Source organism: Rosa rugosa, chromosome 6 (assembly GCF_958449725.1).
Source record: "Rosa rugosa chromosome 6, drRosRugo1.1, whole genome shotgun sequence".
In the NCBI taxonomy this organism is placed as follows: domain Eukaryota; kingdom Viridiplantae; phylum Streptophyta; class Magnoliopsida; order Rosales; family Rosaceae; genus Rosa; species Rosa rugosa.
This window is the reverse complement of record NC_084825.1, coordinates 46,799,209-46,937,966: the sequence shown is the minus strand read 5'-3', so window position 1 is coordinate 46,937,966 and position 138,758 is coordinate 46,799,209. Positions and strand designations below refer to the sequence as shown.

Genomic DNA, 138,758 nt, shown 5'->3' with positions numbered 1-138,758 from the left:
TTGGGGAAGGAGCTGGCAATTTTTGCAGTCAGATTGAGCAGACAAAGGCATAGAATTTCTCGGGTGGAGATAACGGGAAAGTTTGCTGGTTCTGTAGGAAATTACAATGCTCTTTTTGTTGCATATCCTAGAATCAAATGGCCGCAAATTGCTAAAGAGTTTGTAACATCTCTTGGGAGTGTGCTTTAATCCTTATGTCACTGAGATATCTTTCCTGTGCTTATAAAGTCTATTCAGTAAAACATTTTATCAAGTTTATTGGGTTCTGAATTTTAAACTCCATATCAATTTTAGATCGTCATTTAATTGTGATGACCAGGGGATAGCTGTCAGACAGGATAGCTCTGCTATGCATGCTTAATGTTGGTTGGAGATTTTCTTTCTGATTCAAGTAGTTTGCTTTGTTTTGCAGATCGAGACTCATGATTATGTGTCAACACTTTTTGACAGGTTTAACCGATTCAATAACATATTGGTTGACTTTGATTGTGATATGCAGTGCTACATATCATTGGGTTACTTTAAGTTGGTGAATTTTCTGATATAAATGTTAACATTAATGTACTTCCATTTCCACTTATCCTCAAAGTAAACAATTTCTTCTTCAATATATCAGATAGCTAAGCCTGGTGAAATTGGGGCGTCAAGATACACAAGAAAGCCGCACAAAGTTAACCCTATTAATTTTGAAAACAGTGAAGGCAATCTTGGTGTGGCCAGTGGAAGTCTTTCCTATCTGAGTGATAAGTCGCCTGAATCACGTTTGTAGGTAAAAACAACTTTGTTGTCTTTATGTCTTGTACTTTCTTTTGAAAATTATTTTCCCTTGATTCTGTATGTACACATTAAGAAGAAGAACCTTGATAGACCACCTAACAAAACCTGTTAAAGTTGTGGTTCATATGTCATAGGCATGGATAAGTGATGTAGTCTTTACCAAATCTGCATTTAGCCCAAACTCATGCCTTATAGAGCAAATTTAGTTGAGCTAATTAAATTGTGCTATAAGAGGAATACCATTTGGCTCGAAAACTATAAGAGATTTTATGTGTACGCTGGACTTACATTACAAACCGAAGACTGAACTCCTTACAGCATCCCAACACTATTGGAGCAGCTGAAGAATTGGCAAGGAGAGTAGACTCGGCCATGAATGCAAATTTAAGGGAAAAGCAGTAGAAGTTCTTTGAAAATGTGATTGCAGAAAAGCAACTGGATTTGGCTGGTAAGAGAATCATATTGTCTCAATTATTTAGGGCCCCTGAAGAATTGCCATTAGAAAAAGCTCTTCCTATGTGTGATCATCATCATCAACCCCATTTGTCTCTAAAGGGTGACAAGTGACAGCTTTCGGGACAAGAATCATTTTCATGTTGACCTGGCTGTGATATGATCTTAAAGAAAAATGTAGCTGATTGAATAATATTTTAGATCATACACGAGTGGTCTGTACCTTCTGTTTTGTAGATATGAAAACTATGCAGGGTTTGTTTTTGTTATTATTATTAGTGGAGATACTACTACTAGACAGTTGTTATACAGAACCAACTGACTAAAGGTTAATAATTCAGAGTTGGAAGCAAATTGAGCATAATTGGATAAGAACGTATGAGTTCAAATTGCTCATAGTATTTCTCAACCCTGTTACTATGAAAAAGAGAGTGCAAAATGTTGGTAAGCTAGTACCTTATCAAATCAAATACGTCTATTCTTAGTGCAAGTCGTGTGTGCAATCGTGATCTTCCTTACACTACAGCTGCTGCTGTTTTATTTGATAGACTCAATTATAGATGTTTTAAGAGCTTCTTTAATTATCTAGTTCCTTACTCGATTATATATAAAAAATAATAACAATATAATACTTTCTCAAATGAATATGCAGATCTCTATTCCCATTATCAGTGATAGCCCAATACCTTCTTCACATATCCACAAAACCAAATTGATTCTGATTCAAGTGGGGTGTTCCTCTAATTATCTCTTCTTGGCAGAATGAAAGCAAAATAAGTGAATACTCTATTCCGATCCGTAAGGAGTCGATACCGAAACATTTATTTGAATTATTTTTGTTGAGATAGCAAAATATCTCGGTTATGTTAGCGATTAATTTAGATATTTTTTTTTAAAAAAAAAAAAGGAAAAGAACATTTATTTGGATGGACTGCTTAAACATTGTTGAGGTTCATGGTTCGTTCCAAAAAAAGAAAAAGAAAAAAAGACATTGTTGAGGTTTCTTTGGACAAAGTCACAAAACTACCCTTTATAGTGCAAAGACTGAAAGGATCCCTGTACAAAGTACAAAACATCATGATGGTGATTTGAAGAAAGGAAGCTTCCTGTGACTTGTTTCAGAGAACTCCATCAATGTACACCAGAGGTAATTCTCCATTTCTACTCTTCTTTCCCACTCTCACACTCACCGTCTCTGTTGCTTAGTCATTTAAAAGCCATCATATTTGACTCTATTATATTCTTGAATAGATGATTGTCAGGTTGTATTATTGGTTTTCATGGATGACTCTCTGGGTTGTATTTGTAGTTTTATGGACAAACCAATCTTGGATGATGTAGTGAAATGACTGGTTTGCCATACTGTAATCACACCTAGTTGACAGTATTATATGTCTAATGATCTAATCAGTACAAATTATAGTTGACCCAGCTGACCATTTCATCTGTTTGCATGAACTTGAATCAAAAGGTTTTGAGATTTTCCATATCTGGTGGGTGTTGGATTGATGAAATCAACTGAATGAGCCACATGCCCAAATGGGTAACCTCTGAAATATTGTAATTTTATATTATCTACATGTTGTAAGATGAGGATTTCTTTTTTCAATGGATACTTAGAACTTGGAATCTCACATGTGCTAACTTTTACAGTGATGTTTGATTTGTCACCTTGTAAATTGCAGGTGATCTTTCTATGAACTGGAAGGGGACCTTTGGTTCTTTGGCAGACTAATTGAGCCGGCGATTGCTTCTTTGGGCTATAACCATGTCTGCTTATGGCCACCATATGGAGCGAGAGTACTCCGCCCAGAGTCTTTCGAGTCGTGAAGTTTCTGGTATGTGACACCATTCTACAAACTTTGGGAATTTTTAACTTACTTGGACTTGTCATGAATGTTGGGATGGTGTGATTCTTATTGAAAAACTATTGTGCTACGAAATAACGTATTTGGAAATGAAAAGAAATGCTGTGTTCAGTAACTGGAAAACTAGTAGGAAAATCTGTGTAAACTCTCTTGTGCCTTTGAAATCTATTCTCTTCTGATGTATGATCTGGTGTGTCGATTGCTGCTTGGTAGACTAGTGAAAGATTTTAGCTTTAGACCATAAATCAAAAGCAGGTTGAGCTTGAGTAATTAACTCATAATCTTGTTCCTGGACACAGAGAGAACAAGTAGTTATGCAATGGAGTCGGGGTTCTACATGTCGTCCTTTGCTACAACAATCTTCATTGCTTCACTCGTCACAGTCGGGTTATTATTCATCACTTTGCTGATTGCACTGACGGTAATGCTGCAGTCTTGTGAAAGCAAGAGCCGTGGAATCGTTGAGGTTCAGAAACCAAGTTATGATTCAAATTACTGCCATATCTTCTCTCTGCATATGGAACTCAACAACTTTGAGGCAGATCAGTTCCCTTCAGTATGCAGGGTTGTTGCTTCTCAGTACATCAAACAAGGTCAATATGCAACAGATTTAAATTCTACCATGGGGATAGTTGAGGACTATTTTGGTAGTATTACTCCGCAACACGATGGTCTGGATGTTGTGTTGATGGATGTAGATGACATTCTTTCTTTAAACCCCCAGTATAGTAATTTTTCAGTGCACCGGTAATCTTCCTTCTAACCTTTACTGATTTGTTCTTATTTGGTGTTTTTTTAATTTGAATAGCCATGTTTACTAAATTATAAAGAATTGTCTTTTTGCACAGATATGATCACTATGGTTGTAGTGATTGTATGGAAGAGGCAAAGCATCTGAAGCACATGCTTATTCTGAGACTATACATGAAACTTCATTCTAGTGGTTGGCCTTTGATTTTGTTATCAAGAAAGCCAGAGACACATAGGAATACCTCCGTAGAGTATCTTGTATCTGCCGGATACACAGCTTGGTCTTCATTGATTATGAGGTACTATTGACGTCTTCAGATTCATTGGAACCATGACTTTCTAAGTCTAAAATAGCCCAATTTCCCTTGTTTACCTTGTGCGATTTCTGATATAAATAAAGCTTGTATTTGATATTTTGATGTTGTAACGTTGATTGATATGGTCAGCAGATCAGAAGCTGAACTGCATATGGATAGCAGTGACTACTTCTCTAAACGAAGGGCTGCAATGCAGAGAGAAGGATTTCGCATAATCGGCATTATAAGCAGTCACATGGATGCTCTAAGAGGACCATTTTTAGGAAGGCGTATTTTTAAGCTTCCGAACCCAATATACAACAATTTTGAATATCAAATTGAAGACATACATACACCAAAATAGATCACTTTCCAACTTCATGTTGTTGCTTGATACACATTGCTTTCCATTCTGAAGCAGCCATGTAAATACAGTTGTTCTGCTCCGGAGTATTTGTTGTCAAGAAATGTCAAATACAAGTATTGTTACAATTATTGTAAACATTGTTCATGAATTGCATAAGTTTTGCCAAATAATAGTATATGGTTTCTTTTTAGTTTGTGTATCCAATTTTTTCTGAGTTTATTCATACAAGTTCACATGGGAGTTTGCTTACAGACAACCCAAAACCGTACCAAAAACTTATTTTCCTTGGCATTTACTGAGGCATTAACAATCATTCAAGAAAATGCTACAAGCAGGACCTGCCTAATAATTTGTACCAAACAACAAGAGAAATCTGATATTCAAAAGAAGCCCGAGAAATCCGAAAGAAAACAAGCATCCAATATGTTATACCAAAGGTGGACCAACTGACTGCAGCCGCAGCAACCATGCAATCCTTACATTAGGCTTTTTCAGTTGAAGAAATATTTCCCTGTATTCCTTTTTCAGGAATACATCTAATGCAAACAGATAGAGATCACTTCCTTGTACGACTTCCTCCATGGCATCAAGACAGTCGATGCATTCTCCAATGCTATAAGTGAGCTTGGCTTGTCTAAAGGAAATTGGTACAGCATCAAAATGTTCAATGTTTCCAGCTTGGTTCCTCATGCCAAGTTCATCTATGTTCAAAACAGATGCACTCGAATTATCATTATACTTGCTTCGCTTAGTAGGAGGTTCTGTCTCTCCGGTAACTGTTGTTCCGTCAAATATGATTTCCAGTTTGTCAGTGAACTGAGGTTCCTTGTATCTGAAAGGTGCAGCTTCCGGGTTTGACTGTAAAAAAAAAAAACAAGACCAACATGCTTTAACAACCAAGAAGTCATTAAGATCTCCCCCCAGTGTTCAATCATATGGAAATAGTTATATATTATACCTCTAAGTAGTTGGCCCAAACTTCTTCAGTTGCACCAAATTTTTTCGTGTTTGGATCCCATCCCATGCTACTTGTTCCAATCAGCTTAGACCAGACTCTCCATTGTTCCTTTGTGATATCCCAATGATTCTTCAACTGTAACCTATTATAACCAAGGCCTGTTCTTTGTTGAAAGGACTCGAGAATAGTCCTCCAAGCATCCCTGGTGAAATGTGTCCTAGGCTTATTACCCTTTAATGTCTCTTCTACACATAGATCCAGAAATGCTCTGTGATATGCAGGCGTCCAGACAGCCTTTGCCTTTGTCTGGGATGAGCTAGATAAACTCGGTTCACTAGCAATTGCTCTACGGCTTCTTAAATGAGACTGAACCTTTTCACCACTCTTTATTGGAATGGCATGAAAACCATGCTCATCCTCAGCAGCAAAAAGATGTTCATCCTCAGTGTCAAAAAGATGCTCATCCTCCCCCTCCATATTTGCCAACTCTTGTTCTTCCGACTGCATAAAGGAACTGCCCGAGCTATCATTCTGCCTCTTACGAGAATAAGAGATCTCCATCCCTTCAGAATCTATAACTCCAGCAAAAACTATCTCCAATTTGTCAGGGAACGGGAGTTCTTTATACTGAAACTGAGCGGCTTCTGGGTAAACCTGTGACACAGAACTTGCGATTACTAATCTCATTTCATGAACAAAACTCCCTAATGTCTTTCTTAAACATCACAACTTTAGCTACTGTGAACCAATAAGCATACCTGTATATAGTTAGCCCAATCTTTCGCACTAGCACCAAACTTGTTTGTACTGGGATCCCATTTCATATTACTTTCAGCAACTAGCTTAATCCACACTTTCCACTGCTTCTTAGTGAAATCCCAGTGATTCTTCATTTGCTTCTTAGTATACTTCACACCAGTCTCGTCGAAGAACGAATCCACGATATTCTTCCATCCCTCCTTAGTAAAATGTGTCCCTGGCCTATTCCCTTTCGATACCTCATTTAGACAAAGATCAAAGAATATTTTGCGGTGCGCAGGCGACCACGTAGCTTTCGGGGTTGATGAGCCAAACATCCCTTGTTCAACTCCAATTGTTTATTCCAGACTATACCAGAAAACAAATGTAAGAGCCTATGAATCTCTTTCCCAATCCCAAATTGATTAGTGTTGGAAATGCAAAGAAGAAATAGAACTTAAAAAAAGGCAAAGAATAATAATTAAGAACTATTCAGATTGGGGTTCTATTAGTACATTTTCCCCAGCAACCAAACAGAAGCAAAAAGATGAGCACTTTATGATCCCAAATTCTAAAACGTAATGAAAACAGAAAACCCAGATGAAATTGGATTCAAAATACAATCAGATCTTATTGCCAAAAAAAAAAAAAAAAGGTACAATCAGATCAAAAAAGGGCTTACAGGAAAACAGAGACCTTTTATAATAATTTACAGTAATTCTGGAGCTTAATTACATAAGAACAATCTCTGTGAATCTAAAATAGAACAGAAACAGAAAAATCAATTAAATTAAGAAGGCAGAGAAATTGAAAGAGGGAGAGAGAAATCCCAATCCCATACCTGCGATTAAAAGGGCGGCAATTGCACTTTGCAGTTGTACGCACTCATCTTTGGGAAGAAGATGAAGGGTCTCTCGTCTCTGAAACTTGAAACGACGTCGTGTTACTTCGCCAGCCGTCGGACTTTCTGTCGTCTTTCAGTTTTGCAATAGGCCCAAACCCAAGGAAATGGTCGAGCAATTCTTATACTAGGCCCATGACCCATTTGAGTTAGTCCATTTTTCTTTATTTTTTTTAATTTTTCAAGCTTTTTTTAGTAGAGTTCGTTTTCCTTTCATGTTTTTACCATATATAGTATCTCTCTGATCATTTTTAATCATGGTTTCAAACAAAATTTATTTATTTGCAACGAGGTAAAACATATAACATCTTTCGAAATGCTTGGCTTCACTTGCGATGACACCGTTTTAAATAAGTCGTAAGTTATAACCATTTTAACGCTTAAAGACATATTTTTTGACTAACCAACTGGCCTGTCTGGCCATATCACACGTCAACAAATATTCAAACATCAAACACTTCTTTCACGCTAATCTACTCAAATTCTGTCTTAATAGAGTAAATGGACAAGCTCAAATATGTAGCGCATAACAATGTGACTTCAAAATTTGTTGGCACTCTCTTTGAAACACTAATTTTGCTGCGCAATTAGTTGGTCACCCTTTGTATTAGATTTAAGAAGTTAGCAAACCACATAGTGAAAGCTCCTTCACTTTGTTACCTTTAAAACTTAAAAAGCCACTCAGACTATGCAACAAAACTCCTTGTAGTTTTGAAAGTTCTCACTGAAAATGTCATCTGCTTAAATGAAAGATGAAGACTTTGCTAATACAGACTACATATTACTCTGAATAAGAAATTGCTAGCAGAGAATTCAATCCCCAGGTTATTTGAAGTTCATAGTCATCCATATATAATCAAGCATACACATAGGATAAAAGTTTTGTTTCTCTGTTGTGTGACCTCTGTAAGATTATGGGCATCTTCTAGCTTCATAATCAAACAGAAGAATCCTTAATCTCATAGCACTTTTGCCGGGAATGCAATGTACATTGCCATGAGTCTGTAAGTAAGTAACTGTAAAAGTGCCTCAAACCAACTGCAAAAGAGCCTCAGGATTGATAACTTTTGTGTCTTTCAAAGCTGATGAATTTATGGCAAGCAGCTGTAATTGCTGAACAAAACCGTCCCAGTATGTAGGCCTGAAAAAGTGGTACTAAATTTCGAGCACAAATCTTCCTGAACGATCCAATCGAGTTTCCCCATGAGCTAGTTTTCACATCCTCTATGTGACACAAGACCACAAACATAACTCAGGACATGTGGCTGATTCGCTTCTGAGGAGGGTCTAAAAGGAGAGGAGCTGGTAAGGTACTGAATTTTACTTGGGATATACATTTGCATAAGTTTAGCTACATTTCTCTGTAGCAACTTCAGTTTTTCTTTCTAGCTGTGGTAGTGGATGATTTGTAGGCAAATGACCTATGTCATGCATATCTTGTATATTGTGTTCTATTTATTTCCCCTAATACTGCATACGCACGTTTAGAATTATGGTATAGAACTATAGACTATAGTGTTGAATGTCATGCCTGTTAAGAAGCCTAAACTTAAACCAGAACTTCTATTAACTATGCTGGTTGCTCTATTTTGTTTAGTTACATTAGAGACAGATTTCCTTTTAGCTAAATAAAAGGGTAATAGACTAATAGTGATCTCATCTCAGTCATCTGTGTAGTATTTCTGTGTATTATAGTGTGGCATGCTTAACTGGAGAGCATGGTAGAGCGTTCCTTGAGGCACAATCCACTACACCAGAATGATATTTCATGGTTTCCTTTTGTGCTTTCTCTGTTTTGGTTTTCTAAACTACATGCCAAGCTACAATTGAAAGGGTAAACTGAAGTGAAATTCCAGAATTTAAGACACTCAGGGATGAAGTTCAATCACAACACCAGAAAGCAAGTAATTTGAGGTCAATTTCCAGAATTGAAGACACCCAAAGCAAAGCAATAATAGAAAAGAAAAGCCAAAAACTAATTGATGAACTCAAATCACAACACCAGAAAGCAAGTAATTTTCACATTAATTTCTCTGCAAACTCTACTGAAATCTCTTTACACATCATTGATGTATATGAAACACATTAAGGATCAGTGGATCCATTGACTACATCACCAAGAATATGATCTCTTGTACAAAATAACCCTACTTACAGAGACCAAGTAATCTCTACAGAAATCAAAGTAAAATTAGCAACCCAGAGTGAAAATCAAAGCCCCAACACTTCAGTTCTCCCCAATTTGCAGGTTACCAAAAACTGAGCTAAGCATCTTCATAGCAATGAAAACAAGCACTGAACTAAATCACAGTAGCTAGAGCAGAGAAATAGCAGCATTACCACGCAAGAGGAAAGCAAAGACCAAGAATTGACCAACCACCATCTTCAAGAATCCGAAACCCCCAAGAACGCTATCAGAGCCAGAGCTGTAGTCAACGCTCTTGTACTTCTTGGTCATATTCGGAAACAGAATTCCCCAGTTGCGTCCCTGCCTCACTTGCTTATCAATCAGCTCATAGATGTAAACCAGAGGCACCCCTTCTTTTCGGAGCGGCGTGCCCCGACCCGACCTAAGGTGGCCCAATAGCCCCTTGATGTAGAGCTCCGCGTAAACCGGGTTCGCGTCGACTTCTCTCGGGTCGGTGCTGGAGCTGGGCCAACCCGTCTCCGTCACGATCAGCGGAATGTTCTCGTGTCCGGCGACGGCCATGGCGGAGATGACGGCGTCGACCATCATGTCGAAGAGATTCCGGTAGCGCACGCCGGTGGTCATGTCGTCTCGGAAACTGAACGGGTGCTCCTGAAAGAGAGGGAACCCGATCGGAATCTCGCTCCGGAGCCGGTAGAGGTTGTAGGGGTAGACGTTGATGAAGAAGGAGGAGTTGGTGTCGCGCAAGAACTGAAGCAGAGGCCTGATCACCGTCTCGAGCGGCGCGTCCTGGAACTGCGCGGCGGAGGGAGGAAACGGCGTCGTGACGACGTTGACGAAGGAGAAGGTGGTGGAGACGGAGATCTTGCGGATCCCGAGGTCGAGGAGAGCCAGGTGGACGTTCTGGATCGCCGGGAGGAGGAACTGCGAGAACTCCGGCGTGGACTCGAGGACGTCGTTGCCGACGGAGATGGCGGCGATCTTGGTGCGCGGGAAGAAGGGGACGACGTGCGCGTAGAGCCACCGCATGGCGTTGGAGCGGTTGGCGGCGAGTGGCGGGACCAGCGCGTTGGGGATGGTGAGGAGGAGCGTGGTGTTGGAGTAGAGGAAGGCGCGGACGAGGCCGGGGTCGGAGACGTCGAGGCGGAGCGAGGAGAGCCCGAGGGAGGAGACGGCGGAGGCCACGCGCTCCGGGGTCGGCGGGGTGGGGTAGGTTGCGGCGGTGGAGGCGGAGTAGGTGGCGCCGATGACTGTGGAGGCTGTGTCCGGCGAGGCGGTTGCGGTGAGAAGGAGAGAGAGGAGGGTGAGGAGAGAGACGGAGGAGAGAGAGAAGTGGGAAGCCATGGCTGGACTCTGAGAGAGAGAGAGAGAGAGTCTTGGAGAAGTTGCAGGGGTTTTTGCCTCGGGTTTGAAATGAGGGGAGGTTTGTTACGAGTCGGTTAGTTAAGGGGACTTTTGGCGGGAAAAAGAGAGGGTGCGCAATGCGCACTGCGTGTTTGTTAGTGGAGGAGTCGAGGAGAGTCGGTTATGTGGGGTGGGATCGTCTGCGACGAACGAACGATGGGCTTTGTGTTGGTATCGGGCCGTTCATTTTCTCTGGGATGTTTAGATTGTTCTGTTGAAGGAAATTTTCACAAAAGTGATAATCTTTTATTTCAATTTTTACTTTCGTAAAATGAATAAAATTATTTAACTAGTGATGGGCGAATGCCAAAGTAGAGAGAACAAATAGAGAAATGGTGAATTTCTTTTTTCTTTTTTTTCTGAGAGGGGGTTGGTGAATTTCTTTATCAATAAATACATTAGTGAATTTTTTATGCACATTAATATGAAGTGCAATCAAATTTCTTGATTTAATAAATATTCAACAAAAAACATTTCTTAATAGTGACTGAATATTATGTGGTATAAATTTCTTCAATTTAGAGGATAAAACAGTTTCGCGGCATTACCCTCCAAATTCTCACACGCACAAACGTTGCAAATCCTATTTTATGCCAATTTTATAATCTAGTTTCAATTCCTTCCCTTTGTTCATTTGTTACAAGAATGTGTAAACTCTTTGTCACACAACGTAACTCCATCATAAAGTTAAACTTGTGAACTTATTACATATGTTGAAATAAATTTGCTCTAAATATTTATGCATGTTGAAATTTTGGAGGCTATCACCTTGTCTCAATTAAGACCCCAAAGCTCAAACGTTTGATTCACATTTTCTTCCTTCCTCGACCACTTCCAAAGAAAAAAATTTACCCTGAATATAATATGTTGATGGCAAGCTAAATTCACCTAACTGAGCATGTCAATGTGATTGGAATTTGTAATGGGTTGATGAACATAGGTTTGTGAACAATTTCATCAGTGTTTGATAGGTTGAGTGAACTACTTCACCAGATAAAGATAACTTGAAGTTTTGAGAGGAAGAGATATCTGCTTTATTGCAAAATATAGAGAATCAATTATAACAATGGTGGTAGAGATTGTTGAAACAAAATCAGCACTAGTGTATTAATTTCAACTAGACCGATCTACACAAAGTGATCTATACAAAGCACGCCTCGATCAGATTGAAACTTGTGAGTTGTGACGATGGAGTGATGGTCAAGTGGGTCGAGCAGGAGTAACTCCTTCCCCGAAACATGCGGCTCCGACCAATATAGTGCTCATCGGCCGGTTGATGGTCATTGTGTTCTGACGGACACAAAGGAAAAATAAAACAAATAAAATAAAAAAAAGTACTGCGTAACCCATGCCTGGGCACCATGTTCCTTAATATATCTTTGGCCCTATATAATTGGACTCCAATTCCAGCATTATGTTGCAGCTCGACGCACCCAAAGCAGCCTTGGATGCCTTGTTCACATGAGACGTTGGTGGGCGTCTGAGCACCAAGCTAAATCCGACTGAACCTCCCTGTGCGCAAGAACCACGAGGCAACAAAACACACAAAGTGATTTCTACTTCTTGCCAACGCCTCCCATTCCAAACATCCAGTACTGATAGAATGCCTACAAGTTGGCAATTGACACAAGATTAGTCCTAGATTAGCATATTGCAATCAAGCCACTCAGTATGTGGGAACCGATCGAACACAAACCCAACTTAGAGTCGTACCCAAAAGTTAAACAGTGAACGTACTTGATCTTTGATCTTCTGCCAAAGAAACCTGCCCATACAGAGGAACTGGAAAACACTGCAAAGGCAAAAACAACTAACATCACCAAATCTACAAGTTTCAAACCCTTGAAAACTAGTTTAACCAAAAACAGAACCATCAAAGTTCTAACCTCTAGAAGAACTGGAACTGGAGCCGCAACCACCCATATTCGGTGTTAGACGACGACGTTGCAATCTAGAGACAAAGGGGTTAACGTGGATAACTGAAGAAGAATGTAATGGGAGTGGAGAGGAAGCTAGAGAGTGAAAGAAAAAGATGAATGCGGCACTGGTTTGGCTGAGACTTGATAGCTCTGATATATATAGTGAGGGTGGGGGTCACAGAAATTATGGTTTTATGAATTGGAAGGGTGATTGGGATTGAAAATTGTTAATGGATTCCACCAAACTTTGCAGAAGATGCAGAGTAAGGACGATTTGAACTGAAATTTGCAGAGCTGACTGAGCCACGTACTTATCAGAAATGCAGGTTTGACTGTACTAAAGATTTACTGCAGACTATATTATATGAACATTTTTGTGTTGAGACGAATCGATCTCATGACATTAGCAAATCTTTTATGCAGGTTGGTATGAACTTCATGACTATAGGTGATCATACTCGGCTAATTAATGAAGAAATTCTATTATCATAACAAGTTTTGGAGAAAGTCTCATATTCTGTGTGTTACACACTACCAAGACATGAACTCTTCGGTTGTCCTTTATCACTTTATGGCTTCAAATTTTCCTGTTTGTCATGGGAAATCCATTCACTAGATGACCTTTTCAAATAGTGACAGAATTATCATCTGCATTTTCACTAGTCTATCTTGAATTCAGTGGACGGAACCATTATGCAGCATTACCCGAAAAATCTTTGAATACACAAAAAGGACCAAGGTACACACTGCGTGTTTGTTAGTGGAGGGGTCGGGAACTCGGAAAGGAAGACTTGGTTATCTAGGGTCGGATCGTCTGCGACGAACGAACGGTGGGCTTTGTTAAAGGATTGAGCCGTTCGTTTTCCCATTTTTTCTCTGGGATATGCTTAGATTGTTCTGTCAAAGGAAATTTCCACTAAAAAGATTATTTCAGTTTTTACTCTCGTAAAATGAATGAATTTATATTAGTAATGGTCGACAAAGGCCAAATAATAGAGAGAACAATGTAGAGAGAAATGGTAATTTCTTGGATTAAATTCAGTTTAGTCCCTTGAACTTTAGGGCTAAAATCAGTTTGGTTATTCTTTCTTAAAATCGATCTCGATGGTCCCTATACTCTCAAATGACATCACCCGAGTCCAAAATTTGAGTTTGACTCCAAAAGTGACGTCAGCTGTTGACTTGGAGCAGACATAGGGCCCCATTTTTCAGTATTTGACCCTTCAAGAAGGGTAAAACGGACATTTTGCCTTTGAACCTTCTTCTTCAATTCGATCAAAATTAGTATCGAATGTGTCAAGCTCCTCCTCCTTTTTCAATTCAATCCCCAGACCCGATCGTCCACCTAATCCAGATCCTCCCCTACACCTTCCTCCGACCACCTCGCCTCCGTTTTTCTTCTAATCACACTCCTCTCTTCTCTCTACACCTACAATTCCAACCGACCACCCCAATACAGAGCACGACCGCCACCGCCCCACTCCAAACCCTCCTCGACCTCATCAACTTCCAACAAAATCCCATACCCATGATATCAAACTGAGCTCAACCTAGACAAAATCCAATTTTCCAAACTGCTCCCAATCACATACACAGATTTGGGATTCAATCCAAAACCCTAAAACAAGAATTGAAGCAAATAAGAATGAGGGAGGGAGGAGAACACCTATTTGCAGAGAGAGGGGGCCATCTTATTTGTGAGAGTACATGATTCATAGACATAATCACTAGTCACTCACTTACCCCCATTCTCCAATTTCTTGATCAATAGCCTTGTTCGCAGCCTCGAGATCTTCATCAAAGAACATATCCCATTTTCCATCCCGCTTGATAAAGAACTCAATATCTTCATTGAACGACCCGAAATTATATCAATCGGATTCAAATTCCGATTCTTCACCAAACAGCAGATGGAACAAGAGCTCTCCTTCAAATAAGAATCAGCTCCAATTTCTGGCCAAGGTTTCGACTTCGATGCAGGACAGGGCGCTTTGAAGGGAGTGTTGAGCCACGTGTCGACGATCTCGATGGCGGATTCCGACGCCGTGGACATGCCGGAGAGGGGAGGACGTTGGAGCTGGGCGTTGAGGGCGTCGGACAGGGAGAGACACGTGGCCGCAAAGACTCCGGGGAACTTGTTGGCGAAGGTCACGACGCCAACGCCGGTGCTGTAGTTGGTGTCGGAGGCGAGGAGGAGACGCGGCGGCGATGGAGTAGTAGGAGGAAGTGCCGAGGTCCTCGACGTCGATGTTGAGCGAGCCACTACTGGGATTTGATTTTGATTTTTAATTTATGGGATGTGAATTTTGGTTGAGTTCATGGTGGAGGTGGAGAGAGAGAAGAGCTCTTGGGTTTTGGGGCTTTGATTAGGGTTTGGGATTGGGATTTGAAGATGGAAATTGGGTCGGAGAGATGGATGGAGAAGAAGAAGAAGAAGAGGAGGAGGAGGAGAGATGAGGAAAAGAGTATGGGGTCAAAGGCTGAGTCAAAGGTAATAAGGGGTAGTTTGGACATTTCATCCAAATGAGGGTTAAATGCTTAAAAGTGGGGCCCTAAATCAGCTCCAAGTCAGCAGCTGACGTCACTTTTGGAGTCAAACTCAAATTTTGGACTCGAGTGATGTCATTTGAGAGTATAGGGACCATTGAGATCGATTTTCATAAAGAGGGACCAAACTGATTTTAGCCATAAAGTTCAAGGGACTAAACTGAATTTAATCCTAATTTCTTTCTTCATGGTGACATAAGATTCGCTAATATGCACATTGATATGAATTGCAACCAAATTTCTTAGTTCGATAATGTTCAACAAAAATCATTTTCATAATAGTGACTAAATATTGTGTAATCGCTGATGATGAGAACAGTTGAGGCCATGAACCGAACACCGATTTCCTCCCACAACCGGTTGCCGTTAGCGTGAGGAATGTGCCAAAATGCTAAGCAGACTAGCAGAGGCCTTCTTTGATTTCTATTTCCCGTTTCAGATCTAATGAGTTCTTTGGTTGCTCAGAATTGCAGCAAATATAAAAAAGAAAAGATCTTTTATTGAAACTTCTTCTTCTTATTAGTAAATTGCAGATAAAGCTAAAAATTCATGTGAATTGAGCTCCAAAAGGCTTTGAATACCCTCATAACTCAATTCTGATAACCTATTTGAACTTCAAGTCTGCAATAATATGATACATAAACCAGCAATAAGACGATACATAAAGCCTAGACTCTAAACCTCAAGTCCTCTGAAATTGTGTACAAAACAAGCTCTCATAACAAGCATTAAGTCGCCAAACACAGCCATTTATAACATTTAGTTAATATACACACAGTATGAAGTTATAAATTTGTTTCTTACTAGTTTAACTTTCTACTCCTTCCTTTCTCAAAAACCACACAGAAACCTAATTAACCACATTACACTTCGCGCATCAATAACAATGCTGGACAGCACAAGGTACCGAAAAAACTGCCCTTGAATCACAGTACTTCTTGCCAATGCCTCCCATTCCAAATATGAATTTACCTACAAGTTTGCAATTAACACAAAGATTAGTCCTAAATTAGCATATAGCAATCAAGCCACTCAATATGTGGGAACCAAACACAAACCCAACTTTAAAATTGTACCCAAAAGTAAACAGTCAACGTACTTAATCTGTGATATTCTGCCAAAGAAACCTGCCCACTACAGAAGCCCTGGAAAATCCTGCAAAGGCAAAAACAACAACAGACTGAGCCATGTGGCAAAACTAGCTAGAGAGATTCCAAACAACTGAAATAGCCCACCAAAACCACAAGTCTCAAATAAAAGAAATTCTACTGCTATCTCAATCTATTTAACCGAAAACAGAACCATCAAAGTTCTAACCTCTAAAACAGGAACCGGAACTAGAGCCGCAATTATATATAAAGCCAGCAATGATATGATACATAAAGCCAGCAATAATACAATACATAAAGCCTAGACTCTAAAAATCAAGTCCTCTGAAATTGTGTACAAAACAAGCCTTAAGTCACCAAACACAGCCATTCATAACATTTGGTTATTGTACAAAACTAACCCCAATATGAAATTATAAATTTGTTTCCTACTAGTTTAACTCTACTCCTTCCTTTCTCAAAAACCACACAGAAAACTAACCACATAATACTACGCTCATCAATAACGAACAATACCAATCCAAAAAACAGACCCTACAAATAAATCGCAGCACAGCCACTTCTATGAATCTTCACCATCAGACACTTCAGTGAACCCTGAATCTGTTGACACAACTAAACCTTCAGCTTGCTAGTTTATAGGCAAATAGGTAGTATAAAGCAAGTGTCCAGCCGCTAGTACTTGAGCAAAAAGAAATGCAGAAAGATGTGTAATGCAATTTTGTCTTGCCAGAGAGCACAAGGTATAGAAAAAACTGCCTTTGAACCACAATATCAAATATAGTTTTTTTAAAACAACAAAAAGACAAATGAGGGAAAAAAAAATTACTAGAAACAACAAAAATAAAGCACGCACAACTCCCACCTTCCTTCTCCTCTCCTTGTCCTCCAGCATTTCCCCTCCTGTCAATAAGAACAGTCACGATATACATATGTATTCAGATATGATATAGTCATCAAAGTTGCGATGTCAAATTAACATATATAAATGAGTATAAGAATACAAACCTTTCACCATATTCAGGGCTGTTCTGATGTACTTCAGAGCAATACCACTTATTGAAAGCACATCCATGTATGGTGCTTGAAAAAGATGTTCTAACACGCATTCAAAATATTCAATAAACAAAAAACACTTGCGAAAGAACCGTAAAGACACCAATACACAGGTGATCAACACATCTTGCCAACGCCTCCCATTCCAAACATGAATGCCTACAAGTTGGCAATTAACACAAAGATTAGTCCTAAATTAGGATACACCAAATGTGGGAACCAAACACAAACCCAACTTAGAATCGTACACAAAAGTTAAAAAGTGAACGTACTTAATCTTTGATCCTCTGCCAAAGAAACCTGCCCACTACAGAGGCTCTGGAAAATCCTGCAAAGGCAAAAACAACAACAAATTGAGCCAATGCGGCAAAACTAGCTAGAGAGATCCCAAACAACTGAAATAGCCCACCAAAACCACAAGTCTCAAATAAAAAAACACTCTACTGCTAACTCAATGTATTTAACCGAAAACAGAACCATCAAAGTTCTAACCTCTAGAACAGGAACCGGAACTGCAGCCGCAGCCACCCATATTTCGGGGTTAGATGACGACGACGTTGCAATATTGAGAGAGAAGGGTCCAACGTTGATAACCTAAGAAGAATGTAATGGGAGTGGAGAGGAGGCTAGAGAGTGAAAGAAAAAGATGAATGCGGCACTGGTTTGGCTGAGACTTGATAGCTCTTATATATATATATATATATATATATATAGTGAGGGTGGGGGTCACAGAAATTATGGTTTTATGAATTGGAAGGGTGATTGGGATTGAAAATTATTAATGGATTCCACTAAACTTTGCAGAATAAGGACGATTTGAATTGAAATCTTCAGAGCTGACTGATCCTCTTTTCAGACATATGCAGGTTTGACGGTACTAAATATTTACTGTAGACTAGATTAGATCGATAAACTTTTTTGGGCTGCAAAACGTACGATAATATTAACGCAGAAATGCAGATTAGGGGTCAAACAAATTAGAGTTTTGGGAATAAGAATTAAGAAGGGTGATTGGCAATGAACATCATTAATGGAATTCACCAACTTTTCTGAAGATGCAGATTTTGAATTCAATTTTGTCGAGGAGACTGACCCACTTTTCAGAGATGCAGACTAGAGATTGACTGCAGGTCAGGACCACATGACTAGAAACCTCAATCCTTTGATTCACATTTTCCTTCCTTCCTCCCTCACTTTTTTTAATTTTTTGTTTTTTGATTACATGAAGTTGTCCTAAGGTATGATCAACTTCCTGTTTTTCATCTTAACTACAAGCATTGTAACTATTAATTCAATTTATGTTGAACAATTATTTGCAATATTAGATTGTACCTCTTTACTTTTCTCTAGCATGGCCACATTCAACAAATCTTATAAACTAAAAGAAGTAAAAAGAATAATAACAAAAAAAACTCAAACTAGCCTCAATTGGTGAATGCGTAATAGTCTAGGTGATCTGATCATATCAGTGAACTTGCTGAGTACAAATAGCATTACCAAAAGAAGAAAAATTAGAAAGAGTTCTCTTCTGTGAACAGTGAAGATGATCCATTCTCCAGTAAATGGACATAAAGGGAGAGTGAACAAAGAGCGTAAGCTCTCAAGGTAACTATGTTAGCCATACTTTAAAGTCTAAACTCATCCAAAACGTACATTCTCAGAATTAATGGATGTTATAAACTATCATCAGTAAATTCGAATATTGCACACCCATCACTAATATCTGCACATCCTCTCGTTCTGTACAAAAGACTAAGCACCACTCATCATTGGAAAGCCTGCACCAGAACACCATCGATCATAAACATATATTCTTAAACAATTCACCTGGAAAATAGCAAAAGGACAGGAAGCCACTACGACTCGAAATTAGCCACACCCACAAACTGTTTACATTATGTTTTTGACTACCAGGCACTCGGATTAACGAGCCAACAAGACATGGCTATCTTGTCGAGTTTTCCCATGGCTTTGAGCCTATATCTAACTGGTGCAGTGACTTTATATGGTAAAAGCTGCAATAAGGTTAATTCTTAACTTACCATTGTTGATCTTCTTTCACTTAAAGAGGGAGCAATTGTTGCCAAGTTTGGATCATCCCTGTGCTTGCCCCAGGCTGCTTCGAACTGCAGACCCTTGCATCTAGGAATCAAAACAAGTATTTGAGATACAGAACTGGTAATCACAAAGAAGGTTCATATAAGTGCTGTGAATATGCGTAGAATGCATAATCCTTACTGATGGAGCAGGATCAGTATACGAATAACAAGATTTCTAATTTCTTCACGTGATCTTTTCAATGCTGCTTCTTTGTGCAAAGTAGCAAGTTCATCCACCAACCTGAAGCCAAGCGATGAATTAAATACTACATATTATAAGGGAGACTTTATAACTTACAAGTAGTAATTGCTGCAAATTGGAAGATAAAATAACTTCAAGTTCACTTTCATCCACAGTACAACAATTAAGGTCTACCAGCAAGAAATTATTGCTTCCAATGTGCAGTAAATAGATAATAGCCTGTTTCATTTGGAGGCTAGTAAAAATAATTACTTCCCACATGCCACAACAACCATCTAGAAAATAATGCACAACGTGCATATGCGAGGCCCAAATCATGATTGTGTTGTTTACCTTTCCACATATGGTGTATTCCTAATCCATGTTAGCTTTATAACTGTTTCAATCTGTTTGAGAACCTGCAAAAATATGAACGTCAATACTTATTAAAATTGCAAAGTCTCAACACACAAACAGAAGGATATATGCTCACCAGTAAAACAGTCTCATCATCATCAGCATGCATCCACTTAAAGAAAAGAGGGAAAATGCGACTGAAATGAGCTAGTAACACCAGACCAACACCATTAAAAAGCGGCTCTACATAACGAAGCCATGCAACACGGCGCTCCTTGTTCCTAGGCTGGCGCTCCAAGTGACTTAACATTTCATTTAGAATTTTATCAAACCTATAGAAAATAATAAAAAGACTATTAATTGATGGGATAAGAACATGCAGTAACAAGACAATAAAAGTATATAAGCTGAACTCTCATGGTTGAATAGATTACAGGCAGCAGACCAGAATTTAAAGTATTTTAACAACATTGAACTGCATGACCCTGTTCAAATGAACTGGCACATGAAGTTATCAAATTCGACATAATGATCCAAAAAAAGTATCCTGACTGTACTGTAAAGTATCTGGTAAGGATTGCCAAAGTAAAAGAAACTGCAGTCTACAGGAATAAGAAAATTGTTCAAACACAAGTGGAATCTCAAAAGCAAAAAACTGAATCTAGCCATTATGAGGAGATATTTCATTTTCTCATATAAATTTTTCCTTCATGCTGTCAATTTTTCTATGAAAACGTCACCATCCAGCAGTATAACTATAAACCTCGCTTATGTTCCTTCCCTTCATAATAAACACTCACAAACCTAAGAAATAAACGCATCACAAAGTATTTGGAATATAAGTGTACCATGCACTACGAGGATTACTCTGTTGGGTACGAGTCACCACAAGTACTGACATCTCCACCACAAGATGCCATATCTCGTCACTAGAAGCAATATTCTGGCAGCATGCATCAAGAATTGCATCTTGACACCAAGCTAGTTCAGCAGCATCTACACTTTTGGCGATATGTATAAAGCTTATCATGCCTTGCCCCTGAAAGAAAACACACAAGGAGTCATCCATCTGCCCTTACACATGTATACTTGCTATGCATATCTTCCATCACTTTAGTTCCCTTCTATTACTTTTTCCACAACACATGAAAGTCCAACCTCTATGTGCTTTTCTGTCTCAATAAAGGAGCAACTGTTTGAATAAAAACTCGGTTGAAACTTGAAAATTGAATTCCTTGAGTAATAAGTAATGTTAGGTTTCAGCCAAAACAGTGAGGGTTTCTTGCTTCCAAACTCCCATTCTAAAAATAAAAAGTACAAACAAGAACTTAAGGATGAATTTCTGAATCCTAAAGGCGGCAAAACACATCTTTGGTAATCCTTGAAAGCAATGCTACATTACATTACACACAGTGATTGATTCCGAGCATTGTAACCACAAATCAAACCAAAAGCTCAACAAGCATAAACAGAAACCGCATACTTTAATCTCCGGCGACCAGTGATCCAGAGCCGTCAAAGCGCAAGGAACAGCCAAAGCACACAACTTTCCGAAATCCGAATAATCAATCTACAAAACAACAATCACCAATCACATTATACAAAATCCACAACCAAATTCCAAATCCCCAAAAAAAAAAAAAAAAAAAATCCACACCTGTGTAACAAACCACCTAAACTGATAAGCAGCCACAATGGCAAACCCAACCGGCACTCTCGCCGACGCCGCCGAGACCTCATCCCCGTCCGCCGATTTATCAATCGAGCTCTCCTTGATCCTCTCCTTCAGCAACGGCATCACCTCAGGCATCAACTCCACCACCAAACCATCACCAGATTTCTCGCCGTAATCGGAGTAAGCTTTCGAGAATTCCAGAACCGCCCGGTCAGCAGCGGCCGCGAGGTGTTCGGGGATCCACGAGAGAAGCTCGTGTGTTGAGGATTGGGAGGAGGAGAGTAGAGCACAGGCGAGAGTGAAGTCTCGGATTGAGGCGCGGAGGTCGATGTTAGGGTTAGAGTTTCGAGGAAGGAGAGGCTCCAGTAAGGCTTTCACGGAGACGTTGGTGCTCTGTGACGGCGTGTACGGCGTTTTGGTCAGAGATTCGGCGATCGGCTCCGATGACCTGAAAAAAAAAAAAAAAATTGATTAGAGAAATAGTGAGTGAAACTTTTGGGAGGGAAAAGTTGAGAGCTTTACTGGAGGAGAAGGTCGAAGAGGGCAGAGGACGATTTCGACATTTCCGACTCGGTTTCGCGCCGTCTGAACTGGACTCACTACTCTCTGGGGTTTTCTCTGTAATTTGATTTGATTTGATTTGATTTAGAAGTAATAGCGAGCTGCGACGTCGTTTGTTAGTTTTTTGCAAACGACATGACGTTGGTGGGTCTGTACGGAGGAAATAATGCCTCGTGGTTTTGATGTAATGAAGGGTCATTATGTTGGTCCATCATGCCAATTCAGGCGCGTGCTCTCAGTTTTACTATGTCCACTCTCCAAAACCAGGCAATTGATATGTGCACCCATACTAAATGTTCCTAATTCGAACGTTGAGTGCACGTAATTGGATATTTCAATGCTAACCATAGGGTATTTCAATGCTTCATTCTACCTTTTCTTTTGTTACATATTTTTGGAAAACACTATATTTGTGGCGCGAAATTATGAATCTCAACACATATAGTAAATCTTATGGCGCGATAATTTATCTGTTATACTATCGTTAAATGTTTTAATGTTTCGAATTTGAGAAACATAATCCAAAGCCGAGAGTTCAAAGTGACAAACGTTATAATAAATAAGATGTCAAACCATATCATTTGGCAAATAAGTCGATAAATTGGTTTTGTAGCTTCAATATCACATGTTCGAACAATCTTATACTTCAATATAATGTACGAATTCGTTGTATGTGCTCGAGAATACATTGTCTTTTATCTCTTTTTAGGAACTCTCCGCCTCCCATTCCCAAGTTTTGAAGTATTAGAAAATTTACGTTACATCTAAAATAAGGGCAACTTTATTCTCTCTTTTACCTAAACTTTGATTCAAACGGTCACAAATGGATTTTTTTTGAAAGGGTGAAACTGTGGAACTGAAACTGAAACTGAAAAAAGAAGAAGGGGTCAACGTGTAAATTTGTCCGAAACAGAGGGGCGGAAAAAGCCGCGTAATGGAGTCGTGTTCAACAGAGACAAGGTGGAGCCAAAGTATCACCAGCTCGGATAATTTTCCTTTTTCTTTTAGGCGTTATAAAACTTAAATGACTCATAAAATCTCTTTCATTGGATTTTTGAGGGGGCTCTTTGTAGTTGTTCTATAATTTCAATCATCGTCTTCCTCCACTACTCTCTCTCTGTATCCGCTCGCTGCAAAAAGCGCTCGGATCTCATTCCCTCCCATTCCCATCACCCAATACGCCACTACCCATTTTCTTTATTCTTCCATTTCAATTTTCAAAACCAACTTTTTCCCTTCCCCATTTTTTCGATTAGTCAGCCTCAAAGATCCACCATTTTTTTTCTCACTTTGTTCAAAGCTTCAAAGGGTATGCTTTCTCTGACTGTTGAGATGTTTTGACTTCGTTTTCTGCTGGATCTTTGTTAATCTGTTTTTGCATTATTGTGTTGGTGTTGTTATTGTCTTGGATCAGAGAAGTGATTTTGAGATCAGCTGTTTGTGTTGTGGGACTTTTTGGATCAGTTAATGCTGAGGAAAAGATTTGATTTTGGGTTTTGGGTTTTCTATCTTTGTGGTTAAAGTTGCCAAGTTCTGTAACTTTGAGGCTTTATCTTGTCCGAGTCAAAGTAGTTGTTGCATCCTTTACTTTAAGTTGTCAAATTCTGTAACTTTGAAGCTTCTAGTATTCGCTTTGATCATCAATTCTGACTGCAATTTTTTTTTCTGGGCTTGATTGTTCATTGCAGTTGAGAGGAGAGGCTCTTTGGGTATTAGAGAAGAGCCAGATCTAAGAAGCATAAGAGGGAATTATGTCTTTCATTGGCACCCAGCAGAAATGCAAGGCTTGTGCAAAGACGGTTTACCCAGTAGAGGAGCTATCTGCAGATGGGATTTCCTACCACAAGTCTTGCTTCAAGTGCACTCACTGCAAAGGGACTTTGAAGGTACTCAAACATCCATTCTGGCTCATTTTCTTCTTTGTATTTGATGTGAAATCGAAGCTTAGTGCTTTGATTAGATTTAGATCAAAGTGATTCTATCGTTTTGTGTTACAGTTTTTGGAAGATTATTGAATTGCTGAGACTCACACCCTATTAAGGATATGCATTTTGTGAGGACTGTTAATGACCAAAGCCTTTATGCATGAACATACATTTTTTCTGTATTGTACTTGCAATCTAATTGGAAGATGTTTCTGCATTGCTAATATACAATGTGGAGGGTAATAAGGTTTTTAATCCCAACCCTTATATGTAACCAGAAATTTTTGTTTTTGTATATGAATTTAGACTTTCTAAGAGGAATTGCATAAAGTGATTTACTTGAGCGGTATTCCAAATTCTGTTTATCAGGTTGTTGTTTGTCTCTAAGCTTGAAATGTTTATGTTTACAGCTGAGCAATTATTCCTCAATGGAAGGTGTTCTGTACTGTAAGCCTCATTTTGAGCAACTCTTCAAGGAGACCGGAAACTTCAACAAGAATTTCCAGTCACGTACGTGTTTACCTTTTGCCTGAGAATCTAACCTCACTATTTCTGCATTATTTTTATTTACTAGTTTATTTTCTATGAATTGCATTGCAACAGCTGCAAAGTCAGCTGAGAAGCTAACTCCAGAACTGGTAATTTCCCCACCACAACACTGCCTCACATTAAACTTGGTTTTGGACAATCAAATTTTGTTTTATTTTATTCTTTTTGCTCATTGTTGGGTTTCTGTTAACACCACTTGTCAAATGCTTGCATTTGTTTCAGACTAGGTCACCCAGCAAAGCTGCTGGTATGTTTTCTGGCACACAAGAAAAATGTGCTACTTGTGGTAAAACCGCTTATCCACTGGAGAAGGTACCAACCCATGATATTGGTTATGTTATCCTTTATTTTATCCATATTTTTCTACTGTTTTCCTGGATCAATACAGAATTAGATTGGCATTGCCCTTTCAGTTTGTTTTATATAAGTCGGGCACATCCGAAGATGCATCATGTATGTAGCATAGTTCCTACTCGAATTCTTAGATTAGTTATTTAACAGAGGGGAGTTATTTAATATATAAAACATTCGTAGATATGATGTAAATCATGGGTATAACGTGTTTCTTCCTTGGTTCTGATGTTCGGTATGTTTGGTATTTGGATTTCGCATCTGAAGTCGAATCATGTGAAAACTTGGACAGATGTGCAATTGTAGAGGGGGGGGGGGGGGGGAGGAAGTAGGCTGTTAATTTTAATGCCAATGTTATGTATCTAGATGGACCACTACAAAGTTAGTTTGGAGCACAAAGGATAAGACGTTTGTCCACAAGTTTATTAGTTAGCCTTGTTAGTGACTAAGAATGATATTATCTTTATCTACATGGTTAGTACTCTTAAGGAGAAGAATAGCACCAAAATACTAGAAAGGACCCCAGGCTTAGCTGAGATCAGTAATTGTAGCCCTGTTTCTGTAGGACTCCCCTATCCCCTTCTATGAAATGCTTGAATGAATTCCTTGTGCAGTAATCCTTTTCCTATTGATAATATCTTGTCTATATTGTATTGCCTCACTGACACCAAAATTATGAAACTCAAAATTGAAGAGATCAGGTGAAATAATTTGGGATTTTTACACTACTGCAGGTGACGGTGGAGAGCCAGGCCTATCACAAGTCGTGTTTTAAGTGTTCTCATGGTGGCTGTCCTATTACTCCATCAAATTATGCAGCCCTTGAGGGAATTTTATACTGTAAGCACCATTTCTCCCAGCTTTTCAAGGAAAAGGGGAGCTACAACCATCTTATTAAGTCTGCATCAATCAAGCGCGCAGCAGCAGCAACAGCAACAGCAGCTGCAGCAGCAGTAGCCTCCATTCCAGAAGCCTAAATGCCAATTTTATAGTTTGTTTACATTGCTTTCTTTTGTTGAAGATTGTGTTGTCTTTTAGACTGTACGCTTGTCATGGCTGAGTGAGTAAACTTCGTCTGTCTTCTCTATTGTCTTTGGCTCAATGAACTTGGGCACATTCTTGTGTTTGATTGATGTATGTGATGCAGAGTCTGACAGCTGTAAAACGACATTTTTTTTGTTTTCTCGTTTCTTTTGCAGCAAGTTCATGTTACTGTTTACAAAGGAATATCCCTGTTTCGCTCTCAACCTGAACAGAGGTCACATGAGCATAGATAATGGAACCTTGGTAATATTGATTCACGAGTTTTTTGAGACTAAAGCATGCTGATATTTTGGAAATTTGTCATAAAAGTAATCAGGAAACAGACTCCTCATCCAGGTAGGAACCGGAGGACATTCCCTCTGTTTGTCAACATAAAAGCATGGGTAATGAAAAGCCCAGAAGAAAAGATAAATCTTTACACCAATTAAGAACAAGAAAACTCAGAGAGGAAAAAAGCCGAATAAACTAAAAAGTACTGATGAATCTTGACATGGACAGTCCGATCTACTTCAGAAAAGGTTGGTAATAGGCTCAACTTAAGAAAAACTCCAATTCTGATGCTTTTGTTGGTGCCTTGGTGAAAATGTGATTGCTTCTGCAATTGGGATTGATTTTTAGTCAGCTAGCATCTTCAGATTAACACCCAGAAGAAGACTTCCAAGCTCTTGTTAAATTCCACCGGCTAAAATATCTTCGATTTTCGAAGGATCTTAACACCAGTACTCGTTAACATATCTGATCAACCGTGCTGAGGATTGTGTAATTCTTGCATCCCATCTGTGACCATGGGAGGTGCGAGGTTCTTCACCAGGGGCAGAGTGAACGTACAATTACAGGCAGTAACCAAAAGAATACACTATTGACATGTGCGAATCATGGACTTCACTTGTAATTAAAAAAAAAGCAGAATGAGAATACTAGTCTCTGAAATTCTACCATGCTACGGAGCATGTTATTCATCGGATTTATTAAACACGATTTAAAAATTCCGAAGCATAATATGGTCCGGGCTCCGGACTCCGGAGACCAACTTAAAGAAAAGAGTCTTACTCAGCTATTAGTTGAAGCGGTTAGCAAGTGGTTAGTTTGTCACAATTGGCGGGAAAGAACCCCCATTCTGTTTGTATAAATTCAGAGCAGTAGTATCAAGAAAACCTTCACGTTTCCACAGCAAGATTTGTTACACTTTCCAAACACACCCCAATACAATTCTCTCAATTCACATAACCACAACGCCAAGCCTGAAGCCTATAAACTCATCTTCAAGCTCTGCAGCTGCATTCATCGTTCTGATTCTGGGTTGAGAATAGCAACACTTTCCATAAAGCACATCACATTTTCACTGAGAGGTAATGTAAAATTAACTTCTTACTCTGATTCTTGTTCAACTTCTTGGATTCTTCTTCTTCTTGCAATTGAGTTATTTCCATGACTGGTTCTTGGAGATTGTTTAATCTTTTGATGAACAAACCTGATTCTCAGTTTCTTGGATGATTGTCTTTGTATATGAACTATTACTCTGCGTCATTTTCCGTTTCTTGGGTTTGTTTGTGTCAAAAATGTACCTTGTTCTTCATAAATTTGGCCATGTTTCTTGGATTTGTTAGTTTTTGAAGAATGAACTTGATCTTAGTTACTCTGCATTCTCTGAAAATGGGCATTGTTCTTTGAAACTTGCTTCTTCATTTGTTAATTTTGTGTTAAAAATTATCTGGCTTGTGCATAGATTGCTGATTTCAAGATGAGACTTCCCGACATAGTGAGCCAGAATCTTCGGATTGACCCAGAAGCACAATATGGTGCCCTTTTTAGGATGCCAGCGCGGAGATTAGCTCATATTTTCCACCTTCTTAGCAGCACCAAAACTGATACTGGTACACTCTGCTTTCTCACCACACTCTTGTTCACAGCTTCCTTAAGGGTCAAGAAATAATTAATGCTGATCGATCTTGGGTTTGTTACTCGATTTCTTACTTCAGTTTGGATATCAATAATGAACGCGGAACGGGTGAGATTCGTCATGGAAAGAGGCAATGATAATGTGATTGATATCTCGAATGCTGAAGGCAGTGATGATAGTGATGATGATGATATCCCGAGGGTTCAAGTCGAATGCAATCACAATGCTGATCATGTCCAAGTGGGTTCTTTTTTCTTTTCCTTTTTTGCGAAGAATTTGTGTTGCTTTTCCTCCAAGAAATTAATGCAAACGTTTATATATACAGCCTGAAAAAGCAACCATTATAGAAATGGAGTATGAAGTGGAGAGGCCCTTGTGCATGATGTGTGTGCATAAATACATCAACATGATCACCAAGAAATTCCCAGAGGCGAGTCAAGTGACAATCTACATGGGGCCGGGTGTGCCTACTGTTATTGAGCATAGAGTTCCGGGGATGGATTTCATAGGGCGGAAGGCTCCCTTGGCTAAACACAAATTTCATCCAAGGCGAGAGAGGGCTGAAGTGATGGATGAAGGTTGCATGGATAACAGTGGAGATGAAATGGTTCCTGAAGATGAAGATGGAGATGGAGATGAAATGGATCCGGAAGGTGGAGATGGAGATGAAATGGCCCCGGTAGCTGGAGGTGGAGATGAAATGGATCCGGAAGGTGGAGGTGGAGATGAAATAGCTCCAGAAGCTGGAGATGGAATGAATCCGGAAGGTGGAGGTGGAGATGAAATAGCTCCAGAAGCTGGAGATGGAATGAATCCGGAAGGTGGAGATGGAGATGAAATGGCTCCAGAAGCTGGAGATGGAGGTGGAGAGGAAGTTGACAGAGTAATTGTCATTAACCGAAAGCGAGTGAGGTCTGAAGCGATGGATAACAATGGAGATGAAATGGATCCTCAAGATGAATTGATGGACGCTGAGTAGTTTCCACCTAACCAGATTGCCAATTACCAATGTAATTCACCTCAGTCTCTTTTGTTCTTTTATGAACTGAAGCTTTTCATACTAAAGAGGATAGAACATCTTCAGGTACACCTCAGTCTTTGAGTAGAAAAACTTTTTACAGTGTTTAAGGTGTAGGACTATTACATTTTGCTGCACACATATATGGAAGGACAAACATTCAGCTTTAATTGGAATACAGTTACTTTCTTTAATCAGTGGGGCTGTTATCAAGTTGTCTTTGTTTACACTGGTATATCATTCTACCTGGATGAGAATCTGAAATAGGTTCATGCAGAGAAGGTAAAAAAAAAAAAAACAAACTGGAAGCTTTGTGAAATTATGAATGTTAAAAAGATGAATGTTTTTCATTAATTAATCAATATATGAAACGTTAATAACAGACTGATTGTGTAAGGACCAATTCTACAACCCTTTACTTAAAAGAATAAAAGATAAAAATATATTCCTGCATAACCCCCATGCTGGGACTAACAGAGATATGAGTCACTTATTGAATTTCCTACTTTTGACTATTCCTGCGTCGTTGCTGATACAAATGGAAACCATGAACTTCAGGCTTCCAGGCAAAAAAATAGATGTTTTAGAGGCAAAATCCCAGCAACAACTGCTAGCATGTGGCCATAACTTGCCTCCAGATTCTGGGAAGGCCACCGCTGTGTCACGTAGTATGATGAACAAAATGTAGGAAATTTCACTTGATGCTTTCCCAGGATGAATTTATCATTTACTTCTTTTCTTCGCTTCACTGTATAGAATTACTCCAAAGACTGTAAGGGAATAACCCATCATTCCAGTCACAGAAACAGGATTTCTAAAAATCAAGATTGAAACAACCACAGCTACAGCGCCCTTTGCATTTCCTAGCACCTGGATTCAAAAATTTCAATTGTTATAAAACTTAAAAGAAAATCCTCCAAAATTTCAATTGACACTCAGCGAGCAAGTTGAAGCCTAATTATTTTTTCTTCAAATCATATCCCTAAAGCACATCTTCTATGAATTAACAGTTAAGAAAAAAGAAGTCTGTATTAGGTTATTTCATCAGTCAATATGACATGTAAAAGCAGGGATGCACAGTTAATAAGAAGTGATCCAGCTGCTTATGTCAGGCTATGAATCAGTTTCTAACAGCTTCAATCATCATACTATTGGCCATCATTTTGTCCTAACAGTGCCTTCCTAGATCACATTAGCCCAGGAATATAAGACCAGCTGAGTATAAAGCAAACTGCCCCCTAAAAAAGAATAGCTTCCTATTTCCCAGAGGTTTCAGGCCCCACCATAATAAGCAGTATCTGGTCATTTATTAGGCCCTACAAATTGACTAATATTAGGATTATCCATATACTATAAGTGAAAAATATATCCACCAGCTTTTACTACGTCCCAAAGATAGAACTCCCTGCAACTTCAGAACTCCACAAACGAAGGAAAGAAAGAAATACTAACATGAACAACTATCTAATAGCAACCATAATGTTTGACTGAGAAAATAATAATTTATGCCTACATCAAGAAAGGAGACATACCTGAAGAGTCAGAGCACTGGTGTGTTTCGTGACCAAAAAGTTGGTCAGATTTACAAAATATGCCAATGCTGAATTGAATAACAGATACCATATAATCTTGACATCATCTCTTGCAAGAGCTAGTGTTATCCCAACGACATTATCTTCCATGATAAGTGTTGCAGGGAGTAGGAAAACAACAGCTATCGGAGCCATATACAATAGGAGGTTCATCGAATTCAGCTTCTCCCTGGAATAAAAGTACAGGCAATTCAGCAAACTTTCCGTTCAGAAAACAATTTGCAATACAGAAGAGATGACTAATACCATCAACTCAAATAAAGAAAACCAAATACATAAAGACTCATTATTCCTTACCCTTCAGAAGAAAGCAAAATCCCTTGTAGCACTGACTTAAGCGCCCTGGCAGCTGTTGCTGCGATACAAATTAAGAACCCAAATAGATGGAAACTTGGTTCACCCTGTGTCCAGATAAACATAACACAAAATCAGATGTTTGATCATAACACATTGAACCTTTATACCAAGTAAAATTGGAAAAAAAAAGCCACCCACTTTCCCCTCATTCAACCTATGCCTTATCAAACATATTCGCCATCCAGAGTCCAAAACAGAAGCTCCCCCCCCCCAATTAAATCAATCTTTTATACTAAGCTCAGCTAAACTAGAGTTCATCAGATCTCACGATACAAAGTAAATATGTCAATTTTTCCTCTCTCAAACATCAGAATTTACACATCCCAATATCATACTTATCCCAGTGAACTCAATTCTCATCCTAACCAGCTCAAATCAAACCACACCCTTATAATCCACATTAACTCCCATCGAAACCACTAGCATTAACAAAAAGCAAACACTAACAAAAAAAGAACAAGAAGAAAGAGCTCATACCCCACTGGCAATGATGACCCCTGTAACCACAGGAACGAGCGTCAGGTAAGTCAGCCAAGCCTCCCTTTTCAGGGTCATAAAGTAAGCGAAAACGGCAGTGAAGAACGGCGTGGTGGCCCCTATAGCCTGGTTAAACGACACCGGCAGATACCGCAGCGAAATGTTCCCAAACACCACAGAAACACAGAACACGAGACTCAACGCCGTGATCTTCAGAAACTGAACCCGGGATCGAATGGTCTGCATCGGCACCATCTTCATCCACGCAATTGCGATGTAGCTGAGCAGAGAACACGCCGTCATGTGGCACATGGTGAGGAAGATCGGGTACTTGAAGCCATAGTTGCTAAGCAAGTACTTGTTCAGCAGCAGAACGCCAATGTTGGATGAGTACCAGGACGTCACGAGCCCGATCGTGAACAAGCGGCTCTTCCCCTTCATCGCCGGCGGTGCTGGGTCTGAATCGGACGGCTGGGAATTTGGGCCCGGAAACAAAAAAAAAAATCCAAAGAACAAAAAAAAAACCTCAGAGATCGTTACTGGGATCTGTTATTCTTAAAGCATTGGCGAAACCCAGATGGGAAACGAAGCAATCTGCTATGTGGAATTGTGGGCCGGCCCTCCATGGATCTGAGGATCGAGGCTCATTGGAAAAAGGCGAGAGCTTTGGGGGAAAATTTGGGACGGAGAAAACGAGAAAAGTATGAGTCTTTGAGGAAAGTAACGGCGACGGAGAAATGGGTCGGTGTTGAAATTGAGCGAGGCTGCGTCGTTGGGTTAGAGTTTTGAGGATGACCGACGAGAATGTGCCTCTTCTGCAAAATAGAGAGAGGAAAGAGAGAGAGAGAGAGAGATAGATAGAGAGAGAGACTTTTAAAGCTTTTAGAGAGAGAGTAAGGTGAACGCGTACAGGAAAATTGATTGCATTATTTATTTTCCTGGAATTTATAGTTTAATTTCTTTGTTGTGAGATATATAAGGAAAGTGGGTTTTTGACTAAATATTATTACATGTTCTAAAATAAAATATTTAATGCATGCAAAGTCTGATCATTTACCCTCCCAAAGATTTTGACTTGGTTTTGTTTCTACAGAGTTATTCCAGATTCATCCCATTAACTTGACCTTGACCCATTTATTTAATTTCAAATGTACTTGCTACTTAAGACAATGACTTCGACATAAAATTAGCATATCCGTCATTTAGTTTTTCATCGCATTTTATATCTAACCGACATTGATTAAAGGAATGCATAAAATGATTCATCATGATTATAATTTTAGTTGTATCACACTTTTAACAAGTTATTATATACTCTGAATTCAGTATCAACATACTCTAGTTATAATACCAACCAGATCCAAAATCCTAACTTACAAAATTGAAACCCCAACCTCCATCTATGTATTTTTCTTGTCTAAAGAAAACTCTTGAAATATTAAAATCTCCATTTTTCATTTGATTATTTGAAGAGATGTAGATGTACTAATGCACCCTTATTGGACAAAAACGTGTATGGGAGTAAGAGGGATTAAGAAAGACTCCATCTACCGACTTGAAGGTGCTCCATATGTCAATGAGGGAAAGAATACTCAACGCGCTTATTAGAAAAAATTAAACCAACATGTTAGGCTTCATGACACTGCAAAATGGCCGGTCCAAAGATGATGGTTTGAATAAGATTATGCGAATCTGCCAGCAATGTTCTAAAATTTCCCAAGCTTCACTAGAAAATTGGATCATGCTTCTTCATGCATGGACTTGGGAGCATTATTGGTTGGGCCCTTCCATATCATCCAGAAGCACTTGATCAGCAATCCGAAGGTTGTTGTTGGTTGGGTGTCTTTTCTTGAGTTAATTCTTTGTTTTATTGTATTGGGCAAGAGGACGGAAATAATTATCAAGAATTTGTATTATGTTTTAAAATTTTCAATTGTTACATTTATTTTTTTGTTGTAATTACTGTTTGACTTTTTTCTTGATGAAACTGGCAAGAATTTGTATTATGTTTTAAAATTTTCAATTGTTACATTTATTTTTTTGTTGTAATTACTGTTTGACTTTTTTCTTGATGAAACTGGCAAGCGAGGGGCCGAGGGAGAAGAGTTATGTGATAACTAAGTTAGGACGGGAAAAGAGGTCTAAAAAAAATATCATTTATGCACTTGTATTATATTTCTTGATCGTATTCGTTTAGATAAACAAATCTCGTTTTCTATTAATACATGACCAATAAATATAATACAACTATCATACTACAATTATTATATTGGTAACTTCATTTTTTATACTATAGTATTTAGAAATGTAACTGTTAATGTGATTAGTGGACCACTAAACTAGCATTGCTTGTAAGAACTTCAAAGGGAGAGAGTTTTTTATGAAGATTGAGAAGAAAGTCCAACCTTGTTATCTGGCAATGTCCACTCATCTACCTCCCCCAATCTTCCATGACTAGCTGCTGCTCTTGCCCAAAAATCAAACTTCCCAATTCTCTTGCTTCTAAACCTTATTGTGGTTAATGATGGTGAACTAGTAGTAGTAGAAGTTGTATATCTTCTTGAAGAAAAAAGCTGCAATGACTTGCTCAATTGCTTAGCACCACCACCACAGCCACCACCTGAAAATTCCCAGAAATGTCAAAAAACTTTCCCAATTGACAATGTAGCAGAATTGGTGCTCCTTTGTTTTGAATCTGAGCAAAAGTTGGAAAGTAAAAGCAATCAATCCTAAAACCACCATTTGAGTTCTCTCGGAAAACCAAATCAAACATGTTATCCATGAATCCTGGATCCATTTTCATGAAGCCCCCAAGAATAAAGACAGAGTCTTTTTGCAATTTTTAGTACCCTACCATTCCAATTGATTTTGAGAGATAGAAAGCATACTATTGAAGGGTATAAGACTTGCTGAAGCAGACAATATTGCAATCTGTGCCATAAAAGAAGGAAAAATCCAATCTTCTGTTTGTGTGTGTTTAGAACCAAACAGCTGAAAAGAAACAAGCTTGACAAAGAGGAAGGTTGTGGAGGGCTAAAACCTAAATTGGGTCTTTTTGAGGGACTAAACAGAAAAACTCCGGCAACTGAAAAAGGTGGGTGATCGGTACAATCTCTACCTGAGACCACCACCACTGTGTATTAAGCTGAGCAGTTAGAGCTGAAGTTGAGGTTGAAGCTCTGTGGTGATGACGTGGCATTGGTGATTTTTGACCTCCAAATCAAGAGAGAAGGGACTAGTTAATGGGTATATTCTGTTTCAATGTCACTACTTGGTCAATGTAGGGAAGAGTATATCCAATCCCATCCTCAGATCCTTCTCTCAGTCTCTGTAGCAATTGGTCCAAGTGCTCTAATTTGTCTGGGTTTTTGAAGGAGAGTAGGAGATTGATCTCTGTCACAGTCAGAAGAGCTTTCATGGATCAGAGTAAAACTTCACAGGTCATCATCATTCTCCACACTAAACACAAAATATCTGTAATCAATTTTTTTTGGGAATCTAACATGAACCATTTAATTTATTATCGCGATGGAAGTTAAATCCTGATTTTGGGTTAGTATTATTTTATAAGTTAAGGAAGTATTAATTTTCACGAATTGAATTTCTAATTGGATGGTCAATGCAATAGGGATGCTAAGAGTTATGACATAGAGTCTAGAAGATGGGGAAGAGGGTTAGGCAGTGAAGACAAGTCCAAGGTCCAAATGCTGCCTAATATTTCCACTGGATTAATACCAGACTTGAATGATTCTATGTGAAAAATGCTAGGAAATTGGGTCATGCATGGACAAGAAGTAGTATATTTTCCGCTATTCTCATAATAGATGGTGTTTATTCTCTTTTTTTTTTTTTTTTCCTACTATATATATTCCGCAATCCATGTGTTATGCGTCCAGCCAAACTTGGAGATATCTCTCAATGCTCATTCGCTCACATCAAAGGTCATTGGATTTTGGATTATGGAGAAGAATTAGAGCATATGTTTCTAAAATAATGAAACAAATATGTACCTAATGCTTAATAGTTTGGTCTTAGTAGTTTGGTGCTTTTAGTCTGCAGTTTGGTCGTGTTGATTTAGATTAAGGAAGAGAATCCCAACGTTTTGGTCTTTATTGTTTTGTGCTTTTAGTTTTTTTTTTGATAAAAGGATAGCTTCATTAACTAAATGCCAGAAGACACATACATCAGATGTTGTCTCATACCTAAAATCTAGATGGCACAAGCCGCCAAGCAAAAGACAAGTACCTTCACTGTTAACACATATGCTCACTTGTTGAGCCTAGAATACAGGAAATCAAATTCTCACTACTAACCTCCTTTGAAAAGAAAACCTAGTCGCTTAGAGACCTCAATTGGTGTACAACTAAGTAGACTGAGAAGAAAGTAATGATGAACCCAATTTCCAGTAGTAGGCAAAGGACCCACAAGCATACAGACCAAAACCGGTTAATGTAGTTTGGTCGTGTGGTAGTGCTACTAAACACACAAGCATACAGACCAAAACCGGGAAATTCCAAAAGATGAAGACCAAATTGTAGTATAATCCAAACATGCGTGTCAAATATGAACTGCTCATAATATTTTAGGTGTCACATTATCCTCAAGATTAAAAGTCTAATTAGAAGAGGTTTACTACATGGAATTTGGAATATTCAACCGCAAGTTGCGCCTGATTTTGCTTCCCACTGTCAAACTTTGAAATGTGTTATTGAAAGAGTGGGCATGCAATTCATGCACTATGTATTGATTGGCCTACTACACATTCTTAGCAAGCGTTTGGTAGCACTATTGTATCAAGGTTTGCTTGCTTGGCCATACTGGATTCGTGATTGGGATGTTGATCGACGTTTCATAGGGTGGTGAATTAGTCTTGAGTGGATCTTCATTCCTTTTATGGGGTAAGTATGAAAAGGAAGGCAATGTTGAGTAGAGATGAAGATCGAGAAACGGCACTTGGCAGGTATACTCGTGCCCTTAATCAGGAAAAGAGAGAGGTAGTCTTTGCTTTGTCCTAAGCACATTGCACCATGGTTCAAGATCCCAAAAAGATGTAAAGATCAAAGACCAAAGAATTGCGTGACTTACGGTGCTTGGTTTTGTGTCGTTACGGTAATGTGGTATATGAAAGTGGTAGATAATGCCTAACTTAAAGATTAGGCAACATTTACATCACATGACAGTGTTGTAAATGGAAGCAAAGCTACACCCTTTTGAGTGTTGAAGCGACTACAAGCATGCCTTCCCATTGAGCCCTGTCTAGCCAAGGCTTTTACTTCCATAGCCTAAGAAAAACAAAGCATCACAAAGACACAGTATCTTACTAAGACAAACAATTGGTACCAACAATGGGTATAACAATTGGCAACAACAAAGCCTTTCCAACAGAAAATATCAGAAGGTTATGAACTTATGATAGAGGCCACAATCAGAACACATGTGGGCAACCATGGCTCTAAGCATCACTTCACCCCTCCACCAAGTAGGGTAAAACTAATCTTTGAATCTCAATCCAAAAGCCACATTTCAATAATGCCAATGGAGCAGGTTGCAATGAATATTCAAATCATTAAGTTGCAAAGGTCGGATAACAAAAATTTAATCTTTGTGAGGAGTCTAATACAATATTCTCCCATCAAACAGACAAAACTGGCAGAGCCTTCTAAGAAACAATACATCTATCTTAGCTCATAACAACCATGTAAATTTCAAAATACTTGATGCTCCATCTCTATAGTCTAGGAAGTACTGAGAAACTGCAAGAAAAATGAGCATAGGATTAGAACCAGGGTAGAAGAGTATAATACAAACCCAATAAAACCAAACAAGTCAACTATTATGGATATAAATCTTCACAAATACAAATTGTTTTTGAGGGTTGGAAAAAGGAAAGAGCAAATAGTTGTGAGATGACAATTGAAAATAGATGCTAATTGACTTCAAATGCAGCTAGAACAAGTAACATATATATTAAAAACATTGATTGGTTTAGACAGAAAAACTTCAAAATATGAGAGGGTGATAAGATATTGGATCAAATCACATGTGCAAGGCTAAATTAACAAGTGTAAAGGTCTTGGCCTGTAGAGAACTAGGAATTAGATAAAAAGGAATCTGACAATTCCAAATGACCATTGACTAGCTATGACAACTGTTTTCAGCTGATACTCTTGTAATAGTTACTCATACTCTGGTATCCAATTCAGAATGTGTTCAATTCTTCTCTTGTAGCACTAATTCAACATAACTAAGAGTTTCCATTCAAAGGGAACCAACAATTGCTCAAAGACACTATCAACACAAAGAAGATTAGAGGGACCAACTCCCAATATGGATGGGTTGATAATTGTCCAGTTGTAGCTACAACAGTAGCATTTTAAATAAACTTATACTCTCATAACAGTACAATGTTGCACTCTAAAATGACCAGTTCACTCTTTTCTCAGTTTTTACCAACTTAACTACTAGTTTCCAATGAAAGCAAACCAACAAAAGCTCAAAGACTAAACCACATAGAGCAACTTTGACTTTGGCCTTGCATGTTTTTGCAATCTCTATATCAGTATATAAGCTCAGAAGTGTAAACTTAAGCTCAAATACCAGTCGACTCTTTAAATGAATCCACATAGGAATTCGAATCAAACCGAACCAGCACAGATAACGTGTCCATTGTATAAATGTAGGCCACCAGAGATTACACCACATTAAAAGATCCAAATATCAAAACTCTATCATGTATATCAGCATAACAAAAACTAGCCAGACACAATTTCAAGCAACAATGGATAAATCGCACCCAGAAGTTGTATAGCACTTTAAATTTTAAGTGCAAAAAGCTACAATGGCAAGCACAAATTTTCAATATAATAGCTGCGCACAGCACATACTGACATACATTAACTCAATCAAGAAGTACCTTATATATTGCTGGGATACATGAATACCCTCACTCGAGCACCCTGCAATGTTACAACAGAAGAAGTCGATCAGAAACACCTTTCGAACAATAACCATTATACACATACTAAACAGCAGTAGTTCCAGTATAGGACTGTACCATGGACTTGGGGGGCAAATTGGAGGTGAACTTAGCCCGAACAACACCGGTGTTACCGTGAGGCCTCGCAACCTTTCCCCAAATGCAGCGGTAGTGGCTCCCGTTCTGCTTCACCTTAGCCTTGTAGATATAAGCCAATCGCTTTCCGGCGTACCACCCAACTTCCTCCTTGGTGTTCACTCCCTCGATCTGAATCAGTGAGGTGTTTGGGTACTGGTTCGACTTGGACCTAACCCAAATCAATAACCGAATCAACTCAGATCAAAACCCTAGTAATAAAAACGCCCCCTTTTTCCAAATTTAGGGTTTCTACAATATCTAAAACGAGAACAAGAAACAAAGACACAAAATTTAGGGTTTCAATTACCTCTTGAAGCCGAGGACAGTTCCCCTGACGTAGAGTCTGAATTACAAGAAAGAGAGGGAGAGATTAAAGTGAGAAATTTTGATGCAGTAATCGGATTAAGATTTTGAAAATTAGGGTTTTTTGTTTTGTTTTGGGTTTGGATGACGAACCTGACTCGCTCTCCTTGACGTCCCTTCACCATTTCTGCGATGTGTGAGCTACCAGAGACGACTGCGCAGAAGGAGTGCTAAAACCCTAGCTCTCGGTGAACGAAGAATACTGGGGTATTTATATGAAAGGGAGCGTGGGTTTTATATATCGGAATTGTGAACAACAGGCCCAAATCAGTTTAGACCGTGAATGGGCTTTTATATTTCCACTGTGTCCTTCAGTAACAAGCAGCCCAGTCCATTGCCTTGGGTCGGAACGAGTCTAGTAGCTCAGGGATACTTCCGATATAAATTTTCAAAAGATGGTGCTCGAATGTTGTCACACGTTTAGTTTTTCGGTTTTGTTCGTATAGTCATTTGATTCCATACTCAATTGTACTCGACTTGAATCTCACACCATTGTACAACATCATAGTAGTTTTCGCCTCGGAGTGGTAATTTCCGATACAGGCACCGTACCCCACTAAGGGTGGTTAAAACAAGCCACATGGTGCCGGCATCGAAGGCTCGATGAATCAGTTGAGGGAGTCAACGATGTGCTTCTGGTTACCCCAGACGGATCCTATGACGAAGTTGAGGACCCTTGCCCTTACATGTGCGTTTTACCATGCTTGTTTTGAATCGGAACAAAAAGGTTTGCTTAGGGTTTGGGACTAGTCCTTGGAATCAGGTGGGGATAAACTTCAATGACACAAGTTCACATAGGAGTAGAGTCCATCTCAAGAAACCAGTACTACTCAACCCTTCGTTGCTAGCCTACTCTCTCAAATAGAGTCGTTAACCCGACGTACTTAATATTAAGTGTCCAGTTCTAAATCAATTGCCGAGTCTAGTCTTAGGCTGAACCTATTGCTTGCTTGCTACGTTTCTCTGGTGCTTGCTAACTTGTTCTTGTATTATCAGTTTGTATATATGTAAGAATGATTTTCTTTTCCAATTGCCAAAAGCCTTGCTTCAGAGAAACCGATCATATTTTTGTCTTACAATAACGTTTAGAGCTAGGTATAATATTTTTCTACCACGTACAGTAGAGGCCACAAGCCTAAATTATGATCTTTAAGACTCGACCGGTATAACTTCCTCGGCATCTCCCATCCCGAAATGAGCTTCTCTTCCTGTTATTGTTGCTTGGCTACTGTTGATGAGCCTCCGGACTTTTCACAGATGCAACCCGGAAAAGGGTTTGCGTAAAAGTTCTCCTCAAGTTTGTGGTCACCTCTGGCTACTCTGGAGTATGGTGCTCCGATCCGATTTTCATGCAACTTCTTCACCTTGGATGAGAATTTTTCCCAAGATATCATTCCGTTGTCCAACCTATCAATCAATGTCACAAATTGTTGTCTGCAAGGGAAACAATGTAATCTTTCATTAGAAGATTATAGTTCGAAAGAAATTGTTACTAAATTTGTAGTGTTGAGGGTCTATTTGGGACTTGTTAATGATTTTGTATGAAATGCTTTTACTTTGAAGTGCTTCAATAACTGCAAAAGAACGTTTGAAAACATTATAGAAAGTTTCTGGCAATTTGAACGTATTTGTTAAAGAGTACTAAAGAAACCCTAATTACTAGTTCATAAGGCTGGTAAATTGTTTATACATACTTGTTGGGGTTGATCGTCTTCCGGAACCCTTCAAATCGTCGATGCCCTTTTATTGCTTTAGCCATATTTCCATCAAAAGAATAAATGAACACATCACTCTCCAAAGCCACAATGTAATCCAAGGCAGCAAGCTGGTTCTGCAAGTTCTTGAAAGGTTGCAACTCTACTTCAGTCGCTAAATTTGAGTGGAAGAATAAATTGGGGTACTTATCTTTCAGAGGTCTAATCCCATCTGTCCCGTAGATTTTCCCAGCGGCTACATAAACTTTTGTATCCAAAGGAAACCCAATTGCTTCAAGAAACACAGCAACCTCTCTTGGGGTCATGGGGCATACCCCTTGGAGTCTATGATTGGTGCTATTAATCGTCTTATGCTTCCAGTGAGATGTTTGTTTCCTTATTTTTGCGAGTTCTCTATCTTCGTCTTTGGTCAGATTGTGACTGCAGCCTGTGAAAGAAAGCATGTCCTTTTCATATCTGCATTTATAATGTGCTGGTCACTAGTCAGAATAACTTATGTGGCAAGAAATCTTTGTTTAGGGTAATGTATGTGTTCTCTATCCTTGGTTAAGATTCTACATATTCAAAAGATACATACTGTAAGTCTGCGTATCATGTCAGATAGGCGCGCACCTTAAATGGAGAGCAATGTATCTACTATTGTTGTTCTTTAATCTGTTAACCAACTTTGATGCTAGTTGTTCGATTTCAGGTGAGAATCTCAGTGCCTCAAACATTGCACGGCAGCGTAGTTTTTGGAATGAACCACCAAGATCATTAGTAAGTCTGGAATCTGTGTACGTGAATTTGAGCACTTTGTGCTGCTTCAATAACGAAGACATATATCCTCTGTAGTAACTAGCCTGGGCTGGTTAGAAATGGTGATCCACTGTTAGATACTTCGATTCAAGTTACGTATACTAAATTTCCGAAGCAAGGTAAACAATTCTGACCATACCTTGGACCAGGAAGCTGGAGCCCTGGGGAGAGGCTTCAGGTCTGCGAGCTCCGGTGGGAGTGACTCTATAACCATGATATCATCTTTTAAGACTTCCATGAAATTCTTCCAGTTGAAAATGTCCTTAAAATCACTGAACATATCAATTGAAAACACAATGAATAAATCAATGATAATAGTCTAATCAAATGGACCGTACTATGATTGAGAAAATTCGGTACCTTGGATCGGTCCAAAAGGATTTATGATCTAAAAAAGGGAGAACCAGAGTGGCATTCATAAGTTTTGCTACGGCAACCATATCACTTATCTGCAAGTTACAATTTTTTCAGAACAATTGCGGGAGGGGGGTCGGGCATCAAATATTGAAGACATGCATGATTGAGATTGATCTCATACCCCAAGCTTCATTTGATTCAACCCACCATTGGCCTTGATCATAATATAGCCATTTGTTGCATTTCGTTTCACTGTAACATACGAAACGTCATAAGCCACGATAGAATGAGAGAGATTATTTAGTATATCCAATAACTAACTAGCTTTTGGACATACATATATCCTTCTTTGCTCGATTAATGCATTTGTAGTAGTTTTCACTGTTTGGTTGCGTCCAGATATCACCAGTCTGACTAGCAGAGAACAAATAAAAGATGGGATCACAATCTCAGGTAACTGAAAAATGAGACCCCTAATAAGAAGAATGCCAAACCCTAATTAGTCCTAATTGAGTTACAATACCAAAAACAAAACAAAAAAATTGTATATGAGTTTCACCAAGAACTGTATATAATAGGCTTAATGGATGTATGAATGTGATTGAGCATAGAATAACAATCTGACCGGGAACTTCGTTGTTTCAGAGCCACATTATAACCCTCGTCACCTTCACTAACCATTTTATGTTGCAAAACTGTCGAAGGTCGTCGAATAAAAGCTATTCCTTCCCTCATTCTCAATTCCTGTAATGCATTCAGCTGTAAAGCAAATTTTGTCATCACTGACACGAAACCTAACAACAATAAAACCACGAAAACCCGTCTTCCTCTCATCAAAAGCTTTGCCAACTTGAGCGGTCTGCTGCTGAAGAACATGCTGTTAATGGCATCTTGTTGATCTTCTGTGGCCTCAAATAACCGTCTCCTTGTCATGGAAGAAATGAAAAGAGGAGGTGATCAAATTGGGGTGAAAATGAAGAAGAGGTGCTTAGTGGAGGTAATGACCTTATTGCTTTTACAAATGTTTGTAGAAATTTCTTGTTGGTTTTTATATCAAGGAATTCGGAGTATGAGTGGGGAGCGGAACATAAGGCGAAGGACACTCTGTGTTTGTGATTTTATTAGAATTAAAGACAGGATGGTTGGTTTTTCTTCGATGTCGTGGTGTGTGGATTTTGGGGTCTTGACTCTTGACCCGTAACTTAATTTTTACACGTACAACACTCTCCTATTGGTCGCAGCAATCGTTGCTATTTCGTACTACGCCGTCGTCGCGCTGACGTGAGGACCTGCAAACTGGTGGGCTCCACTCTTTCTTGGCCATCTCCAGTATCGTTCTCTTCCATTTTCCGGTAATTCTTTCAGCCGTGGAGTTTCTTGGTTAGTTGGCTGCTTTGGGTTCTAAATTTTTAGAAGAATCCATTCTCTTTTATTTTATGTTGTGAATTGGTAATTGGCTTTTCTTTTATCATTAATTAGGGATTTCCTTTTCCTTTCTTCTGGGATCCAAAGGGTATTGCAAATATGTCGTTTTGGATCACTGGAATTTCGGTTTAATTGATGGACGATATTCTTTGATGCGGTTCGGAGTTAAAGGAAGCGTTTAGCATTTGGCTGAAACGTGCTTTTGTTATGTTTTTTTTTTTTTTTTTTGAATGAATGGTAATTCCATTGATAAAACGCATGCCAAGAAGGCTATTACATACCCACCCGCTGCCTCACAATGGACAGGACAAGGCTTCGTGGTAAAACCACAGTGATACATAGGATAGACCAACTATATTTGAACTTATCGCTCACTTATCTAAAGCGAGCCTATAACTATGATAATACATAGTTTATAGGCAAGCAGGCAAATACTCATTAGCGCTAACTAAGAAACTAAATAAGCATAGCTCCCTAAACCTAGGTTCGAACCTCGAAGCTGTCAAAGTGGTCAGGCACTGTGCTGCAATGCACAGTTGGAGCATTTCACATGCGCTGAAGGGGTTTATCTTGGGCCTAGGAAGCCTTTGGATTCCCCTTGACAAAGTAAAAAAAAAGAAACTAAATTAGCATAGCTCCCTAAACACTAGGGAAATATTGAAAATAGACTAAACTACTAACATAGATCCCTAAATAAAATAGGTAACATAAACAACCCAAAAGGCCCTAAGACAAACATCACCCAAAGCCCAAACATGAGTAGCCCGGCCCAGCTCAAGCCTCCACCCTTCTGCAAGAGAAACTAACCGTACGCACACTGGAGGCACCGTCACTGTGAGCAGACCTCCGCCTTCCCCACCTCAAGGAATCACAATGCCACCATCCAGAAGACCCCAAACGAAGCTCCAGCAGCATGATCAAACCCAAATCCACAACGGGTATGTGCCCCCCCACGCTCCAAAACCTTCAGTAGATCCTTGAAAAAATGTCATCGTCATTGCCGAGCAGAACGCAGATCTTGCTACCTACAATATTCCATGAAGTAGTGCCTACGACCACTTCTAAACTCCGAAGAGCTTCGAACCCGAGCAAAACCCGACTACTCGCTGTCTAAAACCTCAAATACTGCAATCTTGGAAGCCAAAGGGAATAGCAAAAAACATTCCCATCCGACAACATCCCAACGCCGACGAGGCAAGTGCCAAAGCTGACGGCGGGACGCCGCTGGACAAGAAGAAGATTCTTGGGTTTTCCGCCTTCGCTCCCTGACCGTGTGCGGCTAGGGTTTTATAGCTAGCTGTTTCTCACAACGTGCTTTTGTTTTGTACTATACTCTACTTATTTATGCTATTCCTCATCATGTTGTTTGACTTTGGGAAATTTTTTTTTTTGGGAAATGGGAATCAATTAAGCTGCCTCAAAACTAGCCTAAAGGGCTGAAATTAGAACAAACTAATAAGTCTGATGGATAGGCTCAAACAGACAATAAAGCAAAGAAAATATAATTTCAAACTGGGCTAGTATAAGGAAATTAACTTTTGTAAAACAACTAAAGCAAAAGCCCAAAGAACAAGCCCAATCCAATATAGAAAACCTAACTACTGCATACCACCTCGCGCCGCCGACCACTTGGAGTCATTGATGTGTCACCGGAAGCAGGACACCAAGTAATTCCGTACTAAATAACCGATGCCAATCAAATCCCATAACATAAAACATATGAAGTCCAACAGCCCAGGGGAAAAGATCCCTCAAGATAGCAACATATTGTCCACCATCGAGACCCAAACCAAGAAAGCGTTGTGGCTGCCAAAAGAGAGCCAAGAGCAAGAACCATGGAGGGGTGATGAACCCATGCATGAGCGTCCATACTCAACTAGGTAAGTGCCTTGCAGCCACAATAGCTTTCATGGAGGTTGAGACTTGAGAGTGAAAAGAGAAAAACTGTTTTAGGGTTAGGTAAACATTGATCTGGAAAGATGTGTGATTGATTGACAAAGAGAAAGAAAGAAAAGAAAAGGTGAGGAACAAGGTCCCCCGAACTGGACGTAGCCATAGATAACCACAAAGGGAGCAAAGGACACCACAAAGGTGAGACAAGAACAGTAAAGTCTTTAGGATGCTGAAAGGGATGAAGGAAGGACCTCCTCCAACTCTTAAGCCTTCAATCTAGATCCCGACGGGTCAAGATTTGGGCAAATTAAAGAGAAGGGCACCGGGGAGGGGGGTTTGTTTTCAGATTTACTTTCTCTCTCTACAATATAGAATATATATGTAGTGACAGAAAATTAGAGTACTATACCCAAAATTAAGCCTGGACCTGTCAATCTGTGGTGGTGTACTAGAAGGAAGTATATGCTCCTCACGTTCGTCCTCCTTTTATGTTAGCATGCTTTCTTATATAGTGTACTGCTAACGAGATTGAGTTCAAATGAACTTCTTGTGTATGTTGTAAAATAGATTTTAATTAAAAAAATTAAAAAGAAATTATCTCACAACCCCTACTTTCCTCTCCCACTTGTTTCTCTCTACAATAAATGAAATAATACTAGCCCCTTAACATGTGCTCCGCACATGTCAATTGGCTTTTATTTATTTTTTTTTTTTAAATTAAAAAAGTTACTGCAATTTATCTCCTAATTTTGGGGAAGTTTGTCATTTTTTTATGGGAGGTATTGCAATTTTTTTCAAATATGATATAGTTTATTAACTATCTTATCCTCATATAGAAATAATTTGTTTATTAATATTTATAGTATGTGAGGGCATATATATTACTTCAAAAATTTAACCATTCCTTTAAGAATTGGTTTAATTAACCACGTGGTGTGGTGTGTTGGTCGAGCTGCCTAGTCTGGAACCCCCAGGTCTAGAGTTCGAATCTCAGCTCCATCCCGTGGCCAGCAGATTTGAGGGACCTGGGTTAGTTAAAACACCCAATGGTTCGTGCGTCTGCGGTGCAATGATTAGTCTGGCTATGCTGGATACACTGGATGTGTGTGTGTTGGTTTTATTGACGTCTTCCACTCAAAAAAAAAAAAAAAATTAGGTTTAATTATATAAGATTTTAAAAAAAAATATTATTACACATGCTAGTATATATAGAGGCATCATACCAAAGCGAGAGACGAGAATTGTCGAACTAGGGTTTGCGATCGAGATCAGATAGGAGAGCAAAGCAAGAAGGATCGGGAGAATGGGAAAGAAAAACAAAACAAGGGACAAGAAGAAGAAGGTTGCGCGGGACAGGCCCATCTACCTGTACCTAGATGTCAAGGCAGACGACAACTCGGTGTCGTGTTTATGGTTCGTCATTGAAGACGGACGGCGGCCGAGGCAAATCAGTGGATCTGAGAGCAAGTGCACCCGTAGTCAAGAAAAGGCAAAGTCGAGAAGTCAAGAATTCGACCAGTCAAGTTACTATTCACTGCCATTGGACATAGGTTTACACCCGTTGTTTTTCTTGCCCGGTCAACACTGTTCACGTAATTCACTGTTCAAATTACTGTTCACGTAGTTCACCATTGGATTTAGCTGAGAACATTACTGTTCATATATTACTGTTTACTGTACTGTTCGCATTAACTGTTCACTGATCATATTACTGTTCACATTGGAATCAATGTGAACAGTGAATTACGTCCAAGGATAATAAGGTAATATTATCCAAGGATATGAACAGTGAATCGATGTTCATATTACTGAGCACATGAAGAGATTGATGATGATGATAAGGTAATCTTCCGTCGCCTAGATCTTCCCGAATTTGATGATTATTACGCGCGCCTTCCTCGCAGCGTTGTGGTCTTGGACTCCCGATTATTCATGATTGGTGGATCTCAATGTAGAAAGCGAGATTGCTCTGGTGTAGAACCCTACATTGGGTATGATTACTTGGACCTGAAACCCTCCTATGTAGCCAAGGAATGGCGTTCTGAACAAGGGGTTTCATTCCCTTCGCAACAGTCGGTGGCCTGCTGCAAAGACGGTCTCATCTATACCTTGGGACATGGAGGTTGTCACCGTCTCGATCCTCGCTCTGGTGTCCGTTCGGAGTTTCCCGCCACATGCGGGTTTCGAACACAGCTTGGAATGTCGAACAAGTATATTTACACCTATTCCCTTGGTATTTATAATCACCTGTCTCGTTATGATTTGGAGAAAAACGAGTTTGACTGCATCTCTAGCAGTTTCTGGGGTCTCTGGGGCCCTGGAGTGGTAATTTCCGGTGACTCCTACTTATTATGCTTTGGCACTATGTGTGAGGTATGTCCCTCCTTACAATAAGGGTGTTGTCTCCATGATAAAGAAGAAAGCATGTGGGAGACAAAGAAAGAGGAAAACATGCGCAGGAAACAGGGAAGGTGAAAGCAAAAAGAGAAAAGGTGAAAGTGAAAGGAAATAAATAGTGACTGTTCCTTTCACACCTCTTTTTGTTTATAAAGAGCTGGAGAGAAAGAGAAGGAACGGCAGAAGTTCACAAAAATCCTCTTATCGGCCAGCTTGTGTAGAGAGAGTAAAGGCAGTGAGTCCAAACTGCAGATAGAGAGAAAAACATCTTCATCCAAGTAGAGAGTGAAGAGTGTTTTACTACATGTTGAGAGTGTAGTTGTGGCTAGGTTGCAAAACAAGTGTGAGAGAGAGTTTCCTTCAAGTAGTTGTTGTTGAAGTTGTGTATCTCTTGTACCCACATTATCATAGTGGAAGTTCTTGTTGTTGCTGCCCCGTGGACGTAGGCATTTTGCTGAACCACGTTATATCTGGTGTTCACTTTCCTTTACTCGTTTTATTTCTTTGCATATTATCCTTTTGTGGTTGGAGTTGTTATTTCCATTCTATTAATTTTCCCAACAGTGGTATCAGAGCTCTTGGTTCGTGAGGTGTTAGAATGGAAAGTTCACGGAGTACCATGATCCGACTCAACCACTCTAATTGGATTACATGGAAGCCGAGAATGGAGGATATTCTCTATTGCAAAGATTTGCATGAGCCAATCGTAGGAGAGGAGGCCAAGCCAGAAGGAACTTCAGTTCCGACCTGGACGAAGATGAACCGCAAAGCCATCGGTCATATCCGCGAATGGGTGGATGACAGTGTATTCCACCATGTGTCTAATGAAACCAATGCACATGAATTATGGCTGAAGTTGACGTCCTTGTTCGAGAAGAAGACTGCTGCCAAGAAAGCATTTCTAATCAAGGAGCTCGTAAACATGAAGTACAAAGATGGTGTTAGAGTGACCGAGCACCTCAACAACTTCCAAAGTACAATCAATCAATTGGCCACGATGGACATGAAGATTGATGACGAGTTGCAAGCCTTGTTGCTATTGGGATCATTGCCGGACAATTGGGAGACCTTTGTTGTAACTGTAAGTAATTCTGCTCCAGATGGTGTATTGTCTATGGATAATGTTAAAAATAACATGTTGAATGAAGAAACTAGAAGAAAATCTTCAAGCTCGGACAATAGCCAAGTCTTTGTGACGGAGTATAGAGGAAGGAGCAAAAGCAGAGGACCCAAAGGCCATGGAAGGAGTATGAGCAGATCCAGGACAAGATTCAATGGAAAATGCCATCATTGTGGTATTTTTGGCCACATGAAGAGGAATTGCAACAAGTTGAAGAAGGATCCGAAGGAGGGTCGAGATGGCAATACTCATCAACCGAACGATGACACGAGAAACACTGCAGCTTCCGTGTCTCATGATGAATGTGAGTTCCTTTGTCTTGAAGGTGAATGACTTGGTTATACGTTTACGCAAGCGTACGTATCATTGTCAAGATAGGGAAATATTATGCCCAAAGTTTATCGTACCACGGGGATTAGTGGCTAACCCACAATCCTTGGGTAATCGGAACTAAAGACACTTAGCAAACAAATAAAAGAAAAAAAAAATAAAAAGGCTAATCTAAGGCACCAAGCCTTAGCAATGCTCGGCTTTGGTTTTCACCAAAGCCTAATCAAAACTAAAAGCCTAGTGATGACTATTTACAATGAGGTAGAAATTGTCATTAAACATTGTGATTTAATTTTCTAAAAAGACTAAGTCAAAAACTAAATTAACAACAACAATTAAAAACAAAGAAAATAAAAATAAAAGAGAGATAGGTTTGGGTACTAGGGATCACTCTCTAGCAATTTCAATGCAACGAACACATTTCAAGCAAACAAACATATTTTCATGAGAACCAAATCCCGTACTTAATGCCCGTCAAGGCCACTAAGCCGAATTTCCTTAAGGGTATTCACATTTTCGGTTAGGACAAATATGAACTCTCTAATTCATGAGTTAGTACCTTAGTAGGGCTACCAAAACATGAACTAAAGGCGTAGAGCTCTAGAAATTAGGGATTTAAGCATGCAATAGTTACAACCTAAAATGTAACGATTACTTAGTTCTCTACCTAATGCCGGTTAAGGCCACTAAGTCAATTTCTCTTATTTGGTATCCATTCTTCCGGTTAAGGCAAGAATGAACTCTCTAACCCTAATCATTATGCCTTGTTAGGGCCACAACGTCTAGGATTAAAGGCGAAGGGCACAAGAAAATAGAAACTTAGGCAATCATTCATTTTCGATTAAGCAACTACTTGACACATCACACTAATTACATGAAGCTAGTGAACAAAAGAACCACCAATTGTATCACACAACACAAATCTCAACACATAACAAAGAGAGTGGTCAATTCCCTAAAATTCATGCATCAATAATCAATTAGCATAGTAATTAGAGTGCACCCATATGAAAATACATTATTTATCACTTGAAAAATATGTCAATTACATCAAAATTGAGCTAGAGTTAGAAACCCTAGCCCCCAAAAGTAACTACTCACAACCCATATTCATGAACATCAAAATTACAAAATTCAAATAGCAAAGAGTAGAGAAGTGTAGGAGAAAACAAGGATAGTCACAAATAGCTATGAAGCTAGCATGACTAGCCTTGAATTACAACCCCACAAAATACCCAAATCTTGAATCTTGTAGAAATTGAGCTCCTTGATAGATCCTTGAAGTTTTGTGTGAGTAGTTCTTCAAATCTCAAAAGAAATTATAAAGAAAAGAGGAAAAATGGAGGGGAAGGAGGGAGAGAGAGCAGCCCAAGGCTGCCCCCAAGTGTGCGGCGCTGTGTCTCTGTAGTGTTCTCCCCCTGCCGAAGAGTGAATGGATGATGATTATATATGAGCGGCCAGTGTGAGAAATGAAAGGGTGAGTCTGGGCACGTGATTTTTGCGTGGGTAGCTGATGACAAAAATGGTCACATTTGCTTTTGATTGGCCAAAAGAAAACAAAGGCAATGGATGGTCGATCACGTGCATGGCCAGTTAACTACACAAATTGGTTAATTAAAGCAACGTAGCTTAATTAACCAATTTGTCTTCATTACCTGTGATTTCATTTTTTTTTCTTTATATTTTTATAATTCTACGACATCCCCACACACAATATTATGGATTCGGATTCCGCTTCTTTTGACATTGATCACGGTTGACCGATGTTGACTTTTTTTGTTCTTTTGTCGGAAATTCCATTTTGCTCAATTTTCCATCATTTTCTCTTGATTACCGTAATTCCGCTTATTTCCTACACAACAAAGAAAAATGGATTAATTACATAATAATTGACTTGAGTACTAACTAATTTATCGTGTTTTAGATACAATTGCATGCATAGAAATGCGTGTAATCAGTGAATGCTTACATGTTGATGATTGTCCTGGTGTTGCATGGGTCGTTGATTCTGGAGCCTCTTTCCATGCTACTCCACACTTGGAGTACTTCACTACATACCAAGGCGGTGACTTTGGGACTGTGAAGATGGGCAACGATGGTTACTCCAAGGTTTCAGAAATTGGAGATATTTGTTTTGAGACCGATTTGGGCAACAAGCTTATGTTAAAAGATGTTAGACATTTTCCGGGTCTACGTCTCAATTTGATGTCAACCGGTGTGCTTGACCGACAAGGGTTTCATCATCATGGAGGTGATCAAAAGTGGAGGCTTACCAAGGGATCATTGGTGGTTGCTAGAGGGAAAATGTGTTGCACCCTCTATAAGACATATGGCAAAATATGCAAAGGAGAGTTGAATGTTGCAGACGACTCTTCTCCAAGTTTATGGCACAAGCGACTAGGTCATATGAGTGAGAAGGGATTGCAAGTTTTAGCAAAGAAGTCTCTAATTCCCTTTGCCAAAGGTACCTCACTTGACTCTTGTGATTATTGTTTATTTGGTAAACAACATAAAGTTAGTTTCACAAGAACATTTACAAGGAAAGAAAATGTATTAGACCTAGTACACTCAGATGTATGTGGCCCCATGGAAGTTGAATCAGTAGGTCATAATAAATATTTTGTCACTTATATTGATGATGCTTCACGAAAGGTTTGGGTTTATTTGTTGAAAACAAAAGACCAGGTGTTTCAAACCTTTAAGGAATTTCATGCCATGGTGGAGAGGGAGACAGGAAGAACCCTCAAATGTATCCGTAGTGACAATGGCGGAGAATACACTTCGAACGAGTTCAGAGATTATTGTTCGAAGCATGGCATCAAACACATGAAGACAATTCCTGGCACCCCACAACATAATGGTGTAGCAGAAAGGATGAACCACACCATTCTAGAAAAAGTGAGAAGCATGCTGAAGACAGCCAACCTGGCAAAGAAGTTTTGGGGCGAAGCAGTGACAACCGCATGTTACCTTATTAACCGAACACCATGTGTACCGTTGGGCTTGGAGACTCCCGAAGGCGTATGGACCGGTAGAAGCGCTTCATATTCCCACTTGAGGGTGTTTGGGTGCAAAGCATTTGCACATATGCCAAAGGAGCAAAGATCAAAGCTGGATGACAAGGCCATGCCGTGTATCTTTCTTGGATATGGCAATGAAGAGATGGGCTACCGATTGTGGAATCCAAAGACCAAGAAATTATTCAGAAGCAGAGATGTAGTGTTCCATGAAGGTCAAACCATTGCGGATTTTGACAAAAATGAAGTAGAACATGCAGACCAGCTCACCTACGATTCATCACCGCTTCAAGAAGAACCTAGTGACAAAGCTCAAGATATGGTAAATGAAGATGTTCCTGATATGACGGAAGCAGAAGCAGTAGAACCTGAAGATAATGATCAGGGGGAGCCAAATCAGGGGGAGCAGCTAGAAAATGCCCAAGTACCAGTTCGAAGATCCAACAGAGAGCCAAAGCCAAATACCAAGTATCATTCTTCACAATATATATTGGTGACTAGTGATGGAGATAATCCATATTCCAGATACATTCTGTTGACCAATGATGGAGAGCCTGAATGCTTTGAGGAGGCAAAGACTCATGCAGACTGTGATAAGTGGATGTTGGCGATGAAGTCTGAAATGGAGTCCTTATTGAAGAATGACACCTATGAATTGGTGGAGCTTCCTAAAAGCAAAAAAGCACTCAAAAATAAATGGGTGTTCAAGTTGAAGAGAGACGAGAATGAACAGTTGACAAAGTTCAAGGCTCGCTTGGTAGTGAAAGGTTTTGGGCAGAAGGAAGGAATAGATTTTGATGAGATCTTCTCACCAGTTGTCAAGATGACTTCTATCAGAATTATTTTGGGCATGGCAGCTAGCATGGATCTTGAGGTGGAGCAGCTAGATGTGAAAACGGCATTTCTTCATGGTGATTTGGAAGAAGAAATATACATGGAGCAACCAGAAGGTTTCGAGGTCGAGGGAAAGGAGCACATGGTTTGCAAGTTGAAGAAAAGTCTATACGGGCTTAAGCAAGCACCAAGGCAATGGTACAAGAAATTTGACTCATTCATAGTGGGTCATGGATACAAGAGAACTGATGCAGATCCATGTGTGTATCTCCAGCGGTTCACTGGAGGTAATTTCATTATTTTGTTGCTCTATGTTGATGATATGTTGATAGTGGGCAAAGACGTTTCTATGATTCGCAAATTGAAAGCAGATTTATCAAAGTCATTTGATATGAAAGACTTAGGGCCAGCTAAGCAGATTTTGGGCATGGAGATTACTCGTGACAGGCAGGCGAAGAAATTGTGACTGTCACAGGAGAGGTATGTTGAACGAGTGCTTGAAAGGTTCAACATGAAAGAAGCTAAGTCAGTAAGCTCACCTCTAGGTAATCATTTCAAGTTAAGCAGATTATTATGTCCAACTACACAAGTAGAGAAAGACAAGATGGCAGGTATCCCTTACTCGTCAGCTGTTGGTAGTCTTATGTATGTCATGGTATGCACTCGCCCTGATATTGCACATGTAGTTGGTGTTGTTAGTAGATATCTTTCTAATCCTGGCAGAGAGCATTGGGAAGCTGTCAAGTGGATACTCAAATATTTGAGGGGCACCTCAAAGTTGTGTTTATGTCTTGGTGGATCAGAACCAATCTTGGAAGGTTTTACAGATGCAGATTTGGCAGGAGACCTTGATAATCGAAAGTCCACTTCTGCATACCTATTTACATTTTCTGGGGGAGCTATGTCATGGCAGTCCAAGTTACAGAAGTGTGTTGCATTATCCACCACAGAATCAGAGTACATAGCAGCAAATGAAGCTGGCAAGGAAATGATATGGCTGCAAAGGTTCGTTCAAGAGTTGGGTGTGAAGCAGGAAAATTATGTGGTACATTGTGATAGTCAGAGTGCTATTCACTTGAGCAAAAATTCAATGTATCACCCTCGCACTAAGCACATTGATCATCGGTATCATTGGATCCGAGATGCAGTGTCAAAGAAGTTTTTCCAGTTGAGGAAAATCCACACCAACAAGAACATTTCAGATATGTTGACCAAAGTTGTTCAACAACAAAAATTTGAGTTTTGCAGAAGCGCGTCAGGATTGACGCATCCCTCCATCTAAGTCGGGAGGGGGAGATTGTTAGGTATGTCCCTCCTTACAATAAGGGTGTTGTCTCCATGATAAAGAAGAAAGCATGTGGGAGACAAAGAAAGAGGAAAACATGCGCAGGAAACAGGGAAGGTGAAAGCAAAAAGAGAAAAGGTGAAAGTGAAAGGAAATGAATAGTGACTGTTCCTTTCACACCTCTTTTTGTTTATAAAGAGCTGGAGAGAAAGAGAAGGAACGACAGAAGTTCACAAAAATCCTCTTATCGGCCAGCTTGTGTAGAGAGAGTAAAGGCAGTGAGTCCAAACTGCAGATAGAGAGAAAAACATCTTCATCCAAGTAGAGAGTGAAGAGTGTTTTACTACATGTTGAGAGTGTAGTTGTGGCTAGGTTGCAAAACAAGTGTGAGAGAGAGTTTCCTTCAAGTAGTTGTTGTTGAAGTTGTGTATCTCTTGTACCCACATTATCATAGTGGAAGTTCTTGTTGTTGCTGCCCCGTGGACGTAGGCATTTTGCTGAACCACGTTATATCTGGTGTTCACTTTCCTTTACTCGTTTTATTTCTTTGCATATTATCCTTTTGTGGTTGGAGTTGTTATTTCCATTCTATTAATTTTCCCAACACTATGAAACCCACCGAAAGATTCTCCGGGCCGCCTGGTGTTTACGTTTTTGATATTCGCCAGCGTCAGTGGCTAGATGAACCAGTTAAGGGCCTTGATGATGCTCTCCCCGTTATCCCAGACACGTACGAGCCCTTGGAAAGGCACCTTTACCTCTGTGATTTACCGCGCGTGTTCCAAATCGGAACCAAAAGATTTGCTCTGGTTTGGGAGGAACATTCTGTGAAAGATGATGATTGTCGGCTTCATTGCCACAAGTTCACTATCGACCATGCACATCCCCTGCAGCAGCAGCTCTCATCAAACCAACAATCAACCCACCTCCTTTGTTGCTCGAATAGTCTTTAATGGAGTCCTTACTCTGAAAGACGCCGGATTACTTGGTTGCACTGTAGGAATGTAAGCACCTTTATATGAATCAGGATCAGGTTTTTGTATATGTCATTCATGCATGTCAAGTTGTGCTATAGGAATTTAAGCACCTTAATATAAATCAGGATCAGGTTTTTGTATTTATCATTCGTGTCGACTCCATGATAATTGACTAATTCCATTGTGTTTATTGATAAGTGAATCTTATTCATGAAGTCTGCACCTGTGAAGCTAGCTAGTTGACCGAAAGAGTTTACAAAGCAGGTTCGTAGCTAGGTTTTTTCCCCCATCGTCTATGGTCTTGTTATCTTTGGATTTATTTTCTACTTCTCTTGGTTGTTTTGCTGCATCATTTGAAGCATGTCGTCGCTACTTTTCAGCTTCTAGTGAGTGGCTTCATTTTACATGTCTGAATATTGTACTCCAATTTTAGTTTTAGTTGTTGTTGAGAACTTGAGATTGGAATGGACCTATGTAGTTGTGAGAAGTGACTACGTAGAAAATCTTTCACGCATTGGGCTTTTCAAAGTTATTTTGGTCATTCACAGAGTACAGTAGCTAAATTCTTATTGTTGAATGGTGATTATGGATGATTTTTTGAAATGTTCTATTATGTTAGTTGCTAAACTATAGGTGCAATTCTCAGCTATATATAGTTTAGTAGCTAAATTGCTTTTTCATTTTTTTTGGCCCCATAGCCCTCATTTATGAAGTTCTGTTCTGGAGTTAGTTGTTATCCATGTCTTTGTTAGGATCTGTCTATAACTCGTTTGGACCAGATTTCAATGCTTGGCGAAATCTGTCTCTGCAGTTATATGATTATGAGTTCTTATTAGCGACTCAATCATTTTTCAAAGAGGGAAAAAAAAAAGTGCTACTCTACACATTCATTTGTTTCTGTTTACATTTTAAAGGAAAATGAACTCTGTGTCAAGTTCCTGAGAGTATATTATGCTGTTAACAATACACACAATTAGAAAGAAGGTTATATCATCTTGATGGGGAACATTTTCTGGGACTGATTGTTTTCCTGGAGTTTAAGAAGATCAGGTTTAGGATTTTTGACTACGTGCGGAACATGAAGTATATAGAATATGTGGTGACAGAAAATTAGAATACTTTACCCAAAATTAAGCCTGGACCTGTCAATCTGTGGTGGTGTGCTGGAAGGAAGTATAGGAGGAATCTTCAGTTGCTGTATTTTGTTGCTTTCCTCAAACTTTTAAAATGTTTGTACTGAGAGATGAATTAGTTCATAAAAACATAATAATTGTTGTATTTAATTTCTTTCCTACTTTTTAAAGGTTTGCCCAGAGAGATCAATTAGTTCTGGAAAACATATTAAAAACTAGAGTTCACAAATTGTCATTTATTCAGCTCCTTCTGTTTTCTTCCCATGACAAATCAAGTTGATAACAACTTCTGCACCAGTTATTTTTTTTCTTTACTTTTGGGCGGTGTTGTTTATTTAGTGCTGTCCTATTTTTATAGGACGCAATTGATAAATTATTTCTTATGGCTGAACATTTCTTATGGATTGTGCTTGATAAGGAGAAGCAGGTAGTGACAGTGGACAGAGAGGTAGACGATGGTCAAGAGACTGTCTAGATTTATGAGCAGTGATTACTTAAGTATCTCATCTCGTGATTCTGTGTTTGGACACTGGGGCTCATTAAGTTCATCATTTTCACTATCAGGTGAATAGCAATTATCTGATTTGGGCCTTGAAAAGATTTTCCGGGGAGGAATTAAACTAAAGCACGGCTTATATACATCCTTTTCCTTTTCAGTTTCATTAAATTGATATGTTCTCTTTCTTCACCTGCTTATAAAGTCCAAACTTTGATATGGTTAGGAGCTTAGAGGCAAGAGCTCATCCTAGTGTTTCTGACTTTTTGTTCTTTTCTAGTCTTGTATGTAACCTTTTCTTGTTATCCTTGGACTGAACTTATATTCTGCATCTCTTAGCTAGCCTTTTCTAAAGGCGACCCTTGCATTGGTATCGTAAGCCAGATTGGTTGTTATATATGCAAAGAATATTTAGAAAATAGGCTTCATGTTGTGCGGTTATCTTTAGTCTGAGTTACTCTTTACGATTGCTGAATGCATATTTCAAGTTAACGGATATTGTTGACCAAATATACAGCCATTGTACACGTGTCCAAAACTATATAAGCCTGCTGTTGTAACCTTTCATTCTATTCAATCAATACAGTAGCATAGCGCCTCTATTTCCTCTGCATTTTGTTTCTTCTTCAAGCTTTTCTTCCTTAAGCTTTCATGGTATCATGAGCCAGCAGGTCTGATCTGCGACCTTGGAGCACCTAAATCAAAGCGTTTCTATACAAGATTACAGTATCATTTATATAGTCTGTACTCAATTGAAGACTGATTCGGTTTTGGATAAGTTTCTCATTCACTAATCTTGAAGATTTAAAGCTCTCTAAGTTACTACTGCAAATTTGATTCAATTCTCTTGCATTGAAGCCTTGGATTCTCATGTTAAGCACTTGTTGATCAATTGTTTTGTTCATAAAACTGCTGAAAAAATCTAGGTCTGGAAATTCTAGTCTCAAACCCTAAATCCTGCAATCGAAGCTCTGGTTTTGTGTTGTGATACCAATTGAAGTCTCAATTTGTCCTTTGAACCTCATTTACATACCTACTGTGAGAAATTTTTCATCAAAACCTTAGAATTCAAGATGTTCAGACTATCATCAAGGACACTAATCAAGGTTTCAATTTGCTGCTTTCTTGCTGTTCGATCTCTCAAGGTTTCAATTTGCTGTTCATGGAAATCAGAATCATGGTTTAACTTGAAGACCGGAACCTTCTTGAAATTTTGGGATAATTCTCTTTGATTCTGCATTTGGGTATATCTTTTTTGTACGAGAGGAGTATATGTTGATTTTGGCCTCCTATTGAAGAATTCTACTTGGTTGTTATGATTTCTTGGTTACTGAGTACTTGAAGAAGAATGCTCTGAGGATTTGAAGTAATTTTTGTTCTGCATAATTTGAAGCTTTATGATAATTGAAGACCATTGGTGGAATTTGGGGTTTGTTGGATCAATAGTTTTTTTGTGAAGATAATAATGGGAAATGTTTTCTTCTGTGGTTGATGAAGGATGAAGTTTGCTGATATTTGATTTTTGGGATAGCTAGAGACTGGTGCTTCACAGAGAGCAGAGCACAGTTCGCGAGCATCATAACCTGCACATAAGGATGTCTTTTGCTGCCCATAGTTCTTTGCATGAAGGGAAGCCTTTCAGACTTTCAGTACAGTGTCATCATCCTCTCCTTGCTGAGAAGACTGATCAGATGAGGAGTCTACTATGGATCAATCTAAAAAGTCTATGCAGGTTCCTCACTCAACTGCAATTGTTACGGGGAATGATTTTTGTCACAATAACAATGCTGCAATGCCTATACAGGTTCCTTACACAGTTGGAATGGTTCCTACGACTCCATACTTGGCTTCTGGTATAACACAGCAACATGGTGGTCTTCTGTCACAAGTCAATACTGGACTTGTCAACTCTAATGGTGAAGTGCAGTACAGTAAATGGTTCTCTCAACCCAACAATGGCTTTCATTCTGACCTTACTAATGGTTTACCTCAAAGTGGTGGACAGAGAGATGAGTTCAATTTAGGTGGTGGCAGTTACTATCATAGAAGTTCTCCGGGTTTTGGTACCTATGGTAACTTTGGTATTTTTGCGCCATATCAGTATTATCATAACTATGCATATAGGAATTCAAGTACTGGTTTTGTGAAATCTAGAGAGTTTATTAATTGGCGTGGAAACTTACACAATTTTGTCATTGATGGTAGATTTCAACGCAACAACAATACTCATTAAAAAAATTTTAGATTATTGATTGAAATCATTTGGTCTTATGCTATTTATTCTTTATTTAAGTAACATTTTTTTATATTGCTTAGTTTTTTTGAGTAAACTTCAAGAACTTTATTGATTAATGCAATCGATTACAATCCAAAGCTATAGCATCCAAAATGCTTACTGGAGCTTGGTCTATCCATACTTGAGTAGTATTGGATTCATACGCAATGGCTGCCAACCTATGTGCCACAAAATTGGCAGTTCTAGGAGCAAAGGATAATTTCAAATTATGTACAAACTTACTACACTGTTGTATATCGAGCAGCAGGTTTGCATTTTCATTTAGGTCACAGTCCCCCTCTTCAATTTCTTGGATCGCACCTTGACAGTCACTTTCAAGACATACATCATGGAGGCCTCTTTGCTTTAGGAAGTCCAGACCTTCCCTAATTGCTAACAGTTCCACTTGCTTTGGAGATGAGACATGCTGCAGAAATTTAGAGAAAGCAGCTACAAAAGAACCATCATTTCGTCTGATTACTCCACCAATACCTCCAATATCTTTAGAAGGCAAGAAAGCTCCATCAACATTGATTTTGAGCTGATTGCTAGATGGTGGAGCCCAATGTTTACCCGGTTTGGCAGCTTTTTCATGCATCGGATTCTGCTGCGCTTGTAGAAATTGTTCATACCAAGTGAACGTGGTAACTACAATTCCATGAGCACTTGTGCACGTATTGTTCCACAGCCTACTCTTTCTATTTTTTCCAGAGAGCCCAAAGTAGCATAAGTAGCTTCTCCCATTGTTCTTTATTTAGATGATGGCCCTGGTGCAAAAGCCATTCCTTGAAACTTCCTCTCAGACAACTAGCAATTGGAATATTTGCTGCTCCAATGGTGTTGAAAATGAAAGACAAATAATGAAGAAAATGAAAGACAACTATTTGTGGAATGTTTCTACTATTACTTCATATGATGTTTTCTGTATATTAATCTCATAGAACGAGTACAAGATATGGTCCTATAAATGGAGGAAGACAAAACAGAATTAAAGAACAACTAGACAAGGAAAGCCATAAAACAAGGAAAATGAGAAAGCCACAAAACAAGGAAAAAGAGCCGTAAAACAAGGACCTATAATAAGACAAGACATGAGTTAATAATTATTTCCAATACTCCCCCTCAAGCTGGATCAAGGAAATTCATTGAGCCAAGCTTGCCAAGAATTCGATGGAACTGAGCAGTGGAGAGAGATTTGGTGAAAATATCAGCCAGCTGGTCATGACTTCGAGTGTAATGAGTATCAATAATTTTGGATTGAACTTGAGCTCGAATATAATGACAATCAACCTCGATGTGCTTGGTTCTTTCATGAAAGACTGGATTAGAAGCAATGTGCATTGCAGCTTGATTGTCACAGAAAAGGGACATTGGTTGACTAGTAGGGAACCCCAAATCAGAGAGGAGACCTTTTAGCCAAATAAGCTCACAAGCAGTGGAGGCCATAGCTCGGTATTCAGCTTCTGCACTAGAACGAGCAACAACAGTTTGCTTCTTGCTCTTCCAAGTAACCAAGTTACCACCAACAAATGTACAGAAGCCAGTAGTGGATTTACGATCAAGGGAGTTACCTGCCCAATCAGCATCAGTGTATCCCATTATGTGAGTGTCTCCATTGTTTTTCATCAAAATGCCTCTACCAACGGAACCTTTGAGATAACGAAGGATTCTCTTTACAATGTGAAGATGAGCCAAAGTTGAAGCATGCATGAATTGGCTGACAATGCTTACAGCGTAAGCAATGTCAGGTCTAGTGATCGTGAGATAAATAAGCTTACCAACTAATCTTTGATAGGCATTTAGATTACAGGGAGACTTACTTGATACATCAAGTTGCAGCTTACTGTCAAGGGGAGTGCGAGCTGGTTTGCAATCCTTCATATTTGCATCTTGCAGCAAATCAAGAACATACTTTCTTTGGTTAGGAAATAGGCCTTTATGAGAAGTAGCCATTTCGATACCAAGAAAATATTTAAGAATCCCCAAATCTTTGATAGCAAACCTATTTCGAAGCGATTGTTTGAGCAACTCAATCTCTTCAGCATTGTCTCCTGTTATGATTAAATCATCAACATAGATAAGCACTAGAAGTTTGCTGGTTAAGCCAATGCGAATGAACAGTGAAGAATCTGCATTACTTCTGTGAAAACCGACTTCTTCAAGTACTGAACTAAGTTTGGCAGACCATGCACGTGGAGATTGTTTTAAGCCATAGATGGCTTTGTGAAGCTTGCACACTATATCAGGATCATGAGATTGAGAATGACCGGGAGGTAACCTCATATAGACTTCCTCTTCAAGATCACCATGTAAGAAAGCATTTTTGACATCCATTTGGTAGAGAGGCCATGCATGATTAATTGCAACTGATAACAAAACTCTTACTGTGTTCATTTTAGCAACAGGAGCAAAAGTTTCCTTGTAATCTACCCCATATGTTTGAGTAAAACCACGAGCCACTAAACGAGCTTTATGTCTCTCCACCGTGCCATCAGTGTGAAACTTGGTCTTATAAACCCATCTGCAACCTACAACTTTCTTTCCTTTAGGAATTCGAACAATACTCCAAGTATTATTATCATTGAGAGCTTGAAGTTCATCTGTCATAGCCTGCTTCCATTCAGCAAGATGATTGGCTTCCTCAAAACTTTGAGGTTCATGAGTATTATCAAGGGCACTCAGAAATGCAGAATGAGCAGATGAAAATTTATTATAAGAGATGAAGTGTGTCATTGGATACCTTGCATTGTACGTTACATAATCATTGAGCTTTGATGGAGGACCTCGTTCTCGCGGAGGGTTTCTACGAAGAACAACTGCAGATGGAGCAGTGGGCTCATTAACAGATTGCCTATCAATCTCTGGATCAGAAAGGACATCTGGAACTTCTTGAACTGGAACAGCAGGATTGATAGACGGATTGCAATCCTCAACAGTAGGGAGAGCTGGAGCTTCTACAGGATTTATAGAAGGATTAATGCAATCCTTAACAATAGGGAGATTTGGACTTGGGAACATATCAGATAGGAACTCCCCCTGTCCAGTATCACATGATTTCCTTGTGAAATAAGGAGTAACTTCATCAAATCTTACATCCCTGGAGACAATGAGTTTCCTAGTAGCATGATTGTAGCATTTATACCCTTTTTGAGTAGATGAATATCCTAGGAAAACACATTTATCAGCTCTAGGATCAAGTTTATCACGTTGATGAGCTTGAATATGAACGAAACATGTGCAGCCAAAGACTTTCAAGTGAGACAGATCAATCTTTCTGCCTTTCAACACTTCAAAAGGAGATTTGAAACCAAGCACTCTGCTAGGTAATCTATTGATGAGATATGTGGCAGTGAGAACACCTTGAGACCAAAATTTTTTGGGAACATTCATTTGAAACATAAGAGCTCTGGTTTTTTCAAGAATGTCTCGATTTTTCCTCTCGGCAATCCCATTCTGTTGAGGAGTACCAACACAGCTAGTTTGATGCACAATGCCTTGTGAGCTCAAGTATTGTGACATGTTATTGGACATATACTCAGAACCATTATCAGATCGTAAAATATGAACAGATGATGAAAATTGAGTGATGATAAGTTTATGAAAATCCTTAAAAACATCCACAACTTCACTTTTTAGTTTCAAAAGATACAACCAAGTAATCCTTGTAAAATCATCTACAAATGTTACAAAATACTTAAATCCATCATAGGACTCAAGAACTGGACCCCAAATGTCTGAATGCACAATTTCGAAAGGGTTACTAGCCCTAGACAAAGAAGAAGTAAATGGTAATCTAGAAGATTTTGACAAATGGCAGACATCACATTGATTAACTGCCTTGTGCATATTAGGGAACAAAAAAGACAACACATTCTCAGATGGATGAGCCAAACGCTGATGCCAAAGATGATGATCTTGAGCTAAACTAGTTTGAAAAACCTTGGAGGGAAAGGAGTTTTTTGACAGGTAATAAAGTCCATTCAAGAAGAAACCTTCACCAATGGTCTTCTTGGTGATGAGATCCTGAAATATAACCTTATGAGGAGAGAAAATGACAAGACATTGCAAGGTATGTATAATTCTTCCAACAGATAGAAGTTGAAAAGGAAAGGAAGGAACATAAAGAGCAATTGAATCAATGAGACTGGAAAGTAATTTTAGTTTTCCTTTCCCTAAAACAGAAACACTTTGGCCATTTGCTACTGATACTTTAGAAGGGGTGGACAATTTTTCAAAATCATGCAAGTTTTTAAGCTTATTTGTCATGTGATCCGAAGCTCCTGAGTCTATAATCCAATAATCATCCACAGCACAAACATTTAGAGCAGTTGAGAAGGATTTTAGAATACCTGAGACTTCTTCATGTGGGACACAATCAGTTTCTGCAAGAAAGCCAACAAATTTTCCAAGGAGTGGAGTGTGGCTTTCACTCCCAGTTATAGTTGATTCTTCTTTTTCACCATGCATCTGCCTCTTGTTGAGATAGGCAGCAAATTCATTCATCAAAGCAGCGGGATTGGAGGTGAAATTCATCATACTCCCAGTAGAAGGAGCATAGAGTCAGGCTTTGAATTCCTGCTCTGATACCATGTTGAAAATGAAAGACAAATAATGAAGAAAATGAAAGACAACTATTTGTGGAATGTTTCTACTATTACTTCATATGATGTTTTCTGTATATTAATCTCATAGAACGAGTACAAGATATGGTCCTATAAATGGAGGAAGACAAAACAAAATTAAAGAACAACTAGACAAGGAAAGGGAAGAGGATTGTATGCACCGACAGTGCAAGTGCACTGTCAGTTATTTTAATCTCTAAAAAAATAACAGTCACTCATCTAATCTACTCCTTTATATATTTTAATATCAAAAAAATTACATCCATTCATATTGCAAGTACCCATGCACTGACGGTGCATGTAATACACTCCCCAAGGAAAGCCATAAAACAAGGAAAAGGAGAAAGCCACAAAACAAGGAAAAAGAGCCGTAAAACAAGGACCTATAATAAGACAAGACAGGAGTTAATAATTATTTCCAATAAATGGCCTCTTGCGCAACCGGGCAGTGGTATAACACATGGCTACTTGTTTCCAAGGCCGCTCTACAGAGTAAGCAATTGAAGAGTATACTTTCCATTTTTCTCCGGCTTGCATCTATATCGATCTGCACTGGCAGTTCTACTTAATGGAATGCTGAGAATTTTGATAGCTACTTCAGGTAGGAAAGTAGCATGCACAACATTTTGATTCCAATTTCGGGTTTCCGTATCAATTAACTCAGCGACCTTACTGATGGTAGTATGAAGTAAAACATATCCTTTTAATATTAAACATGCTCTGTGAATTAGTTCAACTTGAGCCTCCGAATTCTCAGAGCCGACCTTGATATTCAGCACTGATTTAGATTTTAGAGTCTGCTTATCATGTCAGACGGTATCGGAAACACGCACCATAGTACGTAGATGAGCATGTCCCTCGCAGGCTGAATCGATCTTGTCTCTTGTTTTCTTTTCATTCCCATTCGCTGGTCAACTTTTGATTTATTCAGAAAGAATGGTCTATACGTGTTTATATGGCAATCAAAATCAAAATTTTAGAATCAAAACCTAGCAAGAATTTGGGATCTGATCTTGTGAGTACTTTAGCCAAGTTCTGACCATACAATGTGTTTTTCACTACAAGAAATCTGAATATTCATAACGCGAGATTTACTGGGTGTATTAAATACGCGTTTTAAATGAGTATTTTAACACATTTTTACGACGTGTGGTTTTCTTTTCTAAGACCCTCATTTCAACGTTTTTAACACATTTTTACGATATACGCTTTTCTTTTGTAAGACCCTCATTTCGAATTGTTCGGTATTCCAAAAGCCTTTAGACTTAGAAAATTAATCTGCTGGAGGCTCGAACAGCCAAGAAGGGCAATCCCCTCTCCTGACTACTTTTAAACACTAAACCAATCCAACTTTCGAATGCAGGATGTGGAGTTTCACATCTTGAACGTGAGTGTGGGGAACACAGGGTTTATTTTCTTTAATTGCGTTATGTTCCTTGTACGATATATCTTTTTTTTTTTTTTTAAGAAACCCTACCAGTGAGAATTGAACCATGATCTTTGTTGAAATTATAACTCATGCACCCACCTGCCACAGCTCACTCTTGTGCGACTTGATCGTGTGAAAACTGAAAAGCGCCAAAACTTTTTGCCAAAAATTAAACTTCCCTCTCCTCATCCTTTTCTACTCTCGCCGCGTCGCCGTCCACGGCCTCGGAGGCATCGTCAGCTCAGCTCTGTCGTTCCCTATGGTTCTCTCTCCGGCGGCCACACCACCGTCCGAAGCCGACTCGCCGGTGACCACTGGAGCCCCTCGGCATCTCCGCCGTGGGCCGATTCAGTACCGGAGAGAGCTAGGGCTTTGTGATGGAGATTACAGGCGGCATTTCCGACTTCGAGGGTGATGAAATGTGGAGCGTTGGATAAGATGACCATTGACTGCTTTGTGCCTGAAGAACAGCTCAGCCTTCAGCGTCTGGTTCCATCAACTTGTTAGTAAAATCTTGACTCTGCCTGAAGACTATTTCTTAAAAGATGGGAGGAGAGACGAGTTTAATTTCTTAAGACTATGCTGTAAGGAATGTAAGGATGCTATTAGTAGTGGTGTTTGAGCTTTTCAAATTGAATAAGAAAATGAAAGATAAGAAACACAGTAAATACAGAGAAGCAGTTTCCTGCTAAATATTGATACTTTAGTTTTTATATTCATTTATCCTCTATTAATGCAAAGAGGTGAATAACATTTTACTTACCATTTTATCTGGTTAATATTATCCTTGGTTATTCAAGTTTTCTATTGACAGAGGCCTAATTTTGGGTTCTATTAATTGTTAGAAGGACAGCGTTACCTTGGAAAAGCTTGTGAAGATTCAAACTCCTTTAGCCTTAAGAAAGCAACTGGTAGCGGATTGGGAATTTGTATGTGAGCAGAATAAGCAACTTCTTTTGGTTATCATTTGACTATCATGTAGAATGATAGCTTTGTAGTTGAATGTGTCTATCAAGAATGCATCTGGTTCTATAATGCATATCTCAATGGAAATTTATCAGACCTTTGAGTTATACTTATATATGTCTCGGTGTGATATTGATTAATGTTGAAGAAATTTGTTTCTGCAGCTTGTTAAACTTCCACGATCTCCAACTATAGATGACATTTTGCAGAAGTACCTCGACTACAGGACAAAGAAAGATGGAAAGTATGTTTGACCAAGTGTTAAGTTGATTTTCTATCCTTATATGTACCGGCCAATTTTATTTGCATAGCTGTTTTGCTGTGTAGTTCTGTCTGAAGAGCTGATAGCTAGGCACAAGCATGGGGTTAGTAGCTCCCTTTACAGGTTTTGCATGCTTTTTTATTCCCCAGATCTTTAAAGTAGCATCTGATGTAAGAAGCTGTCATGATGCTAACTATATGTCTATTGGTATACCAGAAGGAATTAGTTGGGAATAAAGGATCCCCTTATCTGATTCCTATAGTTGGTCTGAACCAACCTTCAGGTTTCCCACTTATGAGTAAAGAGAAGGAGACATTTGAGATGCAGTTCATAATTTTGTTTATCCAATCAATGTGGAAACCAAATTTGGAGAGGGAAGCCCTAATAAACTTCCAGTTTAGAAGGTCATAGGCCTTTTCTAAATCTAGTTTCACTGCCATGGCAGTTGAATTCTTTTTCTTCCTTTGGAAATCTGAAAACAACTCATGGGCAATAAGAATATTGTCTTGGATTGTCCTTTCGGGGGTAAAGGCGCACCCTGCAGGTTTTTGAAGATACACTTTTCCAATAGAGGTCTAAGTATATTGACCAGAATCTTGGCTATTACCTTATAACTAACATTACAGAGGCTAATTGGTCTAAGCTGAGAGACTAACACAGGTTTTTCTACTTTATGGATTAGGGGTATATTGGTATGGTTCAGATCATTTAAAGGAAAATTATTTTCAAAAAAAATCTTTTATCATAGGGATTAGAGTAGAACTTACTTCATTCCAGCAATTCCGATAGAACATGGCGTGGAGCCCGTCTGGTCCAGGGGCCTTAAGGGGGCCTATTGAAAACAGAGCTTCTCTTATTTCTTCCTTAGTAACTTGTCTCATCAGGGAGGTATTGTCCTCATCAGATATGCATGGTTGTTGATGGATCAGGAATCTATTAATGTCACTGTCTCTTGGTTGACTGTTACAAGTGAAACGTTTTTTGAAGTCCTGCACAAATAAAGGAATAAAAAGGTTATGTTCATCTAGCCATATCCCATTAATTATTATCTTTAATACCTGCAATATGGTTTTGTTTTCTTCTCAAATTAACTTGGGTTTGAAAGAACTAAGTGTTCTTGTCCCCCAGAGTTAACCAGTTAGCTTTAGCCTTTTGGGACCCAGAACAGCTCTTCATCTTTGTATAATTGAGCTAGAGCATCTTTAACTTTAGCATCTTGATCCTTCAGATAGGTAGGGTCTGGGAAAAGCATGAGCTGTTGCTGAATGTCATAGCTCTTATCCTGCAAAAGAGACATTTTCTTAAAGATATCCCCAAAGACATTCTTATTCCAGATCTTAATAAAACCAGAAAAGTGGTTTCTTACTGCTCAGAAATTTTTAAGTGGATATGTATCCAAGTTCTTTTCCCAAATGTCAGAGACTACTTTCTTAAAATCTTTGTGTGAAAGTCGACTTTTTTTTTCTTTCCCTAGCTTGTCTGAGAGGTTCAGTCTCACGCCCGAATTTTTCCCCTTGCCTATGAGTTTATAAGGGTTTGGGTCACTCCATCCATAGCCAATTGGTTTTGGATGTGAACCCCAGATTACTTTATCATGGTATCAGAGTGGGTTATCCTACGTGTGCATGCCTCGCGGCCACACGGGCTCCACGACACCCAAAGTTGTCCACGTGTATGGCTTGAAAATTCGCCACACGTGCGGGGGCATGTTGAGAATATATGCATCCCACATGGGAAAAATGAGACCTTGCCTATGAGTTTATAAGGGTTTGGGTCACTCCATCCATTGCTAATTGGTTTTGGATGTGAACCCCAGATTACTTTATCAGATTGCATGTATTGCGAGAGGAACATAAAACCTTCACCCCGAGTACTAGGGGTGGGCATATGTCGGATCGGGTCGGGTTAGGGCCCAAACCGTTTTCGACCCGGATTCTTCGGTTGGGCCAAAATCCAAACCGCAACCGATTTTTTTTTGTGGGCCGGTTTTCAGTTGACCCGGATTTCCTGTTCGGGCCGGTTCAGTTATGGGCTTTTTAAATATTAGCCCAGTTTTCAGAAAAAAAAAGAAAAAGAAAAAAAAAGGGGGGGCTACAAATTTTCTAAGGCCCAATATTGAAGATTTCCATATTTTTCAACCTGTTTCAATGACTACAAGTCTACAACTTTTAATGGCCCAATTTCCAGAGAAGAAAAATGAGCTTCAAAGAATCAAAGTTCTAACACAAACAACCTTTTAGTCACGTACTGAGCAAATGATCAACATATGATATATCAAGTTATCAACCTAATGACTCATTGACACACAAAGAACAAAGCATAATCAGCATACCAACATGCATATTACTAATCCAGAATCAGAAGCATGTAACCAAGCAATACAAATCCAAAACAGTTCCGAACCACGTAAGTTTACAGACCAACTAATCCAAAGTTCAAGACCATAAGCTTAAGCATGAAAAGAAATTCAAAAAAAAAAAAAGCTAAGAACATAAGCAACACTTCAGCTTGGCGTTCTCCTCTTCATTCTTCATTCTTCATCTTGGCTACTTCCCTTCCATCGACCATAATCTTTAAACAAAGCATATTAGCAACAGTAAGAGGCAGGCAGAGCTGTAGCAAGATAATCCAGCAATAAACTAATCTAATTAACTTTGTATTTTGTACGGTTGTACCAAGTGGATCTGCAGAATCACTCCTCAATATCCGAAAGATTGGTAATTCCAACATCTAGCAGCACAAACATGAAAACAATGTTAGAACAAAAACTAACATATTTGAGCAAAAGTGAAAAGTTTACAGATTTGAACAAAAGTTACACTTAAAAGAAGAAAACTTAAAACAAAATTTTACCTTGCTCAAGTTTCTCCAATTCACCGTGGACCTCAAGTTCAGTTTTGGTTGGCTCTTTGAATAGAGACTTCCCGGCAGCCCTTAACCAATCCGAGCAACACACAAGGCACTCAACCATTCTAGGAGTCAAGCTGGCCCTAAAAGGATCCACCACTCGGCTGCCAAGGCTAAAAGCACTATCTGAAGCCACTGTGGATGCAAGGACAGCAAACACATCTCGTGCAATTTGAGACAAGATTGGATATCGAGGTGCATTTTCTTTCCACCACTCTAAGATGTGGAACTTAGGATTAGAAGGGTCTTCAGCAGCCTCCAAAAGATACTTATCAACCTCATTTTTAATCTCCACCACATCTTTCTCTTGCCTCAGCATCATAAATTCATGGATATTGGCTGCATGGCTATTGTCCTCACCTTGAGCAGAACTGCTGGAATCAACTTTAGGTAGTGTGATATCCATACTTGCTTGTGCAGGCTCGGGATCAGAATTTGCATACTCATTAAAGAGTTGCAGAAACATGGATTTCACTTCATCAACCATCTTAGCCGCCAAAGTTCTATCTTGCTGCAGCTTCGGAAAAAAGTACTCTAGATACAACATCTTGTATCTAGGATCCAACACAACAGCAATCAATAAGATCTTGTTCATGTCTTCTAACTTTCTCCAGTATTTGTCGAATTTTCGCTTCATTGACGCTCCTATGCTCACCATTAGAGGATCGTCACTTTTCGCACACTTGTCTAACTCAGCAACAATTGTACACATCCATAACAGTGGCTGATTTGCAGTCACACACTTGGTACCACTGAATTGGAGAGTGGCATCATAGAAGATTTTCAGAAACTTCACTAATCTAGCTGCTTTCTCCCAGTCAGCGCTATTCGGAGGCCCCTCCCTTTTTTTCCCACCAACCCTTTCTTGGAAGTAACTCTCAAACTGAGAATCTTCATCTTCCATTCTCATAAATGCTTTCTTAAACTTCACAGCAATGTCTAGCATGAAATACGTAGAATTCCACCTAGTGCAGACATCCAACGGCACTATCCCACCCTTGCTCTCTATCTTTTCTTGAGCAGCACACTTCCGAAACCTTTCTAACCTAGCAGGTGAAGACCTTATATACTTAACACAGTTCCTAATCCCATCAATACTTGAATCCAACTCCTCCATGCCATCCTTAACAATTAAATTGAGGATGTGGCAGCAACATCTCATGTGCAAAAACGCACCATCTAACACCAACTCCCTCCAATTCCCTATTTTCTCCCTCATGTAATCAAGTGCCACTTGATTTGGAGAAGCATTGTCAACAACAATTGTAAACACTTTCTCTATTCCCCAACCTATAAGACATGACTCAACAAGTTTCCCGATGGTTTTACCCCTATGATTAGGAATTACAACAAAGCTTAGGATTCGCTTATGGAGAGTCCATTGGTCATCAATGAAATGAGCAGTTAAGACCATGTAATTGACATTTTGGATCGAAGTCCAAGTGTCGGTAGTGAGGGAAACTAGCTGTCCATAAGTGGCCAAGATATTTTTAAGAGCTGTTTTTTCATTTTGATACAAATCCCATATATCTGTAGCAATGGTTCTACGAGAAGGCAGATGAAACTTAGGCACTGTCACCCGCATGAATTCCTTAAAACCCTCCCCCTCAACATGACTAAACGGCAATTCATCTCTAATAATCATCTTAGCAAGCAAAATCCTAGACCTATCCGGATCATACTGAACAGCCACAACATTACCCCCATTTTCAATGCTATCAAAAGTCAAGTACCTCTGTTTCTTGGCAGGTATGTACAGTGGACACTTCTTGCACTGATAAAGCAGATGGGTTTTCATGCTCGACGTCCCATTACACTTGGAGTGGCAGGCATAAGTCTGTGGGCAATAGTTGCACTTCGCTCGGGGTTTGGCCATCGGAGTCCCATCTGGATTCTTCATCTTCGTGAAGTGCTCCCAAGCCACAGACTTGTTCTTCCTCTTCGATGTTGATTCCAGTCCAGGAGCATCGATACCAGCAGTAGAGTCAGTCGGTTGACCTGAGACAAGGGCAGCAGGACCAGGTGGAACTGAAACAATCGCACCAGCAGCAGTAGGGTTTACTTCCGAAGCAGGGAATGAGGGTACTGAAGTCCCTATGCTTGATGCAGCCTCTACGCTTGTGGGAGTAGGAGTCACAGTGTTTGGATTCCCTTCCATCATCTGAACAAAGCATATTGGAAGTTTAGAAGTTTAGAACTATGTTTATCAGCAACAACACAACCAATTTTGATATATGTATGCACTGTGAAATGAATCGAAAAATATCGAACAATCGACAACATTTCTTAACAGAATGCTTATCAGGAACAACGCAAGCTATAAATCAAAACCCAGGCTTATCATCAACACACAACATCACAATATAAACTATAAAGCAACATAGTCAACAGTTCAATAGTCAAAACCCAGTCTCAAAACCTATAAATCTAAACCAGTAAAACACTAAAACCACATCAACATAGTCAAAAGTCAAAACACAGTATAAAGTCAAAATCCAGTATAAATGTGCGAATGAATCGAAGAGATTTTGGTTTCAAAAACTCACCAAAGAGCCGAGAGCGAATGAATCAAATGAATTGAATGAATCGATCTTAGTCTGAGAGAGCCAAAGAGCTGATGTAGAGCTGCGAGCTGCGATCACCGATCTGACTGGGTTTTGGTTTAGGGCTAGGGTTTTCGACTGGGGAGTAGAGACTAGAGAGACTGAGAGAGGCCGAGAGCGGCTGTGTCTGTGTGTGGAGAGAGACAGTTGCGAATGAGAGCTAGGGTTCCCACTTTTCAGTTTTATTTAGTCATAGGAATACTCTACGGTAAGATATATCGTAAGGATATATGCACCAATAGGAAATACATAACTAATAAAAATAAATATAAATATATATTAATTAAATTCGGTCGGGTCGGTTTTTGTTCGGTCGGTCTCAAACCCGATACCGAAGCCGCACCGCATCAATTCGGATCGGCTCGGTCCTTTGAATTTTCCTGCTCTTTTTGATCTGGTCGGTTAATCGGACTGTTCTTCCGGTTCGGGTCGGGCAGTTTTTTGCCCAGTTTCGGTTTTGTGCCCAGCCCTACCGAGTACTTGCTTATGAGTTTATAAGGGTTTGGGTCACTCCATCCATTGTCAATTGGTTTTGGATGTGAACTCCAGATTACTTTATCAGATTGCATGTATTGCGAGAGGAACATAAAACCTTCACCCCGAGTACTAGTACAAGAGCGCAGCCTAAATGAATCACGCAACGGATATAACAAAATACAAGCTGGAACCCCATAAAGGAGCCCAAGAAAACTGAGACTAAGAAAACCTGAAATTAAGGTGAGCTAAAAAATGACCAAAAGAGGATAGCAGAAACTGTAATTAAGGTGAGCTAAAAAATCATGACCAAAAGAGGATAGCAGAAACAGTGGTAGAAAATCCCACCTAACATAATTCTCCACGATGGCACCATCGCTAGCTATAGTCTATCTGCAACCGAGTGAAAGCCGATTTATTTGGTCACATGTTTTTCAAAATCGACATGATATTGCGAGAGATAACGAAAAAGACATCTCCATGTGCAAGTATTACAAGCATGCGGCATAATGTGGATGATAAAATTTAAAGTGATCACTTTCTCCACTTGCTTCACCTCTTTTCTTTCTTTTAACTCTTTTATTTTCCACAATATCACTTTGGCTAATTGCTTCACAGCACTATACATGCAAATTATATGGATGAAATCTAAAGGAAATATATGGAACATTCTTGTCTTTTTGTTTCTCTGTTTGTTAATAAATTGTACCCCGGCCCCATTATGATTAAGTTCTTCCACTAAAGCATTCCATATAATGCTTTTGCAAGACCATATCTGGAAGTCTCTGGTGGTTTTGCAAGCCATATATGCTGTCAATCATATCTTGTACGAACTATTAGAACTTTCAACTTTTCTCTAGCAAATTAACAGAAGGTTAAGCATTTTTTCTTACGAATTAATTTTCTTTTCTATCCTGAAAAAAACTGTGGTACACGAGCCGAAAATGTCTCTTATTATTGCCTTGCGCCACATGTCTCCATTTCTTATATCACAAGCATGCATATGGCCGGCATAATTTCAGTCATAATATTCAAAGGGATCATCACTTCCTCCATGCCATTTGCGCATGGAGTGCAGCTTTGATTTTCCAATGCACGTCCACTCACCACTCACCAGTCGATCATTCATATACTCTGCTGCCATGTGGAGTAGCTAGAAATTTTATCTAGAATATTCAAAATATAAATAGCTATTGGATGCTTCAATATTCATACCTCAATAAGTAACATTTAGACCTCCCTATTTTTTAGAGTGATAGTTTAGAACCTAATGGCCACCTTTTGGATGAGATTAGATTATTGTTGCGACGTTTCTCCTCTGTGGAATGTTCGTATACACCGAGAGATTGTAATAGGGTGGCACATGAGCTCTCCAAATATGCAGTGAAAAACATGCAGACTTGTACTGGACAGGAAACTACCCAAGCTGCAGGTTACTTGAACTTGTAGAGGCTGACTTGGTCGCCTAGTTTTTTGCTTGTACTAGTTGCTAATTGTCATCCTGATGTATCATGAATTCATGATTCTATCCAATAAATGGTTCTTTATTCTCAAAAAAAAAAAAAAAAAAAAAAAAAAAAAAAAACCTTATTCAAAATGACTAAAAAAGACACAAAAGAGAGAGAACATAAATAAAAATAAATAATTAAATATATAAATTCCTTTTCTTGTTCGACAAACCCAGCGTTCCTTTTGCATCTTCAAAATTCATGGTTGGCCAAGAGATGGTACCTCCAATTTGTTCAATAAAACATCGTCAATATTGCTTTGCATTTCATCTGTCACCGGGTTGGAAATCAATTAGCCATATTTAAAATGCGTAAGAATTCAGTCAAAAAATTCTATAGTACTGTGATGTAGACTAGTGCCGTAGAAGAAGCTCGACGGGAGGGACTCGCAATCGCATGGAAACGCCTCTTAGGAGATTAATTGGGTCCTTTAAATGGACTCACAGTAGCGTGATAAAGCTACTTTCTCTACTTATGTTCATTTACATATATGATATAAATTGTTGTTGTTTTGGTTATATGAGTTCTTTTTGTGCAATTTTAGTTCTATTTGAGACAAGTAATTCATAATTTTTTTTTGTTACAAGATTATGAACACATTTTTTTTTATAATTTGTAATTTTGGTTTTATTATACTTAAATAGTGTAAAACAATGTGTAACTTTTTTTGGATTGTAGTAATTTTTTTTTCTAGTGTAGTAAGTTTGATTCAATTAGTTATAAAATCAGTATATGACAAACATGACAATAACATTTCCTTCTTTTTTTGAGTAAAGAGGAATTATATACACACACCCCCACTTTATTAATTAATACACACCCTTGCATTTTTTTCTTTCATTTTTTCCTTTAAACTTCCTGTTCTACCCATATCCTATTCTTTTGGGCAAATACCAACCCTTAATTCCCACCTCTTGAATCTTGCCCGCTTCATGGTTCAACTCCTTTTTGCAGAAAAAAATAAAATAAAACGGAAGCTTGAAGATAGACAGTCAACACCCAATAGTCATGGCTTCAAATGTGGAAATCAACTTGAGCTAAATCATCAGTTATTACCTAGATTTGATTTGGGTGATCTACAAAATATTGATAGGAGTACCTTGTTCTGATCTCTGAATAGATACTAAAAGTTTGATTAATTCTTCTTGTATAGAAGGTTGAAGAACAATGATTTATATCATGTTTTTTCTACTGTGTAACATTTGAGGAAGCTTAGAACAGAGAAAATGCAAAGTTGTGAAAAAGGGTATAACAGAGATTTTTAAATTTACGAAAAAGAGGGATGTGTATTAAGTATTTATATATAAAACTTCTCTTAAGTAAATCATATAGGGTAAATCATATAGGGTAAATATAAGTATTTATATTTATATATAAAACTTCTCTTGACCAAAAAAAAAAAAGTAAATCATATATATAATTGTTGGTTGACTTGGTTCCAAAAGTTATTATTAAATTTCCATAAATGCAAATTTATCTTATCTTGTATGAGCTTTTATCCTTTGATATTCAATCGTCTTTGCTAAATGTGGATGGAAAATGGTCAATTATCCCATAATTTTATGTTGCAGCACCTCCATTTTATTAAGAACCGTTTTTGGGTTTATTCTATTTTTAATGAAATCCACGATATTTACTATTGTTTTGAATAAAATCACATGCATCCAGAAGCCTTAAACTGTTGACTAGCTTATATGAAAAAGTTTGAGCTTTGAAGCTTTACTTTTCACCTTATATTTGCTCGAACAATTCCCGCTATAAATACATGTTTGAAGTTCTTGGATGAGACTATGAGAGCAATGCCCTTTACAGGCTCTAGCTCGTAGCAACATACATAGTAATAGTATGGCTCTTCGATGCTTTCTCTTTCTCAGCCTCATTTGCAGTATTCTACTGCTTGTTGTCGATGTTACTCACTCAGCTGCTCAGGATGCCCGAAAGGTATATCTCTCAAGTTCTATTAGTCCTAATAATCCAAATTAACTTACATTAGCTTATGCATTTGATATTAAAACTTTAGATCATATCACTTTGCATTGATTTTGAAAGTTCCATCTCACTTAACGTGGATCTTGCAATTTGATGCAGGCTTATATTGTGTATATGGGCGACAAGCCAAAGAACGGGGTACCCATATTACCTGATCTTCATGTGAATATGCTACAAGACGTAGTTGACAATAGCAACATTGATATTGCACATGAAGATCTGCTTCTTCACAGCTATAAGAGAAGTTTCAATGGATTTGTTGCAATGCTCACAGAGCAAGAAGCACAAAAAATGATTGGTACTGCTGCAACCCTACCTTTGCATTGAATAAATCTTACTATTCGTAAGGGAATAGATGGCGTAGTGTACGTATAAAAATTATAATAGCTAAATTCTGGTATTGATGATGAAAATGAAAGAACTGGCTAAACGAAAACGGAAGAAGAAGAAAGATGAAGACCGTGAAGAAGGGGTATTGGTAATTTTTCTGGGCAATTGTACAATTGCTAACTCTCACTCAGTAAAATGATGAATCACCCTTTTTATACGGACTTGATTATTAAGCCCATGACAACTGGTCTTGCTGATCAACACGTGTTGCTGTAGAGATGACCCCTTTTTTTTACTGAGGCTTTGATCATTTTGATCATTCTTTTATCTTGACCATCTCTGTTGACTTCGACATAAACTCTTAACATCCCCCCACAAACTAGTACTTGACTACTCGGGGGTACCAACAGGGATAAGTAAATGCGGAACTGCAGATGTAAGAATTGCTGCATAGTGATGTGTCTTCAAGATATAAGAATTTCTGCATAATGATGTGTCTTCAAGATATAAGAATTTCTGCATAGTGATTGCTGTTGGAGGTCATATGGTTTGTTGCTCCATAATCAATGTGCCACACTTCATGATTCGGTGGTGTATTTTGACAATAGGCAAGCAATCCATTTTTCTTGTTTTTATTTTTTAATCTTGGGGGGGTTCTTTTCTTCGTCTTCTCTACCGGGTGAGGGAGGAAGGGGACTGGTATAAGCCGATTTTCGTTTTCCGAAACCTGAAGAGCTCTCCTTCTCTCTCTCATGGTGCTTCGTAATTTCTCTCTCATCCTTCTCTCCCTCACCTGAAAAGGCCTCTTTCTGAAATTCTGGAATTGATGATGAAAATGAAAGAACTAGCTAAACAAATTAAAGAAGGAAGAAGAAGAAAGATGAAGACGATAAAGAACCGGTATTGGTAATTTTTCTGGGTAATTGTACAATATATTGCTAACTCTCACTCAGTAAAATGATGAATCGCGATCTTCCTTTTTATACCGACTCGATTACTAAGCCATGGTAACTGATACTGCTAACTGCTCCCATAGCTGATCAACACGTGTTGATGTAGAGATGACTCATTTTTATTGAGGGTTTGATAATTTTGATCATACTTTTATCTTGACCATCTGTGTGTTGACTTCGACGTATACTCTTAACAAGAATTAATATATACATGTGATATATATATACACACACACACACACACACATGTACATATAAATATATATATATATATGATGTAGTGTCTGTCTTCCCAAGCAAACAGAGGAGCGTCAAAACAACAAAGTCATGGAACTTTCTTGGGTTTCCAGAAACATTTAAAAGAGGCGCCCTTGAAAGGGATATCATTGTTGGTGTGATAGACAGTGGAATTTGGCCAGAGTCGGACAGCTTTAGTGATGCTGGTTTTGGTCCCCCACCTAAGAAATGGAAAGGCAAATGTCAAGGCAATGGAAATCTTACTTGTAACAAGTATGCTAACTAATCGATCCGTTCTAACATGCATGTCACTAAATAAATTAATGACTTTTTGTACTAGCTAATATGGATTTATTTACTGAAATCTCAACAGTAAAATCATCGGAGCAAAATATTATCGTGCTTCTCAATCATTCAAAGAAGATGTTGAGTCTCCAAGAGACTCAAACGGTCATGGAACTCACACCGCATCAACAGCAGCTGGGAACACAGTGATCAAGGCGAGCTTTAATGGTTTAGGGTCGGGAACAGTAAGAGGAGGGGTGCCATCAGCGCGTATTGCTGTGTACAAAGCATGTTGGGGCAATAGTGCCAGTTGTGACGATGCTGATCTTCTAGCCGCATTCGATGATGCCATTGCTGACGGTGTAGACATTCTCTCTGTTTCCGTCGGGGGCACTATTCCAGTTGATTATTTGAATGATCCATTTGCAATTGGGTCATTTCACGCTACTGGAAATGGGATATTAGTTTCCATGGCCGCTGGTAACGAAGGTCCGGGCGCAAAAACTGTGACAAACTTTGCACCATGGCAACTTTCTGTGGCTGCTACCACCATAAACCGCCAATTCATCACCAAGGTTCAATTGGGCAACGGTAAAATCTATAAGGTAATTAATTAAATCTAGCTTCGCAACTGCTACTTACGATTAATTAGTACTTCTCTACATTTCTAACTAGTAACTTTTGTTTGTATATTAACTACGTATCAGGGACTTTTACCAAACATATATGGCCTCCGGGGTAAATTCTATCCTTTAATTTATGGTGGAGACGCGCCCAATACAAAAGCAGGTGCTGACGGGAGTATCTCTAGGTATTGATCTTTCAATTAGGACTTCATCCATTAATGACTTATTAAGCTCGGGTTAAAATTCTTTACTCGAAACAAAAAAATTCGGGTAAATATTGTTTCAAACTTAATTGGTTCTTGTTGTTCAATCTGTTGAAGCTTACCCTAATTATCATCCCAAAATGTGACCATTCCCAAACCTGGATATGATATATCATGTTACTAAATTAATTACAGGTTTTGTGTAAGAGATGCCTTAGAAGAAGATTTGATCAAAGGTAAAATTGTGTTGTGTGATGGCCCTATGGATGGGGCTGGGGATGGGGCCATATTGGGTGGTGCAGCCGGAATTGTTCTGACGGGAAAAAAAGTCGACGATGAACAGCTTGGCCCTTATCCCGTGCCTGCATCTTTCGTCGGGTTGGAAGAAAACAGCGACATTTACAAATACATAAATTCAACAAGGTAACTATTAAGGAACTAAGAAGCTTAACAGTTGGCATTAGGATATGCATGTTAATTAATCTTGATTTTTATAGGAACGCAACTGCAACTATATGGAAAAGTGAAGAGATTAGTGATGTATTGGCTCCATACGTGCCCTCCTACTCATCGAGGGGCCCAAATCCGATCAATCCCAACATTCTCAAGGTGACTTGATTCATAATGAAATATTAATTGTATATTTAGGCTCAAGCTATAGGAATGATATTACAAGTGATCGATGAAGTAGAACATGCATGTTTAACAGTTACATATCAATATATGGCCTTGCAGCCAGATTTAGCGGCTCCAGGAACTTACATTCTGGCAGCATATCCCCCAAGTAGTGGTGGCGGTAGAGCTGGATACTATATAGATACCGGGACATCAATGGCATGCCCCCATGCTACGGCCATAGCTGCATATGTCAAATCATTTCACCCTAAATGGTCAACGGCTGCTATCCAATCAGCTCTCATCACTACTGGTTTGTTTTTATACTTTGCAAAGAAGAGTTTTCATCTCTTGTGGGAAAGTAGTGTTATGTTGCAGAATATTGGACTAGTTATCAAACCAATTATAAAAAGATATAGAAATTCTTATGTATTTCCATTCTTTTGCAGCTAAACCCATGAGTGCCAAAACTAGCCCTGACGCTGAATTTGCATACGGAGCTGGCCTAATAAACCCTTCTAGGGCGCCATATCCTGGTTTGGTGTACGATCTTGATGAACAAGACTACATAAATTTTTTGTGTTCACAAGGATACAGTGGTAAACTATTGCAAGCCATAACCAGGGACAAGACTAGTTGCTCATCAAAATCTAATAATGGAACAGCTAATGACATGAACTATCCTTCTTTTGCCCTTTCCATCAAGGATCCGAAATTTGTCAATGGGGTCTTCCATAGGACTGTCACTAATGTTGGATCGTCAAAGTCCACATACAGAGCTAAAGTAGTGGCTCCATTGGGACTCAAAATCAATGTGAATCCAAGTGTGCTATCGTTCACATCTCTCGGGCAAAAGAAATCTTTTGTTGTCACTATAAAAGGACCGATTGAGAAATCAAATCTAGTCTCTGCGTCTTTGGTGTGGGATGATGGTGCTTTCCAAGTCAGGAGCCCCATTGTTGTCTATTTTGCTGTTTAATTAAGAGGTGTGTCATGTAATAAAATGTAAGTGAAACAAAAAATATTGGAAATGTCCAAGTCTACGGGCACAATTATAATAATATATGTCTCCAATATTTCATCTATGATCTATATCATATTTGCTTAATTAATTGTGTAAGCTTGCCATGAAAAACTAACTTATTTACATTTCGTTCATTTCACATGTTTAGTCCTGGAACTTTTGCCCTAAAAACACTTCAGTCATTGGCCTTCTAATTTCACACGTTTAGCCCTTTTACTCTCAAATTTTGAACCAATAGGTCCATTCCGTTATTCTCCTTCCAAAAACTTCGTTAAATTGCTGACGTGGCTTTTTTTGCATCAAAATGTCTATTATACCCTCACTCTTTTTTTTAATTAATTTTTTTTCTCTCTCTCTGTTTTTTTTTCCCTCTTTTCTTTTTCTGTTTATCTCTTCTTCTCTCTCTCACCTCTAGAAATCTCTACACAACCACAACCCCCTCCTTCTCCAACCCATTCACCGTGCTCGCCAACTGGATTGAACACCATCAACCGCACATTGATTCCAACTTGCGGCGCCGAGAGCCCAATGCCATCAATTCTGTGTAAAAAAAAAAAAAAAACCAAGCCAACAACAACAATAACTCCTGTTAATAACAGCAACCATTTCTCAAAGCTTGAATCTTTCTAATCCCAATCACCAAACACCAAATGATCACAACTTACTTGTACATTATATCAAACATTTCCTCCACTAATTTCTTCAAATTTTCATCAAACGATTCAATTCTCTTATTCTTTGCTCTCAGAATAGGGTCCGGTTACTCCACAATTTTCAGAGGTGTCTCAAATTCAACATCAGCAGCTATAAATTCAATCAATTAGGAACAATTTGATAAAGAATGAGGATTTGAGTTTGGAATATGAATTACCAGAAGCTACTTCATCTTCTTTGAGTAAGGTGTATCATTTGGCCATCTCTTCTTCCCGATCTTTGCGGAACCCTAAGCTTTTCCCCTCTTCTTCTTCTTCTTCAAGCCACGTCTCCTCCACTCCTCGCTTCACCAAGGTCCTCTCTCTCTCTCTCTCTCTCTCTCTCTCTCACTGTTCTTAGCAACCAAAATTACCCAAAACATCGTTTCGGTTTTCCAATCCAAAGCTTAAATCACCAAGGTCTCCGCCTTGAGCCACCACATCGTCTCCCTCACCTCCTGCACCTACGGCCTACTTCCCCTCGACCCACCACCACCAGGGCCGGTTATGAAATTTGTGTGGCCTGAGGCGAATATGATCTCGTATAAATAGACATTAAAGGGTGTTCAAGTAACTTTTTTTAGGTAACTAGTAACACTTTATTCATATTGGTTTATTCTATTGTGTATTTGGACAAAACAAAGAAGAAAAGAAAAAGTTCAATGTGTATTTCTTTTTTCCATTAATTAAATAAGTAGTATATTTGGACCCAAAAAAAAAAAACTCTAGGCTAGCGACTTTGAATAGATTATAAAGATGAAGAAAAGTTCAATGTAAAAAAATATTCTAGCCCAGCAACTGAAGCTGGGTCTCGAACCTTGGTTGAGTGGAAAAAACAACAAAAAGACTACCCATAACCGTTAGGCTGATGTTTCACTTCAATATCATGGTTTCAATAAATATAGATATAGTATCCTTTGACTAAGTAGACAAATCGGAGGCCCCCGGGAACCGGTGGCCTGAGACTGTTGCCTGACATGGCAGTCCTCATGGCCGGTCCTGACCACCACCGCCCAATTGCTCTACCTCCTTCACCACAAGCCATTGTCAATTTCATTCAATTTCAATTCGAACTCAATTGAAGAATCTGGGAAGGGCAACGAATGGTCTGGGAAAGGTGACAGAGGGACAAGATTTGATCTTGTTTTGGGGAGCAGGGATTTGGGCGGCGGAGCAGCGGCATTGGTGGTGACGGTGGGGATTGGGGCATGGATTCGGACTCGGTAGTAGTGGAGGGTGAGTAGGGAGTCGTTGAAGGGTTTTCCGAGATCAAATTCTTCTTTGGAGGTGAGAGAGAAGAAGAGATAAACAGAAAAAAAAAAAAAAAAAAAAAAAAAAAAAAAAGGAAAAAAAAAAAAGAGAGAGAAAAAATTAATTAAAAAAAAAGAGTGAGGGTATAATAGACATTTTGATGCAGAAAAAATGTCACGTCAGCAATTTAACGGAATTTTTGGACGGAGAGTAACGGAATAGACCTATTGGTTCAAAAGTTGAGAGTACAAGGACTAAATGTGTGAAATTAGAGGTCAGAGACTGAAGTGTTTTTTGGGCAAAAGTTCAAAGACTAAACAGTATTTAACCATTTACATAATTTTATATTTGGTTGAACACTATGTGACACTACTTTCTTTCTCATTTTCATGACAAATTAAAAATTATTATACAAAATAGATAACACATAAGAGGGACACGAAGCTAAAACTCCTCAAAAGAAACAACAAAAAATAATACCAAAACATAAACAAGAAGAAATGTAACCAATTGAATCAAAAATTAAGACATACAGTGGGTGTGTGATTGCAGATAGGATAAGGATCCCACAAACTTGTTTGTTAGTCTTCAATTTTTTATTAGTAGATTGGGGAAAGCTTGAGACTATGAGAGACTACTTGAACAAGATACACAGTTAATATATAATTAGAAACTCAATTTGATATGACAAATAATATGACCAAGGCATATTTTTAGTTGATAAGATATGTAATAAGAGCATCTCCAGCAGAGATGTCAAAAATTTTGGGTCAAATTTGAATTTGACAGATGATGTGGCAAATAACAGTTTGTGGACTTCACCTCCAACCCATTTGCCTAATCCAACCCAACTCAACCCCTTCTTTTGTCTGGTGCAGAAACTCTCTGTCTTCTTCTTCTTCTCAGACAAACAAAAAGCAAACCAACCCAAAACCAAAATTTCTCCCTTTTTATGCTCATACCAAGATTTGCAAAAAGCATTAAAACAGAGAAAGAAAGATCAAAGTTTGAGTCTTGATCAGGAAAGAGCTTAGCTTGACTTTGCAATAAAGACAGACACAAGCAAAGCCCAATTAACAGAAGAAGTAGAAAGAGATCGAATTATTGGGATTCATTTTGATATGCCTTTGGGTGTAAGATGTTCATGATTTTGCTTATCTCCATTAAATCAACAACCCCAAATCTCATATCTAAATTGGACTTTGCGAATATTTGTTAGAAATTCATGAATGTTTGCCATAGTTGTTTCTGGTATGGTAGGAACTTCCTACTAGGAAGAAATAGAGAGACGAGAATGGGAGAATGATTCATGAAAGTTGGTCATGAGTGGATTTGTTCTGGGTAAGACGAGAGAGAGAGAGAGAGAGAGAGAGAGAGAGAGAGAGAGAGATGAGAACATAAGGAAAGAGGGAGAAAAGAAAAATTTGACAGAGTTGGGGAGAACTGTCAAATTTGACAGATTGGTTTGATATATCAAATCCACGTAGGATTTGACAGATTTGTTGGAGTTGAGTTGCTATGTCATTTCCTACCATTGCCTTGTCCATCTGGCAAAAGACCTCTTCGTTAGAGATGGTCTTGACATGAACTCCTATCTACCCAACCATTCACTATTTGTGTTTATAGTCATATCATGTCTGTGTCAGATAGGACTAGAAAACTTTCCGATTATGAATCGGGAATGAAACCAAAGGGAGATGCTTGGTTACAATTTTACATATGTTATTATATATATATATATATTGAATTAGGGTTTGGAACCCAGCCTAACTGGGAGACTCAGCCCTACGCTTGTTATTTATATTATTAAATAAATTTTGCTGCACCGGGGGGGGGGACGTAATACCTGAACCCCAAGTAAGCATAATTGCCTTACAATTATCCTCATAGAGAACATCCTGTATAAGAGCAGGAGCCTCATCTAAACAAAGATCCATAACATGATCTAGACTAGCAAAATGTGCCAACCTATGACACAAAGATCAACACATGACAAATTAACCCAAATCCATACATACAAAATTATAGGGAAACCCAGATTATTGAAAGCTGAATTTTCCTAATTGAACTCTAGGGATGTAAATGAGCCGAGCCAGAGCGAATACCAATGTGATCATGTTCGGCTCATTTGTTTTTTTATCGAGCTCGAGCCGGGCTAAAGCTTGAATTCTTTTTTTCCATGCTCAAACTCGGCTCGGCTTTAATATTTTTCTTAAACTCGAGCTAGGCTCGGCTCGACTCGGCTCAATTTATTGGACGAGCTCGAGTTTGAGCAGGCTTGTCTTGGCTCATTTGACTTTCAATTTAAAAAAAAATAAAAAAAGGAAGAAAGTAAATTTAAAATAATAATCCAAATTTGATGACTAATCACACTACAAAAAAGAATTCAAATTGCCACGGCGCAACGCCGTCGCGGAAAGCCAATTTGCCGTCGCAAAAGACCAATGGCGACGGCAATTTTGCCGATGTCGTTGGTGGCGTCGCCATTGATATTTGCGACGGCAATGGTGGCGTCGCCATTGATATTTGCGACGGCAAATTGTGAATTATTAATTAAAAAAAAAATCTAGCATACAAAATTTGCATGCTAGAATTTTTTAAAATTTTTATTTTAGGGAAGAAAGTGATACAAAGGAAAAGTTCCATCAAATTACTTCTTAACATCAATTTTATATATCTTCACCAATGTTCAAATACATAAATTTACAAAATTAAATTACATATAGTTAATGTACTGGAAAACTGGTAATCAGAACACTTCATTTCCTCCATCTTCACTAGATTCTGAAGATGACATCAAACCCTGCGTTGGATATAATCACATTAAATTCAAACCAACTAACTTTCGCATTCTATAAACATTATCACTGTCAAAATTAACCAGCAAAATAGTTAATGCTTGTAAAGAGAGCTAAAAGAAATTGAGAAAGAACAAGCATGACATGAAGTTCATAGATAAATTTGCTTTTGATATGGTAAAATTTTTGGAACCTCAACATTTAATACAAACCAAACACATATCAACTAACTTGCTTATGAGATAATGCATTTATCTAGAAAGCCTATCTTGTTTTTGGCATGAATATATCTAAACCTAACATATTTGCAATTAAGTAATACATCTCATGAAACAATATCCATACGTACAGAAAGAACAAAACGTGTGTGTGTGTTATATATTGCTGACACGATAAAGTATGTTCTAACTATTTTAGATGTATAGATGGATCTTTAGCTTGCCAACTGAAGAAACAATTAGTGACCTAACCAAACAAAGGTGAGAAAGTTTAACCAATTGGCCAAACATTTCCATGACCAAACATAATTATCCAATCCAATTGACCAATTCCATTTGACCATTTGTGTCTTTCATACACAGAGACACAGACTCATATAAATATATAATCATTATTCATTAATCAAACAAGCCACAAGGCCACAAAGCAATTTCCATCACTCTCTGTCTTTCAATGAAGCAGCCAAGCAATCAAGCATATAAATTATAATTAAAAAAAAACTGATCAAGCTGCTTAGCTGCATATAATCAATTAACCAAAGAAGCCACAACCCACAAAGCAATTTCAATTTTCAAATGAAGACTCACAGATTCACAGTCCGAGGATAGAACAAAAGATGTATTCAACTCAAACAACCCACAGGTAAATCCGAGGAGACAATCACCAAAACAGAAACAATGTAGCCTAATCCCCCCACATGTAAAAACAACTAACCAGGATTGAGGTATACACACCCTGAAATGAGTAAGTTGAAATTTTTTTACAGTTAGAAGTAAGTGGTTAAGGTTTTGACTGAAAGAACATGTATAAAAACAATAAGAATAAGATAAGAAAGAGATTTCTCGCAACTTGTAACTGCAGTCATGTCCGGTACAAAAAACAGGAGAATGTAAATTCCTCTGCATATCAAAATTATTTCCAAAAACAAGATTTCAACATCACATTTATCAGTTCACAACTAGACATACCATTTCCATTTACCTGGGTGCAATGACAGTCTTCCTGACCTTGCCCAGCAAATCCACGTTTAAGTGAAGCAACTTCATACCACCTACCAGAATATCTAATGGGGTCAAAATTGTTTGCTGTCATGCCTCTCATCATCATTAGCCTCTCAGCTCCTTCATCAGAACCCTTATCAAGAGGAAGAGTCACTGTCTTCTCAGCAGCATTTGCAAGCTCATAAGTATTTCTTTGAAAGTAAACTTCTGATGCAACAGCCTGCTCAAAAGCAGTAAAAGGCATCAGGTACCCTCTAGCTCCTGCAATGGAACAAGTATCTAATCTTTTTTTATCACTACCGTACAGGAATCTAATGTGGACTAATTTCAAAAACTCCATCCATCAATCCACAGCTAAATCTACTGCATTTCCTGATCTAATTCAACCAAAGTTGTTACATATTGTACTGAAGGAAAGGAATAACCACTATTCTACAAAGTTTCAAAGATAAAATCAAGTACACAAAACTAAAACATCTCTACTAGCAAGCTTTTAAGTATATGCATATACCAATGTTGACTGAAGGGGGTGAGAGAACTGAATGATATCTGTACAAGCATGGTGGTTGAAAGCAAATTTGGTACACAGTTATTCCTGGTGTAAGTTTAGCCAGACTTAACGGCCACGATTCTATGTACTTCTGGCTGGGAGCTTATTATATGGAACCCAAGGAAATGATCATACAACTCATTTTAAGCTTTAACATCACACAAATCCCTTTTGACTTTATTGTAATATGTTATACTTAAATGCTCAGATTCTTTTCCAATTGAAAAGAAAGATAATAAAAAGAAATTAAAGATTGGAGATTAGAAAATTTTATATTTTTATTTATATTATAAATTTTCATGAGTCGAGTTTTAATACACGTTGAGTTTTAACAAACTCGAGCTACTCATGAGTTAGACGAGCCGAATATATTATTGTTCAAACTCGGCTCGTTATTTTGTCGAGCTTATTATTGAGCTCAAGCTCAGCTCATTTATCTTACGAATACAAGTCGAACACAAGCTGTATTGAGCCTATTTACAGCCCTACCAAGCCCAAAGATTACTCATAGCATCGCCGCCAACAATTTCGCTTTCATCATCGATGAGACATTAAACGATATTTGTAGAATGGCCTCAATCAATTGCAACGGATCGAAATTTGGAAGAAATAAAAATAGACGAATTTTAGAGGCAATCAAGGTTTTGGTTGATGGTGGGTTAAGGAGGAGTGAAGAAGTAGGGAGAGAGATGGTTCACACGTTGAGGAACTAAAAGTTAGGGTTTTTTTTTTTATATTTTATTTTCAAACTTATTTTTGTTCAAATTTTGTTTTAATTGCCACACGGTGCCTATGTGGCATCCACATAAGCAGACAGAGGGTCTCATACTTGCCACGTCACCTACTAACAGAAAAATGGATGAATTGAAAAATTAACAGAGAGGGTGTAGATTGACAATTAATATCAAGTTAAGGGTGCAAATATTTGCAATTACAAAGTCATGGTGGAAATTGAATATTTCAACCAAGTTCATGGTGCATTTCGGCAATTATGTCATTAATTCTCAAATTTTTTGTTTTTTTTTTAAGATCATTTCTATCAAAAATTTTGATTTTACCTAAAATTACCCTGTGATTCTCCTTAAGATGAGACATGATTCTTTTTTTTACTCCGGACCTATGTATCTTTTGCCATACAATGTCCCAAGTGGAAGCATGATTAGCAAACAAATCAACAGACTTGATTATAGGAACGAAAATCCCATTTAAAGTTTTTCATCCTTGTTTGTTTAATTTTTTTTGCTTTATTGTGGTTGTAGCTAGGTGTGACTGTACATGAATCTAAGTTCGTTCATGAGGTTGGAATCTCATCTGTTGTGTGAATAACATATATTGTTGTTATTCTTGTGATTCTCAGGAATTCTTTTACGTACATTAATATATGCTTCATATGAGATACCTATATCAACAGGGAGAATATTTGTCGCTCTCTCTGGACGGTGAGACTAGGGTTTTCGAAAAGGCTCTCTACCTCTGTCCGACGGCGCGTCTATGGACGCTGTCGTCGGACGAGATCTATTCCTAAGTGATCGAAGTTCCTTTGATCGAGGCTTTTTTGGTTCAGATCGAAGCATTCGAAGTCCGGTGGCAGGGATTGTTGCGGTGGCGGTGTGGGTTTTGTACAGCTCTGGCAGGACGATGTGGCGGGTCAGATGGGAGGCCGGATCCTGGATGACGCTCTGCAGTCGGGTTGCTCGAGGATGGTGGATGCGAACAGCGTCTTTGGACAACTGGGTTGGAGAAGCAGTGGCTGGGGACGATTTGTTGCAGGTCTCGTTCCGATTCAGAGGATACTCCGACTTCTGCAGAGGTTTGACGCAGGTGGTGGTCGGACGCAGGGGAGGATCTGATGCAGGCGGGCGCAATCCATCTCAGGCGGTGGCGATCCGGTTTCGGGGGCGACGACCCAAGGCTCGTTGTGGATCAGAGTTGGGCTGGGCCCTAAACTGTGGCTGGAATTTCCTTGCTTCATGGGTCTATGTAGGGTTTGGGCCCAAGTTTTGGGTCCTGCCCAAGCTATCTTATTTTCTAAAGTATTTTTACTTTTTTGTTCTTTAGGTTGGATGCGCTTTATGCGACCAATAAAATCCTACATGTATTGTGTAGGACTAGTCGGGCTATGTGCCTGTGTATGCACTCTACGTGCCTTGTCTGCTCTAGGTCGGCGGCGAGTTATTTGCTTCGTCAAATGGGCGCTGCCGCCTAGTGGCAGGGTGAGACTAAGTGTCGTCGGATTTATTTTTCGGCGGCAACATAGTAGGAAAGCTGTGCTAAAGCTGGTAATTATGCTATGTTGTAATCGGGTTACATATCGAGTTATCTTTCCGCTAGGTCACTGCTATGTTAAAGCAAATGGAGTAGCTATTTGTGCACTCTTTGCTAGTTGGTGCTTGTTGGAATACAAGTCTCCTGTAGAGATTTCTGATAGTATTTCGGAAAATACTCTAGATGCTTATTGTAATCAGGGGTTTAGGCTCAATGTCCCCCCCCCCCCTTGTATTTGACAGTTTCATTAATCAAGGCTTGAGGACAGCCGCACCAGCCCTTTATTCAAAAAAAAATATATATATATATGCTTCATATGTGGTGCATATTCTCTCTTGAATAACTAAGTAATAGTATTTTTTTTCTCTTCCATGTTCAGCTTGCATAACACATTAATGTGTGACACCCTAATTAAATTACAACACTTAGAAACTCAATAGATACGTTCTCCCATAAGCCTTCCTCACTTCCTTTTAATCCTTAGCAAGGAAAAACTCACTATGAAGTGTGATTAACTGATTGACATATGAATGGTAAGAGAAGTACAATACAATTGTAGTTCTAGTACCAAATCCAATGACTTCTCTCTTGACCTCTTTGCTTATGTTACTAAATGAGTACACACCCGAGAGATTTTTGTGTGGTTATTGTTATAGCGCGCATCACATTTATGACGCGCTAATAATACTTTTTTTTTTGTTGGAATAGACTTTATTTAATCACAGAGGTATTAGGTCTAATACCTCTGAAGATAGTACATAATTTAGCTAAGAAGGGCTATGACATACCCAAACATGGAATTCAAGGGACATAAGGGCATATTTTGCTACCAAATGTGCCGCCTGATTACATTCACGGGGTGAGAAAACACACTTAATTACAACAAAATAAGAAAATAGAGATTTGACTACATTCAATAAAGCTCCATCAACAGCCCAACTTTCATCTGCAGAGTTAAGGAAGTCTACAACCTCTTTGGCATCCATCTCAAGCAAGACATGAGTGTACCCTCCATTCCTTGCTTAATGAAGACCCAAAGATGCAGCATAAAGCTCTGTTGCTCTTGGAGAGAAATTTCCAATTAAACCCTTAACAGCAACCACTAATACAAAACCATCCCAACGACGAATCACAACCCCTAAGCCCCTACGCCCATTCTCCAAATCGACTGCACCATCAACATTGATTTTCACAAAAGGAAAAACAGGCTTCCTCCATTTGGGACGTGTTGAAGGAGGTTGCTGTAGGTTTCTTTGCTGCCCACTAGGTAAAATACTCCCAATATTAGCACCAGCAAAATCCTCCATCAACCTATGAGCTTTTTGTAACACCAAAGGAGCAGCAACCAACTTATTGCAAATAATATAATCATTCCGGGCATTCCAAATACTCCAACTAATGTACATAGAAAGTAGCATTTCCGAGGAAGAAAGGACATTAGTGGCATAGCGAAAGAAGTCATTGAAAGAGCCTCCTTTCCAGGAACCCACCAAAGAAGAGAAAGGAGATAATAACCACACTTCTGCTGCTTGCTTTGCAATACCATAAAGCATGCACTTCTGATTCAAATTGTTGATTACAACGTCCACACACAGGAGAAGAGATAATATGTCTAGAAAATAAGTTACCAGCACAAGGAAGAATTGCATGAAGGCATCGCCATAAGAACAATTTGATCTTATTCGGAACAGCTAACTTCCATAAATTCTTCCAAATGCTATCCATCACAGAGATTGAAGATCCTTCATCACCTGCCAAATGTTCCTGAATAGCCTGTGCAGCCCAATAGCCACTCTTAACAGAATATTTGCCTGAAGGATGAAAGTGCCAAATTTGCTTATCATCCACAAATCTGGTAGGTAATGGGATAGATAGAATAAGTGCGACCTCAGAGAAACAATTGGATAGAAGTCCAATATTCCAAGTTCCGTCCGGCGTAATTAAAGAGGAAACACAAGTATCAAATGAGAACATGGGTGAAGAACTGATTAAGGATAAGAACCTGGTTGGCAGCCAAAAGTCTGAGTAAATCTTTACAGAACAACCATTGCCAATTCTCCAACGTAATCCCTCTACAAGCAACTCCCTTCCCCATAATAATGATTTCCAAATAAAAGACGAGGACCGCCCTTCGCCAGCAGTGAAGAAATCACCAGTATGAAAATAGCGAGCCTTATAAACTTGAGCAACCAAAGAGTTTGGAAATAAGAAAAGGCGCCAACACTGCTTAGCCAATAATGCCTGATTAAAGTGTTCAAAGTCCCGAAAACCAGCGCGCTAATAATACTTGGAAACTCAATAAATTAAAAGTAATTTTTAATAATATATAGATATGTTCTCTAATAAGTCTTCTTTAGTTCTTCTTAATCCCTAGCCGGGAAAACTCATTATGAAAATATGAAATATTCTTAACATAAGAATTATAAGAGTAGTACAAATACAAAGAAGACTGAGGACCTTACATACAAATTCTACAAATCTAATCGAGTTAAATTCACAAAACAATATCTGAACTTTTTATTGTCCCGGTCATTTGGTACCCGACTATCAAAAAAGATCAATATCTGAACTTTTTATTGTCCAGGTCTTTAGAAATCCATACTTTTCATAGCAATGAGACTGAATCAAACTACAATCCCAAATCCCAAATCGCCACTACACCCTAAAATCAAAGCAGCCAACTTCAAACATATAAAAGAAAACTGAAGAGCCAAAACAGAAAGAACATTGAGATTTGATTTTGAATACTTGCTGTATCTATAAATCCAACCACAAAAACCCAATGGCAGATATCAACACAGCTATATTGACCAGGTACCTGAACATCACACAAAAGCCACTCTACTCGTAAATTGATCCAATTGAAGACAAAGTTGCTGCAGGCAAAACCAAAAGCAACAAAAGATCAGAACTCTGTAAGTCAGATTAAGCAAACATGAAAATTAAATAAAGGTGGAAACACTGTTGGAAACACAATTGCCCAAAAATTTTGTCAAACAAATATTCTTTATTTTTGTGGAATAGGAATTGAAAGAACTAAAGAAAACAATGATAAAATTTACATATAAAACGCAAAAGGTAGATACTATCTAATTGTAAATTTCAAATCAGAAATACGCACATACCAGAGAACTCTGGTTTGTTTAAAACCCAAAACCACTTATATATACGATGATATGAACAGTCCAAACTGATAAATAAATCTAGTTTGGAATCTATCAGATTTTGTTCAAAGAAGAAAGGACATGTGTTGGGAGACCCTATGTAAAATACTATCATGACAATCTTTCTTTAGTATCAATCAGATTTTGTTCAAAGAAGAAAGGATATTTTACATGTTAATACGCAAACTGATACTATCATGACAATCTAATAGTAATCTATGTAAACATGCATGATTGAACCACTGCTAGTTATATGATTTCATTGACAATATGATCGAACTACAACCAGAGAGAGAGAGAGATTTCACCCAATGTAAAGCTTCAATTGCAAATGCGTGGCAAGTTAAGTTTAACTCAAACAATTCAAAGATAGAACACCAAAAGCTAACCTGCAGCTTTGTCAAACAAACAAAACATCTCAAAACAAACACCATCAAGCAAATAATACCCAAGAACAGTCGGAAATTCATCAATACCCATCAAAAGTCCTCTTTGAAAATTCAGGAGCTTCAATAGCTTGAATCTCTGAAAATAATGACATCCCCAGAATCTATTTTGCCCCAACAATTGCTTCTATTTATAGGAACAAATACAGTAAGAATCTGCATCAAAAAAATTGAGGAGGACCCAATTAGAAAACCAAAAAAAAAAAACATACATGAGCAATCGTCTTATTCTCCAAGTTGAAATCAAACCTTGCTTCAATTGGATTTGATTCCGCATAGGAACATACCGCAAAAAGTTCTTCCCTCTTTCCATAGTTTACTTGCTTACTGTTGAATCTCTTCTTCTTCCTCTTACTCCCTTCGCTCTCTATCTCTTTGTGCGGAGGAAAGAAGCAGACCCTCGATCTCACCGTCACTGTCTACCTCTCTCTCTCTCTCTCTCTCTCTCTCTCTATATATATATACATATATATATATATATATATATATATATATATATATATATATTTCTGCAGTGAGAGGACGCGCGGCCACGCCAACACTAATCGGTGGCAAGAGAAGCAAACAGCTGCTGGGACTCGATGCCATAGAAGAGGTGTCAGGACAATTCCGTAATAGAAGACATGAAGCAGGGGCAGAAAAGGCAGGACGCTATTCATTTTGTTTCTCTTTTTGTGGATTGGGCTATAGTATAGTTTATATATAGAGGCATCATATCATAGCAACGCGAGAGAAGAGAATTGTCGAACTAGGGTTTGCGATCGAGACCAGATAGGAGAGCAAAGCAAGAAAGATCGGGAGAATGGGAAAGAAAAACAAAACGAGGGACAAGAAGAAGGTTGCTTGGGATAGGCCCATCTACCTGTACCTACAGGTCAAGGCAGACGACAACTCGGTGTCGTACGTGTTTATGGTTCGTCATTGAAGATGGACGGCGGCCGAGGCAAATCAGTGGATCTGAAGAGATTGATGATGATGATGATGATAATAAGGTAATCTTCCGTCCCCTAGATCTTCCTGAATTTGATGATGATTACCTGCGCCTTCCTCACGGCGTTGTGGTCTTGGACTCCCGATTATTCATGATTGGTGGATATCAATGTAGAAAGCGAGATTCCTCTGGTGTGAAACCCTATATTGGGTATAATTACTTGGACCTGAAACCCTCATATGTAGGCCAGGAATGGCGTTCTGTACAAGGGGTTTCATTCCCTTCGCAAGAGTCGGTGGCCTGCAACAAAGACGGTCTCATCTATACCTTGGGACAGCGATGTTGTCACCGTCTCGATCCTCGCTCTGGTGTCCGTTCGGAGTTTCCCGCCACATGCGGGTTTCGAACACAGCTTGGAGTATCGAACAAGTATATTTACACCTATTCCCTTGGTATTTATAATCTCCTGTTTCGTTATGATTTGGAGAAACACGAGTGGGACTGCATCTCTAGCAGGTTCTGGGGTCTCTGGGGCCCTGGAGTGGTGATTTCCGGCGACTCCTACTTACCATGCTTTGGCTCTATGAAACCCACCGACAAATTCTCCGAGCAGCTTGGTGTTTACGTTTTTGATATTGTCCGGCGTCAGTGGCTAGATGAACCAGTCAAGGGCCTTGATGATGCTCTTCCCGTTATCCCAGACACGTACGAGCCCTGGGAAAGGCACCTTTACCTCCACCATTTACCGCGCTTGTTCCAAATCGGAACCAAAAGATTTGCTTTCGTTTGGGAGGAACGTTTTGTTCGGGGTCAGGGTCTTCTTCATTGCCACAAGTTCACTATCGACCACATCCCCTGCAGCAGCTCCTCTCATCGAACCAACAACCAACCCACCTCCTTTGTTGCGCGAATAGTCTCAAGTGGATTCCTTACTCTGCAACGCGCCGGATTACTTGGTTGCGCTGTAGGAATGTAAGCACCTTTATATGAATCAGGATCAGGTTTTTGTACATGTCGTTCATGCATGTCAGGTTGTGCTTTAGGAATTTAAGCACCTTAATATAAATCAGAATAAGGTTTTTGTATTTGGCATTCATGTCGACCCCATGATAAATTGACTAATTCCATTGTGTTTATTGACAGTGAATCTTATTCACGAGGCACAGGAACAGTGGATCATCTGCACCTGAGAAGCTAGTTGACCAAAAGAGTTTACAAAGCAGGTTCGTGGCTAGTTCCCCCCCCCCCCCCCCCCCCCCATCCTCTATGGTCTTGTTATTTTTTTTTCTACTTCTTTTGGTCGTTTTGCTGCATCATTTGAAGCATGTTGTTTCTACTTTTGTGCTTCTAGTGAGTGGCTTGATTTGACATTTCTGAATATTGTACTCCAATTTTCGTTTGTGTTGTTGTTGAGATTGCAATGGACCTACGTATTTGTGAGAAGCGACTACGTAGAAAATCCATTATTAGAGGAGAAAATTTCACGCATTTGGCTTTTCAAAGTTATTTTGGTCCATCACACAGTCCAGTAGCTAAAAGGTTTCTCTACATGTTGCATTGGTTTTAGTTTCTTTTAAGCAATTCTGAAGGTAGATGTTTCTATTATCTCTGGTTGTTGTTCTGTGCATACTGTTATAATGGGCTCCTCCAGTTTCTCTGTCCCTTTTCTGGTTCTTGCACAAGGCATTGTGTTTTGTGAGTTTTGTTCTGTGAAACCCAATAAGGTTTCTTTCCCTCACTGATTGGATTTGATTTGGTTTGGTTTTCTGGTGTACTTCTTATCCCATTTTAATTTTCTTCAATTTTGTGGGAAGTATCTGTGATTGAAAGAACAGTTTTTTATCATCTGTGAGCTGTAATTATAGGAGAAGTGAGCTTTGAGAAGATCAGTAATTAGTAGGTAATTTGATTTTGTACTAGATGTGTTTAGAATTACATGAATGAGGAGAAAGAAAGAAAAAGGAGGATAAGTTAGTTGTTTAGGGATTACACTACATGATAGCTGAATTTGATTTCTATATGGTAACATAAAATTCTCCAAGTACTTCTTCATTTTGCAGATTTTAGGAACAGTGTGCTGTCTAGTTCTTTGATTGTTTCGGATTCAGGTATACTTGGTATCTTCTGAAGTTATTAGTTATTAAAATAAACTGTGGATGTCTGCTGATAGATCTGTTTTAAATCTTCGCACACTTTCACTTATGCATCCATAAAATAAGGTCTTAGTTTGTAGCAAAACATTTATCATTTTTGTTCGAGTCAAATGAGATTAGAATTTAAGATTTACATTGCAGATATTCATTTCATAGAGATATATTGGCTTTTGGTTTCATTTGAATATCTGAAATTCAAATGGATCATTAGTGGTTACTGTTAAAACTCAATTTTAGTGAAAACTCTTCTAATTCCCTAAAATCTATGCAGACCAATATTGGTGGACCTCAATTTTTGGTAGGAGGCGTTTTGGTTATTGAAATGATGGAATTGATGTGCAGGTGGAACGCATTGATCGAAACAATCCACAGAATAGTAGAGAGGAAGCAGCATTTAACCGGACAGATGTGTATGGAAAGAACTCTAATTCATCTTCTGTATTAGGTAAAATGTGAATCCTTGATTCTAATGTACAGTTATAACATTTGCAATTGACGTTTCTCAGCTTATTTTTGTAACTGTTTTACGTTCAAACTTTGAGGAAAAAAAGAAACATGCAAACCCGCAGCATCGCGCGGGCGGTTTACCTAGTTAGAATACTATACCCAAAATTAAGCCTAGACTTGTCAATCTTTGGTGGTGTACTGGAAAGAAGCATATGAGGAATCTTTGTATTTTGTTTCTTTCCTCAAACTTTTAAAACTGTTTGTAGAGAGATGAATTAGTTTAGAAAAACATATTAAAAACTAGAGTTCATAGGAGGAATCTTCAGTTGTAATTTCTTTCTTTCGGCAAACTTTTAAAATTGGTCTGCACAAAGAGATGAATTAGTTCTGGAAAACAATAAAAACTAGAATTCAAAAATTGTCATTCATTCAGCTCCGTCTGTTTTCTTCCCATGACAAATAAAGTTGATTTGTTTTGTTTTTTTTCTTTTCTTTTCTTTTGGGGGTGTGGTTTAGTTAGTACTATAACTGATTTTCTGTTTTCTTCTACGATTCCCCTTATACATGTTGCAGGCTTGAAAGCATTGATTGCTACCTGGGAAGAGTACCATGCCAGTGTTGTCTTTGAGCTTTGGATTGCTACCTTTTGATTTTAGAAGCTTGCTGATCAGTGTTTCAAACTGGCTGCCCAACCCTATATGCATTCAGAATTATCATAATTTAAAAAAAAATAAAAATTTGCAATATCCCACAAAATATGGAGTAGTTTTCTGACTTTCTCAAATATAGGAGTGAGAATCACCCTATAGAGTAACTACTCTATGGTCCTAGATTACTACGTGGCGTGTCATGTTACAGTTTAAGCCAATAATATCACTCGAATTTGATAAAGAACTTAGAGAAGGTAAAAAAAAAAAAGGTTAAATTAACATAGCCAATAAAAAATAAGTACATGTTATTTTCATCAACAAGAACAATCTGAACCACCATGTATACCATGTTCCACGAACGTCGTTTTTCAGTTTATATTTTTTTAATTTTTGCAGTGCTACAGACCCCAAAAAATTATTCCAAAAATCAATACCAAATGATGTGGTATCTAAATTGGCGTCTTATGTGTCCAGATATTCAATTTAATAATTTCCAACATGTTTTATTGATATTATTTAGAAACCAATTAATCAGCAAAAAAAAAAAAAAAGAACGTGGTTCACCAAACAACTAAATTTGCTATCGCCCTTCTACAAACAAAAAAACACCCAAATCTGCAGAACCAAAAGAGCAAAGGAATCTGGAGGAGAATAGCACAAAGAAATTACATCAAATCTGTTAGACTGCATATATAGTAGTACAACTATTTTCTTCTTCCTCCAACAATATAAGAATTCATATGAAACTCGGTAAAGATAGATTCGGCAATCAATTGAAAATCATCATTACTCCATCACTATATTTCTAGAAGATGAAGTCTCCTCTGGTCTCGATCCTTTTTTAAAATATCACTTCATAACTGTTATCATTCAATTTATGCATAAAAGATATTGCCATAAGATAATAAAATGCATACAAATGGATAAACTAATTCTAATTTGATGAAGTGTAGTAGCATAACGGATTGTGTTAAAATTCAGTAGTATAATTTGATGAAATTCAATAGCATAAATATGGTCAGTAGCTATGTAATTATAGGAATCAAAGCATCATCGATTCATCATCAAACATTCAAACGTCACAATAAAAAAAAAAACGAGAAGAAGAAGAAGAAAACTTACTTGTTGTCAATGGAAGAACAAAATAAGAGCTTTTCAAATTTTCAATCTTCAATTCTTCAATTGCCAAACGAATCCCTTGAATGGTAATAAAGAAAGATATGGAAGCTCTTCTTCAAAATTAGGAATTTGGGAGAACGATGTAAGTCGAAGGCAAATTGACGTCTGCTAACTCTAAGTCCTATTTGAACTGTGCGTCAGTTTTTTTTTCTTCTTCCCATATTTAGTTTTAAAACGAAGTCGTTTTGGCCTATCACTAATATTAAATGCTTCAATTGCCAAACGAATCCATTGAATGGTAATAAAGAGAGATATGGAAGCTTTTCTTCAAAATTGGGAATTTGGGAGAACGATGTAAGTCGAAGGCAAATTGACGTCTGCTAACTCTAAGTCCTATTTGAACTGTCCAAACTTGTACAGTTTTGATGAAATGACGAGCGTCTTTATATCCATGAGAAACTGTTCAAGGACCTTAACTTCCGTCTTAAAATCCTTACTTTTTGGAACCCAATTCCAAAAGAATATTTGCTCATCATCTGTAATAACTATGTCTTTCTTTATATCACCAATATATTTAGTCCTCTTGTACCGAGACTCCAACACTGGTCCGATTTTATTTAAAATTCTATAGAAGTCATCATCTGACCTTTTTTTTTCTCGGAAGTTTTCGTACCAATGTTCAGCGGTCTCAAAAACCCGATGGTACTTCACCATGCAAACATCCCGGCCCCTTCAATATCAACCGGAGTGAAAAAACCATCTGGCTTGATGATGTATCCAAAGTCTGGGTTATCTTCATTTAAACTCCTAAAATGAGAATTTAATTTCTCCAGAGTCTCAAAGCTCCTTATCACTCCAAAGGTATATTGTTTTGGAATATGTTCAAATATCCCATAACAAATATCCTTATCCCCGGTATCCAAGGTTGAAATGTGGAAAAGAATTTTTAATGTATGCAAACAAACGGATGCTTCTTGACTTAAACGTCTTGAAATATCAATTGCATCCATTTTTTAGCCCTATAGAAAACCCGATTAAACAACAAAAATAAAGCACGCACAATTCCCACCGTCCTTCTCCTCAAACAGCATCCCCTCCTGTCAATAAGAACAGTCACGATATAATATATATTCAGATATAATCATCAAAGTTGCAATGTCAAATACATATATAAATGAGTAAAAGAATACAAACCTTTCAACATATTTAGGACCTGATCTGTTGAGTACTTACTGCCCTGAGCACTAACATATAACGATAGCACACTCTTGTATATTGCATCAAAAAGATGCTCTAACACGCATGCAAAATATTGAATAGACAAGAACAAGTCTGTGACCTCAATTTGTGTGAGTTCTTTATGTTCATTCAAGAAATATAATTAGCGAACACATCAAAATTAATATATATTTTTGGTTCAGTAAGAATCAATGCAAATAATATAACTACTCAAAGTAAGAACAAATACCTGTGTCAACTTTTGCGCATGCTCAGCATAGCGTTTAACGCAATTATACAGGAATCTTGCTAAGTCTTTACCTGTCCCAGCATAACCTTTCCTATATTTCAGAATAACCCGCAACACTGGATCAGTGCCCAACTGTTTGTCCCAAGCAAACCGATATGTCCATAGTTCTTTCTCAAAATTGTGAATGATTCCTAATACATATACCGGATCAGACACCATCTTAAACAACCCTTCAAGAAATCTCACTCTCTTTTTCTTGGTCATGAATACAGGATAATTGAAAACCCACAATCGGAACTCAGGTTTGGGAACATGAGTAACTAGAAGGTCATCTGTGATGAATCTCACCAATGCATCAAGACGGCTAGGATCAGTGACAAGCATCCTTATATCGTTGAGAAACTGTGTAAGGACATTCATTGCAGTCTCAAAACCCTTACAATCTGGAACCCAGTTCCAAAATAATACCTGCTCATCATCTGTAATAACTATATCCTTCTTTATATCACCAATAAATTCAGTGATCTTGTACCGAGACTCCAAAGCTGGTCCAATTTTACTTAAAATTCTATAAAAATCATCATCTGACCTTTTTTTTTTTTTTTTTCTGGAAGTTATTGTACCAATGTTCAGCGGTCTCAAACACCCAATGGTACTTCACCATGCAAGCACCCCCTTCAGTATCATCTAAAGTGAAAAAACCATCTGGTCTGATGATGTATCCAAAGTCAGGGTTATTTTCATTCAAACTCCGAAAATGACGACTTGACTCCTCCACAGTCTCAAATCTCCTTATCACTCCAAAGGAATATTGTTTTGGAATATGTTCAAATATTTCATACAAATATCCTTATCCCCGGTATCCAAAGTTGAAATGTGAATTTTAACGAATGCAAACAAACGGATGCTTCTTGACTTAAACGTCTTGAAATATCAATTGCATCCATTTTTTAGCCCTATAGAAAACCCGATTAAACATAAGATAATTGTTACTAATGAGAGGCAAAAATGTCATTTGTGTGAATATTCTGCCCAACTTTAATCAATTCAGTACACAATCACATAATAGGCACACATGAATAGGCATGTAATTTCAGTACACAATCAATTTAGGGATTATTTTCAGTTTTAGCATAAGCTGCAGTTTCTCATTTAGACATTTGGTTTATGTTCAGTTTCACAAGAACATCAATTCACTACTACACAGAAATACATTAATGGGTTTGAAAAACGTCATTAAATGTATTTCATGGCGTTTTTCAACGCCATCCCCAGACGCCGTAAATACCGGTGCCGTCTTTTCTTAAACAGATCAATGGCGTTTCTAAAACGCCATTAAAATTAATTCCATGGCGTTTTGGAAACGCCATCAAATGTATTCCATGGCGTTTTCAAAACGCCATCAAATTTTATTCCATGGCATTTTGAAAACGCCATCAAATGTATTCCATGGCGTTTTCAAAACGCCATCAAATGTCCATGGCATTTTAGAAACGCCATCAAATTTTTTTCAATTTTTTTTTAAAAAAATTATATATATTGATTTTTTGATTAATTGCAAAAAATTAATTGTCCTATTGGCAAAAAATATTACACATTACAATGACAAAATTCTAATGCTATGTACATTTGAATTAATAAAAGATAAAATACCCACTCTACAATACTCCATAATGCAAATTTTATTGTTCCTCTACAAATTCACACATATGTTAGCTAAGATAAAGAAAAGACAGAAAGATAACAGAAGGGTAGCTAAACCACAGTATATGGAAGTGATGGAGATTAGCAACTGCTGCGTTATTATCTATAGGGTTAAATACTGTTTACTCCCTATACTTATAGAGTTTCATCGTTTCAGTCCCTGACCTTCGAATTTCACCTAAAAAGTCCCTGAACTCCCAATTTCCTCCCAATTGGTCCCTGCCGTCAAGCATCCGTCAAAAACTCCGTTATCTTCCCCTAAAAAGTCTATTATACCCTCATTTACTTAAATATATATATATTTCTCTTCCTCTCTTTTTTTCTTTTTACCACTTCTTCTTCTTCCGGCTCTCTCGCCTCCTTCTGTTCATCTCCTCATCAAGATGGTTCCAATCCAAAGACCTTCAAGAGGTGAAATGAAAAAAATAAATAAAAGAGAGAGAAAAAATAAATTAAAAAAAACAAAGTAAGTAAGGGCATAATAGACATTTTCAACAACTTTAACAGAAAATTTTGATGGCAGGGACCAATTGGGAGGAAATTGAGAGTTTAGGGACTTTTTAGGTGAAATTCGAAGGTCAGGGACTGAAACGATGAAACCCTATAAGTATAGGGAGTAAACAGTATTTAATCCTTATCTATATCAATTCCATCATGGCTGCATGCAAGTCATTCTCTGAACTGCAACCAACCCACCTCCTTTGTTGCGCGAATAGTCTCAAGTGGATTCCTTACTCTGCAACGCGCCGGATTACTTGGTTGCGCTGTAGGAATGTAAGCACCTTATATGAATCAGGATCAGGTTTTTGTGCATGTCATTCATGCATGTCAGGTTGTGCTTTAGGAATTTAAGCACCTTAATATAAATCAGGATCAGGTTTTTGTATTTGTCATTCATGTCGACCCCATGATAAATTGACTAATTCCATTGTGTTTATTGACAGTGAATCTTATTCACGAGGCAAAGGAACAGTGGATCATCTGCACCTGAGAAGCTAGTTGACCAAAAGAGTTTACAAAGCAGGTTCGTGGCTAGTTTTTTCCCCCCCATCCTCTATGGTCTTGTTATTTTTTTTTCTACTTCTTTTGGTCGTTTTGCTGCATCATTTGAAGCATGTTGTTTCTACTTTTGTGCTTCTAGTGAGTGGCTTGATTTGACATTTCTGGAGTAATTTTAGTTTGTGTTGTTGTTGAGATGGCAATGGACCTACGTATTTGTGAGAAGCGACTACGTAGAAAATCCATTATTAGAGGAGAAAATTTCACGCATTTGGCTTTTCAAAGTTATTTTGGTCCGTCACACAGTCCGGTAGCTAAATTCTTATTGTTGAATGGTGATTATGTTAGTTGCTAAACTATAGGTGTAATTCTCAGCTATATATAGTTAGTAGCTAAATTGCCTTTTCATTTTGTTTGGCCTCCGTAATGTCTGTAGCCTTTTTTTACTAAGTCCTGTTCTGGAGTTGTTATCCATGTGGTTTGTTAAGATCTGTCTTTAACTCGTTTTGACCTGATTTCAATGCTTGGCGAAATCTATCTCTGCAGTTATATGATTATGAGTTCTTATTAGCAACTCAATAGGAAAAAAGAAAAGGTGCTACTCTACACATTCATTTGTTTCTGTTTACATTTTAAAGGAGAACAGAACTCTGTGTCAAGTTCCTGTGAGTATATAATGCTGTTAACAATACACACAATTAGAAAGTAAGTTATATCATCTTGATGGGGAACATTTTGTGGGGCTGATTGTTTTCCTGGAATTTTTGAAGATCAGGTTTAGGACCTTTGATTATGTGCGGTGTAGTGACAGAAAATTAGAATACTATACCCCAAATTAAGCCTGGACCTGTCAGTCTGCGGTGGTGTACTGGAAGGAAGTATAGGAGGAATCATCAAGTGTTGTATTTTGTTGCTTTCCTCAAACTTTGAAAAGTGTTTGTACTGAGAGATGAATTAGTTCAGGAAAACATATTAAAAACTAGAATTCATAGGAGGAATCTTCAGTTGTTGTATTTTATTTCTTTCCTCAGACTCTTAATATTGGTTTGCACAGAGAGATCAATTAGTTCAGAAAAACATATTAAAAACTAGAATTCATATGAGGAATCTTCAGTTGTTGTTTTTATTTCTTCCCTCAAACTTTTAAAATTGGTTTGCACAGAGAGATCAATTAGGTTCTGGAAAACATATTAAAAACTAGAGTTCACAAATTGTCATTCATTCAGCTCCTTCTGTTTTCTTCCCATGACAAATCAAGTTGATAACAATCTGCACTTCCGCACTTCCGCACTTCCGACAAATCAAGTTGATAACAATCAAGTTGGACTGAACTTATATTCTGCCTCTCTTCGCTAGCCTTTTCTAGAGGAGACCCTTGCATTGGTATCGTAAGCCAAATTGGTTGTTATGCAAAGAATTTTTAGAAAATAGGCTTCATGTTGTGCTGTTATCTTTAGTCTTAGTTACTTTTTCCGATTGCTGAATGAATATGTCAAGTTACTGGATTCTGTACTGGATCTTTTTGGGCTTAAAGTTCTTTTCATACCTCTTGTTTAAAACAATTGAAGTCAAACAATAATATATTCCTCTTTGTCAAAGCGCCGTTGACATTGCTCAGAGGTTCAATATCCCTTTGAATAAGCTAGCTTGCTAGAGAATAGTACATATTACATACAATTGGAAGCTTAATGTGTATAAGCATGGGGATATATTTAGTACCAGGCCTTTATCTTCTTAGTGTTTCGTTTATTTTACATTTGAGTGATGCTGTGTAACGATTTCTAAGCATATGCTAAACTCATTTTGTTATCGACTATCAGTTCAGAAGTGCGAAGTCTACAATAATGCATAAACATACTTGTTGAGGTTTTTTTTTCATTTTGATGGACTTGGATCCAAACAAAACTATTTTGCTAAGTGACTTGTATTAAGTATGTACTATTTGCCGATGCTTCTTCAAGTACCCTAAATATTGTTATTAAATAACCTGGAAGTTGTGTCTAGCAACTTCTGCTGCTCTCATTTGAATGAACCCAGCAATATCAGCTTTTCTGGCCTTCTGCTTATTATTATTACTAGTGCTTATACCAGTTAATATTGCAGATTTTTTCTTCTTACGTTTATACGTAATAAAGTAGCAGTTACAATCCAAGAAATGTTGGCGCTTTGCTCTGGATCTTTTTATTATTGATGTGTTTTCGATTATGGATAAATGAATAAAAACTAAAGCCCAGTGCAGGAGCAAAGTGCAGAAAACACATTTTGACTTGAATAGAACTACCAAACACAGGGTACTCCTATTATCAGAACAAAATATCAAAACAAAATTATCAGAAACTTTTTAATAGAAAATAAGCGCATCCGATTGTGTTCGGTTCACAAATAGTCAGTCTTGGGAGCATTCTCTCACCAGTCTTTTGTTAACAGCACTGGACTGTTGCAAGAGATGATGCGGCGGCTGTTTAGTGTAGAGAAGAAGATTGTCAGACTGTAGCCAGTGGTATCAAAACATTCCGGTATGAGGCAACATGAAACCAGTGGCAGTGTTGGTATTCTCATCCATTTTCTTCTCATTGCCTCATCCAAAGCCAAATCCCAAACACTGTTGATTTCTTCCAATTTGTGGTGCCTCTCATTATAATCAACTTTAACGTTTATCGTTTGCACTTAGCAGCCCTGAGATGTTGTATCATTGACTCTATCTATCAAACTTTCCTCAAGTTATCAGATAGGCCTCAGTGGATTACCCACCCTAGCACGCAAAATCAAACATGCACCTGTGGTTGTATAAAGGGCTCGACATTTCTGAATGGTAAAACTGAAGCTGATAGAAAATTCCTCAAAATTCAAATAAGGCCTATATGGATGTCCCAATAGGAAAAAGTCTTCAGAAAAAGATTAATTTTACTCCTATGAAATGTATATATGATTAGGTGTATTATAGGCCACACACGGACCGTAATTGCTATATTTATTTATTTTTGAAAATAACTGTTTAGAACGTTATATTAAAGCCTTTAAACATTCAAAAACCTTATTTATTTTTAACCAGCAAGCTGCTGTCACATGTACTATAGACAAATTTTGGTGGACCTAAATAAGTGTGTCTACACACAGAGTTTGGGGCCCGCATATCCCGTAAATGACGGTAGTACTGTAGAAATTTACCTTTTCTCTCAGTTGCTCAATGACTCAATCTGTTCCTTGAAAACCTGTTTCTGGAGTATTGACAAGAAAATAAAGCTTGTTAAATATCCATTTAATGAAGATGATACAATGTTACTGTCAGTACCTATTATCACATAATTTACAGCTTAGATCATTACCCCAGCTTTGACAACAAATAACAGCTATTAGCAGTTCATACTTTTTGAGACAATTAATTGAAAAATGCTACAAAATCTATTCTTTTTCAGAGATATGAACCTTCCTTGCTCAAATGCAGTTCGCACTCCTCTCCAACTTTTGCAAGAAATCTTCAATGGTGCGTAGTTCTAGACTCTCTCCCAACAATTTCCTGAGCCATTTACAGATGCAAGTATAAGAGATGCTTTCGAAAACTATATATGACAAGTTTGTGAACCATGTAGAAACTTCAAGATGCTCTATCTGCTTCATCATGCTAGTTGCTTCATGCTTGAGCTGCTGCCATTTTTGAATATTAACAACTCTATCAAAAAAATGAGACAAGAAGGCATCAAATTGCGTAGGATATGCACTGGAGAAAGGTCATGGGTGGTAATATCTAAGGTCATTTACAGATAAAAAGTACATGAAATGCCATCTAATTATATTTTTCATATTAACATTTGGCTCCAACTGTTCCTCAGCTATAATTTCAAGCACTTTTTAGCTTTTGGATCATCTTACAAAAAAGTGGCATGACCTGCACATTTTGTTCACTGGCAACAGATCTGTTGTTGGTTATTTCAAAAAAAAAAAAAAAAAAGATCTGTTGTCAGCTTGGTTGTCTTTTATATGCTTCTCATGACGTTCTATAGTTGCCTGCATGCTGAATTTTAAAACAAATTTACTGTAGTCAACATAACCTGCTTACAAGGGAAAAAAAATCATACGATCACGAAGCATACAACTATTCAACAACCATATAACCAACTTAACAAGATGTTGCATCTATCACCCAAAAGGAGAAACAGAGACAGAGAAAGTAGCAGCCCAAATAAGCAAAGTCATATACATAATACGTGCTCCCGGAAAGAGATAGAGAGAGAAGATGGCTTTGCTGCATCTTAGGTTCTGTTGTCAGTACTAATTGCAATTGCAATTCATATATCTGTGAAAGATTTCTGATTTCACCATGATAAGAAAGAAAAAATTAGAAATCTGAAATCTTACGCTTTACAAACCGAAAAGTTTCAGTTACCAAAGAAAACTACCCTTTGGATTCCTATGCTTTCTTTTGTGCTTTCACGCAAAGCTACTTTCCCTAACACACGTTAATGACCTGTTAATTTGCTCACGAAAAGCCTAAACCCAACACGTATATAGCTACATAAAAATGAAATGGGAAATATTCCAATAAGAGTTCTCCTTAGGCTCCACAGTGGCACTCAACTCCATACAGTAGAGGAGACCAGCTTCACAGGGCTGTAGACCAGGTCTGCCCCTTAACACTTTAAAGTAGGTTCACCACTATTTGACAAGACGAAACTTGCTGAATTGATTCATTAATTTACTCAGACTTAATAGTCTTTCTCCTGCAGCAAAACTCCAGCCAACTTCAGACTTAGAATAGTCATTCGAAGATGCTTAGCCTAGCTCTATGCATAACTGTACTGAACTGCTGTAATAAAGATCTCCCACTCTTAAGACTCCATATCATAACCAGCAACAAATCCAAATGCCTTGGAGGTGACCGATTTACCACCTGAGTGGTTTTGACCAACCATCCATAAATCATGGGTTTGGGATACTAAAGCTAAAAATCTTAAGCTATTAAGAAATTTAGTCAACAATAAGTTTGGGAGCTTTTGTGTTTAGAACAAATGATTTTGATAAAATGCAGAAAATCATGTAGAGTTTCACCTGGAGGTTATTGCTTTAATATTGGTTTTCTGCAATATATGGTTTAGAACTTTGTTAATTGCAGCTTTCAGGGGGACAGCTGTGAATTAGAGGCTAAGTTACCTCACATAAGGCAGCTTAAGAATTTGATCATCCTTAAGTGATATAGCCTCTCAAGTTCTATGGTGCAAACAAAAAAGATGATCACTGAAGTTAATAAAAAAAGAGAAGTTACCACACATGCATGAGGCAGCTTAAGAACTAAGTAGATTGCACTCAAAATCATAAAGATGATCACCAACCAAAAAAAATCATCTTCCACCTTTCTGATTAACACCAATACTTACTTGAAATACAACTCCTCCAAACATAGAAGCTATAAGCATTTCATTGTTTTCACTCAATTTCTTTCTTTTGCTTCAGTTGGCTTCTCAAACTCTAAACCCTCACTCTCAACTTTCTTACTATCAGCTAGCTCCTCAGTACTGTCAATTGCCAATACAATAGAATCACAAATATCAAAAAACTGATATGACCAAACCAAAGAGATTCCAACAATTGTTTCACCCTAGACGATGATACCAGTGCCAAAAAACATGGTGAGATGAAACCCAATTTAAGTGACGTTTGTTAGCTCTAAGACCACCATATATAGTTTTGTTGACCTAGTGATCAGGTCGACAAGAGTGCAGCCGCATCATCACCACAGTTCCAAAAGCCACATTTCCCTGGTTCAGACAGAAACCAAAGTTCTGACTGCCTAATACGCTGGTGACTTACACCACCCACTCTACATCATTACAAATCCAACAGAAATACCTCTCGAGTTCCCTAGTCGACACCATTGCCTTTTAAAGAGACGCCCAAGTCCTCTCACCCTAATCTCTAACCTCCATGCTTTTTGCTCACATGATTATACCACTATCTATAAGTCTATACTAACTTTGTATTATGTATAAGAAACACAGTATGCATAAAGAGCATTGTTAAGAAAAGATTAACTAGTTTTCCTAGCTGATATTTATTTGCAATCCACACACAAACGTTAAAAGAAAAAGTAGGTGTTTTGTGCAAAACTGAATAATTTCTATCTTGCAGACCATTAAAAGGAAAAGTTTTTTGTGGTTGGGGAGGGGGGGGGGGCAAAAAAAAACAAAGGCTTACCTCTGCCCTTTGTGGTGATTACATGTACAAGGTCATCCACTAACACTGTTCCTTCCTTTTTTTTTCTTTATGAATGACCTACCATTATCAAGAACATATGGATGAAAAGATGCCCACAAATCAGCTATGGTAAAAGCAGATAAACCATTGTTGATTGCATGAAAATAAGTTCAACATACACAAACAAATTTTCACTATTTACTTGTATTAATCAAATTACTCAAAGGAAAAAGTTAAACAACTGGACTAACAAACTATCTGGAATTCGTGAAGTCAAATATTGTACATTACCAGCAAAAGATAATATTGTTCAAGAAATGCACAAACGGTTGACAAATAAGTTATCTGAATAGTGCATGGCTGAAAAGCTGTCCTGGCCTTCAAGTGCAATGCTTAAAGAATAAAACACTTTGGTGACATATATAATATATAATCATACATCTATAACTCTTTCTTAGCCATTTTTGTTGGGTTGGGGCAGTTGCTCAAGCATCCAAAAATGCTTTAGAGTCAGCTGACCAGCAAAATGATGTAGTGACAAAATTTAGTATTTCGGCCATTAACTGGCAATACGAACAAGTTGTTATTTCCTTCTCATAAATAGATATGTTTCTCCAGATAATGCCTTGTTAATTTTGTAATCCTGCATTTGCTAAAATTGGGACTATTGAGGAGTGCGTAAATGCTTTAGGTGTCCCTTTCTTGCAATTTTCTGCCTATACAATCTGGCTACAAGTATGACTAGCCAAAGACGAGTCTACCGGGGAGGGATGCTAGGTATGTAAAGCAGGATCTAAAAAGTCACCCGGTGGACGACAGCTATGCATTGCAATGAATGTCACATCACTCACATGCCTCTACCTCTATATGGGACTAATAGTCGTTATATGAACTACAGGGAATCGTTTCTTCTTAACTTGACAGAGGCAAGTTGACCACCTATGGAGGCAGGTTAAACAGAAAGCATGTGCCACTCACCCCTCCTATGGAATTTGCGAGCCTGTACTTAAGTAACAGCATTCCTATTTCTTTCACAGACAAGATAATGATTTTCTCGAGCAATTATTGAAAGGTATCTCCCCATCTATATTACTCAACAAACAATAACAAATGTGCTTACTTGGCTGATATAAATTGATCACAAGATCCTAATTGATATCAAATATCCATAACATTCTCACTGATTATGATTCAAAATATTATATAGGGTCTACGAATTAAGGAAGCTTAAGAATTTGATCATCCTTAAGTGATATAGTCTCTCCAGTTCTATGGTGCAAACAAATTAAAAAGATGATCACTGAAGTTAATAAAAAAGAGAAGTTACCACACATGCATGAGGCAGCTTAAGAACTAAGTAGATTGCACTCAAAATCATAAAGATGATCACCAACTAAAAAGAAAAAAAATCATCTTCCACCTTTCTGATTAATACCAATACTAACTTGAAATACAACTCCTCCAAACATAGAAGCTATAAGCATTTCATTGTTTTCACTCAATTTCTTTCTTTTGCTTCAGTTGGCTTAGCAAACTCTAAACCCTCACTCTCAACTATCTTAGCTCCAACACTACCGTCAATTGCCAATACAAAAGAATCACAAATACCGAAAAACTGATCGATATGACCAAACCAAATAGAGAGAACTGGAATTCAATGCCACAAAGCCAAAGAGAAGCTTACCTGGAGCACAATCAAATCCTCGACCGGCCGATTTTATGATCGAAATGAGGTGGCTAATTCGAATCTCAAAGAGAATAAGCGTTTCCCGATCGAAGCATCCATCTGAGACTGAGACTGAGAGAGAGGCCTAATTCGTTCCTTACCGAATTGCCGCTACGGACAAACTCGGGGATACTATTTATTTACCCTTTGTACGGACAAACTATTTACCCATAGGGGCAATCCGGTAAATTTGCACCAAATCTCAACTGTACATATATTTAACCTACTGCTGGAGTGGAGAGATTCACAGTGAAGAAGCCGCAGTCCCGCCCAGACCTAGAGCAGAAGGGCTTCTTCAATAGAGGAACAACATGACCGGGAAAAACAAGAAGGGAAAGCGGGTCGGCACCACCAAACAAGTAATCAAGATCGATGAGGTACATTTCTTTCTCTCTTGTTCTTCTTATTGTTCTATTGAGAGTTTAGGAGAAACCAAATTTTTTTGGGTGTGCGGAGTTAAATTTTACAGTTTTGTGGACCTATAAGAAATTGTGTCACATTTTGGTTTTAGGAGCAAGACCAACCTCAGTCCTCAGGTCTACTTGGAAATAGCAATTAATGGGGTCAACAAGGGTCGAATTATAATCGAGGTAATTAATCGGTGAATGCCACTTTTTATCATTTAACCTTAATTTTTAAAAGTATATTAAACTTATTTCTTTTGAAATATGAAGTTGTTTTATGATCGGATTCTATACACAGTAAGAAATTTTAGGCATATTTGCAATGGTAAATCTCTAGTTTTATATTTATTTGTGAAAAATTTAACAATATGTTATGGTTATTAAAACTCATAAATTACATGTAGATTATCCGAGAAAAAAAGGGTCATGCCTCCACTATAAAGGATCAAAATTTCATCTTATAAAAAAAAAAAAGATGAGAGAGAGAGAGCAAAGCAAAAAGATACATACCTGAGCTGCAAGTCCTCTATTTATAAGATGAAATTTCGATCCTTTATAGTGGAGGCATGACCCTTTTTTTCTCGGATAACCTACATGTAATTTATGAGTTTTTATAACCATAACACTATTGTTAAATTTTTCACAAATAAATATAAAACTAGAGATTTACCATTGCAAATATGCCTAAAATTTCTTACTGTGTATAGAATCCGATCATAAAACAACTTCATATTTCAAAAGAAATAAGTTTAATATACTCTTGAAAATTAAGGTTAAATGATAAAGAGTGAAAGCATTCACCGATTAATTACCTCGATTATAATTCGACCCTTGTTGACCCCATTAATTGTTATTTCCAAGTAGACCTGAGGTTGGTCTTGCTCCTAAAACCAAAATGTGACACAATTTCTTATAGGTCCACAAAATTGTAAAATTTACCTCCCACACCCAAAAAAATTTGGTTTCTCCTAAACTCTCAATAGAACAATAAGAAGAACAAGAGAGAAATAAGTCGATAATATAAAAAGTGTGCTTATTGCATGAGACCTAGTTGAATCTTACTAGTTGCTACCCGGAAATGCAAACAAAAGTATGAAATGTTCCCTAGCCTCCTTCCTTCTTCTTTTTTTTGAGAATGTGTTTCCTAGCCTCCATGATTTGCTATTATCTTCCTAATCTGCTCTCCCTTTCTGGGTCGTTATCTTCGAGGCCTGTTCTGTTTTGGGCTAACTTTCCCTGGTGGACTTTTTAGCCCAATATTCTACACACTCATGGGTGTGCCACGTCTCTATCTTCTTTTGCCTGCAACACAAAATAAAAAACAACAAAAGGAACGAAAGAAATTACAATCAAGGACTCGTCGTCTTTCATAAAATAAATTGTGGATGTCTGCTGATAGATCTGTTTCACTTTCACGTATGCATCCATAAAATAAGGTCTTAGTTTGTAGCAAAACATTTATCATATTTTTTGAGTCAAATGAGGTTGGAATTTAAGATTTACATTGCAGATATTCATTTCATAGAGATGTATTGGCTTTTGGTTTCATTTGAATATCTGAAATTCAAATGGATCATTAGTGGTTACTGTTAAAACTCAATATTAGTAAAAACTCTTCTAGTTACCTAAAATCTATGAAGACCAATAGTGGTGCACCTCAATTTTTGGTAGGAGGCGTTTTGATTATTGAAATGATGGAATTGATGTGCAGGTGGAACACATTTATCAAAACAATCCACAGAATAGTAGAGAGGAAGCACCATTTAACCGGACAGGTGTGTGGAAAGAACTCTAATTCGTCTTCTGTATTAGGTAAAAAGTGAATCCTTGATTCTCATGGTTCATTGAACTGCTTTTGGGATTGCATGGGCGAAACTTGAATGAAAAATTGGTAAAAACCCAACCTTTGTAAAATGTACAGTTATAACCTTTGTAATTGACGTTTCTCAGCTTATCGTTGTAACTGTTTTACGTTCAAACTTGGAGGAAAAAAAGAAACATGCAAACCTTACCTAGTTAGAATACTATACCCAAAAATTCAGCCTGGACCTATCAGGTGTACTGGAAAGAAGCATACAAGGAATCTTTGGTTGTTCTATTTTGTTTCTTTCCTCAAACTTTTAAAACTGTTTGTACAGAGATGAATTAGTTTAGAAAAACATATTAAAAACTAGAGTTCATAGGAGGAATCTTCAGTTTTTTTTTTTTTTTTTTTTTTTTTTTTTTTTTTTTTTTTTTTTTTTTTTTTTTTAAGAAGGGGTTTGGAACCCAGCCTAACTGGGAGGCTCAGCCCCACGCCCGGATTAAATTATTGAAAAAGAGAAAAATTACAAAAGGGAAAGGGGGACTAGACCAAAACCTTTCCCATAAAAAGAAAACAAAAGAGAAAAATCCAACCAAATCAACGATAATGGAGGACTCCTAAGGCATCATTACGAAGCTTAGAAAAAATCTCCATTGGAGGCGTAGGGAGCCAGCAAAGAGAAGGAAAAGTCAATCCCAAAATCGCCAAGCAATCTGCCACTGAAATGCCTTCCCTATGAATATGAAGATCTAAAAGTAGAGACAAGAAATTAGCTGCACTGTCCTGGTCTTCATGTAGATGCTGATGAAGCTAACTATGCGCACAAATTCCTGGGGTTCCTGGGAAGGAAGCCTCTGAATATGAATATGACAGGCCAACATAATCATCTCAGCAACCTGTGAAGCGATAATTTGGGAGTCCCAAAAAATCAGCCTGCAAGTACCTGTGAAGCTCTGCAGGAGGGCTAGGATACCAAGTAAATGAGTGCTTTGAAACACCTAAGTTTGCCATCTTATCAGCAGCTGCATTCCCTTCCCTAAAAATATGAGTGCTCCGAAATTGCATTTGTTGAATGTTCTTCAGGCAGTTTTGCCATCTAACTCTCTCAAGTCCCATGGAGGAGAGAAAGAAATGGAGGAAAGAGATGCTAAAACACTAGTAGAATCGCTTTCCAACCACAGAGTAGTCCAACCTCTGGTGAAAGCAACTTCAATAGACACAATAACCGCACAAAGTTCAGCATAGAAGGATGAATTGCGACCAAGAGGTTGACAAAAACTCCCTAAATAAACCCCAGAGGCATCACGAAAGACTCCCCCACAAGCTGCAGGACCAGGATTACCTTTCGCCAGACCATCAGTGTTAACTTTGACCCAAGGAAAGAGGGGGGGATGCCATATGACACGTTGAATCTTGGGCGCATTACGGGGCTTGGGGCACACCCCAAGGGAGGATAATAGGCGGGAATCAAGGACGCCCTTAAAGTGACCAGGAACAAGGGAACCAAATTGCCGAAGCCATGCCATAATTGAACAACACAGTGTAGAAAAGATAGGAGATCGATCATCAAACCTGAGTCTATTTCGCGCCTTCCAAATTTCCATGAAAGTAAGCAAGCCAGCTGCCAACCACAAATTATAAAGCTGAGGGGAGAAAACCTTGTGACAAAAGCCAACCCAAAAATCCAACAGAGAGCTATAAGCAGGAAGTGAGGTTCCAAACTGAGTTGCCAGCCATCCCCAAAGATGTTGGGAAAAAGGACAATGTAAAAATAGGTGCAACGCTGACTCTGCCGAACTGTTGCATAATTGGCAGATGGACACAACCGGAATCCCACCTCTGACTGCAGGTCGGTTGTATTTTCAGTTGTATTTTCTTTCTTTCGTCAAACTTTTAAAATTGGTTTGCACAGAGAGATGAATTAGTTCTGGAAAACAATAAAAACTAGAATTCAAAAATTGTCATTCATTCAGCTCCGTCTGTTTTCTTCCCATGACAAATAAAGTTGATTTTTTTTTTTTTCCTTTTCTTTTGTCTGTCATTTTGAGTGTTGTCGCTTCATGGCCTTAATGCTTCTCATCATCAGCGATTACAGTATTCCAGTAAATCCATGACACCTTTGCAAAACCCTTTCGATCCCAGAAACAATTACCATTTTAAACTAAAACAAAAAATAATTACCATTTCACAAAATTAAAAAAAAAAAAAACTAGAGTTCATAGGAGGAATCTTCAGTTGTATTTTCTTTCTTTCGTCAAACTTTTAAAATTGGTTTGCACAGAGAGATGAATTAGTTCTGGAAAACAATAAAAACTAGAATTCAAAAATTGTCATTCATTCAGCTCCGTCTGTTTTCTTCCCATGACAAATAAAGTTGATTTTTTTGTTTTTTCCTTTTCTTTTGTCTGTCAGTTTGAGTGTTGTCGCTTCATGGCCTTAATGCTTCTCATCATCAGCGATTACAGTATTCCAGTAAATCCATGACACCTTTGCAAAACCCTTTCGATCCCAGAAACAATTACCATTTTAAACTAAAACAAAAAATAATTACCATTTCACAAAATTAAAAAAAAAAAAAAAATTGGATCTTTCCGAAATTTAGAACCCAAATCAGCCAACTCGATCGCTAAAGCACTTTGTCAAAGAATTTCAAGGGTTCTGTTGTGGCTGCAGCTTTATTTATTTATTTATTTATTATTTTTTTTTAAGGGGTTTGGAACCCAGCTAAGCTGGGAGACTCATCCCCACGCCTGACTTATTATATTAAAATTAGAATCAGCTTTCTTTATTTTTATCTTTGCTAAGTGATTCACATAAATGGGGCTGATTTTGGTATGGGTGGGCACTGGGCGGTGATTTTGGTCGCCAGAGAACTAGCTGATGAGGAGAGGAGGATCAGAGAAAGAAGAAAAAGATGGGGTTAATTTCTAAGTTTGAGGCTACAAGCGTAATTGACTTGGATACACATTTACGCAAGCGTACGTATCACTGTCAAGATAGGGAAGTATTATGCCCAAAGTTATCGTACCACGGGGATTAGTGGTTAACCCACAATCCTTGGGTAATCGGAAATAAAGACACTTAGCAAACAAAAGAAAAATAAAAAGAAAATAAATAAAAATACTATTCTAAGGCACCAAGCCTTAGCAATGCTCGGCTTTGGTTTGCACCAAAGCCTAATCAAAACTAAGACCTAGTGATGACTATTTACAATGGGATAGAAATTGTCACCAAAAATAGTAATTTGAATTTCTAGAAACTAGATTGCAACAATTTAAATGAAAACTCAAATAACAACTATATTCGATAAGGTAATGCAAAGTAAGAAATTGAGATAAATTGGGGGTTGGTAGCTAGGGATGATTCCTAACCCTAATTCAATGCTCTCGATGCTAATTTGATTTACGTGCAATTTATTAAAGATGGTAGAAGCCGTACCCAAGGCTTTTCAAGGCTCAAGGGCCGAAATTCCCTTTCATGGTATTCCTACTCCGATTCAAGGGCCGTAGGAACTCACTTGACATGAATTAGAGCCGGTTCAAGGGTCACTAATTCACATCAAGAGGCCTAGAGTTCGAGGAATTAGGCAACTAAGCTCACCATAATTGCGATCAAGCTAATCATGTAGTGAACCATGCTTGTACTTCCCACAAATATTAAATCGGGGTTCTAGCTCTAAAATCTAAGGATGTCATCCCCTAAATTTTAATCTAGACTTATTAAAACACATACCCAAGAGTTGACAATTCCTAAGCATGCATTCTAATCAATTATCACAAAACACAAGCATCCAATAATTAACAAATTTCAAATATAAATTAAATTAAGCATCCATTACATCAAATTTGGGCTAGGGCACACAACACTAACCCCCAACAAGAGAATTACTCACAACCCATAATTAAATTAACATAAACAAACATCAATTAAAGAGGAAAAAGTGAAAAGAAGTGAGAAGTAACAAGAACAAGTCACAATTGCTATGAAGCAATTATGACAAGTCTTGATTTATAGCTCCCCACTTTTACCCAATCTTCAAATCTTGATGATGATGAAGTCATTTGATGCTTGGAAGCTTTGGGTGAGTAATTCTCAAATACCCGAAAGAAATTAAACTAAAGCTAAAATGAAAATGGAGAAGGAGGATGGGAGAAGAGAACGAGAAAGAGAGCAGCCCAAAGGGGCTGCCTCTGTTTTGTGGTGCGGCTCTGTGCTAGGGTAGGGTTAGGTGAAAGGAGAGAGCTATAAATATAGTGGCTGCGTTGGTTTCTTGAGTGAGGAGAGGATAGAGACACGTGGCGGTGATGATCGGAGGAAAAGAAATGGATAAGTCGTGCACGTGATGGACTGCTCCCTTCCATTTAATTAAATCTTAGTTTAATTAAGAAATGGTGGAGCTGCGAAATAGTGGAGCTGCATGAACAAAAGAGAACAGATGCTTACTTAATTAAGCAATGCTTAATTGATTAAGCTGCTCCATTTCTTTCATTGTTTATTATTATTATGTTTTTTTTTTCTTTTCTTTTTCTTCTTCCAATCACAAAGCACATCCGAATGCCTCATTTTGAAATAATCGGATTCTTCTTCCTTGCTCATGTTGACTATGGTTGACCCGCGCCACAATTTCATCTTTTTCTCGGAAAATCTATTTTGCTCTAATTTTGCACATTTTTGTATCGGTTTCCGCAATTCCGCTTATTTCCTACAAGTAAATAAAAATGGATTACTTACATAATAATTGACTTGAAGATTAGCTTAATTCTAGTGTTTTAGATACAATTACAAGCATATAAATGCGTGTAATCAGTAATTTAGCCTAATTATGGGTTCAAGACAGCCGTTAATGTCTAAATTGAACGGAACAAGTGAGAATGCACACGGCTGATGAAATTGGAAAGTTTGAGGGTAATCTTAATTAAAGTGAAACTACAAAGACTGAAATGATATTACCCCTGAACCAGAGAAGTAATCTAAATTTAGTTCAAGATTTAATAATTAGGATATAACAGTAATTTTTATTTAAAAAACAATAAAAATTTACAATATCCCACAAAATATGGAGTAGTTTTCTGACTTTCTCAAATATAGAGTGGGAATCACCCTATAGAGTAACTGCTCTATGGTCCTAAATTACTACGTGGCGTGTCATGTTGCGGTTTAAACCCATAATATCACTCGAATTTGATAAGGAACTTGCAGGAGGTAAAAAAAAAAAAAAAAAGGTTAAATTAAGATATCTAATAAAAAATAAGTACATGTTGTTTTGATTAATAAGAACAGTCCGAACCACCATGTATGCCATGTTCCACAAAGGTTGTTTTTCAGTTTTGATTTTCTTAATTTTTATGAATGCGAAAGCAAAATGACAAGTCAAGGCCCTTGCTCTTGGGCCCTAGGCGGTCCTTGGGCCTGTGTGGTTCAGTGCTAGAGATTGTAGAGAGGCATCATATCATAGCAAAGCGAGAGAAAGATCGGGAGAGCAAAGCAAGAAAGATCGGGAGAATGGGAAAGAAAAACAAAACGAGGGACAAGAAGAAGAAGAAGGAGGTTGCTTGGGATAGGCCCATCTACCTGTACCTACAAGTCAAGGCAGACGACAACGCGACGTCGTGTTTATGGTTCGTCATTGAAGATGGACGGCGGCCGAGGCAAATCAGTGGTTCTGAAGATGATGATGATAATAAGGTAATCTTCCGTCCCCTAGATCTTCCCGAATTTGATGATGATTACGCGCGCCTTCCTCACAGCGTTGTGGTCCTGGACTCCCGATTATTCATGATTAGTGGATATCAATGTAGAAAGCGAGATTCCTCTGGTGTGAAATCCTATATTGGGTATGATTACTTGGACCTGAAACCCTCCTACGAAGGCAAGGAATGGCGTTCTGAACAAGGGGTCTCATTCCCTTCGCAAGAATCGTTGGCCTGCTGCAAAGACGGTCTTATCTATACCTTGGGACAGCAATGTTGTCACCGTCTCGATCCTCGCTCTGGTGTCCGTTCGGAGTTTCCCGCCACATGCGGGTTTCGAACACAGCTTGGAATATCGAACAAGTATATTTACACCTATTCCCTCGGTATTTATAATCTCCTGTTTCGTTATGATTTGGAGAAAAACGAGTGGGACTGCATCTCTAGCCGTTTCTGGGGTCTCTGGGGCGCTGGTGTGGTGATTTCTGACGACTCCTACTTATTATGCTTTGGCACTATGAAACCCACCGACAAATTCTCCGAGCAGCTTGGTGTTTACGTTTTTGATATTCGCCAGCGTCAGTGGCTAGATGAACCGGTCGAGGGCCTTGATGATGCTCTTCCCGTTATCCCAGACACGTACGAGCCCTGGGAAAGGCACCTTTACCTCAACGATTTACCGCGCTTGTTCCAAATCGGAACCAAAAGATTTGCTTTCGTTTGGGAGGAACGTTTTGTTCAGGGTCAGGGTCTGCTTCATTGCCACAAGTTCACTATCGACCACATCCCCTGCAGCAGCTCCTCTCATCGAACCAACAACCAACCCACCTCCTTTGTTGCGCGAATAGTCTCAAGTGGATTCCTTACTCTGCAACGCGCCGGATTACTTGGTTGCGCTGTAGGAATGTAAGCACCTTTATATGAATCAGGATCAGGTTTTTGTACATGTCATTCATGCATGTCAGGTTGTGCTTTAGGAATTTAAGCACCTTAATATAAATCAGGATCAGGTTTTTGTATTTGTCATTCATGTCGTCCCCATGATAATTGACTAATTCCATTGTGTTTATTGATAGTGAATCTTATTCAGGAGGCAAAGGAACAGTGGATCATCTGCACCGGTGAAGCTAGTTGACCGAAAGAGTTTACAAAGCTAGTTTTTTTCTCCCCCATCGTCTATGGTCTTGTTGTCTTCGGATTTATTTTCTACTTCTCTTGGTTGTTTTGCTGCATCATTTGAAGCATGTTGTTTCTACTTTTGTGCTTCTAGTGAGTGGCTTGATTTGACATTTCTGAATATTGTACTCCAAGTTTAGTTTAGGAGAAAATTTCACGCATTTGGCTTTTCAAAAGAGATCAATTGGTTTGCACAGAGAGATCAATTGGTTCTGGAAAACATATTAAAAACTAGAGTTCACAAATTGTCATTCATTCAGCTCCTTCTGTTTTCTTCCCATGACAAATCAAGATGATCACAATTTGCACTTTCCGCACCAAGCTTTCTTCTTCTTCTTCTTCTGCCACCCCCCCCCCCCCCCCCCCCCCCTCTCTCTCTCTCTCTCTCTCTCGGTGCTCGGTGGTGTAGTTTAGTTAGAGCTGTCCTGCTTTTATACAACGCAATTTATAAATTATTTCTTATGACTGAACGTTTGTAATGGATTGTGCTTGATAACGAGAAGCAGGTAGTGACAGTGGACAGAGAGATAGATGTTGGTCAAGAGACTCTGTCTAGATTTACGAGCAGTTATTACTTAAAGTATCTCATCTCATGATTCTGTGTTTGGACACTGGGGCTCATTAAGTGCATCGTTTCACTTTCAGTTGAATAGCAATTATCTGATTTGGGCCTTGTAAAGCACAGCTTATATACTTACTTTTCCTTTTCAGTTTCATTCATTTGATATGTTTTTCTTCACCTGCATATAAAGTCCAAACTTTGATATGGTTAGGAGCTTAGAGTCAGGCGCTCATCCTAGTGTTTCTCACTCTGTTCTTTTCTAGTGTTGTATGTACCTTTTCTTGTTATCCTTGGACTGAACTTATATTCTGCCTCTCTTCGCTAGCGGAGACCCTTGCATTGGTATCGTAAGCCAAATTGGTTGTTATGCAAAGAATTTTTAGAAAATAGGCTTCATGTTGTGCTGTTATCTTTAGTCTCAGTTACTTTTTCCGATTGCTGAATGCATATGTCAAGTTACTGGATTCTGTACTGGATCTTTTTGGGCTTAAAGTTCTTTTCATACCTCTTGTTTAAAACAATTGAAGTCAAACAATAATATATTTCTCTTTGTCAAAGCGCCGTTGACATTGCTCAGAGGTTCAATATCCCTTTGAATAAGCTAGCTTGCTAGAGAATAGTACATATTACATACAATTGGAAGCTTAATGTGTATAAGCATGGGGATACATTTAGTACCAGGCCTTTATCTTCTTAGTGTTTCGTTAATTTTTCATTTGAGTGATGCTGTGTCACGATTTCTAAGCATATGCTAAACTCATTTTGTTATCGACGGTGACAGATCCATAGCGGCGCTTGCCAAAGGGTTATCAGTTCAGAAGTGCGAAGTCTACAATAATGCATAAACATGCTTGTTGTCTGTTGAGGTTTTTTTTTCGTTTTGATGGACTTTGGATCCAAACAAAACTATTTTGTTAAGAGACTTGTATTAAGTATGTTCTATTTGCTAATGCTTCTTCAAGTACCCTAAATATTGTTATTAAATAACCTGGAAGTTGTGTCTAGCAACTTCTGCTGCTCTCATTTGAATGAACCCGCCAGCAATATCAGCTTTTCTGGCCTTCTGCTTATTATTATTACTAGTGCTTATACCCGTTAATATTGCAGATTTTTTCTTCTTACGTTTATACGTAATAAAGTAGCAGTTACAATCCAAGAAATGTTGGCGCTTTGCTCTGGATCTTTTTATTATTGATGTGTTTTCGATTATGGATAAATGAATAAAAACTAAAGCCCAGTGCAGGAGCAAAGTGTAGAACTACCAAATACAGGGTACTCCTATTATCAGAACAAAATCAAAACAAAATTATCAGAAACTTTTTAATAGAAAATAAGCGCATCCGATTGTGTTCGGTTCACATTAGAGTCTAGACAGGCATATACACATCAACTCAAATAGTCAGTCTTAGGAGCATTCTCTCACCATTCTTTTGTTAACAGCACTGGACTGAGGCGGTTATTTTATTTTCTTTTCTCCTCCATTGTTGCAACAGATGATGCGGTGGCTGTTTAGTGTAGAGAAGAAGATTGTCAGAGACTGTAGCCAGTGGTATCAAAACATTCCGGTATGAGGCAACATGAGACCAGTGGCAGTGTTGGTATCCTCATCTATTTTCTTCTCATTGCCTCATCCAAAGCCAAATCCCAAACACTGTTGATTTCTTCCCATTTTTGGGTGCTTCTCATTATAATCAACTTTAACGTTTATGGTTTGCACTTTGCAGCCCTGAGATGTTGTATCATTGACTCTATCTATCAAACTTGCTACATTTGCCTATCTTAATTGCAATATAGGCATAAATCATGCAGAAAGCAAACTGAATGTAGAATGATCCCATCTTGATAGTAGTATAGTTTTTAAATACACGAAACTGACAAAAAATGCATGGGCGGAGACATGATGTGATATGATAGGAAAAAGCTTCAAGTTTGATGCAATTTATATAGGCATACTAACTGTTGTAATGTAGTTGCATTCGATATTTAAATTTTTTATATTTTTAAATTCAAGAATCTAAAAATAAGTATGTATTGATGACATTAACACTTGAGTAATAAGTCGATAATATAAAAAGTGCGCTTATTGCATCAGGCCTAGTTGAATCTTACTAGTTGCTACTCGGAAATACAAACAAAAGTATGAAATGTTCCCTAGCCTCCTTTCTTCTTTTTTTTTTTTTTTTTTTTGAGAATGTGTTCCCTAGCCTCCATGATTTGCTATTATCTTCCTAATCTGCTCTCCCTTTCTGGGTCGTTATTTTCGAGGCCTGTTCTGTTTTGGGCTAACTTTCCCTGGTGGACTTTTTAGCCCAATATTCTTGACACTCATGGGTGTGCCACGTCCCTATCTTCTTTTGCCTGCAACACAAAATAAAAAACAACAAAAGGAACGAACGAAATTACAAGCAAGGACTCGTCGTCTTTCGTCCTTCTTTGAAGCCCTTCGCATCTTCAAAGTCTCTCTCTTTCTCCGAGATCAGGAGCTACCATCAGGTCAGTAACAATGGGTTTTCATCTTTCTTCCCTACCCTTTACATTTAGCTCCTGGTTTTTATCAAATTTCCCACATCGTTTACAATTCTGTGACTTCCATCTGCATTTCTCTGTGAAATTACCTGAAAAATGGGACTGTTCTTGGAGATTAAGCTTATTGGGGTTCTATATACGCTTTCACATCACATGGGTTTCTTGTTTTTCGACCTATTTCTCATGCATTACATCTCTTAGTTGCTTTTGTTTATTCTGTGGTGGAAATAGTGAAGATTTCGGTTTACTGCAAATGTTAGAGCTGTTGTAAAAGATGGTGTTGTGTTTTGGGTTATTAGGCTGGTCACTGGAGCTAAAGATAGTTCAATCTTGTACACAAAGTTCACTCATGTAACTGATTGATCTAAGATCTAATTAATGATCGACCTTTGTATAGATTGATTATTCATGGCAATACTTTTTCCTTCCAATACATTGGGCAGAGTTCATGTTAGTTTAGTTTTAGCTACTAGGAAGCGATTATCGCCAGATTTTTCGTATACTGCTTGCATCGAGTGTAGGGAACTGAATAAGCACACAGCTAATACTTCTGCTGACTGCACCATGTGGTTCTTGGTTTAGATCTAGTTTGTGAAATGTGTGGATTTTATTTACAAATAAAGGTGTAGTCTTGCATTGCTACCAGGGGATTATTCTTGCTAGTTGCATCGAGATGATGCTCCTTTGATAATGTGGTGCATGTTTTTGCTGAAGTTGCAGATGTGGGATTTCTATGTCTCCACATTTCAAAATAAGATTGCGTGTCCTTGGGACTATGGCAACTTCATAAATGTGAAGTCAATTTTCTCAGAGAGGCAGTCTTGGCTTTTATTTTATGCTATTCTATCTTGAATTCTTGCAGAGAAGCTCTTCTTTCTGTATATTGTAGAGGGGATAGGTAAAGGGAGATCTAGTGCCTCAAATTCAAAGTGTCATGTATTATATATTGAATTTTTCATTTTACAGGTAAATGGGTTTGTGGACGCTACTTGAAGGCTTCCTGCTTCTTGCAAATGCTCTAGCAATATTAAATGAGGACCGGTTCCTTGCGCCTAGGGGATGGAGCTTCTCAGAATTCTCTGTGGGCAGGACAAAGTCATTGAAGGGACAGATTATAGGTCTCATTTATGCAACACAGTACCTGAGAGTTCCTCTCGTGCTACTCAATTCCATCTGCATTGTTGTAAAATTGATATCTGGATGATGCCAAATGAGGTAAGAATTAAGATTTAGATTTCTATGTCTAAGGGACAATGATCTCTTCCTTACTGCTTTGGATATGTTTTGTTGAATAATATAAGATTAGTACGAGTTTCTATAATTGGACATTGGGGTAAAATTTAACCACCTAGGATTTTCTGGTATTTGGAAGAGAGGGGGTTTGTGGATTAAAATTGTAAATAGGTTGTTGAGATTCAATGCATTTCAAAGTCGGAACTTTTTTTTTCTTCCCCTGCCTTTTCTCCCTTGCATCATATGTTCCAAACAAACTTACTCTTGGATATTGATCTCTTGTTTGGACTCTGGTGGTGCATGTGGTTGAGCACTTTTATTAGCACAACCCTGACTTTTAATCTAATATCTGCTGGTTCAGAGTAGTATGCAGTTTGTGAATCCATAGTGTTTTGACAATAAATCAAAATGCCATACTGCAGCTTCACTATACAATAATAAAATGTAATGGAGGAATAGAATTTTGTTGGTTGAAAAAGTTTGTAACTCATTTCAAGTATCCGACAAAGTAAGGAACAACTTGTTAAATTTGTTTACCCTCTGGCTGCACAGAAAATTGTTAATGCCATAGATGTCATGTTCATGATAGTAGGATATGTTAGCTGTGAATTCCATGATGGTAGGATATGTCATGTTGTCTTTTGCTTATGGTGGTCTTCACCTGAGCTTGGGTTAGTTCTTTTCTGTGCTACTGCTGGCTGTTGAGTCATTCTGTTTCTTAATGCAGGTTTTGTGCAGATTCATCAAATTTCTATGGGGAGTCTGCCAAGTGCAACTTGCATCTTCTGTTTCTTGGAAAGCAGAAGCATTAGGTTGTTAGATAGTGTTTGCCTTTTGCCTTCTCTAAGTAGATTTTTCACATCACTGTTCGAAAACTATTTGACTTTAGATAGTAGTTGTTTGGAAATATCTGTCTCTGATGATCATGACAAAGCTGTCTTCTTGCTTGGTTTTAAGCGTCTATGCGATCCTTATTCTTGTAAATGAAGATTGGGTACATTGGCAGGGTCTGGGCTTGGTGAAAATCAGCTCTACTGGCACCTATAAGAACTTGTGACCCCCATAAATCTTGTACAATTTGACAATGTTTACCCAAAGCAATTCAGTATTCAAATGTTATTCAAGGAATAATGATTAAATTTGTCTATGATTGTGAATGTCAAGTACATGAAAGGTCGTATTTATCACCCTGTACTTTTATTAGTTTTGTTCACATTATTTTAGGTAATTGAGCATTTAATGTCACTGGAATGCAGATTTGCTTTGGATGTGTAGACATTCCGAACCCAACAGATGGTCTTCTGCTACTCTGGCCATAAAGTGATAAACCTGAGGAACCAAATATGTAGAGAATCTATGCTATTATTTATATTTATTTTTTTGTTTTTTGATCTGATATTATTTGAAGCTTAAGCTATAAACGAAGTACAGCCTAAATGCATACTAAATACAATTGAGGGATAAATATTGAAAAGGAAAAGGAAAAAAAAAAAAAGAAGCTATCATAGATCAGCAAAGACATGGTAAGTTTTGGAATCTACTGCAATGAGCCTCAAGGCTGATATTAAGGCTGCAACTGCCAAAAAGCCAAAGACGCAAATATTTAGCCAATGCCAGAGCTTTTGTGATGAAGTGAGCTTGTCCTTCTTCGCCACCAGGTACATGTGGTTTGCGAGAATGAATGTAAGAGGGAATGTGCTGATGGCTCCTGTGAGACTCATGAAATCTCCAAGGAATGGCAAAAGAGCTGAAACCAATGTGTTTACAGCTAGATAGCCGCCTCTAACCGTAATTCTGAATGTCAAGTTCTGGATTTTGAATGCACTTCCTTTAATCCCAAACCTTGTGTCCAGATACTCATACATTGGACTTGCAAATATCTACAAGAATCAGTGAATGAATATTGGGTTATTAAAGGTGCGGCAGTATTCACGATAAATGAGAATTCAGAGAGTAAAAGTGGGAAACAAAAGATATACATGCAAAGCAATGACTGATTGCAGGAAGGCACAGATATTGGCAAATGCCTTCACCCAAACCGGTCCATTTACATTGTTGAGCAAGTAAGCTGATGTTGAGTTTCCATATGCCCAATACCCTACAAAAGTTACTGCATACATTGGCAAAACACCAGCTGTGAACTGAAAGTACAGAGCTTTTAGCATGTTTTCAACCACTGGCTTCCTCACTGTAGCCTGGCACATAAACACAGCGAAAAATAGAGTGAATAAGACACAAACAGGCCGATCAAGCTGAGGATAGGAACAAAAACTGCTTAAACTTAAAAAGGGTCCAATGACTGTCACTACAATACATAGCATCCATGGATTCAACTTCTTAATGAAGAAAATTATTCCTAGGCCGAGGATTCTGCACTATTTGGTTTTTGTTCAAATTGATGTAGACAATGTGATGTGAATTGAAAACTCAAGGTACCTGTATCTCTGGAAGCATTCCGGTATTGAATGCGAAAACAAGGTTAGCAGTTGCTCCAATTGTTGTAAATATTTTGCTTATATGTGTCCCTGGGATACTATAATCCCTGGGTGGTGCTTTGATTCCTACAACAACATAACTACTGTTACTGGATATATTCTTAATCCGAATTAGCTAGATAAGAAGATGACACTTGAAAAGAACTTCCAGCAAAGAAAATAAAACATTTTCAGTTAAGATGACCTGTACCCTAGCACAAGAGAAATTGTATGATCCTTACCATCTTTAAGCGACAGGACCAGTGCTGCAATAATATAGACCAAGCTCAAGACTGTTGAAACCCCCAGCCAAACCCTTAGAGCTGACAAGTGTGGTATCCCAATGGCAAATAATGCACAAACAAAACCACCAATAGCAATAAAGTAAGGTAGCTTCATAAGATCATCATCCCTGAACAGAACATAGGCAGCCTGCATGACAAACATAATGACTACAAAGTTTAGGAACATAATTCAAACGCCAATTCATATTTGTAGAGAACTTAAAGCTGACGAACAACGCTTAGACTTGGACTCAAATTTAACATATAACCATTTCATAATTTAGTCTCACCTTGAGGGCCTGGCCAGCCAAAATGATAAATCCAGTGTTGATCATGAAAAGATTAACATATTGCAATCCCCATGTAAGAGCATAAGCTTTCTTTCCTGCAATCCAATATCCCCATTAGAACTAGAACCGCGCAACAGTAACTAAAAAAAAAAGATAAATTCAAGAATGAATTCTTCAAGATTTCCTCGTACCGTATATAAACCCTGCAAGATCCCTGTATCTGATGTGCCTCTTGCCTCCAAATAAATGAAGCTTGGCAATCAGAGTATTCGCATAGAGTGATATTGCAGTGGCTAAAAGCAAACCGACTACACCGCCTATCCAACTCAGAGGAACCATCACAGTTCCGGAATATCCCAGCACATATGCACTGTTGATTCCAGTTGTCAGCACAAACCCCGCTTGAAACCATGAATCTATTACACACCAAAACAATGCAATCAACTCAGAAAAAGCACAATATCAACATTCTCACTTTGCCATTCGAAACCCAAAAAAACCAATGAACCCAATTTCCCAATTCAATAAAAGAATGGTAACATTCTCTTCCCAATTCATTAAGTATATTTATACAATCTAAAATCGAACCTGTGCTAATCTGATGGGCGGTTTCTGGGACGTCCAGGCCCAATGTCTCTTCATCGAAAACTTTGGTATTGGGCCCAGAATCGACTTCAATGGTGTTCATCTCGGGATGATTGTTCAAGAGGCAATGAGTCTGCTCCTCCCCACCTTCCTCCTCCTCTTCAGAAATATATGATGAAAAAGCCAGCGTAGCCCTAAGCAATGCTCTGCTCTCTCTTATATACCCGACTCAGCTGAATCCAAGCATGGAATTTCATACCACCCGGAAAAGGAAGACCATTCAATTTAAACCAACAATAAAGATTATAACTTTTGGTCCCTAAAGTTTCAACCTTTTCTTTTCTTTTCTATACCACCCGGTATCCGTACGGGAGTGAAAATCTGAATCGCTGCGTTGTTGGAGGCGCGTGGCCGTCACTAGCGGGAGTTCCGAGTTCCGAGTTCGAGAGATAAAATTCTTGAAATTCTCTGCCCCCGTGTGATTGGTTTTTCAGATTTACCTTTTTGGAATTACGTGACGATTTTGGACATTGATTAGAGTGACGAATAGGGACGCGCCGCGTTGGCGGCACCGAATTGGATCCGTTTACCTCGTAATAATTGGCGCGGTTTCTGATCGGTAGTAACTAACTTCAGAAATCTCGCAAGGTTTTTTTATTTCTTTTATCATCACTATTAATTAAGTCAATAGAGTTTATGATTAAAATTTTAATTAATTACCATTCGTTTATTAAATTGCTTCAACATATTATAATATACTTCCGAGAGTGAAAAGTAAAATGATAATTATATTCAGATATCTAAATATGATATAAAAAATAGATAGATAACTAATCAATTTAAAAAGTAAACAACAAGTCTGTTTACAAAATGAAAAAGATAGAAAGAAATAAAATAAAACTGATAGCAGAATTATAATTTTTTTAAAAGACCAATTGACACACGTGTGATTAGAGGCTAATAATAATTTAAGTTAAAATTAAAGATTTTTTAAAGGAAAAGAAAAAAAAAGAGAGAGAGATCTTAGTATTATTGTTAATTATCTTTGAAATTGATGGGTCACCAGCCCACTAATTCAAGTTTGTTTCCATGTGAAATGAAATGGTTGAACATCGTTTTCACTGTGAGAATGCAGCAAAGTCTTGTGCTGCGTTAAGAAACAATGAGTTATAATAAGAAAAAAAAATAGAGCCATAATTCAAAGCACCTACCAATAATTGTATGACTGGCCTATAGGGGGCAAGCAAGTGAAGTAAGAAACTCTTTCACAGGATCTGATGTCCGACTATTCTCGTCAAAGAGAAGAAAATAGCTTAACCGCCTTAACGTGACTACTTGTCATTCATGAATTTTATGAAAATTATTGAAAGTCCGGGGTCTTTATCTAAGATCTCCTGTCCTTGAATTTGAAATAACATCTTGCATTTCACATGCCATTAATTTTATAAAAGATAACTTATTCACTCATTTTAGATATGGAATCTTATAAAGTGTTAAATCACTTATACCAATTGAAGAGGTGTTCCTATGATTGACTATTTCGATTGATAGAATATTACTTCATTGAAGAATCGTCTGAATTACAATATTGATATGGAAATCACATTTCAATGATCTTTTGCAAACCTTACACTTGTGCGTTTTTATGCAGAGTTGCAATATTTCAAGATGAACACAAGAGATAAAGTAACTGATCAAGGTCAACTGGTCAAGTCCCGAATCAAGTCGTCACATATATTCGCAGCAATATTAGAGCAATGATTGACTGTTAATAAATTCTATACCGTTACTTATAATATCAAAAACCAAAACAATGGTGCGTTTCTTTATCAAACTTCTTTTTGACTGAAAACAATGGTGGGTTTCTTCATCGGATGTCTTTAAGAAGAAGTGTAGCATACATGAGAATATTTTTCATAACAAATCAACAATCATGGATTCCCATAACCTGAATAGGATTGGGAAACGTAAAGAGCTCTCGCACTAAAACCCACTAGGCTGCTTTTGATAGTGAAAGAAACAATAGGGCATCAATCTTTGATCTTTATCATGTGCTCGATCCCACAACAATTTGTTTGCATTGATCCGGCTCCTTTCATTTTCCATTTATTTAGGTTTCGATGATTGATAGTTTGATACGGTGATGATTCCATTGCTTGCAGGCCATCAAATTTTTGAATTGCTAAACAAGAAATTATAGATGGTGTTGTTCTACTTTGCTGTCTACTCCAACATTTTTTTCTTAAAGCTTTGTAAAAGTAAAGTCGCTAGCATCATATCAATTATCAAGTGCGCTGATGCTAATTCCATTATCAACTTACTAACGATAACATGCATTCAGAGAGCAAAGGATCGATTGAAACTCATAACAACAACACACATTTTGAGCAATCGTAAACAGAATTGGACTGAAACTCATAGAGAATCCTCGTATTAGCTAGATAAGAAAGAAAGCATTCACTTTCTTTCACATCTATATTAAGTGCTCAGTTCTTATCGTTTTAAGTCTCCATGCCACTACGCATTTGATAGCTATACCGAAATTAGGGTTTGTGAGTACTGAATAGCGTCAAAGGAGAACAAACTCTCCCCAGGATGCTCAAACTTATATTGGCCCCTGCAAACCCAAAGAGACTTCCATGGACCAAGGTCCACCTGCACCTAGGCAAAAAAATCAGATATTTTGCCACCAAATACCCCATTTTACCCTTCATTTTGCCTATGGTCCACCTACACCTTGGTCCATATTAGAATTTTTGCTGCAAACCGGCTTCTTCTTTTTATGATATTCAATGATCAAATTGCCATGGTCTTCTAACAAAAGCGCAGGGCGCGTAGGCAGATGGTAGGCTGTATGGGCTACAGTCTAGCAAGAATTTAGCCCAAAAACTTCTAAATATACGTATATTTCCCTTCAGCCCATACTAGCCCAAAGAAAAAAAAAATTATCTGGAGCTTACTCGACTAACTCGAGCCCTCGAGTCCTCAACAGCAGTGTGGCACAACAGATTTTGGCCGCTTAGTTGAACTGTTGAACACTTGAACCCACAAATCCTCACCGAAAATCGTCGTGAGCCTACTGAGCCAATGAGTCCTCCAGCAACGACCTCGAGCCACGCCGGTAATTTAGGGATTTAAAGTCCGATTTGGGTATCACAGATTCACAGGTACGAAAACTCTATCTTTCATATTCATAGAGATTTAAATTCCGATTTGTTTGTTTGATTCTGGTCTGGGTCTTGACTTTTTTGATTTCGGTATCAGACCTTTTGTGTTCTAGGTAGGGCTGTCAATAGGTCGTGTCGGGTCAAGGTATTTGTCGTGTCACAAGAGACAAACTCAAACCCAAATCCAACCCATTTAATAATCGTGTCGAAAATTTGAACCCAAACCCAATCCTATTTATTAAACGGGTTATCTGTTTTCAACCCGCTTAACCCATTTAATAAATAGGTCGTGTCGTGTTGGACAAAATGGCTCATTTAAGGGTTAACACTACGACCCATTTAACTAAAAAAATTGCATAAATTAATTAAATTCATTAAGAACCCCACAAGACGAAGAATATAGAATATTATATATAATTCATAAATAATTAAATCCAATAATTATGAAGCAAAATATTTCAAACTGTCCAATCCTGGGATCAAATTCTCCCAACGTCCAAAACTTCAAGAAGTATAACATAATCGGTTTCCTTTAAAAAACAAAACATAATCAGTTTATACAGGTTCACTTCGTGTTGGAGGGTTAACTCACGGCTGACCAGTTTATTAAATGGGTCATGACAGGTTGACCCGCGGACGACCCTCTTTTTAATCGTGCGGGGTTCAACCCGCTTTATTTCGTGCAGGTTTCAAGTCGTGTATCGGGTTGTGTCGGAATTAACAGTCCTAGTTCTGGGTCTTCATTTTTCTTCCTTTGTATTTGCTTTTTTGTGACTTTGAACAATCAGTGATTCAGTGTTTATGAATAATTGGAATTTTGTCCTCCAACTGTTTGATGAAATGCATAAGAGAACCTCTTCTCTTTCTTTGCTTTGATAATCATATGTTTGATTAGGCCTCGTCAACTGGCTGGGCCCGGCCCATTTAGAGCGGGCCAGGTCGGGCCATATTACATTTTTAAATAATAACAGGTCGGGCCGGGCTGGGCTTTATTGTAAATCGCAAGATCCAAGGCCGTCCAAATAAAGCGGGCCTCGAAGGCTTTTTTTGGGCCGGGCCTTGCAGGCTTTTTCGGGTAGGGCCTTGTGGCCTTTTTTGGGCCGGGGCTTGCGGGCTTTATTTACAAATAAATCTTTAAAGATACTAATTTTTTATAAACCTATATTTATATATCATACACTCCAAAGAGCAACCTCTATCAATTCAAAGAAAATGGGAAAACCAACCGTTGGATGAGATTATTACAATAAATTTTGAGTGTGGTAAAAAATTTAGCCAATTTCACCATATTTTCGGATCCGATCGAATTGGTCAACCATTGTCACTTGTATGTCTTCTTGGTTCACCGATGGGGTGACGACCGCGAAGCATGCTTATTTTTTCACATCATGTTTGTAAATATTCTATCGATGGATGTGCGTGCACATAAGATAAAAAATTCAATTTTAATTACAAAGACGTTGGACTATATCAATTTGCCTCCTAAAGTTGTATGACTTGTACATTGCATTTAAATTATTGAGGTTCAGTCTAAAGTAACCATGATGTGGAAAATGAGTTTGGAGAAACCAACCGCTCGATGAAGAGATTGTAATGTTTTATAATGGTTGTAAAAAATCCAGCTAATTTGGATCTCGTTTCGAATTCGATCAATTAGGTCAAACTTGGTTACTTTTATAAACCTATATTTATATACCATATAGTCCAAATGGCAACCTCTATCAATTCAAAGAAAATAGGAAAACCGACCATTGGGTGAGATTATTACAATAAATTATGAGTGTGGTAAACAAGTTAGCCAATTTCACCATATTTTCGAATCCGATCGAATTGCTTAACCGTTGTCACTTGTATATCTTCTTGGTTGACCGATGGGGTGACGACCACGAAACGTGCTTATTTTTTCACATCACGTTTGTAAATATTCCATCGATGGATGTGCATGGACATAAGATAAAAAAATTTAATTTTAATTACAAAGACTTTGGCCTATACCAATTTGCCTCCTAAAGTTGTATGACTTATACATTGCATTTAAATTGTTGAGGTTCATTCCAAAGCAACCATGATGTGAAAAATGAATTTGGAGAAACCAACCGCTCGATGGAGAGATTGTATTGTTTTATGATGGTTGTAAAAAATCCAACCAATTTGGTTCTCATTTCGAATTCGATCAACTAGGTCAAACTTAGTTACTTTTATAAATCTATATTTATATATCATACACTCCAAAGGATGACCTCTATCAATTCAAAGAAAATGGGAAAACCGACCGTTTGATGAGATTATTACAATAAATTATGAGTGTATGCGGTAAAAAATAGCCAATTTCACTATATTTTCAAATTCGATCGAATTGGTCAACCATTGTCACTTGTATGTCTTCTTGGTTAACCGATGGCGTGACGACCGCGGATACGAGGCTTTGGATACAATAATAACATGCACTATATGACGAGTCAGTGAATTTTTTCTTTGATTATTTTAGACACCCGAGCTATTTTTAACAATTTATGGAAGTGTAAAGTAAATAAAATTAAGCTAATTAAATTAATTTACGGACTTTTTCGAACTGGACCTGACGAGATTTTACGGGCTTTTGACGGGTCGGGCTGGATTTTGAGTCCGTGGGCCTCCATCAACCCACTTGATCCGCGGGTCAAATGATGAGGCCTAGTTTGATGAATGCATTTGACTATTTTATCTCCTCACCTCTCGTATCTTCTTCTTTTGTGTTGCAATATCTTCAGTAATCATTTTGTTTCCTGTGAATCATCATTACTATAGTTGGGTGCTGGATTTTCAATTTGGGTCAAGATTGTATCTTTTGCTCTCAACCTGCTCTGGCTACCATTTGCCTACGCCACTGACTATTTGTTCTTGCTGCTTTATACATTCTCATATCTGGGTTTCAAGGTTAGCTCAACTTGTTCCTATTCATATTGTAAAACCTGTATGTATTACTCTTTATTTGGTTTTGAATATCACATTGGAAGCAAACAAGTTCGGTCTTGAATCTTGCATAGACATTCATGCTAAAATATTAAATTCGTTTCTGCAGATATATGTTGATTCTTGAAAGTATTCCCCATTGTCAGTTTTGTCCGATTTGGATGTCAAAATTTATTGTAGGCTGTAAGAGGCTATAAGCCATTAGACATATATTATTTGTGTTTTAAATGCCCACCACAAGTTAGTAACTAATGGTAATGTTGAATTAGTTGTAGTTGTGTTATGTCTGAAATATACATATATATTATATATATAATTCTAATAGTGGTATCTATATAATATTATAAGTATTGAATATAATGACGGATCACCGTAAACCCAAGATGGAAGATGGAAGATGAGTTTCTTGATGATTTGATGGTTCTATACATTGAAAAAGAATTTGCCGATAGCATTGATAATGATTCTGTGATTGCTGAGTTTGAAGTGAGCGGGTTTCGGAGGGTACGATTTAGTTAGTTTATTGTTATTTTACAACAAATTTATGCTTGTAATTTTTAATTTACGTACTCCCCCCCCCCCCCCCCCCCTCGCGGTTGTATATTGTAATTGAAAATAATAAAGATGTGAGAAGTTCCAAACCTCAAAGAGAACAAAAAAAAATTGTTGTGCACTTCTAATTAGACAAGCATACCACTATTTGTGAAGAAAATTGGTTTGAACATTATGACGTCATTTAAAACTGGCAAATCAGGTCTGTTAAACTTGTAGGTCATGTTTGGTTGGTGGAAAGGAAATGAATCAATTTCCTTTCCTTTGGGAAAGTGTTTCCCTTCCTTGGCTGTCCCAAACGCAGGAAAGGAAAGTGTTTCATTTCCCAATGCCCACTTTCCGGAAAACAAACATGGCCGTAGAGTAAGGTCCAGGATTCAGGTACATTGTATTCCCTCATTACCCAAAATAGAATTTCAGGCCATGTGAAATGCCATACAAAAAGGCTCTCCTAAAAGAACCTGCAGGAGATCCATTTGGTACGAAATATTGTTGTCTACGGAAAAAGGCAACAGCGATAATTACCGGAACTCCTCGTTTGCCAAATCAACAGCGGTGAGAGTTAGATTATTTTCTTCTTGCTTTAGTGGGGAGATGAGATATTTGGCAGAAGAAACAAGGGGGTTTCCCAGTTCCGGAAGGATTGAAATTTTAGGTTATTTATGCCCCTGGATTGACGCCACCAGACGGTGGAGACAAGGGTTGGGTTCTTTGCTTAGATGCTAGTTTGTAGTGGTTCTTCGAGAATTGGGGGTCGTATATTAAACGATGCCAATGTTTCGAAACGCAACTGAATCGATCAAACACTTGAAGGGCAACTTTAACAGAATTTCGACAATAATTTCTTCAGGAAGGAAGTGACCGACGTGCTTCTCATTCTTTGCCATTGAGCCTGACGCAGCGAGAATGACGTACTGAATCCCTAGAACTAAAACACAAAAGTTTTAGGGATTGAGAAACCCACTAAATCGAAGATAATACGACCACATGCCTCTAGCCCCACTGTATACATAGGGCTTTAAATCTGAATACAACTAGAACATGGAAAGATAATCTTAATTCAACTAGGTATTCTCCCAGACGACCAAAGAAGAAGAAAAGAACAAAAAACAAAAAGGTTTCGATGTGTATATTGAAGATGAACCATGTCTACTCAACATCTCATGCATATTTAGTCAGACATTTTTTTTGAAAAGTATTTAGTCAGACATTAGAAACAAAAAGTTTAAACGTGAGGGTTGGAATTATTAAATGACAACCTCATGGAGTCTATCTATGGTTTCACAGAACTTGCATGCGGTTAGTTCGAGTCCTCTCAATTACTAGGACTTTTGAGTGGTGAGAAGTGCTGAGAATATATACATCCCACATGGGAAAAATGGGACCTTGCCTATGAGTTTATAAGGGTTTGGGTCACTCCATCTATTGCCAATTGGTTTTGGATGTGAACCCCAGATTACTTTATCATGGTATCAAAGCGGGTTACCCACGTTTTGGAGAATCGACAATGTTTCATTAGCTAACGCCTTTTGCATCTTCTCTGCAAACACTACCTTTTACAGTCAGCAATTCATTCAAAGAAAAATGGCTAGATTATAGAGCAATCGCAGTCGGTGTCCTTGATCATTAGAATATGTTTCACACTTCATGTCTATGGCCATTCAATTACAAAACAAACACAGAGAATGAACATAGGAAGAGAAACAGCTTCCCAACAGAAGGATTAAACCCAATAACCTGTTTTCTAATTAACAAAACAAACCAGCATTTGAATGCACATACCTGTGAATGTATTTATGTTGGATTTTGAGTTACCATTCCTAATTATTTACATGATCATTTAGTAGAGTTTGAGGCTTTGAGCATATTGAATCACAAGGAACCATGGACCCCCCTGGAGCCTCAACCCTATATATATCGGCCACTGCAAATAGGTTTCTCTTCTTTATGGCATTCAATAGTAATCAATTCCCTATTCTCAATAAAAAAATCGTGATCAATTCCCTGATGAGATACACTGACAGCACAACTGTACCACTTTCGGTGACAAAAACCGGTGCCACTTCAAACATGTTGGGTAGCAAACTGTCTGTGGTAATTTTATGGAGTAACTGAGTAAGGTCCAAGATTCAGGCACATTATATTCTCTCATGACCCAGAATTGAGTACCAACACAGCTAAAACGCCATAGACACATCTGTTCTCCTAAAAGAACAAGAAGTCCCTTTGCTCAATGTAGGTGGGGTATGCAGCAGGCAACAACAGTTACCGGAATTCTTCCTTTGCCAAATCAAAAGCTGTGATAGTAGTTGTATCATTAAGGTTCATGTCGACCCAATGGAGTGTTTCATTTAAAAGAGCTCCCGAGTTCTGCCGCAAGTATTGCAGGTGAGGAGGGGCTTCGATAGTCTTCCAAAAGTTGTTTCTCACTGAGAAGATCGCTGCCTTGCGTGAAAGCTTGTCAGAAGAAACAGTAGATGCAATCGCATCAACAAAACGTATGATAACAACTTTGTAACCATCGATTGACGAAACATAACCAAAACCATATTGTTCATAAGTCGTCCCTTTATTCCTAGCTCCCTCTGATCCCCGAACCGGGTGTTCTGGTAAATTGCTGAAAAATCCAGTAGACGGGTTCCAGATAGAGAAACTTCTATAAATTTTATTAGAAAACGACCATTGACCTGCACATACCAAACCATTGCATGGTCCAATAAGTTGTATAGCCTCCTGGTCTTTTTGCTTGAATGGGAAGGTAAGATTTTTGACCCTAGACAGCAAGTTGGTTTCCAAGACCTCAAAGGATTGAGTTACCAAGCCAGTGGAGAGAAGGAGGGTCTGACCAAGGGTTTTCTGCTCAGATGCTAATTTGAAGTGGGTTTTGGAGAACTGAGGGCCATATATTAAATGTCGCCACCCTCTTGAAACGCTGCTGCAAATAATCAAAGTTTTGACGGGCACATGTATTAAAATTTCCACAATAATATCATCAGGGAGGAGGTGACCATCACCATGATTCCCCTTCTTCTTCATTGGTCACTCCAAACCACAACCACAAGATCCCTAGAACCCTTGAACACGAAAACAAGAGCTTCTGTGGTTGAAAGTAATATGTAGATAGTGAAAATTATATCGACAACATGCCTCTATATAGGCTTCAGACCTAATACTGTAAGAACAAGGAAATGTTAATCATATTCGACGAAGACAAGCTACTACTGCACCACTCTGGGATCTTGGAGAAGCCAGAAATTTAACAACACCATCAGAAGCCTAATACTAGTAGGAAAAGTACATGTAAGCCTAATTCCTAAGAAACATTGAACTCGTCTCAAAACTTGAAACCGTATTTTGAGACAGAAATCATTTCAAACTTAAAGGAGAACTCTCAATAATGCTATTACAGTAAGATAAAAGGGGAACAGGGGATCAGATCTATGTTTGAACCAATAACAGTCTACCGTTTCATAATTCTTGTTCTGTTCCCCATTTGAATGAATGAGGTTTCTACAAAAACTGGCAACTTTTTATTAGAGGGCAATCAAAGGAATCTAACATATAAACAATAGCCTTTCAAACTGATACAGCTAGGAAGTGGGTACACTTTTTCATACTTGAGAAATTGCACAAATACAGAGCTAACTGCATCAAAGTTGCCTACTAGAATTCACAAAAAGAACAACAGAATTCATCAGAACTGTTCTTCACATCATTAGAACAATACATTCACAGCAAAAAGGTTGCACCTTTCAGGTTCTACTTCTTAACACCATCTGCATCTGCATCTTCCTCTACAACTACACTGATCTTCTCATACCTGAAATCCGTAGGATTAGGCTTCACCGGAAACTCATCTGGGAGCACTTCAGCAGGGAAAACCGTGTGCCTGTTAACAATTATAGCCCACAAAAACAGCATGACAAATGAAACCAGAGCTCCACACCCAGTCATGAATATAATCCCAGCAAGAATTGACAATGGACAAGCCATCCTCTTATGCAGACCCGGATTTCCACCATGCTGATCATCCAAATAACCCCTCAGATTCACCGGAAGCGAATGCATCCTCGGAACCTTTCTCATCCTAAAACTCCAAGAATACACACTACTAATCTGCGAGGAACTGCCATTCGAATTCGACGAGCTTATCCCTACATACACATCCTTATCTTTCCACATTGCCAACAAATCTATGGCATGCGCAACAATCGGATTATAAGGCCTTGGTTCACCCAACTTACTCAACCTTATCTCTAATCTTTTCGAACTAGCATCATAATCAATCCAAGATTTCATCTTTTCTCCACTATTAAGCACCAAATTCAATGCAGTAACATTCCCAACAGTCAGAGATACAAAGCTACCCACATTCACCCCTATATGATTCGCATTCACATCATTCACATTTTCATTCATTTCAGTATCGAATTCAATACCCAGAAATCGATTCTCACCGTCAAGCCCAAACGGGCCCTTACCGGAGAACCTCGAGCCCAAATCGCCGGGAACGAAAACGACGACAATACCATCGCCGTTGCCGGGCGTGATCGAGAAGATCAATTCGGACGAAAACGACGCCGGATTGCTGAGATTCGCGTCCGCGACTTTAAAGGGCTTTCGGCGGAGGAGAAGACCGGAGCTTGAGGCCGATCCGCGCGTGAGGTTCACGTAAGAGCCGCCGTCCGCGGCGTCGCCGAAGAGGGCAATTTCGGAATCGAAATTTTGGGGGTTGGTGGTGTTAAGGGCTTGGAGCGAAGAAGAGGAAATGGGTTTTGCAATTAGGGTTAGGGTTAGGGTTAGGGAGTAGAAGGGGAAGAGGAGAAAAATGAAGGGGAAACTGCAGCTGGAAATGGTGAACTTACCCATTGTAGTTTCAGAAAACCAGAGTCTTGGTGCAGTATGACCCGAATCAAAACGAATTCAACGTTTCTATATATATCGGGTAAAAGATAGAAACGTTTCTATTTTTTTTTTTCTTTCTATATATGGGTTTGCAAAAGTGCAAATTTTCACGGCCCACTGTTGGTGTCTAACATGCCAAAGAAAGCCCGCAAAATATGTGAACTGCCAAACGACGCCCAGATTACTTATGTAAAAAAATAAAATTACAGTTATTTAAAAAAAAAATGAAAACAAGTGCATGAGATGTTGGCAATGAGATATTTATAACTAGTGTGCTAAACACAAATAGATGGTTTTTTTTTCTTTTTGAGAAAATAGATAACTTCATTACTTATTTATGGTCAGAAGACACGTACATCAGATGCTGTCTCATACCAAAAAAACTAAATGGCACAAGCCGCCAAGCAAAAGACAGGTGACTCTCACTGTTAACACATATGCT

General features: G+C 38.3%; 16 protein-coding genes and 2 long non-coding RNA genes across 36 annotated transcripts; 7 read left to right on the top strand and 11 right to left on the bottom strand.

The window, feature by feature from the left end:
- Window positions 1-2,217: 2,217 nt before the first annotated feature.
- On the top strand, window positions 2,218-4,701 carry LOC133715643 (uncharacterized protein At2g39920). Of its 9 annotated transcripts, none has more exons than XM_062142237.1 (6): window positions 2,218-2,377; window positions 2,702-2,773; window positions 2,916-3,068; window positions 3,398-3,845; window positions 3,947-4,147; window positions 4,295-4,701. In XM_062142237.1, the coding sequence occupies exons 3-6, from the start codon at window positions 2,999-3,001 to the stop codon at window positions 4,506-4,508; spliced, it is 933 nt and encodes a 310-aa protein (XP_061998221.1). In that variant the 5' UTR covers window positions 2,218-2,377; window positions 2,702-2,773; window positions 2,916-2,998; the 3' UTR covers window positions 4,509-4,701. The 9 variants fall into 9 exon arrangements, with proteins under 9 accessions (XP_061998221.1, XP_061998220.1, XP_061998222.1 ...); XM_062142236.1 differs by having other exon boundaries at window positions 2,702-2,790; XM_062142238.1 differs by having other exon boundaries at window positions 2,702-2,814.
- Window positions 4,702-4,777: 76 nt separating this feature from the next.
- On the bottom strand, window positions 4,778-7,188 carry LOC133715641 (L10-interacting MYB domain-containing protein-like). The gene is made up of 4 exons (XM_062142229.1): window positions 7,049-7,188; window positions 6,228-6,576; window positions 5,470-6,123; window positions 4,778-5,369 (listed from the first exon to the last, which is right to left on the bottom strand). The coding sequence occupies exons 2-4, from the start codon at window positions 6,543-6,545 to the stop codon at window positions 4,938-4,940; spliced, it is 1,404 nt and encodes a 467-aa protein (XP_061998213.1). The 5' UTR covers window positions 6,546-6,576; window positions 7,049-7,188; the 3' UTR covers window positions 4,778-4,937.
- A 2,234-nt stretch (window positions 7,189-9,422) lies between these two features.
- LOC133716888 (glucan endo-1,3-beta-glucosidase 2) lies at window positions 9,423-10,601 on the bottom strand. Its single transcript, XM_062143532.1, has one exon. It carries the CDS (start codon window positions 10,599-10,601, stop codon window positions 9,423-9,425), a length of 1,179 nt encoding a protein of 392 aa, XP_061999516.1.
- A 5,114-nt stretch (window positions 10,602-15,715) lies between these two features.
- Window positions 15,716-17,968, bottom strand: LOC133718802 (uncharacterized). Its single transcript, XR_009850586.1, has 6 exons — window positions 17,785-17,968; window positions 17,565-17,620; window positions 17,245-17,451; window positions 17,102-17,139; window positions 16,227-16,282; window positions 15,716-16,099 (listed from the first exon to the last, which is right to left on the bottom strand). It is a non-coding gene; the product is annotated as an uncharacterized LOC133718802 (long non-coding RNA).
- A 789-nt stretch (window positions 17,969-18,757) lies between these two features.
- LOC133715042 (uncharacterized protein At2g39910) lies at window positions 18,758-22,249 on the bottom strand. The gene is made up of 9 exons (XM_062141357.1): window positions 22,127-22,249; window positions 21,587-22,052; window positions 21,413-21,499; window positions 20,778-20,968; window positions 20,066-20,261; window positions 19,927-19,991; window positions 19,531-19,632; window positions 19,335-19,434; window positions 18,758-19,070 (listed from the first exon to the last, which is right to left on the bottom strand). The coding sequence occupies exons 1-9, from the start codon at window positions 22,165-22,167 to the stop codon at window positions 19,059-19,061; spliced, it is 1,260 nt and encodes a 419-aa protein (XP_061997341.1). The 5' UTR covers window positions 22,168-22,249; the 3' UTR covers window positions 18,758-19,058.
- Window positions 22,250-23,193: 944 nt separating this feature from the next.
- LOC133715044 (LIM domain-containing protein WLIM2b) lies at window positions 23,194-26,213 on the top strand. The gene is made up of 6 exons (XM_062141360.1): window positions 23,194-23,474; window positions 23,854-24,051; window positions 24,501-24,600; window positions 24,694-24,728; window positions 24,862-24,951; window positions 25,725-26,213. Exons 2-6 carry the CDS (start codon window positions 23,917-23,919, stop codon window positions 25,965-25,967), a joined length of 603 nt encoding a protein of 200 aa, XP_061997344.1. The 5' UTR covers window positions 23,194-23,474; window positions 23,854-23,916; the 3' UTR covers window positions 25,968-26,213.
- Window positions 26,214-27,906: 1,693 nt separating this feature from the next.
- Window positions 27,907-28,975, top strand: LOC133714512 (uncharacterized). Its single transcript, XM_062140630.1, has 2 exons — window positions 27,907-28,174; window positions 28,260-28,975. Exons 1-2 carry the CDS (start codon window positions 27,971-27,973, stop codon window positions 28,911-28,913), a joined length of 858 nt encoding a protein of 285 aa, XP_061996614.1. The 5' UTR covers window positions 27,907-27,970; the 3' UTR covers window positions 28,914-28,975.
- Window positions 28,976-29,271: 296 nt separating this feature from the next.
- Window positions 29,272-34,624, bottom strand: LOC133715043 (probable sugar phosphate/phosphate translocator At3g11320). Of its 2 annotated transcripts, none has more exons than XM_062141359.1 (6): window positions 34,497-34,624; window positions 33,784-33,998; window positions 31,379-31,849; window positions 30,842-30,945; window positions 30,485-30,713; window positions 29,272-29,822 (listed from the first exon to the last, which is right to left on the bottom strand). In XM_062141359.1, exons 3-6 carry the CDS (start codon window positions 31,817-31,819, stop codon window positions 29,676-29,678), a joined length of 921 nt encoding a protein of 306 aa, XP_061997343.1. In that variant the 5' UTR covers window positions 31,820-31,849; window positions 33,784-33,998; window positions 34,497-34,624; the 3' UTR covers window positions 29,272-29,675. The 2 variants fall into 2 exon arrangements, with proteins under 2 accessions (XP_061997343.1, XP_061997342.1); XM_062141358.1 differs by having other exon boundaries at window positions 34,267-34,524.
- Window positions 34,625-36,905: 2,281 nt separating this feature from the next.
- LOC133715045 (large ribosomal subunit protein eL33y-like) lies at window positions 36,906-39,071 on the bottom strand. The gene is made up of 5 exons (XM_062141361.1): window positions 38,949-39,071; window positions 38,800-38,835; window positions 38,433-38,661; window positions 38,292-38,334; window positions 36,906-37,131 (listed from the first exon to the last, which is right to left on the bottom strand). The coding sequence occupies exons 1-4, from the start codon at window positions 38,978-38,980 to the stop codon at window positions 38,293-38,295; spliced, it is 339 nt and encodes a 112-aa protein (XP_061997345.1). The 5' UTR covers window positions 38,981-39,071; the 3' UTR covers window positions 36,906-37,131; window position 38,292.
- Window positions 39,072-39,834: 763 nt separating this feature from the next.
- On the bottom strand, window positions 39,835-42,725 carry LOC133715041 (O-fucosyltransferase 19-like). 3 transcript variants are annotated; one of them, XM_062141354.1, is made up of 8 exons: window positions 42,351-42,725; window positions 42,063-42,139; window positions 41,907-41,977; window positions 41,729-41,817; window positions 41,508-41,640; window positions 41,183-41,412; window positions 40,550-41,026; window positions 39,835-40,289 (listed from the first exon to the last, which is right to left on the bottom strand). In XM_062141354.1, the coding sequence occupies exons 1-8, from the start codon at window positions 42,656-42,658 to the stop codon at window positions 40,067-40,069; spliced, it is 1,608 nt and encodes a 535-aa protein (XP_061997338.1). In that variant the 5' UTR covers window positions 42,659-42,725; the 3' UTR covers window positions 39,835-40,066. The 3 variants fall into 3 exon arrangements, with proteins under 3 accessions (XP_061997338.1, XP_061997339.1, XP_061997340.1); XM_062141355.1 differs by having other exon boundaries at window positions 42,063-42,135; window positions 42,404-42,725; XM_062141356.1 differs by having other exon boundaries at window positions 42,063-42,135; window positions 42,351-42,472.
- A 32,644-nt stretch (window positions 42,726-75,369) lies between these two features.
- On the top strand, window positions 75,370-80,008 carry LOC133713490 (cucumisin-like). 2 transcript variants are annotated; one of them, XM_062139529.1, is made up of 9 exons: window positions 75,370-75,619; window positions 75,767-75,965; window positions 77,301-77,460; window positions 77,561-78,077; window positions 78,180-78,283; window positions 78,497-78,724; window positions 78,799-78,910; window positions 79,037-79,229; window positions 79,366-80,008. In XM_062139529.1, exons 1-9 carry the CDS (start codon window positions 75,524-75,526, stop codon window positions 79,893-79,895), a joined length of 2,139 nt encoding a protein of 712 aa, XP_061995513.1. In that variant the 5' UTR covers window positions 75,370-75,523; the 3' UTR covers window positions 79,896-80,008. The 2 variants fall into 2 exon arrangements, with proteins under 2 accessions (XP_061995513.1, XP_061995511.1); XM_062139527.1 differs by having other exon boundaries at window positions 77,232-77,460.
- Window positions 80,009-93,104: 13,096 nt separating this feature from the next.
- On the top strand, window positions 93,105-96,674 carry LOC133717690 (uncharacterized). Of its 2 annotated transcripts, XR_009849883.1 has the most exons (5): window positions 93,105-94,229; window positions 94,401-94,480; window positions 95,318-95,365; window positions 95,753-95,855; window positions 96,431-96,674. XR_009849883.1 is itself a non-coding variant. In XM_062144404.1 (4 exons), the coding sequence occupies exons 1-2, from the start codon at window positions 93,409-93,411 to the stop codon at window positions 94,453-94,455; spliced, it is 876 nt and encodes a 291-aa protein (XP_062000388.1). In that variant the 5' UTR covers window positions 93,105-93,408; the 3' UTR covers window positions 94,456-94,480; window positions 95,753-95,855; window positions 96,431-96,674. The 2 variants fall into 2 exon arrangements, 1 of the variants encoding a protein (XP_062000388.1); XM_062144404.1 differs by lacking the exon at window positions 95,318-95,365.
- Window positions 96,675-104,019: 7,345 nt separating this feature from the next.
- Window positions 104,020-109,828, bottom strand: LOC133717891 (uncharacterized). Of its 5 annotated transcripts, XR_009850014.1 has the most exons (4): window positions 109,671-109,825; window positions 105,224-105,442; window positions 104,966-105,015; window positions 104,026-104,549 (listed from the first exon to the last, which is right to left on the bottom strand). It is a non-coding gene; the product is annotated as an uncharacterized LOC133717891 (long non-coding RNA). The 5 variants fall into 5 exon arrangements; XR_009850012.1 differs by having other exon boundaries at window positions 104,020-105,015; window positions 109,671-109,823; XR_009850013.1 differs by lacking the exons at window positions 104,026-104,549; window positions 104,966-105,015 and adding an exon at window positions 107,987-108,064 and having other exon boundaries at window positions 105,024-105,467; window positions 109,671-109,828.
- A 7,429-nt stretch (window positions 109,829-117,257) lies between these two features.
- LOC133717953 (uncharacterized) lies at window positions 117,258-120,416 on the top strand. Of its 2 annotated transcripts, XM_062144729.1 has the most exons (3): window positions 117,258-118,516; window positions 118,687-118,762; window positions 120,130-120,416. In XM_062144729.1, exons 1-2 carry the CDS (start codon window positions 117,270-117,272, stop codon window positions 118,733-118,735), a joined length of 1,296 nt encoding a protein of 431 aa, XP_062000713.1. In that variant the 5' UTR covers window positions 117,258-117,269; the 3' UTR covers window positions 118,736-118,762; window positions 120,130-120,416. The 2 variants fall into 2 exon arrangements, with proteins under 2 accessions (XP_062000713.1, XP_062000711.1); XM_062144727.1 differs by having other exon boundaries at window positions 117,259-118,516; window positions 118,687-120,416.
- Window positions 120,417-121,705: 1,289 nt separating this feature from the next.
- On the top strand, window positions 121,706-124,605 carry LOC133715294 (uncharacterized). Its single transcript, XM_062141735.1, has 3 exons — window positions 121,706-121,841; window positions 122,841-123,089; window positions 123,835-124,605. Exon 2 carries the CDS (start codon window positions 122,845-122,847, stop codon window positions 123,076-123,078), a length of 234 nt encoding a protein of 77 aa, XP_061997719.1. The 5' UTR covers window positions 121,706-121,841; window positions 122,841-122,844; the 3' UTR covers window positions 123,079-123,089; window positions 123,835-124,605.
- LOC133715293 (proline transporter 2-like) lies at window positions 124,452-127,185 on the bottom strand. The gene is made up of 7 exons (XM_062141734.1): window positions 126,744-127,185; window positions 126,347-126,571; window positions 126,156-126,250; window positions 125,824-126,013; window positions 125,544-125,668; window positions 125,087-125,302; window positions 124,452-124,987 (listed from the first exon to the last, which is right to left on the bottom strand). The coding sequence occupies exons 1-7, from the start codon at window positions 126,841-126,843 to the stop codon at window positions 124,610-124,612; spliced, it is 1,329 nt and encodes a 442-aa protein (XP_061997718.1). The 5' UTR covers window positions 126,844-127,185; the 3' UTR covers window positions 124,452-124,609.
- Window positions 127,186-135,676: 8,491 nt separating this feature from the next.
- Window positions 135,677-136,447, bottom strand: LOC133716886 (F-box/kelch-repeat protein At3g23880-like). The gene has a single exon (XM_062143531.1). The coding sequence runs from the start codon at window positions 136,445-136,447 to the stop codon at window positions 135,677-135,679; it is 771 nt and encodes a 256-aa protein (XP_061999515.1).
- A 407-nt stretch (window positions 136,448-136,854) lies between these two features.
- On the bottom strand, window positions 136,855-138,333 carry LOC133714733 (L-type lectin-domain containing receptor kinase VIII.1-like). Its single transcript, XM_062140980.1, has one exon. It carries the CDS (start codon window positions 138,278-138,280, stop codon window positions 137,171-137,173), a length of 1,110 nt encoding a protein of 369 aa, XP_061996964.1. The 5' UTR covers window positions 138,281-138,333; the 3' UTR covers window positions 136,855-137,170.
- Window positions 138,334-138,758: the final 425 nt, after the last annotated feature.

What these genes read in the sequence shown, in the direction of transcription:
- LOC133715643 (XM_062142235.1), top strand. Translation starts at nt 2,999, where the DNA reads ATGTCTGCTTATGGCCACCATATGGAGCGAGAGTACTCCGCCCAGAGT. An exon ending in AGTAATTTTTCAGTGCACCG is followed by an intron (nt 3,846 to 3,946) that starts GTAATCTTCCTT and finishes CTTTTTGCACAG; the next exon opens with ATATGATCACTATGGTTGTA. An exon ending in TGGTCTTCATTGATTATGAG is followed by an intron (nt 4,148 to 4,294) that starts GTACTATTGACG and finishes TGATATGGTCAG; the next exon opens with CAGATCAGAAGCTGAACTGC.
- LOC133715641 (XM_062142229.1), bottom strand. Translation starts at nt 6,545, where the DNA reads ATGTTTGGCTCATCAACCCCGAAAGCTACGTGGTCGCCTGCGCACCGC. An exon ending in ATTGGGCTAACTATATACAG is followed by an intron (nt 6,124 to 6,227) that starts GTATGCTTATTG and finishes TCTGTGTCACAG; the next exon opens with GTTTACCCAGAAGCCGCTCA. An exon ending in TTTGGGCCAACTACTTAGAG is followed by an intron (nt 5,370 to 5,469) that starts GTATAATATATA and finishes TTTTTTTTACAG; the next exon opens with TCAAACCCGGAAGCTGCACC.
- LOC133716888 (XM_062143532.1), bottom strand. Translation starts at nt 10,601, where the DNA reads ATGGCTTCCCACTTCTCTCTCTCCTCCGTCTCTCTCCTCACCCTCCTC.
- LOC133715042 (XM_062141357.1), bottom strand. Translation starts at nt 22,167, where the DNA reads ATGTCGAAATCGTCCTCTGCCCTCTTCGACCTTCTCCTCCA. An exon ending in CTCTTCGACCTTCTCCTCCA is followed by an intron (nt 22,053 to 22,126) that starts GTAAAGCTCTCA and finishes TTTTTTTTTCAG; the next exon opens with GTCATCGGAGCCGATCGCCG. An exon ending in ACTGGTCGCCGGAGATTAAA is followed by an intron (nt 20,969 to 21,412) that starts GTATGCGGTTTC and finishes GTTTTCTTTCAG; the next exon opens with GGGCAAGGCATGATAAGCTT.
- LOC133715044 (XM_062141360.1), top strand. Translation starts at nt 23,917, where the DNA reads ATGTCTTTCATTGGCACCCAGCAGAAATGCAAGGCTTGTGCAAAGACG. An exon ending in ACTGCAAAGGGACTTTGAAG is followed by an intron (nt 24,052 to 24,500) that starts GTACTCAAACAT and finishes TTATGTTTACAG; the next exon opens with CTGAGCAATTATTCCTCAAT. An exon ending in CCGCTTATCCACTGGAGAAG is followed by an intron (nt 24,952 to 25,724) that starts GTACCAACCCAT and finishes ACACTACTGCAG; the next exon opens with GTGACGGTGGAGAGCCAGGC.
- LOC133714512 (XM_062140630.1), top strand. Translation starts at nt 27,971, where the DNA reads ATGCTGATCGATCTTGGGTTTGTTACTCGATTTCTTACTTCAGTTTGG. An exon ending in ACAATGCTGATCATGTCCAA is followed by an intron (nt 28,175 to 28,259) that starts GTGGGTTCTTTT and finishes TTATATATACAG; the next exon opens with CCTGAAAAAGCAACCATTAT.
- LOC133715043 (XM_062141358.1), bottom strand. Translation starts at nt 34,318, where the DNA reads ATGGCACAGATTGCAATATTGTCTGCTTCAGCAAGTCTTATACCCTTC. An exon ending in AAGTCTTATACCCTTCAATA is followed by an intron (nt 33,999 to 34,266) that starts GTATGCTTTCTA and finishes GGGAATTTTCAG; the next exon opens with GTGGTGGCTGTGGTGGTGGT. An exon ending in GGACATTGCCAGATAACAAG is followed by an intron (nt 31,850 to 33,783) that starts GTTGGACTTTCT and finishes CCAAATTCCCAG; the next exon opens with CCGTCCGATTCAGACCCAGC.
- LOC133715045 (XM_062141361.1), bottom strand. Translation starts at nt 38,980, where the DNA reads ATGGTGAAGGGACGTCAAGGAGAGCGAGTCAG. An exon ending in CGTCAAGGAGAGCGAGTCAG is followed by an intron (nt 38,836 to 38,948) that starts GTTCGTCATCCA and finishes CTTGTAATTCAG; the next exon opens with ACTCTACGTCAGGGGAACTG. An exon ending in ACTGTCCTCGGCTTCAAGAG is followed by an intron (nt 38,662 to 38,799) that starts GTAATTGAAACC and finishes GATTTGGGTTAG; the next exon opens with GTCCAAGTCGAACCAGTACC.
- LOC133715041 (XM_062141354.1), bottom strand. Translation starts at nt 42,658, where the DNA reads ATGACAAGGAGACGGTTATTTGAGGCCACAGAAGATCAACAAGATGCC. An exon ending in TCGAGCAAAGAAGGATATAT is followed by an intron (nt 41,978 to 42,062) that starts GTATGTCCAAAA and finishes CGTATGTTACAG; the next exon opens with TGAAACGAAATGCAACAAAT. An exon ending in TACATTGCTCTCCATTTAAG is followed by an intron (nt 41,027 to 41,182) that starts GTGCGCGCCTAT and finishes TTATAAATGCAG; the next exon opens with ATATGAAAAGGACATGCTTT.
- LOC133713490 (XM_062139527.1), top strand. Translation starts at nt 75,524, where the DNA reads ATGGCTCTTCGATGCTTTCTCTTTCTCAGCCTCATTTGCAGTATTCTA. An exon ending in GGAAATCTTACTTGTAACAA is followed by an intron (nt 77,461 to 77,560) that starts GTATGCTAACTA and finishes AAATCTCAACAG; the next exon opens with TAAAATCATCGGAGCAAAAT. An exon ending in TCAATCCCAACATTCTCAAG is followed by an intron (nt 78,911 to 79,036) that starts GTGACTTGATTC and finishes ATGGCCTTGCAG; the next exon opens with CCAGATTTAGCGGCTCCAGG.
- LOC133717690 (XM_062144404.1), top strand. Translation starts at nt 93,409, where the DNA reads ATGATTGGTGGATATCAATGTAGAAAGCGAGATTCCTCTGGTGTGAAA. An exon ending in CTTGGTTGCGCTGTAGGAAT is followed by an intron (nt 94,230 to 94,400) that starts GTAAGCACCTTT and finishes GTTTATTGACAG; the next exon opens with TGAATCTTATTCACGAGGCA.
- LOC133717953 (XM_062144729.1), top strand. Translation starts at nt 117,270, where the DNA reads ATGCGAAAGCAAAATGACAAGTCAAGGCCCTTGCTCTTGGGCCCTAGG. An exon ending in CTTGGTTGCGCTGTAGGAAT is followed by an intron (nt 118,517 to 118,686) that starts GTAAGCACCTTT and finishes GTTTATTGATAG; the next exon opens with TGAATCTTATTCAGGAGGCA.
- LOC133715294 (XM_062141735.1), top strand. Translation starts at nt 122,845, where the DNA reads ATGGGTTTGTGGACGCTACTTGAAGGCTTCCTGCTTCTTGCAAATGCT.
- LOC133715293 (XM_062141734.1), bottom strand. Translation starts at nt 126,843, where the DNA reads ATGAACACCATTGAAGTCGATTCTGGGCCCAATACCAAAGTTTTCGAT. An exon ending in TGGCTGGCCAGGCCCTCAAG is followed by an intron (nt 126,014 to 126,155) that starts GTGAGACTAAAT and finishes TTTGTCATGCAG; the next exon opens with GCTGCCTATGTTCTGTTCAG. An exon ending in GAATGCTTCCAGAGATACAG is followed by an intron (nt 125,303 to 125,543) that starts GTACCTTGAGTT and finishes TTTATGTGCCAG; the next exon opens with GCTACAGTGAGGAAGCCAGT.
- LOC133716886 (XM_062143531.1), bottom strand. Translation starts at nt 136,447, where the DNA reads ATGAAGAAGAAGGGGAATCATGGTGATGGTCACCTCCTCCCTGATGAT.
- LOC133714733 (XM_062140980.1), bottom strand. Translation starts at nt 138,280, where the DNA reads ATGGGTAAGTTCACCATTTCCAGCTGCAGTTTCCCCTTCATTTTTCTC.